Consider the following 144,179-nt stretch of genomic DNA (forward strand, 5'->3'; position numbering starts at 1 on the left):
CGGCAAGGAAGGTTTTGCTGTGTGTTTGGTGGGATTGGAAGAGAATCATCCACTATGAGCTGCTGAGCTGCTCAACTATGGCCAGACCTTTAACCCCCCTTAGCCCTTAGAGAGGGAGTAGGTGTGTCGAAACGTTTCGTGCCCCTAAAACCTCCACATGCCAAATATGGCTCAATTTGCTTGATTAATTCTCGAGTTATGCAGAAATTTGTGTTTCATTGTTTCATTGCTATGGCAGAAAACCCCCTTTAAAAAGGTGGGAGGAGTGTTGAACTACCTTAAAAATTGTTACTCACTCCCTAAAACCTCCACATGCCAAATTTGATTCCGTTTGCTTAATTAGTTCTTGAATTATGCAGAAATGCATGGTTCATTTGTATGGCATCGCTGGGTCTAATGTATCGAGCTAATTTTTCAGAGATTATGTTGATAAATAAATCGCCACTTTTTCAAAATCTTTGTTTTTTTTGTAGGCTAAGTACTTATCGGACTGCCCTCATATATCTAGATGAGATACCAGCGGAAGCAAGTAAGTTGGCCTAGCTGAAGACGTCCGCATTTAACTTACGGAAAAAATATTAAATGAAGGCTGCACATTGTTTGTAAACAAATTCTACACGAGCAATAACTTAGCAATACTTCATCTAGTGACCAAAAACTAGCTTAGCAGTACGAAATCTGGTGACCAAAAACCACGATTGAAAGTTGTACAGCAAGGTTCTAACGAAGTACCAAGAACGGAAACGTACGTAAATATGGATTCTTGCCGCATTTCAGAATAAAAGTTTCTAAGCAATGGTTTGAGATATCACAAGCAAGTTAAAAATTTGATTTTTCTAATAAATTTGCTAAAAATTTTGGTCTGGATAGGAATATGTAGATGTGAACAGAAACGAACAGAAAGTTTTCAAATCAGGATATGAGCTGGAAAATTTGTGAGGGAAAGTTGTGACAAGGGATACTGCAGAGAAGGAGAGTTGGTCAGGTTTACCAACGAAATGTGGTGGTTATTTGGATTTATATAGCATAAACGAAACAATTAATCAAATGAAAAAACATTCTGTTCCTGAACTTAGAAGCAAAACGCTATAAAAAAAGTGTACGTCCAGGAGGCGATCTGGCGTAGTGGTAACATCCATGCCTCTCACGCAAAAGGTCACGAGTTCAATTCTCACTCCCGACATTCTTCCAAAAATGGAAGTAAAAAGTGACGAACCAGCCAAATGAGTTGAAAATCACTATAATACAGATAAAAAAATAAAAAAAAGTTTACGTCCATTCGAACAAACGGTGGAAACGTAAAAAGCAGATGGATTTTGCTCTAATTATATTGACGATTTCCTACCGGTTGGCAGATTTTTATTGGTATAGAAAGCAGCTGTGTTTGTTGCATATTTACAATAATATTATGATGACTGTGCCCTAATAACACCCTCGGTTTCATAGACATACTGTACTTATGAACTAGAAAAAGAGCTCATTACATTTTTTTGCATGCTACCAAACACGTAACAGCTCCATTGCCGCGCAACCTACGTTCCCGAACCTAATAATACACATCATTACATAATATGTGATCTAGATCCTCCTTTTCTCAATTTAATAACGGCGTTTGGCGATGAATCAGACAGTTTGCAACAGGTTTGTGGTTATGAAAATATTCAACTGTTTTTTTCTGATTTTCTTCACTTTTAAAAATGATCATTCATGAGCTCTTGTAAAGCCGTTAATTCTTGTTATCATAAAGTGACAAATTCTCATTGAGGTAGTGATTGAGCCATGCGTGGTTTACCGCATTCCCCCTGCAAACGTTGAAAAAACTTCTTTTACATATCTCACCCCCATACAAATCTGTGCAGAGTAGATTAAATTCATAAAACGATCACATTACGTTCGTTCATAAAACAGAATAGTTTCGCACAATGCAATGCACAAAAACAGAATAGTTTCGCACAATGCAATGCAAATCATTCGCACATTCAGTAACGGAGCAGAGCTCTCGCGCGCTTTGACGTTACCAACCAGGGTTTGCCTGTATGTTAACCTTTTGAAATGTTCTCCCTCCTGGCGTGATTCTAGACTCGCTGTCGAGGGTTTCGCGAATTTACATTATTTGCGACGAAACATTGACACCGGGGTGGACATTTCAGTACCATTGTAAACACCTTCCAGTGAGCATACCGCTCGGAATAGCTATACCAACCCAGTGAACCACCAGCAAGTCATAAAAAGCAGTAGATCGAAAACAGATTAAATTGTGCGTCAGCGCGGTTTTTTTTTCTTCAGTGGAATAAATCTTACATGTTCAAGTCGTTGAAGGTCACGATCACCCAAGCAACTATCGTTGAACGTTTACAAGAGACCTTGTCCTTAGCCATTGTTCATGGTAGGTTCGCAGACTGCTGAAAACAGTGTAACGGAAGAAGTACGAATCAGATGACGAACAGTGCTGAACCAAAACATGAAAAGGCTGACGTCAAACAGCAGGTATGTTTTTCGAGTTTTCATGAATTTTTAGTGTATTAAGTGTTTTGTTAGAACGAAAATACCATGACCAATGTGCGGGTTCAAAAAATGGTACCGTTCTGAATCATATTAGGCTGTCAAAAAAGTCCTGCGGTATTTCCGCGAGGTGTCGTTGTAAGCGCGTAGTTCTAGTTGTATTCATTGTATAGAGTCATACTATAGCTTGTTGGAAAGGTATTTAGGCTATAATATAGTCCTTGACAGTGTTTTGTTTGGTTAAGTCGTTCGTGAGTTATAGTGTCGCAAATATGGAGCAAAATAAAGAGAAAATCCGACATATTTTACAGTACTACTATGACAAAGGCAAAAATGCATCTCAAGCTGCCAATAAAATTTGTGCAGTTTATGGACCCGATACAGTTTCCATTTCCACCGCACAACGATGGTTTCAACGTTTTCGTTCTGGTGTAGAGATCGTCGAAGATGCACCACGCTCCGGAAGGCCTGTCGTCGAAAATTGCGACAAAATCGCTGAATTAGCCGAGAAAGACCGGCATAGTAGCAGCCGTAACATCGGCCAAGAGCTGGGGATAAGTCATCAAACCGTTATTAACTATTTGAAGAAGCTTGGATTCACAAAGAAGCTCGATGTATGGGTGCCACACACGTTGACGCAAAAAAAATATCTTTGACCGTATCGACGCATGTGAATCGCAACAAAATCGACCCGTTTCTGAAGAGGATGGTGACTGGCGATGAAAAGTGAGTCACTTACGACAACGTGAAGCGCAAACGGTCGTTTTCGAAGCCCGCTGAAGCGGCTCAGACGGTGGCCAAGCCCTCATTAACGGCCAGGCAGGTTCTGCTGTGTTTTTGGTGGGATTGTCAAGGAATAATCTATTATAAGCTGCTTCCCTATGGCCAAACGCTCAATTCGGACCTGTACTGCCAACAACTGGACCGCTTGAAGGTAGCACTCATGATGAAGAGGCCATCTTTGATAAACAGAGGCCGCATTGTCTTCCATGAGGACAACGCCAGGCCACACACTTCTTTGGTGACGCGCCAGAAGCTCCGGGAGCTCGGATGGGAGGTTCTTTTGCATCTGCCGTATAGGCGAACGAGCTAGGTAGTCAGAAGTTAGCCACAAAAGAGGCCTGTGAAAATTGGCTATCCGAGTTTTTTGCCAATAAGGAAGCGAGCTTCTATAACAGGGGTATTATGAAGCTGGCATCTCGTTGGGAACAAGTCATCGAACAAAACGGCGCATATTTGACTTTAAACAGATGATTGTAACTAATTTTATGAACAAATGAAAATTCAAAAAAAATACTGCAGGACTTTTTTGACAGCCTAATATTTCGGACAACATCATATTTCAGACACTTTGTTCTAATATTTTGAAATTCTTAATGCACTGATGATATAACTATCAAATTAATATCACAATTGCTTCTTCAGGGTAATACCTTAGTTACACTATCATTCCACATGAGAACTACATTTGAACTATAACATAATCGGCAAAAATCTTACAACACTACTCATTATCGTTTGTGTTTGACGTTTCCTTGGCGTGAGCGCGTAGAATTTACCCGTTAATAAATATTTAAATTTCTCCCGTGTTTCATCCGTTCTCATCAAGCAAACCATTTGTCATGACAATTGTCATGCGAAAATGCGAAAACAGAATAGAAACTGAGAGAGGTTGGCGTCGACATCATGCCTCATACCGTATGTTTCTATTCTGTTTTCGCATTTACGCATGACAATTGTCATGACAAATGGTTTACTTGGTTCTCATCATCGTTGACAGTTTACTGTGATTGCTTGCTAAGTGTTTCGCAGTTGACTATAGCATATAATCAAGTGTAATGTAATTTGCGTCCAAAAAATTACAAAATAAAGTGTCCGAAATTTGAATTCAATCTGTCCGAAATTTGAATCAGTGTCCGAACTTGGATTCTTATTCGCTTCATTTGAAAAGAATTTTATTCGATGATTTTTTTATGTTTTCAATCAAATATCAGTACCAAAGTAGAAAGCTTAAAACCATATTGAAATAATATCTTAAAAATATCAACCAAATAATACCTGTGCATTAAGTTTAGATCTGTTTTCTGCATCATATGCCTTAAGCGTCCGAATTAGGATTCAGAACGGTACTTATGTTTACGATATTTTGTTTTGTGTTTTGTGAGCGTAAAGCGAAGATAGAAAAATAATGGATTAAACACATTTAAAATTGAATTAAGAGCCGGCACTTTATCTCTGGCAGTTAAAAAATAAGAAAACGGCAGTTAACAAATAAATGTTTTTTTTTGCTCCTTCTCCGTCTTTTGTATAAATTTCGACGTAACATTAAGGTGGCCGTACACTGTTTGCCCGGAGGTCAAATATTTGATATTTTTTGACAGATAAGGTTTGATTTGATATTTGTACAAACACTATTTTGTTTGCCACTCTTCAATTTCCAACAGTAGTAAACAATATCAAACACCGAACAAGGAAAAAATCAACTGAAATATTCAAGGTAACCTAACCATATACCGACAGGTTCGAAGAACAGACTGAAAAAATATTTTAGGCATCCAATAATTTAATATTTGCTTGTCGTGTTTTGTGTAGAATATATTTGATCAGTACACGTTGGACAAAATTTATCTGTCAAAAAGAGTCAAATATTTGGCTTCGGTCAAACAGTGTATGAGCACCCTTAGCAACAGTGGTTGGAATAGATTTTTCGTCTTAGATTTACCAACATTATAATTGATCGTAGGTGGGGCACATTATCTAGAGATTTAGTCCAATGACCTTCTTGCGTAATGGAATCAAGTAAGGTCGGGTTAAAAGAGTACTTTGTCATTCGCATGATGATTCCGGATAAAACGTTCAACTTCGGCAAAAAGATGGTATTGTAAGTTTCGACATTGTCTGCTAGGCCTGAGCGGAGGAGAAATGATTTCGACATTTCCTTTCCGCTGATTGTTAGCCATAGTAGAGCCTTTTGGGAAACTAGGAAAGTTCAATGAACTTTACCTCATCGGTTACAGATGATCTTGGATTATAACAATCAATTTACTGTCATTCATTTCCATCCAACGCCATCTAGCTCTCGTCATCCATAATCATAGTTCTGTGGTTCCTGGCATGGAAAATTTCCTCAACCATCTTGTTCAGCCGTCACTTTTTAATTATGACTTATTGATCTTAAAGTGGTCGTACAGTGTTTATCCGAAGGTTAAATATTTGACACTTTTTGGCAGATAAAGTTTGATTTAAATTAGGTACAGACACATTTTTGGTTGTCATTGTTCAATTATCAACATGCAAACAATACATTGAACATTGAACATAAAAAAATTCGACTCAAATAGTTAACGTAACGTAACCATGTACTGACAGATTTGACGAACAGATCGAAAATGAAATTTAGCATTCTATAACTGAATATTTACTTCTCGTGTTTTGTGTCAAATATATTTGATTAGTACTCGTTGGTCAAATTTTATCTGTCAAAAAGTGTCAAATATTTGGCCTTGGTCAAACAGTGTATAAGCACCGTTGTAATACCAGGCGAGATTTCCGGCCCCGCATAAAAAATTATTTTTGATTCCAGTGTTTTTAAAAAGCTAGACAATAAAGAATGCTAGGAAAAGTAATGTATTGGTGTCCGTTCCTCACGATTTATCTCAAGAACGGAGCAACGGACTTAACAGTCAGTATCAGGATTGGTGCGTCTTAGTCTGTGTCAGGTTTATATGCCAAGAAAATTATGAAAACCATTCGGAAAGTTAGAAGATTTGAAAGTCATTTTTTAACAAATTTTGTGTGGAAGTTGGAAAACTCGAAAGTCATTTTTTCGCAAATTTGATGATTTGAGTATTAGAATTGACGCGTCTTAGTCTGCGTCAGGTTTATATGTCAAAAAAGTTTTAGAAATTTGGAAATTTGGAAAGTCATTTTTTAGTAATTTTTGTATATCTAAACAAATAAAAATGCTTTGGTGTCAGTTCCCCACGATTTAACTCAAGAACGGAGCAACGGATTTAACAGTCAGTATCAGGTTTAATGGGTCTTGGTCTGCATCAAGTTTATATGCCTACAAAGAAATGATTTTCCACGAATTATTTAAATTATTTAAATGAAAATATCGATTGTTGGTGGGACGAAGTTCACCGGGTCAGCTAGTTGAAAAATACAAAAAAATAAACACATAACTTCACTTTAAAAAGATTTTCGTGTTCGTTCGCGTCATTCAACCGGCCTTCAATTACCATGTCTTAACGAAGAAAATAATCTCAAAAATATTTAACCGACTGTAACCCATCAAAACAAAGTGTTTAACTACAACCTCGCGATGCATATTGTAGAATGAACATACCATCGCGTGGAGGCCTTTCGCACTTTTAGCCATAAATGCACGTTACCTCAATAGCAAATCCTATTAACCTTATCAATCAGCATTTATTTGGTACCTTGAACGTTCCTGTAGGACCTTTCTCTACAGAGATATTTCTGTTTGAATGAAAAATTACTCCTTCACTCTTGATGATGAATAATTCAATATGTAATGATAGTATCCCAAATTTAAAGGCAGTTTTAAAAACTCCAATAAATTTTGTACAAAGATAAGTTATTGCTTTGACGAAAAAATTCGAGGGGTTGTATCCGAGACACGACCGCTTAGGACGTAGGACTACTTTTTTTTTTATTTGTTGCTTTATCATTTCGGATATTATTTGCGGATACGTCTAAATTTCATAAATAACTCTTTAGTAAAAATTTTCGGGAAACCTGAAAAGGTTTAATGGCTCACGTGGTTTTGTAGAATCATTTCGAGAAGCAACGATTCTTTCTTGCCTTTGCGATAACAACACACTAATTGGTAATTTGTTGCAATTTGTTTCTTTTTATCAATGCACGTATTGCACTGAGTATTTAACGAGATGCATCTTCCGTGTATCGCCTATCAAATATTCTCTTTTCGCTATCCCCTTTTATTGTTTCTATTCTAGCGTCTGCATAAGTTACCCGTTATTGACACCTCTGTTTGGGTAAGCACACAAATGAACAGAACAAATGTATGGGGTAATGAGAATGCCTCCAATTTTCATCAATTTAAACCATATACAGACTAAGAGATTGTAATGTATAGCATATCAAACAAATCTTAGGAAATTTCCGATTCGATTGGTATGCAAATCGTTAATATCCGTTCAAGGCAAAAATAGTTATTAACGTTATCTTTATTTCATAAAAACGTGACCTGTTATCTGATTTGGCACCCTTAATGTAAGACGTAGTCCTACGTCAAAAACATTATTTCAATTTTTTGCATTTCAAAAAAGCCAAAACATGGTCATGGTTTGTCCGAGAAATGATCATGATTTGTCCGGTTTTAGAAATTACCATTTTTTAATGGAAAAATTTGAATTTTCATGTAGATGTTGCATTTCTCATTGCTTGAGTTTAATGTCATCATATTGATCCATTCATAATTTAGGCTTTTTTCAGAATATTGCCTTTTAATGGGCATTTCAACAGTGAACAGCATTCAACACAGAGAAAACGCTATATCTGCTACGTGCGAAGGATACCATAAACAAACTGCAGCACACCAAGCGGCTGCCATAGTAATCATGTGGACAAACGAACATTAGCGTATCGGACAAACCATTATCAGATTTGAGGTCATCGAGATGCATCAATTACATAATTAAGATATATAAATCTGATACAAGAGGTGTGCAACCATAATCTTTAAAATATTTGTAAATGTTATAATCCAAAATAAAGCTGACGGCGCCAGTGGTTGTGTGGTTAGCGTAACAGCCTCACAATCCGATCGGCCCGGGTTCAATCCCAGCTGGCGTCGTTGGGATTTTCTGAGGCGAAAAATCTCTGGTTACGTCTTCCTTCGGAGGGGAAGTAAAAGAAGTTGGCCCGGCTCATGAGTTGTTGAGTCTGATAGGTAGGAACAGGTGGAGTCGCCTCCCTGATGTCGGTGATTGGCACTGAAGTGGCGGAAATAGGCCGACGAAAAATAAGCGAAGATAAAAAAAAAAAATAATAAAGCTGAATACGTACCAAATAATCATCTGGTAGTTGATTAAAAGTTTGCTCAAATGAGGGGCGCTTTGACACCAATAGAAGGTGGACATGTGAATCCTTAAAGATAATCTATGAAACCACTGTGAATAATGAAAAAGACAATTTTATTTATATGTTTGGAAACATTTGAATAACTGAAAACAAATACCAAAAAGGTAGACAAACCAAGATCGGATTTTCGAATGGAAAAAAATCAACGTCAAATACCCTATCATTTATTTCAATTCAAAACCATTGCACCATAAAATTCCCACAATTATAGGTATGTATTCGGATTTGGACATTTAGCGCGCAAAATCATAACTCATACACTCGCGCACGGTTTCACAGACCCTCTTATACCCATGTTGTTTTTCCGTGTTAGATCATTCCTAGCCTACTTGTAATCTTGCACTTTTTCTGAGCGGTTGTTTCTGTTACAGTTGATTTCTGGAACGATTTTTTCCGTGAACCGTTTTTGTGATGCGAACAAAAATCACTTTGACAGCATTGAACTTTGTGTGTTCTAACTTGAACCTGTAATGGATTTTCAGGTAGAATGAGCACAGTTTAAAAATAAAAATTATGAATGAAAATAACCTTTTTCGTATCTGATTGGTAGTCAATGTAATAGAGTAACACTTTTTGTTGCAAATGGGGAAACAGTCCTGAACGAAATATATGTCTGATAATAAATTTATATTATAACAATGTGTTCAAGCGAAAATACACTCGCCAAAAATACATTATGTACGAGGATTACACAGAGTGATGATACTAACACGTATACATATGCATTCCCACGTATACACGTGATGTCTTTTGAGAGAACGCATCGAAATATGTGTTTCTAGTACAATACGCGATGAAGTAGTCCTCTAATTTACTCCAAACTTTGATCGATCGGCTAAAAAACGGCTGAACGTATCAATACGAAACATTCACAGATATTTTGGGGATATACTAGGCTAAAAATCTGCTAACATTAGAACTTGCTGCAATATTAATTTTCTAAGCGAACAATCCACACGAAAGCAAAATGACAACGGACGAAAGTTATGCTTTCTTTTTTTTTTCTTTTTTTTTTCTTTGTATTGAAAAGACCAATTTCTGAGGCACTTAAACTTATTTTTTGAAAGACCCTCGTATAATAAGAACATGATAATTTGAACTAAATAATGTTTGTTATCTTTCAAATATGAAATAATTTGTTTCTAAAAAGCATAGTTTTCTCTGTTCTAATAGATGCGTAGAAATTTTTCCAATATTTCCAAATTTCCAATGGATTTCTGAACGTTCGAAATCTTTCATGTTTTTGTTAAATTTTCAATTTTTTTTACTCTCAACTTTCCACGCTAATAATATTTTGTTTCTACCGAGTACCTTTACCTATTTTTCATAGAAACTCCTTATACATTTGTGAAAAAGTTCTCTAGACATTTAAATTTGTTTAGAATAAATGTAAACCATTGCATTGTTGAATAAAGCATTTAGTATGACACCTTGCTGTGGTGACTGAGAGCAGACAAACAACCGCAAAGGTATAATTCCATTTGATTAGGGTGAGTCAATGAAAAGCAAAAATGAGTTGAGATATTATGTCATTTTCTTGAGAATTTTTATTTCATTGTTATCTTATGAAAATCTACGATGAAAAATGATTACCAGTCTGCTGCATGTCCGTAGAACGCCATAAGTGATTGCAGAGGTTGTTGTATGCCATTTAACCACTATCTACCACATCTAAATTTGTTTACGGTATGGTATTCAGCCCCGAATGCTCGGAAGAGGACTGTCACGATCTATGCAGACACCAAAGGTGGTTCGGACGTTCAGATCAAAGATTTTTCCGTTATCCAGCACATTCAATCGTGAAAATGCCTAATGACGTCAATATTTCTGCATCATTAATGCAGAGGATGATACAAAATAGTTCGCATGCATCTACCACACCCAGAGTAAATTGTCTCTTGTTCACAGAAGGGGTAAGGGAGCTGAGAGTGAATGCCAACTTTTCTACGGATCAACACGTTATTCAACAGCAGGATGGGACGCCTGGCAAACGTCAAATTGGACTCAATACTAACTGATGAAAAACATGGAACATTGTCGAAAGTTTTGACGCAGGACTACTTTTTTGATTTCTATATAAGGGGGTCACTCTACGAAAATTGCAACGGAAAATTGAGGGATTTCCAATGCATAGTACGCAAAATCGTTATTTCTATATATATTATATTATATACCATTGAATAGGGTTTTTTTTTATTATAACACAAACAGTGATGATATTAAAAGAAGTAAACAATTTGGAGAATAAGAAAGGTATGTTTCTCCAACGATATTATCATTCACAAGCAAAATGTAATAATGCTTATTTTGCAAGTAAATTAAATTTTTGGCAAAGCTGTAAATGTTTAATTTAATGCATTTTTTTCAATTCATTTGTCCAGCCGCAACAGCATAACAATCACTATATTGGCATCCAGGAAATAAAAAATACATCTTCGAATATACTTTAACCAATCACCAAAATACCCCAACATTCAACTTTAATCCCAACATTCGGAAAAAAAAATCAAGAAAATTCGTTATTTTTTTACCTTTCAGAGTAGTATTCAAAATTAATTCTTTCTATCGATATACCTTAGGATTTGTTTAGGATTCTTTCTATCGATATACCTCTTATAACCCTTCCAAATTTCAGTTCAGTTCGAAACGGGTTTCTAGGTCCAGAACTTGTTCTGTTTAGAGTATTGAATAAATCGAATTTACGGATTTCTGTACAGCTACATAAACTCAATCCAAAAGCAATTGTCTTCAAAGTCCTACGTCAACTTTCCGTCTGTGCCTCTAGGCTCAGACCCTTCTATTTTATAAAGAAAATATCTTTGGGAGCCGACACCAATATTTTGCTAGCGTTCTTGGTGCGAGCTGGACAAAAAGCACAGCAAGAACAGTGGGGAGGGGCTTAACGTGTTAACACCGTTATCGCGAATTGCTATTTTATGAAACAAAAGGATGCTTTCAAAAGATTTAAATCATTGTTTCGAAATGTTTGAGTACCCAGAATTGAACGCACCATATTTCATTATTTTGTGTTCGCAATATTCAAGTAATGAAGTTCTGAGATGGGTCCGCTTCCGTTTATCGAGCTAGTAACGCTTCACATACATTCAGGGGTATATGTTGTACTAAAAACATGAAAGCTCTCTCCCGCGCGCTCAGCAGATCTGCGCAATGTTCATACCATCAAATCACGCAATGGAGAGCTTTTCATTTATATCCAACCACTAACACAGAAGCACCCATAAGGCCACTCATTCTCGGTGCCGTATTGCACCGTTAGTGTTACACTGAGCCTCTCTACGCAACATCCCCGAGGATACAAACAATCGGAGGGAGCATCAAACGACGATTGATACCGGCCGGCGCCGGCTGCTCGAGACAAGTATGTACCGTACCGGGGCCAAGCCGCGTATGTTTCATGTCGCACCAGTTGGAACCGCTGCAGCTGTGGTTGTGCCAGGTCAATCGGTGTGGTTCGGAATCTGTGATGTCATGGAAAGTTTTGAGTCAACCTGGCGGTGGGAATGGTTGCACATGCTTGGCGGTAAACGTATGATATCCAATTCAACAGAGATACGCTCGAGCTTGGGATGGCTGGCAAAAGAGGCGGACTGAGGCGGATTGTTTATGTTCAAATTTCTTTGTAGCGCTCGGGTTGCGAGAATCGACGATAGAAGCGCTGAAGTGGAGACACTGTGTTATGTTGCTATTAATAACATTGTGGGAAAACATTAGCGTACCGATAGCGAATACTAAGATTCATGATGGTACACTCGCGTGGAAATTAACCTAGTTTGTTTAACACATGCTTTCAGACGTAAAGAATTATCGCGTTCGACATTGATCTTGAGCTTGCAAGCAGCATTGAATGAAATGAGCGAGATAGTTCTGAAAACCGTTGTTCTGCCACCTATTTGTCGATTCAGCCACCCTATCCGATGCACTTTCCTTTACCACATTCCATTCAGTGCTGTGAATGTTGGGATGCTTCCCAGGAATGCTACCTTCGTTGTACGCGCATCATATATACGTAGATTAACGCTACTTTATGTAGATACCAAATTTTCTTGGCGTGCGCGTTTGTTGTCCAATATGGAATTTTGATGTTGTGATTTTCATAAATATTGCGAATATTTTTACTATAGGGTCATTTGAAAACTAGATGGTGTTGGTAATCATATAACGAGCAACACCTATCCAACTGTGCCAAAAGAACGCGCGCCTTAAAGATGACATTTCATTTTTAATGTTTGTGTACAAAATTTTCGAACTCACAAACCATGTCAAAAGTTATATTACGACCTGAACATTCTACTGTAATTATAAAATGAGTGAAATTTCTAAAGAATAACGCTATATGATGCTTTTTGTCGTAAGACTACGTCTTACATTAAGGGTGCCAACCCAGAAAACAGGTCACCTTTTTATGAAATGAAGTTAACGTTAATAGCTATTTTTGCTGCGAACGGATTTTAACGATTTTTCATACCGATTTTCTAATTTTCTAAGATTTGCTTGATATGCTATACATTACAATCCCATAGTCTGTATATTTAAAATCATATTGATGAAAATTGGAAGCATTCCATTTCCCCATACATTTGTTCTGTCCTTTTGTGAGCTTTCCCGAACATAGTTGTCAATAACGGGCAAATTATGCGGCCGCTAGAATAGAAACAACGAAGGGGGATAGCGAAAAGGGAATATTTGCGAAGTAAATTCCACCCTTGCATGGAAGGTAAGCTGTCGCTAGCGTATAAGTATTGCATCTCCTCTGAGGAAAATTCTCAGAATCTTTCTGTGCCCAAAACTACAAAGGTCGCCTATTCTGCTCTTGTGTTGCGCGAAACATAGAACATAGAACATGTGTATAGCACACCTTCGATACTTCTAGTTGCCATTCGTATTTGATCTCGTGTGCATCGGCTCTGTTCGGCTCCTAGCTTTGTTGACTGTTTTGACCGAGAATCGAGAAACGATTTCTCATAAACAGTCATTCTCGCGATGTTTCATTTTTATCGCTGCAACTGTGTTTGCGAGAACAATACACAAATTGCGACATATGACCAATTAGTGTATTGTTCTCGCAAGGGCAAGAAAGAATCGTTGCTCTCGAAATGATTCTACAGAACCACAAATCTTTTCAGGGTCCCCGGAGGTTTTTACTAAAGAGTTATTTATGAAATTTCGACGTATTCGCAAATATTATCCGAAATTATAAATCAAAAAAATTTAAAAAAAAGATTGCGTAGTCCTACGTCCTAGGCGGTCGTGTCTCGGATACAACCCCTCGAATTTTTTACTACAGAACAGTGCTGAAATTATTCACGTTCACGACATTCGAATTCTGCGAATTTCTGCCTTCCTTGTATTGATAACCTACTGCTCAAGCGAGAGTCGATGAATATGAAACACCACTATCAATGAACCCCAGTGGAATGAACATCAACATCAGCTTGCCATGAAGTGAAAATAAAAAAATAAAATTTAACGTCACCAATCAAGAGTGAAATCGATTAATGGTAATGAATGGCAATTCATCACACGAAAGTCTTGTTCTTGGCGACTTCCGCAATGGAATGTATAGAATAACTCTTGCTGCGTTTTATGAAACTACTCACGATTGCGCGAAATTGCATACACCACTATTTATATGTGCAAGATCAACTTAACGTTCGTGATAATCACATGGAATTATTGACAGTAATGATAATGCCCGAATGCAAGCTTTTCGAAATTCGCTCATGCTGTTTTCAATCACTATATCAGACAAAGTTCACGCGTCTCGACTCTTGTGTTATACTCATTATGACAGATATTGTGTTGAGTTTCAACAGAAGAGAATTTATCCGATACTGGGAAAAATCTAATTCCTTCATTCGTGAATAAATTTTGATAATTTGTGGAAAAAATCTACGATACGGATGTTGTGAGTGAATTCAGGAAATGTTGATGTCAAAAATCGGTCCGCTCTTGTTGGTCGACTAAAAACTGAAAGTGAAAAAGTCGATGAAATTTGGCAATTGGTCGAGCAAGACCAGCTGCTGCAAGCTTTTATTTCATTTCAATTCTTCATGAGATATTTTGGAGTCTATTGAAAATGTCGGCTACGCAGAGAAACTCGATGTTAGGATGCCACATGTATGAACGTAAAGGAGCCTGATTAACCGAATTTCCATCAGCGAAGCACTACTAAGATGCAACGAAATTGACCCATTTCAGATTCCGCTGTTTTTACGCAATTTACAATAACATTTATTGGACTTATACTATACAATAGTATAATTTTACAATAATGACAACCTTTTGCCTTGGTGGTTGGGAACGTAATCTCTCATTTTTCAACATGAAGAGGTTTCAGACATCCACAATACATTATACATTTATATCAATCTATTTCGCTCTCCTGAGCCGATGTTTTTGTGTATTCCAATATTGTTTACTAGAAGGTTGTCGAATCAATGCTGCGAGGGGATTGTTGACTCCTGCTCACGTCGATATCCTCTAGTACTACCTCCTAGTATCGAACAGGGCGCTAGAACGCTCAGCAGAGTAGTGAAATCACTTGATGTGTGACGTATTAAACAATATACAAAGAGCTCCTACGGCTTGCTTTAAGGTAACCAATTAAGGTAACCCATAATCGTAAACGAACAAGCATAGATAAAAATAAATATTTTAGGGAAAAAAAGGGTCTTATTTCAACATGCTATGTTTCAATGTGACGCAGACGACAATTTTTCGTCTGCGTTTTTAAAACGCTTCCGAGAATCAAAACAATCAAAGTTTGGCGTATCATAAATGGTCGTCATTTGTCACGAAAAATCAATCCCACAACACATCATCTCCCGAATAAAATTGTGCGACTCGCGTTGATTGAAATTAATTGGTTCGCTAACTGGCAGCAGCAAGACATCGACACCCATTGCTGTTACGCATTTTCGGCACTCGATTTATTTGCCAATTTTTGACCAGTCCGTGGGACAAAGTGCGCTGTTTGTACAAAGAACGACGTAGAGCACTGATTGAAATTCTTTATTGATTGTTACGCATCATTCCGGAGAGCATAATTCGTAGACCGTTAGTTGTGAAGATTCAGGAAGCTATGTTTAGCAATGATTGATTGAGTGGTTTATTTATAGCTGGAAAAGTATTGCTGAATTCTAATGGAAAATCATCGCATTCTAGAATGTTGCAACAACCATGTTAAACAAATATAATGAAAATCGAGGATGATCGCATCCATCTTCACTGTTTCTTACCATAGACTTCAATAATATGGTTCCTTTGGAAATCAGATATTTGTACGTATGTTAAAATCTGTTGTCAGCTGCACAACGATAAAATAACTTTGATCTACGCTACAACCATTTTGTAAATAGTATTGGTGTATTCTAGAAAATATTCTAGCAAATAGCATGAGTCACCAGTGACTGACGCAGCCTGAGCGAAAACTCGGTGTCAGTCACCGATGACTGACATGGCAGTCAACGTGTTAATCTAATGTTCCTCATATAGGTCTTCTCAAGAAGCGCTAATGTTATTATTTAGCCACTTCTCTTACCCAAATCATCTACTAGCCCATTTCCTCTTCCTTTCCTACCCAGGCAGAACTGAGTACCCGTTGAGATCAGATCATAGTTAAAAATATTAGTTAGTCATAAGTTTTAAGTCAGTAATAATCTATCTATCTAGTTGAAAGATGATGGCTCATCATCCTCTTGAGCTATAATAAATAAAGAAGGAAAAAACAAGAATGTTCCACGGTAAAACAATTGGGGTAAGCGAAATGAACCTCCATTAACACTCCTCAAATCCGGTGTTCACCCATATAATGTCATACCCTGTATCTGGTGAGACGGAAAGGAACTCTTTGTTGTTAGCTTCTACCAAGCAAACAGTCGATAAATTCCTACATGTACTGCTCACAACAAATTAGAGACAATGATCCGGGATAAATGTTAGTTAATGGGATAGAAGTCGTGTTCCATCAGGGCAACGCCAAACTTCATATCTCTTTAACAACACGACAAATTATTTTTGAATCTGACTGGGATGTGCCATCCTACAAGTTGCGTAAAAGATGGTGAAAATCGTGGAACAAAACAGTGCACATAAAATTGAATAAATGTATCTGCCTATAAAAATGATGCATTGTTTTCTCAAAAACGATACGAACTTTCTGGACAACCCAATATGAACTCTCCTGGTTGCTTCCTGATTTTTATTTTTATTCTTCCCGATTTTTGTAAATAATAGTTGGCAACCCTGGGCACACATCGAGAGTCGACGCCATGGCAAAGCAGGCGTAATCATAACGTTTTGCGCCAACTGGGCCAACATCAAAAATAAAAAAACCGTTGTCAAGTAATCCATCGAATACCAAGATACGTTGAACAACAATTTTAATAACTTTAGAAATATAGGGGTAGAAAATATTTGTGATACAACCGTAAGGTTGGCGTAGGACTACTGTTGGTTTCAGTAATCATATGTTTGAAGTTGCATCTTAGTCAATTCTCAATGAATGGATATTTATATATAGATAGATGCCGAAGTGGAATGAAATATGATGAGAACCGCCCTCTGTAGCCCTTGACGAGATGCCTCCTGTGTTCTGTATGGATGAAATAAAGAAAAAAAAACTCACCAATGTAATATAAGGCAATTATCAATGTCGAACACAATTATGCAGTGACCTGACATTGGTTTCCCGAGGTAGAATTTTACTGAAGAAGCATGTCATAGGATATATGTATAATAAGAATTGATCTTTTTTAATGGGAAACATTCCTACTAGAGATAGGGAAAATCCAACCAATGATTTTCCAATAGGATTGTTGGAATCTTCCATACTAATGGAAAAAAAACCCAAAACTCGTGGCACGTAGCGAATAAGATAGTTTTAGTTTTTTTAGAGCACTGTACATCCTCCATGAAAGTAGGGAGAAGGATAAAAAATAAAGCAAAAGGGAGTCGATCGTCAGCTACGCGGGAGGACAAACGTGCCTCCTGACGGAAACAGGAAAAAGTGTTGTTATTTTGTCATAAAAGAAAGTGCCTTGGACGCTCGGTCCGCTACAATTATCAATTTTTTTCATCAGTAAAAACAGGTTACTTTATTATAGAAAAAAAATTTTAAGTAGAAAAGGTAATTTTCTATTATAATTTTTATTTTCTGAGTGTTTACTCAACCCATTTCCATTTTCGCTTCAAACCCAACGTAACATGATGCTATATACCTCAATGCAAATTTGAATTGGACTAACGGCACCTAATACAATATGTGGAGTATATGGGAAATCACTTTTTCGAATATTTCTTCACATTCCTAATTTTTCTCGCCGTATGAACTTTCCTTGGGTAAAAAACAAAAAAAAACAAAACATATAGCTTAAACCGGACGATTCGTTCTCGAGAGGGGAACACAAATTGGTTTTGTATTTATGAAAATTGAAATACAGGTCGGACTCGATTATCCGGAGTATTGTTTTTTTTTCCACTCCGGATAATCGAATCCTCCGGATAATCGAAACAAACAATTTATTTTTCTTTATTTGTTTTTTTGTATGTATTTTTCGTTTGTTGAAAAAAAAGAGGAATTTGATTTTTGATTCATCCCCTTAAAGCCAGAAAACACCTTTCTCACATGAAAAAAAATAATTTATCCAGATTCTCTCAGGAGGTGATAGACGATCATATTTGATGAAAAAAATCCTCCTACGCATATGTTCGAATTTCAACAATGACAGAGCTACAGAACTTTTTTATTGTTTCGGACTCTGTTGCTTCATACTGGCTCTACATTAAAAAGTACGCTACGGAAGACGATTCTGATACTTTCATTTGAAAGATGAGAAAATTTAGTACAGGATATAGTAGTGGAACAACTAATTTAGTGAATTTTAATAACATTTCGGAAGTGAAACATGTGTAATGTGTTATTAACTTCATCCTAAAATTTTATATTAAACAAGATTGTTTCTATCAATTAAATTGAGTGCTTTAACCGCTACATAATTTTGACGTAGGACTACGTCTAACCGGAAGATATAGGGGGTGAAATGGAAATCTAGGCACTGAAGAAGTAGGAAAAAATGCAAGATTTGGAACGCTTATAACTCGAGCATTTCTCAATAGATCGCAAAGGTGTTTGCATCAATTGATAGGAAATATATCTACGCATCTATCATAACGAATAACATTTCATTTTTCTTGAGATAAATAATTGAATAATTGTGAAATATCAAGCATTGTCAAAATGCACTATGTGCCCATTTTTGATTGGTCCATTTTGTGCTCCTCAAATCGTACCGACCAAAACGGGCAACCAGAGCAGCAGCGAAATAGAATGAAGCACGATTGGAAAGGAAAAAGAAAAAAATTAACGAAACATTGGTCGCAGTCTCACACATGCGTAATTTTCGAGCCAGCCAGTCAGCTTAAAAATCCCCACTCCGCTGCCGTAACGGTCATTCTCATTCAAACCGTACACCACATCGGTTCGCATCACAACACATCAACAAACCAACACAAGCAGCCATGTCTGGACATGGTAAAGGAGGAAAAGTGAAGGGAAAGGCAAAATCCCGCTCGAACCGTGTTGATCTGAAGTTCCCCGCAAGGGTAGCTAGGCCGAGCGCGTTAGTACCAGTGCACCAGTCCACCTAGCCGGCGTTATATAGTTTCGGCCGCCGAAGTGATCGAGTTAGCTGGCAAAGCTGCTCGCGATGATAAGAAAACCCGCATTCGGAACAGAACACATTCGGTTCGGTGGACATCAAGACAACAGGCAGTTGCAGCGAGTGGCGAGTGGCAAAAGCAATCGCAAAACGGCATCAGGTAGCAGAAGAAAAAAGTTTGTTCTTTATACAAACTGCTTTGGTGGCAAATCCAGAACAAGGCGGCATCAAGGGCGTTCGAAATGGTTTTTTTCAAAACCACGAGTACTAAGTTTTCTAAATTGGAACCATTCCATAAAACAAGGCGCTTTTCAGGGCCATTAAACCTTCCAAAAAAGAGTTTAGGAAATACAGTTCAATGCTTTCTAAAACATTATCCAAAATAATAATAAAACACAAATTGATTTTTTCATAATTTGTTTGCCAGGATCTGATGAGTATGTGAATTTGGCAGTTGTTCTGAGCTTATTGATAGTTGGGGACTTTCCTGATTATTCAATTTTCACCAATTCTTAAATTGTTTCCAGATTGAAAATACAGTAATTTACTATTAGTTCGACATTTAGCTAATTGGACGGACATGTAATGCGACTTATTTAGTTGGACATTTTTGTAAACATAGATATCCAAATTATGACCCCACATTGAAAGTCGACACTGTACCACTGTCATCGCAAATGTTCAATTACAGGTTAAAATCGCCTCCAATGCGACACTGAGTGGCGCTTCGGCACGTCGCATTGAATGTAATTTACTGTACAACATGTCACAAAGCTGGATGGGAAGAAATTTTCCAACTGTGAAAGCTGTGGCGAGTGGCAAACGCAATCGCTAAACAGAAAGGTTTAGCCGAACAAGATTGGGATATCGAGTGATAACAAAACAATAAACCCTTTAGATTGAAGATAATTGTGTGATCCTGAAAAGGACCCTTTTTAGCCTGCATGTGAATCCAATGAGCGAACAAATCGTAATGAATGTATTTTTTTGCCATCGCTCCCTTTTAACGCTCATTTGTTCGTCTCGTTGGGCTCGCCCCTCTGGCTGAGTCTGCCGATTTGTCCCTATCCTGTGAGTGTGTACCGCTAGAGTATAAAACGCGCAGACCCCAAAAAATATCTTATTTTCTTTCAAACCGTAAACCCGTGGAGGTAACAAAGGAGGACAAGTTAAGGGAAAGGCAAAGTCTCACTCGAACCGTGCAGGTCTCCAGTTCCCTGTTGGTCGCATTCACTGATTGCTCCGCAAGGGTAACTAGGCTGAACGGATTGGTGCTGGAGCACCAGTATACCTAACAGCGATTATAGATTTTCGGCCGTCGGAGTGCTCGAGTTGGCTTGCAAAGCTGCTCACGACAATCAGAAAACCCGCATCAAGAACAGAGCAGCTTCGGTTCGGCGCTCATCAAGGCAACAATTAGTTTCAGTGAATGGCAAAGTGTTTGTCCGGCACGTCGCATTAAATGTAATTTACTGAACAACATGTCACAAGCTGGATGGGAAGAAATTTTTCAACTGTGAAAGCTATGGCGAGTGGCAAACGCAATAGCTAAACAGGAAGGTTTAACCGAACAAGATAGGAATATCGAGTGATAACAAAAACACAACACCAAAGGTTCTTTTCAGAACCATCAACATGTTCATAAAGAGTAAACAGTAAACTAATCCAGAGTAAACAGTAAACTAATCCAATCCAAAACAATATATTTAAAATATATATTTAACAAAAGCTGTCCCCTTTGTATAGTCCTACGTCACTCCGGTTATGTCCCCGACATTACCCACCCGTCTTTTTTTTTTTTCTTTGACGCTCAATTTTTATCTTTCTTAATTTAACTGCAATATCGATATAAACAATTCCTGTTGAAAATTCAAGCAAAATCTTCAAAAATCACGATTATTTATACGCCACTGTACATGTAATAGTTACTTGAACTTCACCTTAACATTGAAAGGTTACATTTCTTTTTCCAAAATGAGTATAATCGAGTCCAAAATTGTATATAATCGAATCACATATAATGAAATCTGTATATAATCGAGGCCGACCTGTACTGTATTCTGTTAGTCAAATCATTTCATTTGATACCAATATTGAGGGGAGGGGAATTTTATAATGGCAGTAGAATTAAATGTATGTTCCAAATTTCAGATCAATCATTCAACAGGAACGGGGTCAATTTTCTATTAATGTGGGACAACCCAACAAACATTCAAACATACATAGAAACAGGTCAAGCTTAATGAAACCATTCAAAACGTAATTAGTTGTTTGGGGGCTGCGGCCATCTTGAAATTGGATTTTTCATTATCTGCTATGTTCTACTAGTCGAGAACTTTCTTTTGATACATTTTTGGGCATTTTTCATTATAAATGTGTTCTACTAGTCAAGCCTTTTCATTTGATACCCATATTGATGGGGTTCTGAGAAAATAGGTAATCCGCCATTTTGTAGTGGCCGCCATCTTAGAGTTGCAGTTTTCATAAATAACTGTATTCTACTAGTCAAGCCCTTCCATTTGATACCCATATTGATGGGATTGTGAAAAAAATTTATGGTGGTGGCCATTTTGGATTTGAATTTTTCATACATAACTGTATTCTACTAGTTAAGTACTTTCATTAGATACCCATATTGATTAGATACTCATATTAGATACCCATATAAGAAAATATGTAATCCGCCATTTTGTAGTGCCCGTCTTAGACTTGCATTTTTCATAAATAACTGTATATTACTTGTGCTAAGTGTTTCACAATACACGATCGGTCATTGATGTGAAATTTCACGAAGCTACCAACATTAAAGATCTGAATTTAAATTTTACTAGCTGACCCGGCGAACTTCGTCCCACTAAAATTGATATTTTCATTTAAATAATTTCGAGCACTCAAGTCCATACAGAAATTATTTTTCTGTACGTGATCTATATTCGTGATATACAGGGTTTTCCAACTTTAAATTCCGAAAGTAAATTGAAATAAAACACACTTAGAATTCGAATTTCGATGAAACTTTTATTTCAAATTAAAGTTTGGTTTATGCCATTATGTGTGAAATACAACATCATTCAAATGTCCACCTAGGGCTTCCTCACACACCTTGATCCGGAACAGGTAATTTTCGATGACTTTTCGGCACATATGGGGCGGTATCTCGGTCATAACTTCACGAACGTTGTCTTTCAAATGTTCAAGAGTTTGCGGAGAGTTGGCATAGACACGGGCTTTCGCATAATCCCACAAAAAAAAGTCTAGCGGGTTCAAATCGCATGATCTGGATGGCCAATTGGCATCACCAAAACGCGAAATTATGCGTCCCTCAAATTTCGTTCGCAATATGGCCATATTCGGTCGTGTTGTATGGCACGTGGCGCAGTCCTGCTGAAACCACATGTCATCCGTATCCATATCTTCAATTTGTGGCAAAAAAAAATCAGTTAACATGCGGCCATAGCGCACACCATTCACAGTTACCGTCTCGCCGTCCTCATTTTCAAAGAAATACGGCCCGATGACTCCACCAGACCATAATGCGCACCAAACAGTGACTTTTGGCGGATGCAATGACCTCTCAACAATCACGTGTAGATTTTCTGAGCCTCATATACGGAAATATTGGGTGTTCACATAGCCACCGAGCTCGAAATGTGCCTCATCGCTGAAGAATATTTGATGCGAAAATTCAGCATTTTGCTGCTGTTGTTCGTTCACCCAATCGACGTATGCCCAACGCATTCCATGGTCACCACGCTCTAATTTTTGTACCAGTTGGACTTTATATGGATGTATGTGCAAGTCCAAATGCAAAATTCGCCACAATGATGTATTTGACAAGCCCAATTGCTGAGCACTCCGTGGAATCGAAACATTAGGGTCATCCTCCACTCTGGCAGCAACAGCAGCAATATTTTCGGCCGAACGCACATTACGATGATGCACAGGTTTCACAGTATCCGCTACGGATCCAGTTTGTTCGAATTAATGCACTACATTAGCGATTGTGTGCTCTGTAGGCCGTCCATGACGACCAAAATCCGTCCGTAATGCTCTAAAAACATTTGCCGGTTTTTCATCATTTTTATAGTATAATTTAACAAAATTAACACGTTGTGCGATGCTAAAACGATCCATATTGTAAAATGGCAGACATTCAACTAACGCTTTGGTTGACAGCTATGTCAAACGGTTGTCAGCGCAGGGCTGTATACTTTCGGAAGCCCGAAATGGAAAATTCTGTACAATCTCATTTTAGGCTTTTTTGATATATAAACTTGACGCAGGCTAGGACCCATCAAACCTGATACTGACTATTCATATCAAATAAAAAAAATAAAAAAATGACTTTCCAGTTTTTCAACTTCCATACAAAATTTGTTAAAAAAATTACTTTCAAATTTTCCAACTTTCCGAATGGTTTTCATGACTTTTTTGGTATACACACCTGACGCAGACTAAGATGCATCAATTCTGATACTGACTGTTAAATCCGTTACTTCGTTCTTGAGTTAAATCGTAAGGAACGAACACCAAATCACTTTTATTTATATAGATTTGCTAGGAATAATCGTATCTCTAACCTTACTTGCAATATAAAAATATCCCCAACTTGCATATGTTTGCAATGCCGATTTCCCTAAGCACCTTGATTTAGAAATCTCTGTTAGGGAACACATTTCGGTGGGAACAAAAGCTCTCTCTACTTTGATGTATTTGTAATGCCGATTTCTCCGTATCTTCAATTTCGACCAATCAGAACGATGTATTTCCGTTTGGGGTTTTTTCGATTGTTTGATAGTTAGTTTCATATGATATATTATTTTATTCATTGTGATGAATTGTTATGGAGTGCTCAGATCGATTGATGCAAAAAACTCGTGAATCCATCAGGAAATAAATGACCAACAATTGTACGTACATAAGCTTCCGCATGTGTCGTCAATTTCGACCAATCAGAAGTGGGTATTTCCGTTAGGATAGGGGATGAGATTTTTCAATTGTTCGATAGTTAGTTTCATGACATATATTATTTTATTCAATTGAAAAAAAAAATGGAGTGCCGAAATCGATTGACTCAAAAAACCTCATCAATCCACCATTAAATGACTGAGCAATAAGCGTTTGGAATTGGACAATTTTCACGATGTGCTCGATTTTCGATTTTCAATTTGTACCCCAATATGTTCCGGAAAGACGTAATCCTACGTCAAAAATAATTCCGAAAAGTTCAAGCTCTGTTCTATGCATCTTTTGTAAATATTCTGCGAAAGCATCTAGTGGTGAAAATTTTAGAAAAATTGGTCCATTGAAACAATCATTACTGAGTGAATTTTCAAGAAGGAACCCATACTCATAGGTATTTATGACTTCAATAATTTTCTTTCAAAGCCATTTTTGATAATTTTTCCCAATTTTTGAGTTGATAAAAATTTTTGGGTCAATTAGTAACAAACATCACTGATTGACATTTTATCTTTCGAATGAATTGTTTGTGGATTTTATTCTAATATACAAACAGATTAATGTATTCAGAACTGCATTGGCATTATACTTCTAATTCAATAACTTCCCCCGGTTTCCGCGAAGTATTATCCACCACGAGATCACAATACAATACCTGGAACTGTAACCCGCCGACGCAAGCGTAAAAAACGCACGTGAGGCCAACAATGCGCGTGACTTCTTTTTGCAATCTCACAACGTAATCATGCATTGCAAAGCAATTTGAATGTGCCGATTGTGCTGAAAAGGAAGATGCGACTGATGGTATTAGTGCTGCAGTGTGCTAGTAGACTGTCCGATATTAATCTGTATGGTCAGCAAGGGGAAATATTTCCCCAATGTGACTGTGCTTCACTGTGCGCGCCTGTCAATGCTTGGAATGTATAAACCAACGATGTCGTCATTCTATTCTGCTGCTGTTGCGATTGGTATTAGTGTTGTTTGGTTTGTGCTTGAACGATTGTTGATGACTTCAGATGTGTGAATAGTTCGTTGAATATTATTCATTTTCGTATCGCCGCAGTGAAAGAATTGTTTGATCACGCGGAGATGTGACAGGAAGGAAAGTTGCGTTATAGTGCACTTCGATGCATTCTAAAGGCTGATTTAGACGATGCCAGTCAGTGCTCTAGTTGAAGTCTCCAGTGAACAGAGAACAGACACTCTGTTCAAGTTACTTGTACCAGTATCAAACAAGTAATTGGCCTCTAACTTAAACAGAGTGTCTGTTCTCTATTCACTGGATACTTCAACTAGAGCGCTGACTGGCATCGTCTAAATCAGCCTTAAGTCATTGAATGATTCGGGTAATTTTGCAACTTTTTTCTCACTTTGATTCGCGCCTGACTGTTTTGGACTTCTCACGTGATAAGATTTTTGCAAACACAGCTATACCATTCTCATCCACATCAAATGAAACCAGACTAATAATTTACTAAATATTCCTAGGACGTGATTTGCTGAGGAAATAAGATCGTGCGAGGTCGAAAAAACTTTATCGCTCGCCCTATATAATCCCCACGGAAGCTGTGGAATGAGGAATTCTCAAACAGAAGGACAAAAAAGCCTTTTGTATCACGCTTGGCTTGAATTGCAAAAAAAAGAAATAGGGGTCGCCAAAAAGTGTGTGCTGATAACTATAGATGAATGCTTCCGACTGTTTGTTCTTTCAACAATCTTCTAGTCCTTTCTTTTATGGTCCCTTTTTGCAAAGATGAATTATCCCAATGCACAGTATAAGACGTGAGTGACAGGGAATCCAACGGTTGATGAAAATGCTGCAGACATTTGCGCAACGCACACGATTACTCACATTTGCAAATATTTTTGCTTCGCTCCCGCATTAATATCTTGAGTCTTGTGTAAGGTGCGGAAGTTTCCTATTGTATATCTTATCTTGCTCATACACTTTGCCGTCAGACGATGGTTGGACAATCAGGGAGATTGCTTATCTCTGCATTTTAAAATGCATTGAAGAGCTTTGTGCTGAAATATCAAAAATAAGGTGCAACCGAATTGTACTGCTTTTACACGACATATCGTAGAGCAAAAGTTCATATCAACTTTAAAGACCAAACCATGGTACATACACCACGTATATTTTCCAAGATAGCCGCTTATGAATTCGGGTATTGCGACGCTATGATAAACCGCAGTATTACAATAACTATTTAATAAGAATGATAAAATAACAATCAATCAATCAAAGAAATTATCTGATATGAATGATAAAATCCTGTGATAAATAAGAATAATAATATAAAATTACCGGTGATTGACATGGTCCGAATGGAAAGTTCAATTTCAGCCATCAATGGTTGCCATGGCGCTTAACGTATTAACAACTACAGCGCGGACTCGATTATAAACAGTTTCTGATTTTTTTTCACTGTAGATAATCGAATTCTGTCTGTAATCGTGTCAGAAAAAAAAATTATTCGTTTTTTTGGATGTATTTTCCATTTTTTGAATATTAAAGAGGAATTTGATTTTTCGATTCATCCCCTTTAAGTCATAAAATACCTTTCTCACATGGAAAAAAATTTATGCAGATTCTCTCAGGCGATAGACGATAATATTTGATGAAAAAAATCCTTATACGCATATGTTCGAATTTCAACAATGACAGAGTTATAGAACTTTTTTTTTGTTTCGGACTCTGTTACCTCATTACAAAGTAGGTTACATTACAAAGTAGGTTACAGATTTTGTTGCTTCCATTTGAAAGATGAGAAAATTTAGTACAGGATATAGTAATGGAACATCTAAGTTAGTGGATTTCATTAACATTTTGGAAGTGAAAGACTTAAAAGATAATAATTTTAAATGTTTTATTATTAATTTTGTCCTATTGAACTAGATTGTTTCTATCAATTAAATTGAAGCTTTCTAACCGCTCTACAATTTGTTCTTTGACACCCAACTTCTATCTTTCTTATTTTGGATGCCATATCGATATAAACAATCCCTGGTGAATTTTCAAGCAAAATCTTCAAAAATTCGAAAAACGAGTTTTACCCCACTGTACATATAATAGCCACTTAAATTACACCTTAATCTTGAAAGGTTACATTTCTTCTTGAAATAAGTCATATTTGAAATAAAAAAAAAATCCAGACTGTATATAATCGAGTACAAAAATGTATATAATCGAATCTCATATAATCGAGTCTGTATATAATCGAATCCGACTTATATATATATATATATATATATATATATATATATATATATATATATATATATATATATATATAGGGTTTTTCATTTCGGGCTTCCGAAAGTATTCAGCCCTGCGCTGACAACCGTTTGACATAGCTGTCATCCAAAGCGTCATATCGTTAGTTGAATGTCTGCCAATTTACAATATGGATCGTTTTAGCATCGCACAACGTGTTAATTTTGTTAAACTATACTATAAAAATGATGAAAAACCGGCAAATGTTTTTAGAGCATTACGGACGGATTTTGGTCGTCATGGACGGCCTACAGAGCACACAATCGCTAATGTAGTGCGTAAATTCGAACAAACTGGATCCGTAGCGGATATTGTGAAACCTGTGCATCATTGTAATGTACGTTCGACCGAAAATATTGCTGCTGTTGCTGCCAGTGTGGAGGATGACCCTAATGTTTCGATTCCACGGAGTGCTCAGCAATTGGGCTTGTCAAATACATCATTGTGGCGAATTTTGCATTTGGACTTGCACCTACATCCATATAAAGTCCAACTGGTACAAAAATAAGAGCGTGGTGACCATGGAATGCGTCGGGCATACGTCGATTGGGTGAACGAACAACAGCAGCAAAATGCTGAATTTTCGCATCAAATATTCTTCAGCGATGAGGCACATTTCGAGCTCGGTGGCTATGTGAACACCCAAAATTTCCGTATATGGGGCTCAGAAAATCTACACGTCATTGTTGAGAGGTCATTGCATCCGCCAAAAGTCACTGTTTGGTGCGCATTATGGTCTGGTGGAGTCATCGGGCCGTATTTCTTTGAAAATGAGGACGGCGAGACGGTAACTGTGAATGGTGAGCGCTATGGCCGCATGTTAACCGATTTTTTTTGCCACAAATTGAAGATATGGATACGGATGACATGTGGTTTCAGCAGGACGGCGCCACGTGCCATACAACACGACCGAATATGGCCATATTGCGAACGAAATTTGAGGGACGCATAATTTCGCGTTTTGGTGATGCCAATTGGCCGTTCAGATCATGCGATTTGAACCCGCTAGACTTTTTTTTGTGGGGTTATGCGAAAGCCCGTATCTATGCCAACTCTCCGCAAACTCTTGAACATTTGAAAGACAACATTCGTGAAGTTATGACCGAGATACCGCCCCATATGTGCCGAAAAGTCATCGAAAATTACCTGTTCCGGATCAAGGTGTGCGAGGAAGCCCTAGGTGGACATTTGAATGATATTGTATTTCACACATAATGGCATAAACCAAACTTTAATTTGAAATAAAAGATTCATCGAAATTCGAATTCTAAGTGTGTTTTATTTCAATTTACTTTCGGAATTTAAAGTTGGAAAACCCTGTATATATGTATTCTTTGTTCCGAACAATAATAGTACAACATATCATTTAGAACTAAATGCTGCATTTCCTCCAGAAATCCCTCGTCGTATTTTCAAACAAATGTAACGCGATATGCCTAGCACCTTATGATATCTACCTATAGCAGAGGGTTTTCGTGGCCTAATTGGTTGCGTGTCTACTAAGCGAACAATCACGAACTTATAACTCAGAGCCCTCAACTGACCATCTTTGTGTGTTATTCTAGCTACTACGTCCATGCATCAATCATAAAGTGATGGTTATCCCAGCCTCTCACTTCACATACGATCGACCTGCTGCATCGGTAATTGGTGCTATTTATAAACACAACAATGGAAGCCTCATATCAACAGTCCCGCTGTGTCCAACTGTGAACATTCGAACAATAGCAATATTCTAACGCCGAAAAATGCGACATGTGTTGTGTTTCGATAGAATAGAAATACTCTAACGCCTAAAGGGCTAATGTGTAATAGATAAAAATGTGTATCGATGAGATAGGAATACCCTTACGCCTAAATGGCTACTGTGTAATATACAACATGAGAAAAATGTACACGATAAATTCGGCTCTGAATTGCTAGATGAGCCCAATAATTAAAAAAATAAACAGATGGGATAAAAAAAACCGTATGATAATGTACCTCAAGAACATAAAGTCTGCTTCATTTAATATTGGAACAAATTCTTTTGCTCATTGTGGCGCTCCTAGTGGACGGATTTGGAAACTTTTTTCACCCACGTGTCGGGAAATTCATTACCTTTCACCATGTATTTATGTCATAACACCAAACGATAGCATTTTGTAAACAACCGCCATGGAAGCCGAACGGAGAGATAAAATTGTGCACAGTTTTCTTGAAAATCCATTGTTGTCGGCATCTAAGCTAGCTAAACAGCTTAAAATGCCCAGAAATACCGTATGGCGTGTTATCAAGCAGTACAAGGAAACATTGACGACGGCTCGGAAGCCGCATTCGAAGCGTCGGAGTGGAACTGTCGACCGGAAACTGCGTGGGAAAGTCATCAAGACCGTCAAGAGGAATCCCAATCTTCCAGACCGCGATTTGGCCAATAAGTTCCAGGCCGCTGCGACGAATTCGTCTCCGGGAAGGAATAAGGTCATTCCGAGCCAGCAAACAGCCAAATCGGACGCTGAAGCAGAACAATGTGGCCAGAATCCGTGCTCGAAAGCTGTACGACCAAGTGCTGACCAAGTTCGACGGATGTATTCTGATGGACGATGAGACCTACGTGAAGGCGGACTTTGGGCAAATCCCAGGTCAAAAATTTTATTTGGCGACGGCTCGGGGGGATGTACCTGCAGAATTTAAGTTCGTGTTTGCGGATAAATTCGCCCGCAAGTACATGATTTGGCAGGGGATATGCAGTTGTGGACAGAAAACCAAAGTCTTTCTCACTGACAAGACAATGACATCAGAAGTCTACAAAAAAAAGTGCCTACAGAAACGGATTCTGCCGTTTATTCGTGCCCACGACCGTCCAGTAATGTTTTGGCTGGACCTCGCAAGCTGCCATTACAGCAAAACGGTTATGGAATGGTACGCAACGAACGGGGTCAGCGTAATACCGAAGGACCTCAACCCCCCAAACTGCCCCCAGTTCCGGCCGATAGAGAAATACTGGGCAATCACGAAGCGGAGGCTTAAGGCAAAGGGAAAACTTGTTAGGAACATGACTCCAATGAAGAACTGGTGGAATCAAATCGCCAAAACGGTGGACGAAAAGGGTGTGCGCCGCCTAATGTGCCGTATTACGGGAAAAGTACGAGAATTTCTTCGAAACAGCAATGAATAATTTTTTAAATTTTTTTTATGAAAGAGTAAAGAAAATGCTACATTTGTATGAAAAACAAATTATGAATTCGTTAATAAATGACTGAACTACACGCAATTGTTTGTGTTCCAATATTAAATGAAGCAAACTTTAGTTATGTATTAATTTTTTTTTATCCCATTTGTTCATTTCAAGCTCATTAGCATTTTAGCTGTAACAGAGCCGAATTTTAATCGTGTACATGTCACATGTTTATCATATCTATAAATAGCACATTACACAATTGCCATTTTTCGGCGTAAGAGTATTTCTTCTATACCATTGCATATGGTACATTTTACACAGTAGCCATTTAGGCGTATGAGTATTTCTTCTGTTCTTCCATCATTCAGTTAGACCACCGGACAGCGGAGACAGTTGGATATGATTATTGTTGTGTTATTATTATAGAACAGCAACCCGATATTTTATGCAGAGCAGAGCATCTGTATGGATGAATCGATCTTCATTCAACCGTGGATCGATCTCCATCGCTGATGATTGTTGCGTGGACGTAGTTATTCTGTAACAATACAAATTGAGGGCCCTGAGTTTTTGAACTCACGATCGATCGCTTACTAAGCGAACGCGCAACCAATGTGTCGTATTGACAATTTTTGCATCGCAAAACGTTATTCTTAAAAAGTTCAAAAAGGTTTTCTGAAGACAGTTTACATATAGAATTGGAAATATGAAAGTTAGAGCAAAAAAACGGTGTTTCATGGTGACCCTAACGCAACATAGGAAAAAAGCGCTATATCCATTATTTTAAAAGGTAGACAATGTTGCTTATAATAACTACAATGTTGCTTGCAATACATTGTCGAACTATGTTTACCTCTATATAAAAAGATAAGAAAGTTAGATTTTTTATTTATTCGAATATTTTGGTTGCCCTATTTTTGACAACATTATTTTTGCATTCTTATTTGGTTGAGATTATTATGCTAGGGGAACCCGGGGCAAGAGTGCCACCTTAAGCTAATACACGTTTTTGAATGCTCTTTTGTTATATTTTTTCCATTTTTTTGCTGGTTTGTTCATTTATACTCCTATTTAGGTGTAGCTATGCATCAAATTGTTTAAAAGTTATGTTTACTATGAAAATGTTTCATTTACACAAATGATGTTATTGGCTTGTATTTTTCCAGTACGGGGCAAGAGTGCCAATCTTATAAAATTATAATTTTTGATGAAAAAAGCACTGTGAAATTCACGGTGGTTCCAAAGAACGCAAACTAAAGTTCTGGTGGCGTTCACGAAAACCGGCAAGCCAATCTTCTCCGGCTAATTTGGATGTTGGATGTGTTTTGTCGAAAGAGTGATCTAAATTATTTCACTCTGCGATTTTATACCCTAGGTTCGGGATGTCGTGTGTTGTCAGCCCATAAAATAACTTCTGCATATTAAGGATGTGACTCACGAGTTACTCCTCCTGTTGTTTAGAAAACACAGTTTTAAAACGGCCTAACTTCTGCACATATTTGGCCAATGTTCCTTTGGGCAAACTATATTCCTCCGCAGCTCGTCTCCATGATTTACAGAATGCACGGCAACAACCATAGTTTCCATCTGCCATTGGTTTCGGAACGAAATTCGTTCATATTTACAAACCATGACCACAACAAACACAACCACGATTACACTATTTGCGTTTGACAGATCGAATTCGAGGTTACGACTATGCCATTTTTACCCCGATAATAATGGCTCCTTTTGCCCCGGAAGCTGAGAGATAACAAATTTATTTTTTATTAAAATAGATGTGTACGATTTAAATTAGTTCATACAGTAAGTTGAAGAAATCCACTCAGTTCTAATTGAACAGCGATTGGAGCATGTTGTCGCTGTTGTGGTGAAGCTCTTCATTTATCATGAAAGCGCGGATGAACGGTGTCACCAAGAGCCTGTTTGTGCACCTTAGGCCAGAAGGGAATCCATCAGGAGGAGAGTGATGCTACAAACGGTTCCCCGGGAAGATCTCGAAGCAGCCGCTACACACACACACACACACATACACGCACGGAATTCTTTCCGTTTGGATCGAGAAAGATCCGGAAAATAATCTGCCAGTTCCTCTAGGAATTTAAAAATACATTCATGTGAAAGAGTTTATTGAATGTTTTCTATCCATGTAACACTGTGACCAAATATGTTTCAATCAATTGCTATTAACAGATGGTTATCGAGTTAGCATTAACCACTGGTGGGCTTCCAGTATCGAGGAAAATGTGGAAATATCTAATCGTTACTGAAAATAATCTGCCAGTTCCTCTGGGAATTTAAAATTACATTCATATGAAAGAGTTTATTTTAATGTTTTCTATCCATGTAACACTGTGACCAAATACATTAGGTTTTGTGATTTTTCAATCAATCGCAATCAACAGGATAGCTTCTGAAGATTATTCTTCCCCATCAGTAGGATATTTCCGTATCCAATATTGGATGCATAAAACCTTGTGCCTCCAACGTAACGCTCTCGTTTTCGAAGTTCTCCAAATATTCATTCATTCAGAATGAATTCAGATTCAACTTCATACAAAGGATCTCTAAATCAACGATAGTCCTACGTCACCCTTGCGGTTATACCATAGATATAACCCACTTCCTGTTTTTTTAACATATCAACTGGGATGACGAACATCGGGAATGTGACGTGAACGCAGCATCATACGTTTTTTGAATATTAGTTATACGATCGATCAGTCCGTACCGAAGAAAAACCACCATCCCCACCTTTTAACCGACCTTAGTCCTATCGTCGATTGATGCGTCAAAGTCATACAAATGTGCTGCTTTAAAGAAATTTTGCAAACAGCGTACGGTCGTGCCGAAATGGAATTAAAACATCACCATCAAACAGTATAAACGACTTAACAAACAGCTTTACCAAGCCCATCAACGTGAAATACAAAACAAGCTCAAAGGGAATCCTAAAAGTGTCTGGAGACACGTGAATGATCAACGGAAAGAGTCAGGGTTACCTACTTCTATTAGATTGCTTCCGCCAATTCCGGGGAACGACGTACGGAAAGCTAGCCTCCGTCTCAATAATTCTGTCTCCGTTGGTCTAGACGGAATTAAGAACTGCGTTGAAGTTTTGTTCGCACCATTAACATGCATCTTCAATCTCTCGTTGAACTCTGTAATTTTCCTCGAGATCTGGAAGTTCTCGTTCGTTTTTCCTATCTTCAAAAATGTTGATAAGCAGTTGGTTAGGAACTGTAGCGGTATCGCTGCTTTATGTGTAGTATCTAAACTATTTGAACTGTTGGTGCTGGATTATGTGAAATACAATTGTTCCAGCTAAATGCCTCTGAGCATCATGGGTTTATACCGAACCAAGTCGCAAAATAAAAAAAATCGAGTCATTGATTGCATCAGATTAACCCTTAGCGATCGAATGCCGCCATACCCACGACATTGCATATATTCTAAAAAAATGCGTTATATTTCAGGAATTCTGCTAGGTTATGCTTTTTTTATGCATGCAACGTGATCTGGAGCATTCCTTTTCTCGCTGTGGAAATATAGCACTGAATTTCTTAAAAATCCGTCGACCAACTGATTAGGTTAAACACATTGTAAGCTACATTTCACATTTATCAGATTTGGAAAATCACGCGTATAGCAGAAATAACATATCGAAATTGTTTCGAACGCTCAATGAAAACCCCTTATCGCACCAAACTTCAAACTCGTTTTTCTCGAAATCATAAAAATGTCACATGGTCCAGTCTGACTGAACACCGACCATATGGCATAATAGTGACCACATCTCCGAATCGTTTCCAGTATCTTCTGGCGTGCCTCAGGGACGTCACCTTGGATCATCCGTCTTTTTACTGCATTTGAACGACTTTCATTTTTCTATTAGTTGCATGAAGCTGTCATACGCCGACGATTTCTAACTGTATTCTGTTATAAAGGACCGAGGTGACGTCTTATTTGGTGCTTAATGGTGAAAAACGCCTCAAAATGTGCAGTTATCACGTTCTGCGGGAAAAATCACCAATCTGTCTCGCATATCGCCTGCAGGATCATATTCTCAACCGCGGGTCAAACATCAAAGACTTGGGCGTCATACTTGATTCAAAAATAACCTTCAAATATCAGGTTGATTACGTTTCCGCTAAGGCGTCAAGTCAACTCGGTTTCATATTTCGGTTCGCCAAAGAATTCAGGAATGTTGCTTGTTTGAAAGCACTCTACTCATCTTTGGTTCGTTCAACATTGGAGTACTGCTCGGTAGCATGGGCTCCTTTCTACAGTAACGGTGTGAATCGATTGAATTCATCCAACGGAGATTCGTACGCTTTGCTCTTCGTTGGTTACGTTGGAGGGATGATCCGCGGAAGCGAGTTCCATAGTAAATTTATAAGCAGTGTCGTCGACTGGCAGGTGCGGCAAGTGCGGACCGCACCTGGGTGCATGATTTGAGGGGTGCAGAAACACGCCTACATTAGCGAATACTTCACCATTCGGCATACATCATATACACCCAGATTTTTTTACGCGGGGGATACGTACCTCGTGAAAAAAAAACCGCGTCAATTGGAAAATCCGCGTGAAAAAAAACCGCGTTAATTCGAAAAACCGCGTTAATTGGAAAATCCGCGTAAAAAAAACCATGTCACCTAATGATAGATATCAAATGGGACTATCCTTACGTAGAACGGAAGTGAAAAGTTGAGTGTTGCTCGCTTACGAAAACCCGTAGTTTTTTCCTGCAATTTCGTTGGTTACTGGTTCGGTATTCCTCACGAATGTGGTCATCTGCTGTTGCTAGAAGATTCCCTTGTGATTTGTACACTCTGCTGCCGATGCACGTGCAGTTCCACTGTTGGACCGTTCAGAGCTAAGTAGACAGAGAAATTCATTCACGAATCGTAAAAACCCCGTCCCGTTGTACAGCCCGGTGAGCTACCCGTTACCCAACACCTAAAATCCACGTAAGAATCGTGATAAGGTGCGGCACTAATTTCCTTCATAAGCGCTAAACTCCGCTACAAGCACTAATTACCGTAATATGCTCTGAGGGAACATAAGAGAAAAATGTGAGCTGAGGGGGTGATTTGATATTGCACAGGTCTTTTTTTACGCGTAAAAAAATCGCGTTAAATTGGAAAATCCGCGTAAAAAAACCGCGTAAAAAAAACTGGGTGTACAGATATCGTAGAATGAGAAGGAGCGGCCATACGCTTCCGCACCGGGTGGGAAAGCTCCACTTGACGCCACTGTCTACAAGCATTCCCGAAATTTGTCAGTGAGTGGCAGGCTCTTGCTCCGCGGATAATCGGGGTTCTACTGTATTTGTAATATCTTGCAAATCGAATTTGTGAACACTATTTTCTATTCGATATCATATAACCAGCACATTCAAATTGACCACCATAAGAATTCTTTATAATCACTATTGCCTAGTGATCTTCCTATGCCAATAATTTTGCGTGAACTGATACTCTGATCAGTTCGAACACAATGAGTAACACAGCAGCCTAAGCAAAACTCTTACACATGAACGGGAATAATAGATTTTGTTTTTTTGATAGTAATTCGGTTACTGCTCATATATGAAACCTGATTTTGTTACGGTTCACAAGTCCCAACGTTCACCACATATAGCGAAATACACATCCAACTTAACGTCAACATGAAATACACGCAAAGGAACGTAATATCAAGTTTTTTCCCATGGAAATCTAATGGTTGTATTCTCAAATACCATCAAATTTGATGTTAACGTTACTTCACTGTGTATGTAATTCACACTTATAACGTTGATGTTCACTGGAAGGTTCGAGAATGAATCGAAAAATTTCACCGTAGGATTGTCCATTGCGTACATTTGTGTGCATACCCAACATTCCAGAGCTCATATATATTGCGTGTTGAATGTGTTTGTATACATTAAACTCAATAGACTAAACAAATCGCTGACATTGTTTTCTATTGCTGTCTGACCCGCGCATGAACTGTGAATCAAAATGAAACCAGATTCTCTCACTAATTTGCCATTTAGTTAATCAATCAAAATTTGCCTATATTATGCACAACGGACGGAAAGATCATACCCCAGACCATCTGCCTGCACACACATTCAAACATGCGTCCACCCGACGTTTGTGTCGGTGGTATTTACAGCGTTTACAACGTCGCAGCGTCACACCGTACTCCGTGTGCGACACGCACGCAACGCGACACTTCTGCATACGACGAATCCCTGTCGCAGGCGCACGCAACAGTCCCGTCGCATGTGTTCACGAACGAGCGGACAGTGCCTCAAAAAGCGTGCGACCGTTGGATCGATCATATCACGCGCCCGTTCGAAGTGTGCTCATTCGCAAAGGAAATCTCGTGGAAATCGGACGTACTTTTCACTCGCTCTCTGTGTCTCGCGACGCGTTAAAGTCCGTTGCACAATCTCGGAAAAGGATCAAGTTTGAATAGAATAAGCAGATCGTGCGGTGTGTGTATCCTTTCACTGTGTCGGAATTTATCTTTTGAAAAACACGTGATTTATCCGTTATCCGGACATTGAGTGGTTTCAAACATACCGGAATGGATAATTTCAAGAAAAAGACCGGACGGCCCAATTTGGAGTACACGGTAAGTGTTTTTCGCTGTTCATACAATTTCCAAGGCAAGGCTAAGCTTTGTCCGCGTATCTCTGCCCTGCCCCATGGAAGGAATAAATCTCGGCAAAATTAGATCAAAAGTGCAACAGGCAGCACGAGATTAATCGAGCAGGCGTTCGAGGAGGCTGACATTGATCTTGTTTCAGGGCGCGTATAAATGAAGATAAAATTAGGATTTTCTTTTTGTTCGTTTCGCGCCGCGACGCTTACCACTGGTGTGCGTTCGCGCGGCGTTCATGCGCTTGAATAAACAAAGCGAAAGCGCGCGGTTCGCGGCTTATTCCCGATGCTGGTGGTAGCAAGATAGTGTGCAGGTAATGGGAAATGCTTGCCAAGATTGACGACGGAAGGAATGTTTTCCGGCATTCGGAGGATTGCGTCAGATACCTGCCGTGGTTGAGTGTGGATTGTTTTTCACATAGTTTATTTTGTTTATATTCATTGCAAGTTGGGACAATTCAAATGGCATTTAGGAGTTTAAAAAAACATATAAATGTAATAATGTAAGATTATACAAATTATTTCCTGCTGAGCAAGGGAAACAGTTTCGGCATGTTAATTGTAATTATAAATTGTTGTTGTTGTTGTTGTTGCAATATGAAGTGATGAACAACAATTTGTTATCTAATGATAGAGTGAAATGAACTTCGGGAATAATTTACGATCTAATAATTAAAAACCAAGCAGGGGAACCGCGGGTAATACGGACAGTAGGGGTAATATGGACAGGTTGTTGATTTATATAGTTACATTTTGAATTTCAGATTTCTGTTAATGAGAACACCTTCTACATGTTATTCTATAATATTTCAGCCACCCCATGGCAATGGATACTGATCAAAAGTGGAAAAGGGAAACAAAAAACTATGGATGGGTTATACCTATGATATAACCGCAAGGTTGACGTAGGACTGCCGTTGACTTAGTAATCAATTGTATTTCTTCAATTAGCAATAGTCCCATCTCGGATGTTCCTCATAGGGTACGATGTCGCCGCTGCGCAGAGCTATCTTTTGTGTGTATTGATTAAATTATTGATTAAACTAGTAAATGAATGAAACTATTTACGAATTTAATTGCAAACAAATACCAATTTAAGTCAATTCATGCATTATAGTAGTGGTTATCGCAGGAAATAGTTATCAACATTTTGCCTAATCATCTAAAGGTATGCGTAGAAGTTCAGTGAGGTGGCGACATGAAGAGATATCTTCCAATACAGTTTTGAATAATCGAGCCAAAGCGTTGCATCTGCACCCGCTTTTGTAGACCGTGTTAACAAAACGAATTCCGGAGTGTAAAAATGCAGTATTGCCGACTTGAATGTATCTGTAATGCCGATTTTCCCAACTTCTTGGTTTCGGATTCTGTATTGGGAAAATACATTCCAGTTTGCAAAAATACAAGCTAGTACAAAAGTACCCACAGCTTGCATCTATTTTGCAACGCAGATTTCTTCAGGCTCCATTGTTTTGAAATCTGTGTTAGGGAAACATTTTGATTTGCAGAAACACAAGCGAGTACAAAATACTCACCGCTCGCAACTATTTTGCAATGCCAATTTTCCCAGGCCTCATGATTTTGAAGTCTGTGTTAGGAAAACATACCAATTAGCAGAAACGCAAGCGAGTACAAAAGTACCCGCAGCTCGCATCTATTTTGGAATGCCGATTTCCCCAGGCTTCATGATTTTGAAGTCTGTGTTAGGGAAACATTCCAATTTGCAAAAACGCAAACGAGTATAAAAGTACCCGCCGCTTTCATCTATTTTGCAATGCGGATTTCCTCAGGCTCCATGGTTTTGAAATCTGTGTTAGGGAAATATAACGTGTAGACATTTTATCTTTCAAATGAAGTGTTTATCATACCATTTTGTTCAATTGTTCAGGAGCTATTAACGCTCAAAATCTCGTTCTCCGGCGTAACGCTTTCGTTTTCGGAACTTTGAACTTACACCCCAGTATAGAAATGAAAGACGTAGTCCTACGTCAAAACCGAAAGTCATGAAGATTCCACGTGTGGATGTAATTTCAGCTGCTTCGATATTCAGCATTTTGAGTGGTTTAATATCAAAATTCAATTCGCTGATAGTTACATTTCGGTTTGTGAGTTAACAGAGAAGCGATATTAGGCATGTACGGGAAGGTGAATTAATTTTTGAGTGGAAAATTTACATTATTGAAAATATTGTACCGGTGGGGTAAACCGGACAGTTGTCAGTGAATTTCCAAAGATATAATTGAAGTTCTGCTTAACATGTCCGTTTTACCTCCACCTCACCTACAGTTGTTAGACACCACATTAGAAATTAGATATCCGTCATGATATTGTTTGTTCAATAATTCGACCCATGGTTGATTTCCGATTTCCCTTCGATTTGCCTATTCTCGCATAGTCATCTGGTTTCCTTGATGCTTGTGTACATCTTTGAGAAATTCACAAAAACATAGAACGTGATGTGGGATTGATATCGTGAATTTGCCACACGATGATGCTAGATATTGAAATATGAAAATATAAAGAATTTGAGATGAATGAAGTACACTCGTGATTGTTTACTCATGCAAACAACTATCTGTGGCAACATATATAATCACGAAAGAATAACGAAACTTATATGATCGCAACGGCTTACAACAAGAATGGCAACATGCATACAACCATCATATTTGGCGCGGTAATATCGATTTCTTATCAACGTTTTGACTAATGCTTTTTCAAGAAGTGCATAGTATTCACCGACTTCGTGGACTCCAGAATTGGGTGGAATCTTTAGGCTTGCAACCACTTTTTGATTCACTCGGGATCGAATTAAAAATAACATTTTTGCACGTTTTGATTGTCAGTCAGTCCGTGTCTTATGTATGACATTCCCGAGTATAGTAGATGTAGCAAATGTTGCAATTCTCATTTCTTTCCGTTGGATATTACGTAATATCCATTTGTCACACCTTAGAAAGAGGTTTCTATATCATTTATTGTCCATATATTCTCTCCAAAATAAATATACATCCGAAGTCGTATGCCAAAACAATTGGTCGGTGTTTAGTCAGATCGGACTAAGTAACAAAATTATGATTTAGAGTAAATCGAGCTCAAAATTTGAAGCTTTGTAGTTTTAGTAGCTTCCAATTATTCTCCCCAATTGTTTTTCACTCTCTGGCGCTTGGTTCACTCTGTCTGGACAAGATATAATAAAATATTCGATCAAATTTTCTATAACTATGAATTGTCTGAAAAGCATGTATACATATATATATATATATATATATATATATATATATATATATATATATATATATATATATATATATATATATATATATATATATATATATATATATATATATATATATATATATATATATATATATATATATATATATATATATATATATATATATATGCATTTTAATACGAGTTACTCTCCCGTGTTAACTGAAAGGCCGACGGAAGAAGCTTCTACTATTATCTATTATCACTACTATTATCAGTTTTTGCTGATCAGTCAAAATAAATTTATGCCATGAACCTGGCTGTATGCAACAAAAGTGTGATCTGATAAATGTAGAAAGTGGGTCAAGAAATTCTCAACTGTTTGCTACTGTTAACTATTGTTTTCTTATTTTGTTACTTAGTCCGGTCTGACTGAACACCGATCAACTCATCCTTACATAGACATAGTCGTAAAATAGATTGTTCTTAACAAGCATAGCAAACGTTTCATGACATCAATTGTGTCAAAATTCTTTAGTGTGAGTAGCAAAAAAAAAAAAAAGGGGGAAATAGGAAGGACACAGGGTTCCAATTCAGGTGAACACGACGAATGATTTGGGAGACAGATGCGATTCTGAGCCAAAAATTGACGAGTGTTTGCTAACTCGATAATCTATCGTGAAGAATAGCCCAACTTTCCCAATTTAGATATTTGGGTGTGGATGTGGTGGATTCTGGTCCAATGATCTAAAATAATATTCACCAACAATTTTTCGGTTAGTTAGAACAAATTACGAGGGTCGTTAAAAAAATTAATTTTAGTGCCTCAGAAATCGCGGAAAAATAAAGTTGGGACAAAAAACTAGGTGATTTTTGTAATCTACGTTTCATTTTCTATTTTTCTACATAATCGCCCTAACGTTCGAGGCATTTTTCATAGCGTGGCACGAGTTTTTCTATTCCGAGAGCGAATTGCGTAGCGTCCAACTTTTTGAAGTACGATGTATCTGCGTCACGAATTTCTTCAGTGTTATCGAATCGCTGACCGCCGAAGGCCTGTTTCATCACCGTACTATTGTGAAGTTTTGGACCGATTAAGAACCGCGATTAAGGACAAAAAGCCAGGTTTATTGACGAAAGGAGTGTTCCTCATCCACGATAATGCGCGGCCTCATTCTGCTCGCGGAACTCAAAAGCAATTGAAAAAGTTCAAATGGACTGTATTCGAGCATCCTCCTTACTCCCCAGACCTCGCCCCTACCGGCTATCACTTATTCCCGGTGATGAAACAGGAGTTCGGCGGTCAACGATTCGATTACACTGGAGAAATTCGTGACGCAGTTACATCGTACTTAAAAAAATTGGACACTACGCATTCGCGCGATTTATTTTTCAACATAGTCTCCTTTTAGCTCGATACACTTGACCATGCTCCAACTTCTTTAATCCATCTGAAAAATACGATTTCTCGAGGTCTGCAAAGTAGGCCTCCGTGGCGGCGATGACCTCCTCATTGGACTCAAATTTCTGCCCTGCAAATGACTTTTTTCAAGTTTGGAAACAAAAAAAAGCCGCACTGGGCCAAATCTTGAGAATACGGTGGATGGGGCAGCAGTTCGTAGTGCAATTCGACCAATTTGGCCGTGGCGACGGCGGAATTTTAATTCATTTATCTTAAAACCGCGGACACGGCCGCTTCCACACACGGTTAAAACAAAACTACGAATCCGATTCGGCTGAAATTTTGACAGTAGCCGTTTACGAGAATGTACTACACGATAAGTAATCTCTCTTGCGATACTGACACCATCGGGCGAGATGAGGCTAAGTACTTATTGGACCGCCCTCGTATATAGTGAAGTGAGGGGAATGTTCTATTTGAAAGTTATTCTAAATCTGGAATATTTACGAAAACTTTTGAATTCATAGAACTTCGGTATAAACTGCTGCAATCCCTTCTCTTTTTTCAGATTGTTGAAGCTATAAATTATGCAATGCTCTGGCGTTTAGATGCCATTGACTTATTTCGTAACTTGTTTTGTTGTCCCGCTCAACTTTCTTCATAGAGAATAACCCATTTGTTGTGCGTGCTAGATTTTAATTAGAACTATTTTTATCAAATCAAATTGTGGAGGCGTCTTAAAATACAAGCTTGAGGAAATATCTACATTAAACGTTCGTTCATGGTCACAGTACTTTTGGCTTCAGATTTGCTTCCGCATGTGTATGCTACCCTTTTATAGTTTTCGGTGACATTATTACAGCGTTTGTTTACAAGCAAAACAATGTATATACTTCTCCCACTACACTGAGCCCAAATGTGAGATATTCCATTCATATCTTATGGGATGCTTCATACACACCATTTTTGTTGTTCCTGACCCTCGGAACCGTTTGTCACCGTTCTCTCACATCGATTTTGTTTTTCTTTCGGATCACGCTCACTGACCGAAAAAGCATTTTCGCATCCAACGAAAATAGCCTGACGATGGTTGTATAATATTTTTGTTGACGTGACGCTCTTTTTCTATCGCAGTTTTATGTGTGTTTGTATATATGCTTATAGGAATCTTGCGTTAACTGGCTACAAGCGGGTCAACTTGTGACTTTTGTTTTGCGATGTAGAGCGAAGAAAATTCCTCGATCACATCACACATCCCCGCGTATGACAGAAGCTGACCTCTAAAAATAACCAGCAAAAATTCTGAGGTGAAAAGTTTTCGCATACACTTTCTTCGTTTGAACACACATACAATAGGCATCGGGTTTCGCATTGGTTTGACTTTCCGTTTAAGGCAGGAAAATTGGCCAAATTCGATTGAGGTGTCATGACAACCTGATGCGGCTGTGGGTGGATGTGTGATTAGGAAAATGGTTTTCCGCGAAGCTTCATGATTTATTTTCCCATCAGATTAAATGTCATTGAACCGCCGCCTGTTGTTAGCGGCAAAGCGCCTAAGAGTTTGTCTAAGAAACGAAAACAATCACCCGATACCAGATACATGGATAATCTATCTTCAAATCACAAGTAGTAGGATACCTGGTAATTAATAACACGAGCTGGTAATAATGTCAGCGCTCAAGCTCATCATTCACGCTGCTACTGTTTTTGTTATCACACTTCCCGAAAGCTGGTTCAATAAATTTTCGTCGACAAACCCATGTGCGTCAGCGACGAAAACCGTCAACAGAAAAAAAAATGTAATTGGAAGAAAACGGTTGACAGCGTCAAACGGGGGGCGTGGGTTGTCAGATGACAGGTGAATTCACTGTAGAGAGAGAAAAGCCACTTGATGCTAATGAAAGCAAAAGTGAAAGCCGATACATACACAAACGCGCCGGAAACGGCGCAATTTGTGGGTTATATTCTGGGAGCGTTCCTAATATGTGCTGCGAGAAAGCGGTCAGCGATTCTTGAAGAAGAATTATCGTAACGATTGAGAACGTCGCCCCCGTTAGGAAACGAGGCGCTGATAATTCGCTCTAATTATTACATCAGCGAGTAGAACCTGAATATGTTTCCACTACCCCTTTCTCCAAAACAGGTATGGCACACAGAATGGGCATCAAAATGAACGAAATCGTAATTTTGTTTAAGCAGTTGCAGTTTCAGATGGCAAACAGAGGTTCGTCACTTGCATTCGATTGGAAATCGTTGCAGTTACAGCTACCGATAGGGTGGTGCACTGCCACCGGTCTTTAATTTATTATTTACAACTGGTCGCGACAGGCATTCCTGCTAAATTGTTCACAATTAGTAAGGGGTCGGTAATAATCACCCGTGATAAATAGAGGAACGTGGCCGGAGTGCAAATTGACGAAGCGGTTTTGTGATTCCACTGAAGTAGTCGCTTTGACTCAATTTCAAGATGATAACACGATAATCCAGTCGTTAGTTTCGTACAATTAACGAATATTTGATGAGCACAATTCACGACACTTCCTGGATTAGAGTTCACTAGATGTCAATAGAAGTTATTATATCGCTTTTCTGCTTTGAAATTTTCCGCAATCATTAATGAATGGTGATCGGAATTCTTCTGTCTTCGCAGTCTAAATGTGCAGCCAAGAGGTGGTGTTTTCAGTTTCCTTCCTTCACAAGTTTCAGAATTCGTTCAAACGAACTGTCCAAAGGAATGCGCCATTCTTTGTGGAAATTCTCATATCAACATGAATACATCGAATTTGATTACTGTAGTTCAAAAAGTTCTTAAATTGATGTTTTATACAGTGACTTTTATGCAGTTCGGATCGAAGAACATCATCATTCACATGAACTCGTCATGTTATTTGTTTTTTTTTATGATCATATTATTTGGTGTTAGGTGCATACCACATGATGTCTGTATTCATCCAGAGTATTTTCAAACTATTTTTAAACGCCGGAGTAATAGCACGTGCACCAGTGCTATGTTAGTGTGAATAAAACAACGTGCTTTTGTACTTTGTTGATAACTGTATCTTTGCTGATTAAATATTCAAACGTAATAATCGTAATAATAATTATTGTCTAATACTTCTTCTAGAGAAACGAGTGGTAAGATTCACTTTCAGAAGCTAGCTATGATATTAGTTGTATTTCCATACATACATTTCAGGAATCCAAACTTCCGGCATGAATAAAAATAAATAAAATTAAAAAAAACTTCTTCATTATTAGAAATATTTGTTTGTCTAGTAAAATTATATTAGGATGTCCTAGCGGTGAAAACATTTTTTTGCACTTCTATAAATTCATCAATTTGTAAGAAAATTACTGGCAAAACATATGGATGAGTAAAGCAATTTCCAAAAAAACAAATGATGCCCAATGTTAGAATCATTCTGTTTTGCTTGTCGTGTACGCAGGATATAATAACTATCTTCGTTTATAATACTGGCCATTTGAACTTTATTGGGTTTATTCATGCGCGAAACATTCATAGATAGACATATTTTGTTCGATAAGTGGACAATGATTGAAGAAGTTATAATTTATAAAATAAAAATGTATAACAAATAATCCGTGCCAGTTGCAAATCGGAAGGTGCAGATGTTCACAGAGATGGAAAGCAAGTTTTCAGAGTGAAATAATTCGTAAAGCTATTGAATTATAGAGCAATTCCACGCCCAATCACCCGGTTATTGCCCCGATACGCTCCAATTTTTTTTTAAAGTTTGTTCGTATGACCAATTTTAATTACGGCAGATTTTTTATAAGGGCATATCTAGTATCATTGACCTTTCTTTGCTAAGATAATTACTCGGAATCCAGACGTCTGCTTAGAATATGATATTCGGCAAAGTTGTTGGAAAATCAATAGACTATTTTAAAAAAATTACATGGGGACATGTTTCGAGTTATCAAAATTTTGAAAAATCTTACTCAATTTTTGAGTAAGATTTTTTAACGTTGTATTTAGAATGTTATTTTTCATAAAAAAGTTAATTGATTTCCCAACAATTTCGAGTAATTTTTTTTCGTAAAAAAATTCAATTATATTAGATACGCTCTTAGAAAAATCAGTAATTTAAATAGGTAATTTAAAAATGAAAATTGTGATTTTGAATAGCTGCAACAAGATTAAAGAAAATAGAAAATATTTCTAGCGAGGACAAGCGTTGCGGAACAAACGTTCGCCGTTTTCGCCGAAGAACACAGCTCTCACCACGAGAAAATACCTTTATTACACCCGGCTTGAAATACGCTGCACTTTAAAACTTTAAAACCACTTTTAACAATGCACAGCATTCTCTGTGTTTTTCATTTTAATGTGATAGAAGCTTGTTCCGCCTGAAGCTTCGAAAATTTCATCCAATGTTACCTACCATATTTTGGGCCTCTTCTTCTGCATCCCTTTAGCTTGTCACGAAAAACGTTTGGAATGCAAAGCACTATCGAAAGCACTTAAATAGATCTCATTCGACGAAATTCCCAATAAAGCACACGCGAGAACCGGTTGTCAAGAGCAACACTGCACTTCGACGGCACTTTGAATTGATCGACCGAAAAAGTCATTAATAAGTCCCCTGAATTCGCAAAAACTTTTTTTTTACGAAAATTTTATAAAACCAAATTTTAGGGGCCCTAGATTATGATGAGATTATTGAAAGATGATCCATTCTTGCCTTCGCGAGAGCATTACGCAAGAAATTTGTTTCTTTATAGTAATGCAGCAATGTAGTATTCATCGCGAATACTATCGCGACAGTCAGTCACACATTCGATCACAGACAATTAAATATTCGCTTCTCCGGCCCCATTATTGCACATTTCTCAACCATTTCAATCTACATTTGAAAACGCATAAAACAACAAATTGTGCATAAGGGAGTCTAAAATAGTAAAGCAAATTGCGTTACGTAATATTTGAACGACCCCCAGCTGCAAAATCATTCATTCATACAGTAATCACCGATAAACATCATCCTGCATCCTGTTAAACAGCAATGTTTAACACTCCTATACTCGCGCATTGGTCTGTCAGACCGAGAAATCAATAATTCGTTCATTTCTCAGAAAATATCAACACTACGACTTTGCGTTTCTCTCTAGCTTCGTTATTAGTCGTTCGTCATCGTTTATCGTATCGCATGTGTTGGTACAAAGGGGGCGTATGTCACTTTTTTAACACTTTCGGTCTGACACACCGACGCGAGTATAGGAGTAACTTTTTTGGACAATTGGCATGTTTCATATTCTAGAATATTGTTGAATGATATGTTTGAATTAATGTTAGTGGCGTGGAATATTTATTGAATATAATGCATAAGATCATTACCGGACTATTCTTATTTGATTTCAGTCCCTTTTTTTAACTGGACTGAACGAATCCAAATATTAACTATTCGTCGATATATTCGTCGTTAGATTCATACGTTCAAAAGCATAATATAAATATTTGACTTTCGTATAGTTATTCGCTAAATATAATGGTCATACATATACACACTTGTGAAAGAATTTCACTTGTGAAAGAGTTGTAAACAGTAAACTAATCGGTGGCTTATGGTAATTTTTACCAGTTACAGTTTCGGGGATTTTTTTATAATGAACAATATCAACAAGAGAACAAGAGAAAGAAAAGGAAGTTCCTAGAAATCTTTTAATATCATCTTGTTATGCCCTATCTATAAAAAGGCATTAATTCTTAGTTTACAAAGAGTACAGAGACAAACAATATTAGAAATATGCAAACTTTATATTCTAGAACCTTTATCATCTGGTGATTATCTAGAAGGTCGGTATACATTCTTCTCTTCGATTAAAGACCCGATAAAATAAAATACTTTGATAAAAGAACACGCAACAATTGCATGAAATGTAAAAAAAATGTTGGTTTGGAGCAGGTAGTTATGCTGTGTTCTGATTCTTACTCCAATGAAACCACAATAGATCAATATGTTTTTATGTAATTTAATAGCTCTTTATACTTCCATGAATTATATTCAGTTGCTTACTTTTAATTAATAACAGTGAAAAAATCGAATTTCGTTATTTGTGTTGGAGTATCAAAAATTACTCGGTTTTGAGGAGGCTGAATTAGATGACTATTAAAACATAATAAAGACAAAGAAAACGTATGTTTTGGAGTTTTTCCATTTAGTTATACCCTCTTCTTGCAGTAAATGCCAATAAAGCCTGAAAAATACACAATGGCAACATTACAGAGAAGTTCAATTTTCGGTCTGTGACACCGTGCGCGAGTATACGTGTTATGATTTTGCACGCGAGTACAGGAGGGTTAAAAAATAGTCGAGTATCTCTGCTTTTTCAACTTACCCCAAGGTTGAAAAAATCATGGGTTGAGTTGAAATGCTCCAGGCTAAACGGAAAAAGAATTTTCAGATTAGTTTTCAAAACCACTACACTGGATTATCTATTTGTTACTCGACGTGCAATTCTGGCGAAATTGAAAAAAAATCAGTGTTTTCGGACCGCTCAAACCAGCGCGCAAAAATGAGCGAGGAAATGTAAACAAAGGCGCGGATTACGATAAACATTCCAATATTTTGGTAATGGCTATATTAAGGTGGGTTGGAAGGTAATATTTACTGAAAAAATATATCACGTCAATCCATCGTTTCTAATAAAAGTTATGGTTTCCGTTTTAACTAACCCCGAATTTCAACTTACCCCGGTGTACCTTATATAAAAACTGTCGGTAGTTCTAGTGCAGTGTTTGGATTTCGATCAAAATCGAATGATACACAATGTGTCATGCAAGAAAACTCTCACGAACATATAACCAAATATGAGAGGATCATTCAGATACTTGTATGAATGTCAGTAATCACTTGTGTAATATTTAGTGATTAAACTGAGAGAGGAACGAAGACTGTTGATTGCATATCCGATCTGTATCAAGCATCGCATACCATTTTCGAAGCCTGCATACAAGTTTGAACCGCATATATCGTCCCGCTCTACTATAGCGAAACCCACTGCACAGGCAAGTGCAAAGCAATAAATGATACAAGAAAAATTACGTCATCATTCGGTCACCATTTGCGGAGAGCAACAAATGGGGAAAGAGAGCGGTGTTGCTAGTAAAACTATGCGGTCTATATGAATATACACATTTCAAGGGATAGAGGCGTTAAAAATGGAAAATATAATCTGACTACCCTTCCCTTAGCCTCTATCGAGCTAAATAATCATATAGTTTGCACTCTCTGAGACTTAAAAATCAGGATCTGCTACATTAGCTGAATATGAATCTTTCGCTTTGCGTTGTCCGTACGATCCTGCTGTTTCATGATGCATGGAGGGGTCGGTATGCATATGTCAGAGGCAAAGAAGAAAATAAGCTTTCTGCACCGAAAGTGTATATGATAGCTTTGCTTGCATGCTGGTGTGAAATGAAGTGCGAGCCGATGCAGAGTTGTCTCGTTCTCTTTTGTGTCGTCATTTGCAGCACATAACAACAATAGAATACCGCTGGGAGAAATGTTTCCTGAAAGATCATATTTGAACGAACGAAAGCGATTTTTTCAATGAGTGGATCATTTGGCAAACACTGTTCTAGTGTTAAACAAGGAGCTGGAGTTGACAGGTGGTTCGTTTTCGAAAGTATGAGGATAAGGCATGGAAGATGCGAGAAGTGATGAAAAATGACAGCGACTTTTTTTGTTTATAAACAAAGCAGGTCTAATTTTTATGCTACATAGCAGTCCACACCAACATATACCTACGCTGGGCCGGTTTCAATCGAACTAGCTGTTGTGTCTCACAACACGAACGATCAGGTGAGTCTCCAGCTTAAGCAGTAAAGCACAAGCCCAGCGGTAGTGGCTCTTTCATATACCCACTAGCAAAGCCCCCACAATGCTGAGTTGCCAATCCCAGCAGCAACGGCAACAACGCTCACGTCCCGTAAAACAGCAATGCAGACAATAACTTGCAGCAGTCACCGAAACACAACAATGATGCCAACAGCGAAAACAAAACCAACGTTTATGCGCAGCAAATACATAGCGGTATGCACTCCTCATTACATGCCATTTGTTATCCTCTTTCACGGAAAACACTTGCCATTCGTTTGGTCGCTGTCAATTCGAACTCAAGTAATGGCCGAACAGCAGTTCTGACATAACGTTCCACCTTATTATACCGCCTTGGTGTTAAAGAAACACATAATGTCACGCTGGCAGAAGTCCGGTTGTTTTGAAGCGATCTAGTTATCAAGACATTTTTTTTCTAATTTCTTAATGAGATTGGAACTGTATTTCAGAAAGGACCGACATCATGGACCCAAAACAGTTAGTAATCGGAGGGAGCAATGTAGGGTAAAACGGTTCATTTCAGTGAGCGGCTAAGATCCACTCGTTCATTGAACCGAGCCGGCTCTTTTTCGAACCACGGCTCTTTTTTTGAGCCGAGACTCTTTCGAAAAGCGGTTTTTTTTAGTCTAGACTCTTTTGAACCACGGCTCTTTTTTGAGCCGAGAATTTTCTGAAAAGCGACTCTTTTTTGAACCGCGGCTCTTTTTTGAGCCGAGGCTCATTTGTAAAGCGTTGGATCGTACGCTCGTTCTGACGAACCGGCTCAAATGAGCGACTTGTGAGCGCTCGCCCATTGCAAGAGCAATGTCTGGGTAGTATGGCGGGTCCGGTAGATCCCCCAAGTTCACTCTTTCCAGATAATAGTTGATCGATTCATGTGGCACACTCTTTGTTAGCTTGGTCAAGCAGACGTTGACTGTCAGCTGTACTTTTCTTCAGATAAAATAATGCAATAAAACATCCCGCAAATGGCGCTGTTTCGGTTCAAAACTCAACTTTTTCAATGCGACAAAAACATTAGTAGTTTAAATACCAATAAAATGAACTGTTCTGCGTTCTAAAGTACATGCCTTTCAAAGACAAATAGTGCAAGCAGTACGACATTCGCCATATTCCGTAATATTATACTTGTACGCCCTGTTCCTCGAAAAGCCTTTTTTTATCGTTCTTTCATAGTTTCTCGTTGTTGGGAGCAGCAATGAAGTAGCATCATCAATGGATTGATGGATTATGGAAAAAAAATTGTCGTTTGTTAACTAAATAAAAACATGCCATAAAGCCACAGTTCCTATGGATTTATTTTGCGGGCAGTTCGTTGTCTTTAAAATATCACGAAATCCTCCGAGACGGGTGACCTTACGCCATTGAAACCGGGGTTTTCGACTCTCTGGGTCTTAATCGTTTTCTTTTCGGAATACAACGTAAAACGTATGGTTAGTGGTATGGATAGCAGGGAACCATTGTGGGTGTAAAGACATGTGTTATTTAAACAACTTTGCATACTTGAAATATTCGGAAAAGAATTAGACTACTTATTGGAAAAATCCAATTTTTTTTCTTATGATACCTATGATACCTACAAAATTGTTGTCAAAGGATGGAATGTGGAAAATTGTTTAAATTTTCACAAAAGAATACCAAAAAATGTTTGGAAAAAAATTTCGCTGAAAAAAAGGTAATTTTAAAAATTAAAATTAATTTTTCCCAAAAAAGTATTTTTTTTAAATTCTGAAATATATATATTTAAACAATTTCCTACATTCTATCCTTTGACAAAAATTTTTTAGGTATCATAGTTTTTAAGTTATAATTTTCAAGAATAAAAATTTGGCTTTTTTCAAAAAGTAGTCTAATTCTTTTTTTTAATATTTCAAGTGTGCATAGTTGCTTAAATGACACATGTATTTACACCCATAACGTTTCACTATTTTGGTATGAAATTCGTCATATGCAAAATATTAGCTAAATCTGATTTCATTTACTAGTGTCGCTAACGTCAAAATTGAGTTTTTTTGAAAACCGAAAAAATCACCCAAGGGAGAGTACATGTATTCGGAGTTTAAAAAAAAAGGCTTTTGATGCCAAATGTCTTAAAATTGCCTGAAACGTCGCTATTGATTGTCATCTCGATTTTTTTTTTGTTAAAAATTTACACGGTCTGAAAGTTAATTTTTGACAATTTTTTTTAATATCAGTAAATCTAACCGTTTCATGCAGTTTAAAGACATTTGGTATCAAATTTGTATTATTGAAAATCCCGACTTCATGTGCCCTTGGGAGAGTTTTGAGCGCTTTGAGGCACCCCTCAAATCGTATCCAATTGAGCTGAAATTTTGCACAGGTCATTTTTCTGGGCCACGTAAATGGCCCATTCACGTTGAAACGTAAATGGTCGGTTTTTGAAATTGCGGCACCAATTCAGTCGAAATATATGTGTTCTATTAAAATTTTTGAACATAAAATAAAGGGTCTCGCGATAAGCGTGGGAAACCCTTTATGTTTTTTTTAGTTTCCAAAGTTAAGCTCTCTTGTTTAGTTTATAATTTTTGGCAGGTTGTCGAATAGTGGTTTCCTCATCTGCGACTTACTAACTTTAATCGACTTGTTTTTGGTAGAATTTTGTGATGCGGAATTCCGTCCAATCCCAGATACAGAGCATGATTTCCTTCGAACAGAGACCGGCTCTGTTACACAATCCTCTCTCGTTTTCTACCTCCCATAATTGACTCTACTTGGTATGAATGTTTCGCTTAACCCCCATAGTCCTGCTACTTGTAATTATTCGTTTGATTTTAGTTGTCCGCTGTTCATTCTGTCAGAATTTGCAAAAAATATCGATTGTTTGCGGAACGGATACGGGTTTCGTGTGTATTTTAAAATCTCGATATGATAGAGAAATTACCGATTTGATAACCTTATTTCTATACCACGCCAATGATGTATCCATCCAATATTCATCAGAACTGAAAAATAATATATCAACATAATTCATCCGCTGTCCGAAATGCCAACCGAATTACGTCTGGAATAGACTCATTACCATCCTTAACAAAACAAAAAAAGAACATTCGCGAAAAAAGGTGATAAGAATCACTCTAATGTCTTGGAAACGTTCCGAATTTTTCAGTAGTTTCGTTTATTTAGAATTTGTGAGGAAACAAGTGTAAAATCAATGGACTCGTAATGACACCTCATTCCTACTGTATTATTTTCACACGATGAAATGCATCAAGCGAACTGAAAAACGTCTCCCTCTATTTTCACTGATAGTTTCCATGTGACACCATGTAATGTATGATATACTGGAGTGCAAAATAATTTCCAGGCGGTATTGAAATTCGCATACTGAAATAACAATGTTGTGAATTTGTAAACATTTTCTATTTTGGAATTCGAAAACTATTTCTGTATGTCACACCTTTTTTTCGTAATTTCATTTTTGTAAATTATTTCATTTTTGGAACACCGTCTGCCCAACGAATGCCACCCTCAATAACCGTCATTATCTACAGCGAAGAACGTGTCGTAAATTTGGCGCCAGTAAATTACAAACCAACGCACGCACAATCCACGTGGTGTATGCAATGCACTCAAACGATTTTTATCAGTCAGGAATCACAGGAACAGGGAGTGCTGCCGAGCGGACGCGGTGTTGCTGGGTAAAATTGATAATGACCTCGAGAGTAGCAGCTCACTTGGTATTGCGTATTGGAATGGGTTTGAGTAAATTTGCATCATGTTCATGCCTCGCAACGCTTCAGCTCAACACAACTTTTTGTTTATTTCTTTATCCTTCCTTCGAATGAAGAAATTCATCCCTGACAGAAAGCGCAGCAACACCAAGAAAGCGCCCCACACAATTAAACACCACGAGCTGCGGACGAGCCTCCTCTCATTCAGCCGGCTGCTGAATATGAATGAGTTCTCGAGATTTTCCTCTTTCTTTGAGCACCCATCCCGAAATCACGAGCTTACATATGGTAGGTACCAAAGCACGGATCGAATAACCAAACACCGTTGCTTTTGCGTCGTAACAGACTGCGTAGATATGATTGGATGGGGAAAAAGGAGCAACATGAAGGTCAAACATCTTCCGAGAAATCGAAACAAGCAGCAACAGGAGTCGGGTTTGCGCTGGGGGCGCGAAGGTGGAGGTCCGGGTATCGTGATGATACCGTCCTTGGAGTTTTGTTGTGGAACACTGGATTGGGGAGAATGTTATTGGGAAACTGCCTCGCGGGCGGCTTAATGTTTTCTTGTTTGTTCGATAGGTGGTTTCACACGCAAAGCCGAAGCGAATTGATTTTTGGTTTGGGGACTTTGATAAGATTACATCTAGCTTCGAAATCGGTTAATAGTGTGACAAATTTTAATCACAGTAAATTTTCGTTCGATTATCAGGATACGAATGTGGAGTTTCGAGTTTCGACAGACTGTCCAAATCATAATTTTTCTCCGTAATCACCAAATTCCAATGGAACGCACTTTTTGGCGCCTTTGAAAACGATAATTCAAGAGAAAAAAAAAACTTGTTATATCAAAATCCTCATTAGATTACTTTTGATCTCCTCCAGAGAATTTCAATAAAAATAACTGAAAAAATGTGTTCCATGGTTATAAAGGGGGAAACATGATTTTGATAATTATTTTTTACAATGTGTCCTTCAATCTATACAGAACAATTCCTTATTGTAATGATTGTGTAGACCATTTCAACTCTCTCAACTCTTTCACTTCTAGCCTTGAAAAAGGCCAATTTGGGAAACTGAAGAGAAAAGCCTTTTGGAAAGCATTACTGCCGCTACCTGGTATGGTCGCATGACTTATGAATCTTGAATAATTTTTTATTGTGTATTACAGTATTGCCCAAGAAACTGCATAAACACTTAACCTAGCCATTACAGCATCTATTGCGGTAAGTTTACAAAACACAGTCATGTGGTACACAAAAACATCGACCCACGCAATCACAAATTGGAACGCGTACTGTTTACTCCCTCTCTCGCCTCATGTTTGTCTACACTCTTCGAAAGATGCCCCATCCTATGTTTAGTCCGCCAGGTCTAAAATTAGTCCGCTACTCAACATTCGCACCGGAATGCGCAGGTGACAAAAAATAAACAAAAACATCCCTCCTCAGCTGCCTCAGCTGTTCCGCAACCCGTGCTCCACTAAAGTACAATCCTTCGATGGAAATGGAGAAAACTCTAGTTCTATTCGCTGAGTGCGCTGAGTCGTGAACTAGACACTCTTCCTGGCGTGCACGTGTACGGCTAGTCATGAATCGCGTGCGCTACCCGTCGTGATTCAGCGCTCGCGCGCACGTTGAACCGCCTGTGTTCGACCTAGATTAACATCGCACCAGAAGAACTAAGGTGGTGTTTTTTTAGTTGTTGTTTGTTGCGAATGTTTGTGAAAATAAATTGGGCCAGCTGCCAAAAAGACACGGGGGACGCAACGCGCTGCGGCTACACATTGGCGCCAAAAAGCGTTTCAATGTGGTCGTATGAAAATTCCTAAGGGCACGAGATTGGTGAAAACTTGAGGAAAAAACACTTCCTCGTCGAATCATGGCAGGCGTCAAGGTCGGGGTCGAATGTTTTATTGCTTTTCCATTGTGAAAGGGCAGTGACTTGTCGTGGGATAATTTTTCTCTCTCTCTACGGTTTACAGCCACCCACTGGGTAGGAAGCGCACACTTACACGGAAATTTGCGCCCTCATTGGTTTTGATTGGCAACTTGTGGATGGCAGTTGGTGTAATTAGCTGCAAAATGCACGTGAAGTCATCGTCAAATGAACAGGCTTGAGCTGGTTTGTCAGCTCGGATTAATCACTTCGCATTTCAAATCGTTGCAAATTGTGTGAAACCGAGCGACAGGTATGATGGAATGATAATTAGAAAGAAGGGTTTTTATTGACAGGGGTCTTGGTAACGGGAAAAGTGAATTGTAATGCGACAAGTTTACAGTCATACTGTTTTACTGTTAACTGTTTAACTCGCAATATATTTTCTAATACTAAACATACACATTTGATATATATATAGTTTTAGTTTTTGCATCGTAATACCTAAAAATTAGCAGTTTCACAGTTAAGGATTTTTATTGTCTCCTTCACGGCTTTAACGATGAGCGTCCATACATTCCTGGTTCCATCACAAACAGATCACCGTCTTTCGGCTGAAACGATTTGGCTCAGCAGTGGATGAGCCGGTTCACTAGGGGAAAGCCAAAATTTTTCGCAGTTATAGATCTCGAGATAACGTTATAACAAGCAAACGATGTCTTCCATCGCTTTTTTTTAAATGAAAATAATGAAAAGTAGAAAATGCCGCAAATGCTCTTTATTTATAACGAAACACGACAATTGTAATACGCTGAAAAGTTTATGTTCTTTATATACAATACTAGCTGACCCGGCAAATTTCGTCCCGCCCAAAATTTGTGGTTTGTTATCAATACCTTCAAACATCCACGTTTTCTTACTATCAGCAAGTTCATAGGTCTAATTGCAGAACTGTTCATTGATTGATCTTCTAATCGACCCCGTTGAATTATCTTTTACTATAAAATTCCTAGTATTTCTAACAAAACTCATCATTATAATATCAAATTATTTTCAGACACAATTCTCGTTCAAGATTTTTCAACCACTTACAAATAACATGTTTCTCCGTTACATGGAATAAATGTTTTATACAGAAAATATGATAGAATCAAGACAGCCCTCGTTCAATTCCTTACTCTAGTTCTGCTCTAATCAAACACATCCGGCGATCCTTTTTTGGTATAGATAGAAGAAGATATATGAGTGCGTTTCATCACATTAAAACCCATTTCCAGTTTCGAACAAAGATCAATTTCGCCAGCGCAAACATCAAATGGACTAACAGCCATTGTCACCATGTAATTGTTGAACATATGGGAATTTAATTTTTCGAATTTTCCCTTTTTCCTTCAGAGTTTCCCGAAAAATTTCAATTGTCATGTTTGGTTGGAATATTTTTGGTTGAAATATGTGTAATATTTTTATGGGACCCCCTCTCCATTCCAGAGGAGGGAGGGCTGTCATTCCATCATAGAAACATTTCTCGTACCCAAAAACTCTCACATTCCATTTGGCTCATTTGGCTCGATTTGCTTGATTAGTTCTCATATTATGCAGAAATTTGTGTTTCATTTATACGACAGAAAGGGGGGTGGAGTGGCTAACTACCATAGAAACATTTATTGCAACCTAAAACCTCCATATGCCTTATTTGGTTCCATTTGCTTGAATAATTCTTGAGTAATGCAGAAATTTGTGTTTCATTGGTATGGCAGCCCCCCCTTAGAGAGGGGGAGGGGTCTCAAACTATCACGAAAACCTTCCCCGGCCCCAAAACCCCCTACATACCAATTTTCATGTTGATCGGTTCAGTAGTTTCCGAGTCCATAAGAATCAGACAGACAGACAGACAGAAATCCATTTTTATATATATAGAAGATAAAAAGCATATATAATCATAATGCTTGCCTTCATATTTGATTACCTCAAAAATGCAATTCTTCGTGCTTCTTATTTTTTTGTATTGCTATTTTAAAGGAGTATTCTAGTGTTCGTGCATTTTCGGATGCTTTTTGTCTGTCCCTTATCTTATTTGTTTATCAATCTTTTGAAAATACAAAATAAACGAAAAATTGTAGAGGGTTTTGCCAAAGACCTGATCACATTGTTGACTAGGATTATGAAACTAAATATGTGGGCCTATGAAATAGTTTAAGTCGATTGTTGGAATTCGAACATATGCGTAGAAGGATTTTTTCCATCCATTATGATCGTCTATCACCCTCTGAGAGAATCTGAATTTATTTTTTCATATAAGAAAGTCGTTTTCTGACTTTAAGGGATGAATCAAAAATCAAATTCTTCTTTTATATTAAAAATACGAAAAATGCATGCATAAAAAACGAATTTTTTTTTTTTGACTCGATTATATACAGTGAGAAGAAATCAGAGACTGTATATAAAGAAATCGAGTCCCCCCTGTACTTGATTTCGTTGGAAAGTTACAGCCAAAAGTATGAGGTTACCTAACAATTTTTACGCCCTTGTTGTTGAACACGATTAAACGATTACTTAGGTATTAGTCTGCTCAGACTGTTCAAGGGTCACATTAAAAAGTAAGGGACCGCGGTTTGATTTAGGTACTACTAGATTTTAATAAAGATTTCAAAATTGTCCATAACTCTTTGCTGTTGCTTTGATGCAGATCAATCTTCCTCTGAATATCTTCACAACGAATTTTCTTAATTGATTGCGAGCGATCGCGTTCATATTCCAATGGTTGCCATCATTTGTTCTACACAATTTGTTGTACCATCTGTCTCTCCCTCCCATTTAAGGCTTAAACGATCCATATTGTACCAGCTGTTCGAGTTTTCAGAGATACAAACTTTTGCGTAACTAGCACAGTAAGTTGTACACGTTTTCAAGGTATTAGTTAGAACAGTCGCTGGTACATCCAAATTATAGACCTCGAATGGAAAATCCAGGCTTCTCACTACGAGTTTCGAAATAGCATGTTTCGAATATTTCCTCCGGCACTTTAATTTCACAAAATCATCGTTCACAACGATATGATCTACCAAATTGATAATTAAGGTATCATGATCGGTTATTTTAAAATTGGTATCCGTGACTGTATAAATACACCCAAACTAGCTGTTGCGGGCGGCGAGGATAAGATCAAAATTCTTTAATTTATTCAGGGTGAATATAATTATTAAATTCCTGTCAAACATATATAAAATTAAAAAATGTATAAAGGTTTTCCTAAATCGCTTACTTTTAGTAATCTCTCCTCGATTTACTCACGCAATAAATTTGTTATGCACACCCCTAGGTCACAAACGCTATATAAAATAGAACAGCAGTTCAACATATAAATTATCTATGGAATCTGATTCTTTTCTGCTCTCGTTTCATTTTAATCACTAATTAACCTGTGCAAGGCTCTATTCTGGGATAAATCACTTTAAAATACACTGTAATAATCCTTTGATAATTCCGATAAACTTTCACTCGATTTGAATCCACAATTAAATTCGCTCTATTGAATATTTTGTTTTGTTTATCAACCTGTTGATGACAGACGATGACGTCACTGTATTCGATCCCCTGGACAGCGTCAGTGGCTCATGAAGGGATTAGGTCAACTATGTTGTTTATTTTGTTTGCGACGGAGCACTACCAACACTAGTGTTGGCTGAAATCTGAAATCTCTGGCAGAAATGATGAAATTTCGTGTGCTGGAGGGTCAAATGCGCAAATAATGAGCTGTTTTAAAGTTTAAAAACGGTTTGTATGTATGCGAGCAGACATCTCTTTCTGTTTTCTTTTCTTATTTCATTTGGAATTGTGCCAAAAAAAGTCCATACGACGCTAACGGGGATTGAACCAAGGCCGGCTGGAATGCAAAGCTATTTCACACGACCACGCTATCCATATAGCTGCCAGTGTTGTTACAAAGAAGCATGATAATCCCCTTTATTCCGCGCGGCGAATGAGGTGAGATGGCTCAAGTCACTGCATTCCCGTAGGCGAATGGCGTGACTATAGAGCGTCACTAGGTGAGATTTGAAGTCGTGTCCTCATATGTTATCGACTCGGGTATCAAAAAGAAGTTGAAAACTAATGTAGCTTCCACAATGAATGGAGGAACTTTGCTATCTCACGTCACGCGCCGCGTAGAAAAAGGGGTAATATTACACTTCATCATAACATGAAGTTGGAAAGTGTTTTCTAAGAGGGTAATAGCGAATTCGTTTTTGTTCAGTTTCAACCCCAGTGCCGCACTAACTGCTGTCAAAACGTTTTTTTATTCACTCAGCTTCGCACTCAGTGTCGCACTAGTTCGCCCCGAAAACTGTTAGTTTCGCACTGAGATGTTTCACGGGTTGGCACTCGGGTTCACCAATACAATACAACTATACTGAACTGTCAAGTTCCGAATATTATTTTGGAAAATCTAAAAATAAAGACTATGAAAATGGAAAACCTGCTGCTTTTGCTTTTGTATTATTGGAAGCGTAATCCAATTCGGATTCTGATTTTGAAGAGTATATTCGAGTAGACGGCATTAAGCTACGTGTGCTTTCATTGGGAGGTTAAAATAATGATGGATATTCAGGTGGAATAAATTTAAAAATCAAAATTATGAATGAAAATTTACTTTAACGTATCGAATATTTATTTTATGTGATTAAATAAGAGGATTTTTCCGACACTGTACATTTGCCGTCGTAAATATAAACAAATCAGACTATATAACGTACACCAACAAACCAACGCATTCGTGAAACTGAAAACGTTTTTTTTATTACAGGGTCAGTTTGGCACTGACTCAGTTTTAAAAACGAATTCGCTATAACGAAGAACATGAACGAGAATATATCTTTCTCTGTCTGGGCCGTGTATTTGGCAAACTATACGAAAAGCTTCCATATGCTTTCATTTAAATGTGTCTCCTGTTTCGCTCCCTCATATTGGCTCTAGCATATATATTATACAAATGATATACATGTGTGTAGGGAGTCCAATGGGAGTAGAACATTTTCTGTTATTTTTCAGCTCATTTAATGGAACAAATCGGGATGCCATAACATGTGCTAAAAATTAACTTCGGGTATAGTATCAAAATTGGAATAGACATGATAAATTAAAGTTTTACTGCGGGTAAAAATGTAATCTTGCGCAGAAGCATCACTATTTGGAGCTAGACGAAACAATTTTAAGCTCCAAATAGTGATGCTACTAAATATAGCTTTTGTTTATGTACTAGTCACGTTCTTAACATTCCATCATAAGCACACCTCCGTATAAAGATCTTCGGAGAGCGCTGAAACACATTCTATGTTCGCTCGTTAATTCACAAACATCTCAATAATATCCATTTCTCGTGCCCATCGTACATCATATTTGCACTATTATTCAGCACGTGCTTGGCTGATAAGACCTTCTTTACACGTCTTGGTAGGAAAAAAATAACCGCCTTCAACCAGTTGACGCTTATCGAGTATCGTGCAAATTGTGTTTACTGCGGCGCTGAGTAGGAGACTGCAACCGATGCACGTTTTCAGTCCCACCCACTGCAATAAAGCGGGGCTGTGTAGATGCATATGGGCCCCCTTTATTTCCGAATGCTTATCATGCTATCATTAGTGAGCGATATTTTCCGAACGATAATGGCGGTGATATGCGCCGCGGAAATCACTCGAAACGTGTGAATAATGATACGAGTACCAACGATTGACCACCTGTTTGGCGGCTCACAGTGTGAAGCTGACAATTAATTTTTTTAATCCGTACCTTGCGAAGGTCAGTCACTGGGTGCAATTTTCTCCTAGCTAAAAATCAAACTTGAACTAAATGCGTCATTTCATTCCGGGTATGGCCGTTTCAGTGCCGAAGTTCCCGGTTTAATATGCCAATCCGTTCAGGTAACAAAATATGCAAATTGCTTTCGTGTCGTCGACGACTTCGTCAAACATTGCGGCTCGTATTTCTGCACTATTTGTATATACGAGAGCACAGAACGGGGGCTGCTTGGCGGTGCACTTTCGCAGGTTCACACACGTACCAAACTGCAGCCGTCAGTTGTCTCGAACGTCGAATTAACCACAAAGCTCTATGCGCGCGCCGGACGACTCTTGTGTTTATTTTCCCATTAACGACAAACACATTTCGTGTGACAAAAAGCGTTCCAATATACACTGCGTTCGCGTTAATTTACTAGCAGCACACAGTTGCATTCTTGCAGCAGTGGAAATTTCCACTCTTGATTACGGTTGAGTTTGTTCGCACGCCGCGCAGAGACTTTCCATTGGACGGATACGATTCTCACTTAAGTGGCGCTTTCGCATTGGGTTGATTGGGCTTGCGAGCCACGATTCACCGATATCGACGCATCGATTCCAAGACCGCGACGAATGGGAAATCCGGTAGAATTTGCTGCGAATTTTATCATTGCTGGTTGTTGGTTTCGATAACAGACAATTCAATAGGCGATAGGGAGTCCCCTTTCTGATGTAAGAGCATTCAATCGGGACCCAGATGACGTTGCACAAAGATAACGGGTTACGGAAACTCTGCTCGAACGTGAATTGATTGAATTCGTTCTAAATTACGAATTATGGATCAGTCTGAGTATTAGAGTTGCATTCATTCAATAATCAGTTCAAGGTAACGAACTGAATCTCCGATCGTTTCGTAATTTTTTTTTTTCTTAGAGGCGGTTAGGTGGAGTTTATTTTATGCTTTTATTCTTCTTGAATGACACTGACACTCCCTTAGGAACTTTCGTCGTCTCAACGTAGGAACTACTAGAATACGCGTGACAACAGTGCAAGTCGAAAAGGATTTCTTCGACGAGAAATCTCCCAATCAGAACGTGAATCGAAACCGAACCCGGCATAAGAATGTGTGATGGTAACCCAGTGTTTGCCGATTGAACTTTTCACTGAATAACTAACTTTAGTTTGATCTTTCGTTTTCGTCAAATATGCTTTTTGCAGAAGTCTTTTCGCCCATTGTAAAATCATTTCCCGTATCATGTCTTTGTTACATGTTACGAATCATAAATCAAACCACAAACTAAAACGAGAGAGTTCTGTTTCGGTTAATACTTAATAATACAAAAGTATGTGAACCGAAACGTCATGATCGCTTGTAGTGCTGCAAGCTTGTATTCTTCTTTGCCTGTCATTCGCTATATATCATATCCAGAGCTGCACTGTTTCATCAATATCACTGACAACTGACGAGCCTCGTTAGTCACTTTCTATTGACAAAAGTTTTGGTCAAATGGTGACTGACGGAGTACGAAGCAACACAATTCTACATACTGAAATAATGAAGAAATGGCTCTCGAAAACGAAATATCGAAATCTTTCTGCCCGATACCGAAATTCACGTATTTGAAAACTGGTTTAAATTCATTTATATTCTTTGTTCTCCTCGAAGTTTTAGCATTTTATATAAGAATGGTATTCAGGTAGCTCAACGTAAACAAATGCACCCTGGTAAACGTGTAAACTTCCATCACATCAAGTGACATGGTATTTCTCGTCTTGACGATGATAGTGCGCTAACTTGCAACATGCTTTGATCGTCAAAACACTCTGACAAACTTTTTTGCGTCAAAGAGTGACGAATTTGTTTTTTTTTTATCCAAAATATATATTTTTATTAAGGCTCATATGGCGTCAGCCTAACGGGGCCGGGAGTTCAATATTTCGACAATGTTTGCTTACAACTATGTTAGTAATATGTAACCGATTATTCGCGGTTGGCTCGAGGTTAGTATTACAAGTGTTCTCATAATTGGGATGTTGCAGTCTTCAGTGAATTTTTCGTCAAAGAAATTTCCTCCGACTTGCACTGTGATCACGCGTATTCTAGAGCTTGCCACTCAGAATGCATTCAAGGCGTGTTACTTGGCATAGAAATCTCAACTAAGTACTAATAAAAATGACGCAAGTAATACTACGTTGAGACGGCGAAGTTCCTCAAGGAACGTTAGTGCCATTGAAGAAGAAGAAGTCTTCAGTGCTCTGTACGTGTGCCCGACATGGGATACTTTCTATTGGGATGCAGCTGACCGTTAATCAGCAACGCCCCTCTAGTCTACACCCCCTATTTCTAGCGTGGTGCGTCTTTCTCGACTCGAGGAATCCAGGATAGAATGATCACTAGCCGGCGCAATCATCAGCTCGTGTAGAGTTGTCATGAGCGGTACAACCTTTCGCTTGAATGATCAGTGGACAGCACAACCTTCAGCCCGTGTATCTGTAAAGAGTGTGTGTATGTATTGCCGCGACTAAGTAAAAGTTTATAGATCGGATAGGAGGGATATGAAACAGGGACACAACAAAGGAAACATCATTAAACGTTGACATCGGCGTTTCTGAGGAACAGGTATAGATGGAGCAGAAGATCAGGATCACGGCTACCTAAGATATCCCGGACGGGGATATCCGATTGTCTGCATTGTGCCCTCAATGCTCTGGAGAGCTGAGAGCGGGCAGCATGGAACCGGATACACGACCAGACAACATGCTCGATGTCGAGGTAGCCATCGCCACAATCACATAGATTGCTTGCTGCGAGCCCAATGCGATAAAGATGCGCGTTTAGGTTGTAGTGATTGGACATAAGTCGAGATATCACGTGAATGAAATCACGACCTACATTCAATCCCTTGAACCATGCACTCGTCGAGACCTTAGGGATAATCGTGTGTAACCAACGACCGAACTCATCTTCACTCCACATGCGCTGCCAACTTACAAGAGTGTGCTGACGAGGAATGTGGAAAAATTCATTATAAGTAATTTGCCTTTCAAAAAGTGTGCCTTCTGAAGCGCCCACCTTAGCTAACGAGTCCGCTTTCTCATTCCCCGGAATCGAACAATGAGAGGGAACCCATGCTAAGGTAATCTTGAATAATTTTTCGACCAAAACACTCAATAGTCTTATTTTTGTTAGGAAATAAGATGAGCGTTTATCAACTTTCATTGAGCGGATTGCCTCTATTGAGACTGAGACTGAGACTGTCTGAAAAAATAAAATAATGGTCGATGGGCCCTAGTGCGTAGTATATCGCACCCAGTTCAGCGACATACACGGAACAAGGATCTTCGAGTTTGAAAGAGGCACTAGAATTTTCATTGAAGATGCCGAAGCCAGTGGACCCGTTTATGTATGAACCGTCAGTAAAGAACATTTTATCAGATCTAACTTTCCCATATTCTGCCGAAAATATCGGCGGAATAGAATCGGAGCGTAGGTGATCTTGGATTCCATGGATTTTTTGTCGCATGGACAGATCAAAAATGACAGAAGAATTGCAATTTGTCTTGTCGGTTTATGTTTTGTTGCACGTCGTTTGGTGGTAATGTTGCAATGGTCGTCATAGTAGCCCACATATGTGCAGTGACAGTGACAAATTGCAGCTCTGATCATACACTCCATGGATCTTGAAGCAGCAGAATGATGCAGACTACGCGAGTCGAATGATTCAAACTCTGTAACCATAACTGAACTCGATCCACAGTGTGTCAGTAAGTGCTACACTAGGTGAACAAACAGTTAGCTAGATAACGTTTGCATTAATAAAAATGAACAAAAACTGCCGATTTTTCATGGGTTTAACTTCACACGCACTGACGAAACTACCCATGCAGCATCAATCATAGTAACCCATGAGTCAGCAGGAAAAATTTGACAGCTCTAGCAGTCGAACTCTAACCGTGATGGCGAAAACAGTGACGACCGTTACCGACGACCCTGAGCGACAAGAAGCTTCAAAGGATGCTGAAGAGGAAGATCGAGGGAAAAGTGGCTACATCGCTGCGTGCGCTTGGCCGGGAAGTCGGTGTAACTGGACAAAAAGTGAAAAAGTACCTGGCGAACATGGACCTACATGTCAGGAAGCGGAAGTCCCGTCCACTGGTCTCGGAGCTGCAGGCATTGACGCAGCGGCAGCGGCTGAATAAGATGGTCAAGTCGAATTTACCGGCGAATCGCGACGTGATGGTGGTGATGGACGACGAGACCTATCTCACCCTGGATGGCAACGACTGGCAGGGCACTTCGTATTTTACTTCCCCCACGAAGGAAGTGAGCGTGAGAAGTGAAGTTTATTTCACGCACCAAGTTCTCCAAGAAGGTGCTGCTGTGGCGGACAATCAGCGAGAAGGGGATGTCAAAGCCGCTCTTTTCTAGCTCCGGACTGGCCGTGAACGAGGAAATTTATAGTACGAAGTGCCTGCCGTCGGCCCACTACTCGAAGCGATCGTAAGGAAGGATGGAGCGGCTGAATATTGATGTGGTACCCAAGTCGGCGAACCCGTCCAACGTCCCCCAGTTGCGTCCCATCGAAAATCGCTGGTTAAATCTGAAGCGTGAGATCTACTACAATTTTGTCGCGAAAAATGAGAAGGAATTAATAAATAAAACGATTAATAAATATGTTGAAAAAAAATTGACATTCGCAAGTCAGGCAATAGAACCACTGTTAAAATCTGTAGAATTTTGATCCAACAAAAATATATCTCTTAAACCATACTATTCTGTTAAAAAGTACCCTGGTGTTGTAGTTTTGGTAGTTAGTTGAATTACAAATAATTTTCTGTGCTTTAGAAACTAAACGCTTTAAAAATCACCCTTTACTATCATTCAACTCTGTGTTCAAATATGTATCATCAATTGAGGTTATTAAGCACATACGTCTCCATAAATAGTCCTGGTTACCATTAGCAAGACTTTTGAAGTAGAACAGAGAAGGAAAAGGAGACGGAGAAGGACAAGGAGAAGGAGAAAGAAGCAGATATAAACGAACTTAATGAATGAATATTCAGCCCGTATATTTAGATTTGCCTCTGCTCATTTCTTTCGTTTCATTTTGGTTGAATTGTGAGAAAAAAAGCTCTAGAAGTGGAATACAAATGAATAATATACGAATAATAATGTTTGTGGTTTGTAGTTTGGAAAACAGAATACATACCAGAGACAAAACCAAATTTTACTTTAAAAAATAATATTTTTAGCTTAGTTTGGATACCTCAAAAATAATGACTCTGGTTTTAGAGATAACATGAAAAGGTCATTCCTTCGATAGGAAATTCGAATTCTGCCAGATAGATGCAAAAGCGGACTCAATTGTTCTTTTCACTTTTCACTAATCGAATCGATTTTTTTTTTATTATTTCATTTACAAATATTTTTAATTTTTTAAAATAAAAGTAGAATTTCACTTCGAATGTTTTCCCTATATTTCTCACTTAAAAAAATACATATCTCCACAATCTTTTAGGAGGTAGTTGTGGATCATATTTTATGAAATGGAAATCATTCTACGCAAATGGTCCAATTTCAACAATGATAAAATTATTGAACTGTTTGTGTTCAGGCTCTTTTTTGGCTGAGCCTGGTCACGTAGGTCGAATTTATTGCCTCCGTTTTCAGGATAAGGATTAGTAAATTTAAGTAACATTTGGAAGTAAAAAACATAAATGTCAGTGATGTTTAATGTGTTATTATCAAGCAAACCATTTGTCATGACAATGTCATGCGAAAATGCGAAAACAGAATAGAAACTGAGAGAGGTTGGCGTCGACATCATGCCTCATACCGTATGAGCGTTATTAGGTTATTAAGCGATTGAAGCAAATTGGATATGGTTATAACAAACAAATTTCGGTGTGCGAAGATCATTTACACCGTTATACCTACAGAGAAAATACATTCCTGTTTTGATAGTCGAGGTAAAATTAAAGTTTTTTTTTACTCTAACGTATTTCATTTCGTTTGGTTTTTATGAAACAACTTTTATTTTTATTGCCTCGTTACTTTTCTGCTATAAATCGGCTCGTTTGATATTTTCTGTCATATGACGATACCGATACATTTTAACACATCTTCACATGCCTAACATCTTCAGTCTGCATTCTTTCGATTCGTTTGCTGACGTTTCCCTTCAGCTTGGTATGCACAGTGCGCACTCTTAAACTTCCCTTGTCGATTTGCGATTTGAACTTCAACCGATCCGTAGCGCAAAAATAGACCTTCGTTAGTGTGGCCGAAACAACCCAAGAAATAAACTTTGTAAGGAGCGTGATACAAAAACGACAAACAATTTTCTTCCCCTCCCGAGAAGAGTCGCAACCGTTTATTTCTGAAGGCGGCGCGAATGCGTGAGCGCGCGCTATGTCATCAGAGCACAGGGTTGGCAATTCGCCCACGCACACAGCCATGTGGACGTGGCGGATTCTCTCCCCGCCACCACCGCCACCTGTCTTCCCCCACTTTATGTCATAACAAGCATTTCACCAGTAACATGATTTTCCATAACGCGCGTTTCAAAATAGATTTTCCTCAAACTCGTTTAATCCGCAATTCATGTTTTGAATGCCACCGCTGATTGGGCGCCATCAATCGGTGCCGGTGTCCAGCCGGATTCGCACAGATCGCCTCCGGCTTCGGGATGGAATTCTGCTAACTCAATTAAAAAGTCAGTTAATGTTTGGAAAGTTTTTTTCCTCCGATTTCTTTCTGCGTTTTGCTCCGGCCGATCAATTGATCATCTTCTGGCTTTTCTCGAAAATAGATTAACGAGCTCGCTGCTTTGAAGGAATATCGTGTTGTAAACAACTTTGCCGCCGCATGGAAAAACATCTGTCCGAAGCGAAGTATTTTGTCGGATTTCATTCACCCCCGCCGTTCACTGTAAGGTCTATTCTTGGGTACACTTTTATGATTACCATTCGAAGCTCAGTTTTGTGTGACAGTTTCTCGATTCGTAAACGACATTCTGCTAATTTATGACCGACAGCGGAGATTTTCTTCGTGCTTAGTTGTATTCTGTAAGAACTGTTATGAACCAATGCCACAAATAAACGCACGATAAACAAAACATGTTCCTCAATAGTTCACGGTTAATATGTTCATTTTGATTATCATGCAATATTCAATTTCTGTGGTGCTTTAAAATTTAATCAAAGCAGCTTTGTTGGCAGAAATGACTTTTTGGATAGATGTTTATGCATTTAAGCAATTCAACACGTTAAATATTTGGAGCATTAGAAATTTTACTAAATTACTGTGAAATTTCCTCAACGACAGTTTGTAATGTTCTTTGTAAAAATATTCTATTTTACTAAGAAAAATTTTGCTCTCATTTACTTCCAGCCCATTCGACCCCACTGGACCGGTTCAAGCAAGTCGGATGTCAGCAACTACATCTTCGGCAATATGAAGGCCAGCATGACAGATGTGCCCGCTCAAACGGCGGCCGGCTCCACACTGCCCCTGGTTGGCATGCCCCGAGATGACGAGGAAGCCGGATCGTACAATCCCTTCGAGAACCGGAAGCTAACTCACCCCACCACGGACACGGATACTCTGGTCCACCTGCTGAAGGGATCCCTGGGCTCGGGAATTCTCGCCATGCCGTTAGCCTTCCTCAACGCAGGCCTGTGGTTCGGACTGGGAGCGACAGTGGCGATCGGTGTGATCTGTACCTATTGTGTTCACATTCTCGTGAAGTGTGCTCATTTGCTGTGCCGGAGGGCGCAGGTTCCTTCGCTTGGCTTTGCCGATGTTGCCGAAACTGCCTTCCTGGCTGGTCCTGATGGAATCAAGAAATACTCTCGACTGGCGAGATTCATCATCAACATGTTTCTGGTGCTGGATTTGCTGGGCTGCTGCTGCATTTATATTGTGTTCGTGGCGACCAACGTGAAACAGGTGGTTGACTATTACACCCACAGCCACTTGGATGTACGGTACTACATTGTACTGACACTGGTTCCGCTAATTCTCGTTAATCTGATCAGGTAGATCACAGCTCGAATTCATGGATCCAAAAGTTCCAACTAAATTCATCTCTTCTCTCCACAGGGAACTGAAATATCTGACCCCGTTCTCGGCAATCGCTAATATCCTCATCGGAACCGGCGTTGGCATTACTCTGTACTACATTCTGCAAGATCTACCCGAGTTCTCGGACCGCAAAGCCATCGCAGAGGTCCAGCATATGCCAATGTTCTTCGGAACTGTCATTTTCGCACTGGAGGGCATCGGCGTTGTTATGTCGCTGGAAAACAACATGAAAACTCCACAGCACTTCATCGGCTGTCCCGGTGTGCTGAACATCGGCATGAGTGTTGTTGTGACGCTGTACGCCTGCGTTGGTTTCCTTGGGTACCTGAAGTACGGTGAAGACACGAAGGGTAGCGTCACGCTGAACCTGCCAGTGGAGGACATGTAAGTAGCAGTGAATGAGCTTACAATCTTTTGAATTGATGACAAGTTTTAATAAAAAATTTCGTCATTATATTTTAGCCTCGCTCAAGCGGTGAAACTGATGATCGCCGTTGCCATCTTCCTTACCTACACGCTGCAGTTCTACGTGCCGATGGAAATTATCTGGAAGAATGTGAAGCATAACTTCAACGAGCATAAAAATGCCGCCGAATATAGCATTCGCATTGGGCTTGTGGTAAGTTTATGAAGCTATTTGATTTGATAGGGGCAATTTCCAGTGATCGATTTTTAGCAATGCACAAAGCATTCAATGTAATGTTGCGCGCATGAACTTCTTTTCCTTTTACGCACAGTTATAAAGTAGGGATTGAATACTAATATGGAATTATTATTTAGGGTTTTTTATTCGAACGAAAAGCGCCATTTCACGCCATTTCATTTCATCTGGCACAATATGAATGTCGCGAAGAAGAAAGATTATCAATTCGGTGTGAACCATGAATCCGCATATTTTACATGTCTTCGAAATTAACGATGTCATCAATCACAACTAGAGACAGTCTGAACGAGGTATGACCGGTAATCATGTAGAGTGAGGTAGAATATCTTATACGAAAAGTTATCTCGTCCGTTGGATGGTGTATGAAATCCATTTTCCGTGTCTACAAGTTTAGAATACTTAGAGGTGATATAAAGAGTGACTGCGAAATTATTGTTACAGTTTCAAATACTCACAGTTTCACTAACTCACTTTGCACGTTCATCTCCATGTCGCACATATCTGGAGGACGGATGTACTTTCGTGGAGGCCTCGTCGTTTCGTACTTTTCTTGTTCAAGTTGAGTTGTGTGAATCAATGGGGTTTTTGGAAGGAATTCAAGTGGAATAAACACAGAAATATTAACACTAGAACTACCGACATTTGTTATATACCTATTTCTACCAAACCGGTCATTTTGACCGGTGTGATGTTGAACTGTCAAAATATAAAAATTCGAAAAAAATTTACAGAGAATAAAATATATTTCATTCTAGTATTGCAAGTACATGATAAATACATCTATTTGCATTAAGTATATTATTTTGATTTGTATTTTTATTTAGACATAAAAGACAAAAAAGTTTGAGAAACAGAGTGCATAGTGCAAAGTGATTTTTGAAATGCTGTAACTTCTCGAAAAATCCGCGTATGAAGATGGGATGCGTATTATTTTGAAGCTCATACTTTCTTGTTTCGGAATATGTTATGAACATATTTTCATCTGAGTATATGTAGATGACGTAGACAAAAATATCAGGAAGTAATAAAAATCGATTCCTTTCAGTTTTTCTTAAACTTTTTGTAGGCTAACACAATTTTTTGCTAACCAACTCAAAAGCAAACCCAATCAACCTTAATGAACAGCTTTCATTTGATTTTTATAACATTTATGTAGGACTTTTACACGCAAAGATATTTTTGTTTGAATGAAAAGTTACCCCTCAATCTTTGATGATAAATAATTCAATAAATAATTATCGCATCGCAAACGGAGAGGTGATTTTGAAAACTCCAATAAATTCTGTATAAACTTAATTTGTTGCTTTGACGAAAAAAATAATTTGAATTTTTTGCATCAATTTTAAAAAAAAGTGTCAAAATTACGTTTTAATACTATTTTAGAAATTCCTCTGTAATTTTGCAAATATTGCAGTAAATTTGAATGTAAGCAAGTACATATTCAGCATAGTGTATCCCCTAAACTCCTGAGAACATTTCAAATTTATACGTTCAGCCGTTTTTTTCTAGTCGATCGGTCAAAGTTTGGAGTAAATTAAAGCAATACTTCATCGCACACTGTACCAAAATTACAAAATGCTATGCGTACCCTCCAAATGAACGATTCGTAACTTCCGTTCTCATGCGTTTGTGGGTATGACGATCGTAAGGAGTGATGATGTTCACACATATTCGTATTTTCACATATACACACACTCTACCCCTCCAATTATTGATTTGAAAATGCTGTGTATTTATATCCTTCCTGGAGTGCATTCATCTTTTTGTGCAGGTAGTTCCATTAGAAAAAATTATAGCTATGTTGACGGTCATTCCCATCCAAAGATGACGACAGTATCAACATTCTTCTTAGTCTACGTAAATTGATTCTCTTTACTATTGCTCTCTGAGGAAACAAACATTTTTTCTTATGATTTGATCATCTATATTTCAGATACTGGTCAAACTTCAGAATTTAATTTCATGATCATCTTGATCGATATCAGCAAAGTTTTCTCTTGAATCTGTTACGTCATCTAAAACATTTTTGCATTTATGGGTTTATAACTAGATAAAAATGTATATTTAGAATATTTTTATTTCTTCCGCTCAATATAATACAAATAGACACTTACTTACTTATACTACAAACTACTATAACTTATACTACAAACTACTATAATCTGCCGTAGTGGCAGATTGACGTTGTTTCTAAGCAATTTTGGAATTAGAAATATTAAAAGTTACGACCGGTCATTTTGACCGGTCGGTATAAATAGGTATACCACATATGTATATCAGAAAAATTGGAAGTGAGAGACAAAACTAATTTATAATATTGATCAATACATGAATTTAGAAAAAGTCATAAAAAATATAAAAATAAATTTCAATACAAAATCTTGCGAACAAATCGTATAACCGGTCATTTTGACCGGTTGGTAGTTCTAGTGTTAATATAGGGTATACAACAAAAAATTACGATTACCCATGTTGATGGGGTTTTGAGAAAATATGTAATCCGCCATTTTGTAGCGGCCATGTTACATACAAACATACAAACATGTTACAGTGATGCTTCTGAATCCGGACGCTTTTTTATCCGGACACTTTTTCACTACATTCAATTATGCAAAAACCGTGGCTTTTTTTGCGTGTTGAATGAATGTGACTGATAGCTACTATTGTGTCAATTTAGTTTAGTGTCAAACATAGTACCTAGATGTTAACCAAAAAATGAAAAAAATCAAAAATCAATGTGAATTTCACAAACCCGGAATAAAAAGCACATTCAAAAAATGATTTTGAATTCGGACGGTAAATAAGTTGACGATTAAATTTCTCCTTGCAGGAGTTGCATTAGAAAATGTTAGAAGCCTTTGTATGGAGTATGATACCCATATTGATAAGATTTAGAGAAAATATGTATTATATGTATTATGTATATATGTATATATATATATATATATATATATATATATATATATATATATATATATATATATATATATATATATATATATATATATATATATATATATATATATATATATATATATATATATATATATATATATATATGTATATATATATACATATATATGTATGTGCGCCCCATTATAGTGGTCATCTTGTGAAAATACAATAAATAATTGAATTAATAACACACTTTTGTACCAAACGTGTTTCCATTTAGTCCCGCTACTTATGACGCACCCGTTAATAACTTCTACAAGAATTAATAAATTATTTCTCTCAAAGAATTACAAAGAAAGAAAGTGTCCCGATTTGAAAGCAAAACTGTCCGGATTTCAAAGCATGATTAAAAATGTGTCCGGATTTCAAATCACGACACGGTGAATTAAATTTCAAATTTTGAACAAATAGAACATGATTTTGTAGAATTCTGTGATTCATAAATTAGATGAAGACCCTCTAATTCTAAAGGCATGCTAATTTTTCATGATATGACATGTCAATATTTTTTTGTAGTTGAAGTTATATTCGTAAGCGCTTAAGCGTCCGAATTTCGATGCATTACTATACGTGGCAAGCTAAAAAAACCGTTTAAAAACAGGAAGTGGGCTATATATCTGTGGTATAACCGCAAAGGTTGACGTAGGACTATCGTTGGTTCAATGATTATCTGTTTGAAGTTACATCTGAATCAATTCTCAAAGAATGGATGAATGAAAATTCCGGGGAATTCGAAAACGAGAGCGTTACGTTGGAGGCACAAGGTTTTGGGCCTCAATACCTCCTGTCCTGTCGATTGAACGAAGTGACATGATTATTATTTCATTCGAAAGTTTACGAGTTATATGACTTGCAAGCAAACTATTGATAGAGTCTAATGTACTGAAGATGTTTTAAGTCTCAATAATTCAAGACAACAACAAATTATTCATAGAAGAAAATCTATAAACATGGGTACCTGCTTGAAATTACATCTCAGTCATGATTAATATGCGGGTAATGCAAAACACGGCTAGCAAAGCAAGATTGTCGTTCGCTTTTTGTACAATGTCGTCGAATAACTAGTTTGTAGCGAAGGCAAAATATTCAGCTAAAGCAATAATTCAAAATTGGTACAATAATTTTATTTATTTATTCTTTCTTATGTTTTCCCTATACATAATACATGATACATTGCATGTTACTAATTATCGAACAAAAATTACAAAACAAAATGTATTTGCCAGCAGTATTTTATATTAACCCTTTTACTACGGCAGTGTGCTCCGTCGAAGTGCTACCGCTGAACGGAGCACTGTGCCGAGAAGTATGCACATCGCGCTGGTGTGATCGATGTGCAGTATCACCCTGATGTCACCTATAGACAACGCTAGTAGAGAAAGGGTTAAATAGCAAACAAAATAAATGCTTTCTCTTCAACGCAATTCTACGTTCTAAGCGGAACTGGCCGATTATTTGTCAGCAACGATGATATCTTTTCGGTTTCTTCTCTTCGACGCTCGACGCCCGCCGGCATTCGATGCTGACTCGATAACCACCAAACGAAAAGAGTTACGCGCATGTATGTGTGTGGCTGTGTGGCGGCTGTCTTCAATGGCAACAATTCTCCTCAAGCGGGAACCTTTAGCGATGCTGGTGCTTTTTTGGTCGCCTTCTTAGCGGTACCATTCTTCTCCCCGGTGTATTCTCTTTAGACCTTAGGGGAAATTATTAACGAGCCCGACGCTCCAATGAGGTTTGCTTGCACAAACCGTGGTGTTTCTTCAGCTTCTTGATTGTGGTCACTATCTTTTCGTTCGCCGGCGGTGCGTTTTCTTCGGCTCTTCCGAGCTCTCTCACGGTTCGAAACATACTGAATCTAAACCTACCGCCACTAGGCCGTCCCTTAACCCTTTCATTACGGCAGTGTGCTCCGCCGAAGTGCTACCCCTGTACGGAGCACTGCGCCGAAAAGTATGAATATCGCGCTGGTGTGATCGAAGAGTAGTATGAATTTCATGTCGTCTGAAGACGACGCTCGTACACATAGGATGTCGTCTATAGACGACGCTCGTAACGAAAGGGTTAAATATGTATATTATTGGTTAATGAATCAATAAGAGGTGTCTGACTATGGAAATTTGGAAGTCAAACTAAGAGCGCATGAACTCTCTGTGTTAGAAGCCTCCAGCAACTGAGCAATAATCGATAATTAGGGGAAGTGGGGGCATAGGGGTCACCCTGAGAAATATGCCCATTTCCAGCGTCCACATACTGCTTAAATTCCCGTTTTTCGAAGAATATTATAGCTCAACTCATTGTTGTTCAAGATAGCAAACGGCCTCTACTAAAAAAAATCAAAATAGTACATTTTTCATCATTATAAAAAAAGGTGAAAAATTGAACTTTTTTTTTGCTTAAAGGTAAAGTGGTAAACCTAGTGGGGGCAACGTGGTCACTTGCACATATTAAGCTAAATCGGATAGATTTTCTTCCAAATTTGTGGCCGACGGGCAGAAAAATGTGTATCTGACCAAACACCCTGCTAGTGTTATTGTGTTTGGATTGATGTTTACCAATAGCAAAAAAAAATCCGGTGTTCTTTGCAGAAGGTGACAAACGGATGTCATCAAGATTGTAAATAAGTATGTTCTTTCCTGGTTCAAGAGCAGTACGGCCCGAAGCCAAATGTTAAATTTCAACAAGAAGGGACTCCGTGCTACATCTCGAACCGCATTCAAAAACGGTTGCAGGAACATCTGTCGTTCTGAGCGGAGGATATGTAGACGCCATCCAGCCCTGATCTTAATCCGCCAGATCACGCGTCATGACGCGTCATGAAGGCCAAGGCCTGTTCTAAACGTCACCCGAGTACAGCGATTCTCAGACAAACCCGTACCTGGAGAGAAATGGATCCAGGCTACATTATTTGGACCTGCCGTGCGTTTCGAATGTGTATGGAGGCCATAATTTTAGCAAGTGGAAACTCGATCACGATTAATATGGTTTAAGGCTCCTTCATTTAAACAAAAATAAAAACCGAAACCAATTTTTTTGTTGAAACTTACCCAAAAACCCTTCAATGGGACATCCTACTCATCCCGCTTTGTTCTCAAGATATCGCCCCTCCCGACTACTGCTTGTTCCGATCGATGACGAATGACCTGGCAGAGCAGAACCTTCATTTTTACCTAAAAGGACGCGATTGGGTATTTTCCTAGCAGCAGTCCAGCAAGTTTAGTGCATGAGGTATCCGTATGCCTCCAAAAAGAAGAGAAAAAAAGATGCAAAAAAGATCCAAAATGGGACAGAAAAACAAAAAAGTAATACTACTGCATAACAAAACGCTTCGTGTTATCATACTTCCATCATCCAGTACTTCTCACGCTAAAATGAAATTTACCACCATGTTCACTTGTTCCGGTCATTGGCTGGTTTGACCGGTTTGTGTGTGATATATTTGAATAATTTTCAATTTGCTGAATCTATTCATCGGTCTATCGTATTTATATCGCTATATCTATTCAATCACTAATTTGAACATTTTTTTATGTGCAATAAATTTTGTTGTCTACCCATTCATCAATTCAGTCTCTATTCGGACAGTTTTCCTTTTTGAGTATACACTAAAAAAAATTATCAAGAAAAAATGGGTGGGTTATATCTATGATATAACCGCAAGGTTGACGTGGAACTACCTTAGCTTAGCAATCATTCGTTTGTATTGATTAAATTCTTGATTGAATGAAACAGTTTCCAAATTCAATTGAGTTCAATATATTTGCTCTGTGAGTGAAAAAAATGAACAAATGCCATGTAAAGTCAATTCATTTATTGTGATTGATTGTTCTTCGTTACAAGTAAATTTAATGACGGACCTTTTACGTTTGGTATGATGACTAGAACAAAATATATGTACGGAAGAATTATTAAACGTTTGATGAACCAGCCTAAGGCTGAAAATCTTTCCAATAAAGACAAAAAAAAAAAATATCAAACGATTATTTTATTTTACATTTCCCTCTGAAGTTTACATCCCAAAAGTGTACATACTTCTCGAATCTCGAATTTGCTTGAAACTGGGAAGTTCATTCGCTTCTAGTGTCTGCACGATTTTCCCAGGTTCCTAAGTTTAGAAGATCATGTTAGGACAGACATATTCCACTCTGCACAAAGGCAAGCGAGGACAAAAGTACTCGCAGTTTGCATTTATTTGCAGAGCCGATTTCCCCACGCTCCATGGATTTGAAGTCTGTGTTAGGGAAACACATTCCAGTCGGAACAAAAATACCCCCGACTTGCATGAATTTGAAATACCGATTTCTCCAGGCACCTTGGTTTAGAAATCTCTATTAGGGAACACATTTCGGTGGGAACAAAAGCTCCCCCTACTTTCGTGTGTTTGCAATGTCGATTTCGCTGCTTGGTTTTAAAGTCTGTGTTAGGGAACATTTTTCGATGAGAACAAAAGTCCCCCTACTTTCATGTATTTGCAATGCCGATTTCCCCAAGGCTGCTTGGTTTTGATGGCTGTGTTAGGGAAACTGTAAATCGGGCCAATCAAAACGATGCAGTTAGGGCGTTTAGATAACGCCTAATATTTTACAGTTATTCAATTGTTTATCTAATGAAAAACAACATTTTGTTAGTTGCGATAGATGCGTAGAAATATTCCCTATCAATTAATTCAAACATCTCTCCTATCCAGTACGAAATGTTCGAGCTATAAGCATTCGAAATCTTTCATTTTTTCCTGCATGTTCTGTGTTTAGGTTTTCATTTTTCCCTCCATATATTCCGGTTAGACGTAGTCCCACGTTAAAAGCGCGTTTCTTCTGTATTTTGTGTTAGTCGACATAAGGTATACGAGCTTCATTCATTCAACGTTCTCATTCCATCTTTTCCAGGTTCTCACCGTTGCCATTGCGGCCGCACTGCCAAACCTCGGACCCTTCATTACTCTCATCGGAGCCGTCTGTCTCAGCACTCTGGGCCTAATGTTCCCGGCGGTGATCGAAATGGTTACGTACTACGAAAAACCCGGCTACGGACGCTTCAACTGGGTCCTCTGGAAGAACATCTTCCTGATTCTGTTCGGGGTGATCGGTTTCGTTACGGGTACCTACGTCAGTATCCTGGAGTTCTCCGAGCATTTGGAGGAAGTTTAAGGCAGCGAATCGTTCCAGCAAGATATTGGGCATACTTCCAATCGAATTTATATAGAACCGAGTGGCTAGCTCTCTCGAATTCCTCCCCCCGCGCGTTTGGAAGTATGCACCACGGATCGGAAGTGCACGTGATGGTGTCCCGTATCTCCTTATTCGAGAGAAAACAAAGACCACAAGTAGCAGAGCGAGCGAGATTGGTTGGAGTTGCTGTCGTCCACGCCTGTACGGACGGGCAACTACGCGCCATATGGGCAGCAGCCAGTCTTACGACTGGAGAGTTCGGTGGTATCCAAAACACGTGTCACTTCTACCCACGCGTGCTTCCCTAGCGGGAAGCGTGTTTAGGTTAATGATTTTTTTTTTTTTTTCATTTTACAAAACAGAATTTTAAGTTTTCGAACAAAACAAATTAGGACTACTTCGAATCAAATTCGGTTTTATTTCGTCAAAAATATACTGGCTATTGCTTGACAGACTTTCACTACGAATTTCATTAGTTTTAGTGATATATTGGTTACATATTTAGTACGTAGAACCGGAACCATTGTGATTTGAACCTATCTCTATATACCACTAGAGCATAAGGCAAAGATTTGTTTATTTGTATCGAGGTACGCTAGTGCTAGTGAATGTCATAAATTAAAGCTATTTCTCGAATAGCAGAGAAGAAACAAATGAATAACTCCCAGTTCGTGAGGACGGATCATATCAATTGAAGGAAAATTTACCAGAGTAGAAACACAATTGAATAACATTAACTCAAAAACAAAAACACAATATGCAAAATTGAAGCTATTGTCTTCCATCGCCATCCAACGAAATTGCTTTGAGTAGCAGCCTGATAACGGAAACCGAAGAAAAAGGACTCATAAGTAATAATGTTCCTAATATTTGATATATATCATGTTGTTAAACTAAATGAGTTTCCAAAGGCTGGTCCTTGCACGAGGATCGTCCGATGATATATGTAGTGAATAATTGTAGGTCAAGCATGCAGACAAGCTTTCGATGAAATGTTTAAGAGTAAGTGAAGCCTAGCTCACTGTACAGAAGTAAGATATACTATTAACGCACCTAAAAGTGATTTAATCAAATACATAGTGAATGATATTTTGTTCAGAGACGCTCTTTTAATTCATCTTCGAAATTTCAATGGTGCTGAATGTCAGAGGTACTGCTTGAAAAACTTAATTGGGGAAAAGAAATCATTTTGGATATATTGGGTTGCCCGAAAAGAGATTGCCGATTTTTTTCATTACAATAAAATACAATTTTTTGTACATAGAATCATGGGAAGATGTTCATCATGTGAAGATTGAAGATTGAAGATTGGAATATTTTACGAACAAATATTCATTTTAGAGTGATGTAGTGGACAAAAATACCGGGAAGAATTAAAAAATCGATTACATTCTGTTTTTTCAAAGATTTTGTGGACTAACAGAATTTTTTTATCAAGTAATTTAATGGAAAATTCAATTAGTCTCACCAACAAGCTTTCATTTGATTCCTATAACGTTTCAGTACAGAGATATTGTTATTCGAATGAAAAACGTCCCCTTCTTCCCCTTCGTCTTTGATGATTAATTGTGCAATAAATAATGATCGCATCGCAAATCGAAAAGCAGTTTTGAAAACTTCAATAAATTCTGTACGAGGATAATTTATTATATTGACGAGAAAAAATTATTCAATTCTTTTGCATCGATTTAAAAAAAGTGCCAAAGGAGGGATTATCACATACTCCACACCTTTGAAAATCTAAATTTCAACTTGCATAATTAATTTGTATGAGTGTCTCGTAAATGGTGTACATTGATTTATTTTCAAATGTGCGAATCGAAGCTAATGAAAAAGAAAAACAAATAATAAACAATATGGATGAGAATCGAATAACATTTCTTCAATGCCGTTGCATTCTTTCCCACTTCACCCTAAATTGATAGATTCATTACAATGTATGCTCCCTTCTCCATGGCTTCCAACCATGTCCACTTGCTCCATCTACTGATGGGCACATGCACACATCATATGTATATGATTAGCAGAAATTTAGGCGATTTAGTACAAAGATAATAGAATATATGAATACAGTAGAACCCCGAATATCCGCGAAATAGTTGGGCCAGGTCATCGCGTGTAACGAAAATCGCGGATTCCGCAATATAGGACTAAAAATGAAGTACAAACACGAAAAAAAGATTTTTTAGCATGAAACTATGTTTCACCAATACAGAAATTATTGAACTATCAATCTGTAAGGTCGTGTACATCAGTGATCAGATAATGTGAAAGTCATGACCAAAACAAAAAAGCAAAACTCTACAGCTCACTGACAAATTCCGGTAAGGTTTATAGAATTACAAGGAAACTCACTTCCGCGTATAATCGAGGATCTACTGTATTGTGCTTGTGAACAAAAATCGAAGGAAGATTTTTGGGCATATTTTTCAAAAGATACCATGTCATTATTCAACCATTGTTTCAATATTTTGACGTGGGACTACGTCTAACCGGAATATATGGAGGGAAAAATGAAAACCTAAACACAGAACATGCAGGAAAAAATGAAAGATTTCGAATGCTTATAGCTCGAACATTTCGTACTGGATAGGAGAGATGTTTGCATCACTTGATAGGGAATGTTTCTACGCATCTATCGCAACTAACAAAATGTTGTTTTTCATTAGATAAACAATTGAATAACTGTAAAATATTAGGCGTTATCTAAACGCTCTAACTGCATCGTTTTGATTGGCCCGATTTACGGTTTCCCTAACACAGCCATCAAAACCAAGCAGCCTTGGGGAAATCGGCATTGCAAATACATGAAAGTAGGGGGACTTTTGTTCTCATCGAAAAATGTTCCCTAACACAGACTTTAAAACCAAGCAGCGAAATCGGCATTGCAAGCACACGAAAGAGCCTAGAGGCGAGTGAACTGAAAAGTTTAAACCCTCTTAAAGCCAAAAAGAAGAAAAAGAACACACGAAAGTAGGGGGAGCTTTTGTTCCCACCGAAATGTGTTCCCTAATAGAGATTTCTAAACCAAGGTGCCTGGAGAAATCGGTATTTCAAATTCATGCAAGTCGGGGGTATTTTTGTTCCGACTGGAATGTGTTTCCCTAACACAGACTTCAAATCCATGAAGCGTGGGGAAATCGGCATTACGAATTCATACAAATCGGGGGTATTTTTGTTCCGATTGAAATGTGTTTCCCTAACACAGACTTCAAAACCGAGGTTTCTGGGGAAATCGGCTCTGCGAATAAATGCAAACTGCGAGTACTTTTGTCCTCGCTTGCCTTTGTGCAGAGTGGAATATGTCTGTCCTAACATGATCTTCTAAACTTAGGAACCTGGGAAAATCGTGCAGCCACTAGAAGCGAATGAACTTCCCAGTTTCAAGCAAATTCGAGATTCGAGAAGTATGTACACTTTTGGGATGTAAACTTCAGAGGGAAATGTAAAATAAAATAATCGTTTGATATTTATTTTTTTGACGTAGGACTACGTCTTTCATTTCTATACCGGGGTGTAAAACCAAAGCTTCGAGAACGAAAGCGTTACGCTGGAGACCGAGATTTTGAGCGTTAATAGCTCTTAAACAACTGAACGAAATGGTATGATAAACACTTCATTTGAAAGATAAAATGTCTACGCGTCATATACTTGTTGCTTTTTCATCCAAAAACTTGTTCCAATAGTCTTAAAATTGCTTTCAAAACAGGCTATTGAAATCACCAATCGGTATATAAGCGAGCGCCGCTCGTAAACCCACTCAGTTATGATTGAACAGCGATTGGAGCATGTTGTCGCTGTTGTTGTGAAGCTAATTTCGTTTATCATGAAAACGCTGATGAACGGTGTCACCAAGAGCCTGTTTGTGCACCTAAGGCCAAAAGGGAATCCATCAGGAGGAGAGTGATGCCACGGTTCCGCTTGAAACATCGGAGCAGCAGCCACACACACACACACACACATACACACACATACACGCGCGGAATTCTCGTTGCTATCATCGTTGCTGAAAAATAATCTGCCAGTTCCCCTGGGAATTGAAAAATACATTCATGCGAAATAGTTTATTTTAATGTTTTCTATCCATATAACACTGCAACCAAATACATTTGGTTTTGTTATTTTTCAATCAATCGCAATTAACAGGAAAGCTTCTGAATATTTTTTTCCCCATCAGTGGAAATTTTCGTATCCAATATTGGATGCATAACATGAAAAACGGAAAATGTTTCACATTGCGAAAATCAAGTCATTTTCGAGCGATTATTTGCTTTCTACTCATATAATGCTGCGACCAAATACATTTCGTTTTGAATTTTCGCGATCAACGTAAGTGCGATCAACGTAAGACCACGTCTTTCGGCAATTTATTAGAGGTGCAATGAATCTTTAGGAATTCCCGCTCTACGCGCACTGTCAAACAATGTTTACTCAACAATTTCTCAAACGAGAAATGGGTGTTGTGAGAAAGGATTAGCGAACGCGAAAACGACAAACGGGAGAAAGATACGTTTGGAGGTTGAAGGAAATTGGCAGAAAACTTCTTCATTCTATCATTCAAATAATGTGATTCATATCACATCGTTTTGCCAGAAAGAGATTATTAATGTTCAAAGGAGGAATCGAGTCCTCCGAGGAAATTACCCAGCGCAAATTAGAGTCGACTATCGATTGCGGCATTCGTACACAAATAATTTTATAATGCAGTTTCACCAAAGTGATTTCTTCGGATATATTCACTACATCATGTCATGTATTTCATATTCTTCATTAAGAAATCCATATCCATGGCACCTACCGGTAACGAATTATTATCGAAACCACGATTTTCGCTAAATGCTCCTTTCAGTTCGGCCTGTAAAAAACTTTTCTGTACTCTAATCCATCAAATTTGGAGCCCTGAAAAGGGCCGTTGATTATATGCTAAGCTAATATAGCACGCTCTCCTCGGATACGATGGGCCAGCTGGATGTCCTTGGGCATGATGTGACGCGTTTTGCATGGATAGCACACAAATTGGTATCTTCGAATAAGCCTCCTGCAGCGTCATAGCCGCGGAACTTTGGAAGTGCAAGTCGGTTTTGAAGTCCTGAGCGATTCCACGAACCAAATGCTGCAAAGGTAGCTGCGGATCAGCAATTCGGTCGATATCTGATAGCGACGAATTTCATGCGAAGTTCCCGGTCGATAGCGATGTGGCTTCTCCACCTATCCTGCTACTGGTGCGCTTATCCGAACTGACTTCGTGTGCCTTACCACCGAATGACTAACGAGCTGTCTGCGAAAGACTAACGAGCTCGAGTCCTCACGGTGCGAGAGTAGAGTAAGAAATGAACGAAAGCAAAGGAAGCGTCATTTTATAAACCATAAAAGTATAGAATCTAAACCCCACCCTTATTATATTCGTGAGTATACAGTAAGCTTATACAATAAAGAGGGTGGGGTTTACATTCGATTCTTTTATGTTTTATAAAATGACACTTCCCTTGCTTTCGTTCATTTCTTACTCTACTCTCGCACCGTGAGGACTCGTTTCATCGGGACTAAGCAGACAGCTCGTTAGTCTTTCGGTGGTAAGGCACCACGAAAGCAGCTCGGATAAGCGCATCAGCCGCAGGAAGCGTGAAGAAGCCACATCGCTATCGACCGGGAACTTCGCATGAAATTCGTCGCTATCAGAAGTCGACCGAATTGCTGATCCGCAAGCTACCTTTGCAGCATTTGGTTCGTGGAATTGCTCAGGACTTCAAAACCGACTTGCGCTTCCAAAGTTCCGCGGTTATGACGCTGCAGGAGGCTTATTCGAAGATACAAATTTGTGTGCTATCCACGTAAAACGCGTCACATCATGCCCAAGGACATTCAGCTGGCCCGTCGAATCCAAGGAGAGGGTGCTATATTAGCTTAGCATATAATCAACGGCCCTTTTCAGGGCTCCAAATTTGATGGATTAGAGTTCAGAAAAGTTTTTTGCAGGCCAAACTGAAACGAGAATTTTCGTTTGGATGCTATACAGCATCGAGAAAATTCCGGAAAGATCTAATCGTTGCTGAAAAATAATCTGCCAGTTCCCTGGGAATTGAAGAATACATCCATGCGAAAGAGTTTATTTTAATGTTTTCTAATTATATGGCGAACACAGCGACCAAATACATTTGATTTCGTAATTTTTCAATCAAGTGTAATTAGCTGGAAAGCTTCTGAAAATTATTCTTTCCCATCAGTAGGATATTTTCGTATCCAATAATGGATGCATAACATGAAAAACGGAAAATGTTTCGTATCGCCAAAATTATATAATTTTCAATCGATTATTGCTCAGTCGCCGAAATTTTCATACTCAGAGAGTTCATTCTCCTCTAGTTTGCCTTCCAAATTGCCATCGTAAACCACACCTTCTCTCGATTCAATCACGCACGAAAAGCATACTGAAAAGATATTCTGGTGGTGAAACCCATTCATTTTTCGTGAGGCGTCGTGCACAAATTACGTAACGCGATAAGGGGGGAGGGGTTAGATGTTGCGTTACTTTCTGTTTATTAGAGATAGGAAATTGCGTTACGAAAGGGGGGGAGGTTCAAAATCCGGATTTTTGCGTTACGTAATTTGTGCACGACGCCTGAGTACATCGACAAGACAACATCGTTACTGAACGAGCTGAACGGCGAGGGATCGAGGTATTCATTACCTGGCTTGACCTGACCTGAAATGCAATCAGTTTGTTTTAACTGTGAGGGAGCGCAGAAAAGCCGATCGATCAGAAGGAGAAGAGAAGGTGACCAAGAGAGTATCAGCATCGAAATACGGTTCCTCGGGAAGACATAGAAGCAGCCGCCACACACACACATACACGCGCGCAACTCTTTTCGTTTGCTGGTTATCGAGAGGAAACCTGGAAAGAAATGATCGTTGCTGAAAAATAATCTGCCAGTTCCCCTTGGAATTGAAAATTACATTCAAGCGAGTTTATTTTAATGTTTTCTATCCATATAATACTGCGACCACATACATTTGGTTTTGTGATTTGTCAATCAAGTGTAGTTAACAGGAAAGCTTCTGAAGATTATTCTTCAGAACAAGGATTTTTGTATCCAATATTGGATGCATAAAACCTTGAGTCTTCAAAGTAACACTCTCGTTTTTGAAGTCACCCAAATATTTATTTATTCATTCATTCAGGATGGATTTAGATTCAACTTCAAACAAATGATCTCTAAATCAACGATAGTCCTACGTCACCCTTGCGGTTATACCATAGATATAACCCACTTCCTGTTTTTTTTGTCTTTATTGGAAAGATTTTCAGCCTTAGGCTGGTTAATCAAACGTTTGATAATTCTTCCGTACATATATTTTGTTCTAGTCATCATACCAAACGTAAAAGGTCCGTCATTAAATTTACTTGTAACGAAGAACAATCAATCACAATAAATGAATTGACTTTACATGGCATTTGTTCATTTTTTTCACTCACAGAGCAAATATATTGAACTCAATTGAATTTGGAAACTGTTTCATTCAATCAAGAATTTAATCAATACAAACGAATGATTGCTAAGCTAAGGTAGTTCCACGTGAACCTTGCGGTTATATCATAGATATAACCCACTAATTTTTTTGACGTAGGACTACGTCTAACCGGAAGATATAGGGGGTAAATGGAAATCTAGGCACTGAACAAGTAGGAAAAAATGCAAGATTTGGAACGCTTATAACTCGAGCATTTCTCAATAGATCGCAAAGGTTTTTGCATCAATTGATAGGAAATATATCTACGCATCTATCATAACGAATAACATTTCATTTTTCTTGAGATAAATAATTGAATAATTGTAAAATATCAAGCATTGTCAAAATGCACTATGTGCCCATTTTTGATTGGTCCATTTTGTGCTCCTCAAATCGTACCGACCAAAACGGGCAACCAGAGCAGCAGCGAAATAGAATGAAGCACGATTGGAAAAGAAAAAGAAAAAAATGAACGAAACATTGGTCGCAGTCTCACACATGCGTAATTCTCGAGCCAGTCAGTCTCTATACAAGTCGACAAGTCTCTATAATACAATACCTTCCTTCCTTCCTTCCGTAACGATCATTCTCATTCAAACCGTACACCATATCGGTTCGCATCACAACACATCAACAAACCAACCCAAGCAGCCATGTCTGGACATGGTAAAGGAGGAAAAGTGAAGGGAAAGGCAAAATCCCGCTCGAACCGTGTTGATCTGGAGTTCCCCGCAAGGGTAGCTAGGCCGAGCGCGTTAGTACCAGTGCACCAGTCCACCTAGCCGGCGTTATATAGTTTCGGCCGCCGGAGTGATCGAGTTAGCTGGCAAAGCTGCTCGCGACGATAAGAAAACCTGCATTCGGAACAGAACACATTCGGTTCGGTGGACATCAAGACAACAGGCAGTTGCAGCGAGTGGCGAGTGGCAAACGCAATCGCAAAACGGCATCAGGTAGCAGAAGAAAAAAGTTTGTTTTTTATACAAACTGCTTTGGTGGCAAATCCAGAACAAGGCGGCATTGAGGGCGTTCGAAATGGGTTTTTTTCAAAACCACGAGTACAAAGTTTTCTAAATTGGAACCATTCCATAAAACAAGGCGCTTTTCAGGGCCATTAAACCTTCCAAAAAAGAATTTAGGAAATACAGTTCAATGCTTTCTAAAACAATATCCAAAATAATAATAAAACACAAATTGATTTTTTCATAATTTGTTTGCCAAGTTATGATGAGTATGTAAATTTGGCAGAATTGCTTCTAGATTGAAAGTACAGTAATTTACACTTATCTCGACATTTAGCTAATTGGACGGACTTGTAATTCGACATATTTAGTTGGACATTTTTGTAAACATAAAGATCCAAATTATGACCCCACATTGAAAGTCGACACTGTACCACTGTCATCGCAAATGTTCAATTACAGGTTAAAATCGCCTCCAATGCGACACTGAGTGGTGCTTCGGCACGTCGCATTGAATGTAATTTACTGTACAACATGTCACAAAGCTGGATGGGAAGAAATTTTCCAACTGTGAAAGCTGTGGCGAGTGGCAACAAATCGCTAAACAGGAAGGTTTAGCCGAACAAGATGGAGATATCGAGTGATAACAAAACAATAAACTCTTTAGATTGAAGATAATTTTGTGATCCTGAAAAGGACCCTTTTTAGCATGTGAATGTGAATCTAACGAGCGAACAAATCGTAATGAATGTATTTTTTTTGCCATCGCTCCCTTTTAACGCTCATTCGTTCGTCTCGTTGGACCCGCCCCTCTGGCTGAGTCTGCCGATTTGTCTCTATCCTGTGAGTGTGTACCGCTAGAGTATAAAACACGCGGACCCCAAAAAAATATCTTAATTTCTTTCAAATCGTAAACCCGTGTGGTTGTACGGCATCCGCATCGTGGACGTAACAAAGGAGGACAAGTTGAGGGAAACGCAAAGTTCCACTCGAACCGTGCAGGTGTGCAGTTCCTCGTAGGTGTATCCGCCAATTTCTCAGCAAGGGTAGATCGGCCGAGCGCGTTAGTACCAGTGCACCAGTCCACCTAACCGGCGTTATATAGTTTCGGCCGCCGAAGTGATCGAGTTAGCTGGCAAAGATGCTCGCGACGATAAGAAAACCCGCATTCAGAACAGAACACATTCGACAACAGGCAGTTGCAGCGAGTGGCGAGTGGTAAACGGAATCGCAAAACGGCATCAGGTAGCAGAAGAAAAAAGTTTGTTCTTTATACAAACTGCTTTGGTGGCAAATCCAGAACAAGGCGGCATCAAGGGCGTTCGAAATGGTTTTTTTCAAAACCACGAGTACTAAGTTTTCTAAATTGGAACCATTCCATAAAACAAGGCGCTTTTCAGGGCCATTAAACCTTCCATAAAAGAGTTTACGAAATACAGTTCAATGCTTTCTAAAACATTATCCAAAATAATAATAAAACACAAATTGATTTTTTCATAATTTGTTTGCCAGGATCTGATGAGTATGTGAATTTGGCAGTTGTTCTGAGCTTATTGATAGTTGGGGACTTTCCTGATTATTCAATTTTCACCAATTCTTAAATTGTTTCCAGATTGAAAGTACAGTAATTTACAATTAGTTCGACATTTAGCTAATTGGACGGACATGTAATGCGACTTATTTAGTTGGACATTTTTGTAAACATAGAGATCCAAATTATGACCCCACATTGAAAGTCGACACTGTACTACTGTCATCGCAAATGTTCAATTACAGGTTAATATCGCCTCCAATCCGACACTGAGTGGCGCTTCGACACGTCGCATTGAATGTATTTTACTGTACAACATGTCACAAAGCTGGATGGGATGAAATTTTCCATCTGAAAGCTGTGGCGAGTGGCAAACGCAATCGCTAAACAGAAAGGTTTAGCCGAACAAGATGGGGATATCGAGAGATAACAAAACAATAAACTCTTTAGATTGGAGATAATTTTGTGATCCTGAAAAGGACACTTTTTATCCTGCATGTGAATCCAACGAGCGAACAAATCGTAATGAATGTAATTTTTTGCCATCGCTCCCTTTTAACGCTCATTCGTTCGTCTCGTTGGACTCGCCCCTCTGGCTGAGTCTGCCGATTTGTCTCTATCCTGTGAGTGTGTACCGCTAGAGTATAAAACACGCGGACCCCAAAAAAATATCTTATTTTCTTTCAAACCGTAAACCCGTGTGGTTGTACGGCATCGGCATCGTGGACGTAACAAAGGAGGACAAGTTAAGGGAAAGGCAAAGTCTCACTCGAGCCGTGCAGGTCTCCAGTTCCCTGTTGGTCGCATTCACTGATTGCTCCGCAAGGGTAACTAGGCCGAACGGATTGGTGCCGAAGCACCAATATACCTAACAGCGATTATAGAGTTTCGGCCGTCGGAGTGCACGAGTTGGCTTGCAAAGCTGCTCACGACAATCAGAAAACCCGCATCAAGAACAGAGCAGAAAACCCGCATCAAGGCAACAATTAGTTTCAGTGAGTGTCAAAGTGTTTCTCCGGCACGTCGCATTAAATGTAATTTACTGAACAACATGTTCAAGCTGGATGGGAAGAAATTTTCCAACTGTGAAAGCTGTGGCGAGTGGCAAACGCAATAGCTAAACAGGAAGGTTTAACCGAACAAGATGGGAATATCGAGTGATAACAAAAACACAACACCAAAGGTTCTTTTCAGAACCATCAACATATTCATAAAGAGTAAACAGTAAACTAATCCATTTTTCAGGTAGATAGGTAGGTATTCACGTAGGAGAAGAAAATAAAACAATATATTTAAAATATATATTTAACAAAAGATGTTCCCTTTGTATAGTCCTACGTCACTTCGGTTATGTCCCCGACATTACCCACCCGTCTTTTTTTCCACTCCACTTCCACTCCAGGCTTATGTATTTAAAACTGAAACTGAAAATTCGATTGATGTTTGAGTTTCACATAATTCGAATGGAGTACATTTTATGAATCGCTTCCTCATTTATAACACACGTTATGGACGTTACGAACATATCCTTTTTGATCGTGGCGGACCATGAAAAAGTCACAGGAGGGTTGTGTCCGAGACACGACCGCATAACTGACGTAGGATTCCGTTAGGCTATCTGTTGCATGTTGATTTTGGATATGTTTGAATTATTACTTCGTTAAACTCTTTGCTAGCAGAATACAGTTTGACTAGTAGAATACAGTTATACATGAGTAATGCAAATTCAAAATGGCCGCCACCACAAAATAGTGGATTACATATTTTCTTTAAACCCCATCAATATGGGTATCAAATAAAAAAACTTAACTAGTAGACCACAGTTATTTATGAAAAATGCAAATCCAAAATGGCCGCCACCACAAAATGGCGGATTAAATATTTTCTCAAAACTCCATCAATATGAGTATCAAATAAAAGAACTTAACTAGTAGAACACAGTTATACATGAGAAATGCAAATCCAAGATGGCCGCCACCACAAAATGGCGGACTACATATTTCCTCAAAACCCTATCAATATGGGTATCGAGTAAAGGAGCTGGCCCAGTAGATCACAGCTATTTTTTTTTAACCCATTTATTTATTTATCAGGCTCATTAGTATTTTATCTGTAACAGAGCCGGGTTGATTCGTGTACATGTACATATGTTTATGTTTCTATACATTGTAAATTACACAGTAGTTAGTAGTAGCCATTTAGGCGTTAAGTTTTCTGTTCCATTACATTATGGTAAATTACACAGTAGTAGCCTTTTTTAGGCGTAAGGGTATTCTTTTTGTTCTTCCATTGTTCAGCAGACCGAACAGCGGAGACAGTTGATATTGATCATTGTTGGGTTATTTATAGAACAGCAGCCCGATGTTTCTTGCAGAGCAGAGCAGTTGTATGGATAAATCGATCTTTGTTTCACCGTGGATCGATTTCCATCGCTGATGATGGTTGCGTGGACGTAGTTATTCTATAACAACACAAAGATGGTCAATTGAGGGCCCTGAGTTTGAACTCACGATCGATCGCTTAGTAAGTGGCTACGAAGACCCCCATCACAGCTATTTATTGAAAATTCAAATTCAAGATGGCCGCAGTAACAAAATAGCCAATTACTTTTATAAATGGTTTCATTCATCTTGACCTGTTTGTTTGTATGTTTGTATGTCTGTAGGGTTGTCCCACATTAATAAAAATTTGACCCCGTTCCCTATCTGAAATTTGGAACACACCTTTCCCTCTGTATATTTACTGTATTTACTGTATATTTCATTGTCCTGAAAAATCCAATTTGACCGCCGGTAAAAAATGGCAGAATGGCTTGACTCGGAGAACCTACTACATTATGAACAACATAAATTCGAAGAGGTGTATGTATTTTTTTGTAATTTTCTCAATATCGGTATCGAATGAAATTATTTGACTAATAGAATATAAATATTCCGAACAAAATTAGGTAAAGGGGATCTCGGTAGCCACACTGGTTGCGCGTTCGCTTAGTAAGCGATTGATCGTGAGTTCAGAACTCAGGACCCTCATCGACCATATTTTTGTTGTTACAGAATAACAACGTCTACGCAACAATCACCAGCGATGGAGATAGATCCACGGTCGAAATAAGATCGATACAACTGCTATGCTCTGCTAGACACATCGGGCTGCTGTTCTATTATTAACTCAACAATGATCATATCAACAGAAAGAATACTCTTTCGCCGAAAAATGGCAATTGTGTAATGTACTAATTATAGATGTGATAAACATGTGACATGTACACGATTAAAATTCGGCTCTGTTACAGCTAATATGCTAATGAGCTTGAAATAAACAAATGGGATAAAAAAAATAGGTAATTATAAATTAATGGTTTTATTTTACAGAAGTAATCATACTAATCATACAGATAATGCACTAAAAAATAGAAAATAAAAAAAGTAGAAAAAACTTTTTAAGTTAAACAGTTTGATGTACTAAAAGCTAGAGAATAATTAGGCAAGTAGCAGTTAGTAGTTATCACATCCCTTCCTTCAATAATCTAGGGCAATTATGAGACTAAAATAAAATCGTGGGGCACGTCGGATTTCCATTATCCACAGTTAGTTGTTTCATCATATGCCTAACGATTCAAAAAATTTTGGATTTTTTTTATTTATATAACCCACATGAAAAATCCAGCATGATAAGGTACTAAAATCGCGAAAGCGTGAAAGTGGCTAAATCGACCGTGTACGATGTGCTGAAACGTTTCCGTGAACGTACAAGTGTTATTCGGATAAACCAAACAACCAAACAAAATCTGATATCTTTCAGCTTAGTCTTCAGAATGCAACGAGGTGCTGATGTGTACTCAGTTTTTCGTACTCAGTTGAACTCTCACTCCTTGTATACACATGCGCTCTGGCGAATGAGCACGCTCCGGAACACAGATCCAATGTGTTGTTGTCTGCCACGTTTATAAACTGAATTTGGCACCGTGTTTTGAGCCGAATTTTGAGTTTGGTTTGCTTTCTCTGTTGAGCTATTTTTTTCACACTAGTGTATACGGTTGGTATGGAGGCGCGCTGTTGTTTTTATGCTTTGCTTAGAAAGAGCGAAGACAAAACGGGCGCTATAATTTGATATGTATATATATATGTGTGTGTATGTGTATAAAATGAGGCGCGCTTCACACAAGTCAGAAGCTTCACACAAGTGATTTTGCGCCGTGTTCATTCAGCGCTCTCGTGTTTATGATTTTTTTACACTTCGTGCCAAAAGTGAATACGTGTTTGCTATGAACGCGCACTGATGAAAATTAAACTCAAGCGCAGCGCAGCGTAAGTTTTCTGAAGACTGCTTCAGCTTATTAAGGCCAACAGACCAACAGAGAATCCAAACTTTGATTGAGGGTATACGAAGAGAAGTACGAAAATTCATCACAACTGTAACGAAATATTTTGTTTTCCAATATTATTTCTGAAAATAAAATAAATTATTTACATTTTGATATAAAAACATGTTTTATACACTCTGTCCAACTTCTATAAGACCACCCTGATTATATTTCGATGCACCACAAACAGTTAGAATTTCAACAAGATACATTCATACATTGTAGAATGCTCGTCACTCAAGATAGCCTAGAAAAGTTAAAAGTAAAAAAATTATTGAAGAACTTTTCGTTATGGTATAGAGCTGTATTCTTTTCAAAATGTTTTTTGTCATGACATGCCATGTCCCACTGTTGATTTATGTGAGCTTTGGCAAAACTCAGACGTTTTTCGATATGAGATGTTGCATGATTAGGAGCTTTAACCTTTTTAGCCCTCTTTATGTAAGGACTTTTTGCCAAAATTTTACTAATTGTCTCCTGTGAAACATTTAAATTCAAAAATTGCTTTATTTGCATAAGCGTTTTCGAAGTTTTCGAAGCTGTTATAATTATTTCCCGCTTATCCCGGCCATAGAGCTTCGATTTACGTGGAGCTCTCTTCTTTCTACCGTGTCCTTGAGGATTCGTCAAATAATTGAGCACTACTTGATGAGATTATCGTACAATCCGACGAGTAATTTCTCTAATTCCAACATTTTCTTGGTGAAATGCATCGATTTGTTCTTTTTCTCTATCCGCGAGCACTTTTACTTTCGGCATTTTCTAGATTTATTAATCAAACTAACTAAAAACAACGAAAAACGTAACTGGTCTTATAGAAACTTGACACTTGAAAAATATAGAAACATTTGTTTTCGCTCAACGCTTGCACAGACACATATGAAAATCACGCAGTGTATAATAGTTACCAATGTCCTGGAAAAAAGGTAATGAAGATAGTCGAGTTTCGAGCGACATAGCATGCGCTGTCGTAACTATTTCGCAAATAGTGACGTCAGTCGTTGTGTTTATCTTTGATTGCCCACCGCATTCATGTGAAAATGCTATTTTCAGGAAGTAATTTATCAATTAAAAAAGTACATTTTTGTAGAGCTCCCGCTGAATATGTGGCTAGTGTGATAGCGTGGAGTGAATATTTGTGAAATCACGTCGAAAAAGACGGATATAAGTGATATTTCCATGTGGCATTTTCACTCCCCAACATTCATAGAAACAAACGAAGTTTCATTATTTTACCGTTATGAAGTTGATGTTTCGAAGGTTCTCAGTGTCAGTGTGTATGTTGTGAGATAATAATCGCCAGTTAATCAAAATTTCACCGAAAATGTTACTGCTTTCGAGAACTAAGCATACGACTGCTCTCTGGACCTTTTTACCACATGAATGATCGAAATAAGCCACGATATAATTGTCATCTGTTAAAAAACAACCATTTGTACCTTCCGAGGTATAACTGATTTTGTGATTTCGGATTCTAAATCAAGCATTTTCTGGTAAAACTCGGTTCCATAAATCGCCATGACGTAAGAGTTTCACATAATTTGACTGGAAATTAATTAGGAGATTATTAGATCTTAATCTACGACGCGCTTAATAAACGTAACGAAAACATGTCGTTTCTTGGAGCAAATCGCTACGGGTGAAGAAAAATAAGAATCATTTACAACAATGTTGGACAATGAAAATTTTGATGACCGAAATGAACCACAACTACCCCTCGAAACCGTCTTTCTTCAACGTATCCAAAATACTTCATGATTGTGATGTTTGAGATCATAGTTGCATATGTTTTGAGTATTTGTTTAACATGTGTTAAAAACCAACAAACCAAGATATAATGTCTTCCATATCAATACTCAAAAATATAACACACATTACCGATCGAATTATTGGGGCTGATTCTGATGCGCGAATGAGAAGTGACAGCTCGGAAAAATTGCCTCACTCAATTCCCGAAGGCGACGGTGGTGAGATTTTTATCCTGAATTAACTCTCATGAATACTCACTCAATTCTCGTGGGCGATTGCAGTGGAAAAACATGCCATTTCGTGACTTCCGAAGTCGTATCCTCATTTGTTATTGACTAGTACCAGCAATGGTAGCCAAAAATAGGATTAGGCATTTCCAAAGGATTTGAACGATTCCTAATCATTCGCCGTTCCAAACGGGTAATCGCCACTCCAGATTCAAAGATGTAGTCATCATCTACATTGTGAAAAATTTCGGACAGAAATAGGCAATTTCGAATGCAATCCAGTTAAACTGTGAATTTTGAAAAAAGACGGGTGGGTAATGTCGGGGACATAACCGGAGTGACGTAGGACTATACAAAGGGGACAGCTTTTGTTAAATATATATTTTAAATATATTGTTTTATTTTCTTCTCCTACGTGAATACCTACCTATCCACCTGAAAAATGGATTAGTTTACTGTTTACTCTTTATGAACATGTTGGTGGTTCTGAAAAGAACCTTTGGTGTTTTGTTTTTGTTATTACTCGATATCCCCATCTTGTTCGGTTAAACCTGTTTAGCTATTTGTTGCCAATCGCCACAGCTTTCACAGTTGGAAAATTTCTTCCCATCCAGCTTTGTGACATGTTATACAGTAAATTACATTCAATGCGACGTGCCGAAGCGCCACTCAGTGTCGTATTGGAGGCGATTTTAACCTGTAATTGAACATTTGCGATGACAGTGGTACAGTGTCGACTTTCAATGTGGGGTCATAATTTGGATCTCTATGTTTACAAAAATGTCCAACTAAATAAGTCGCATTACATGTCCGTCCAATTAGCTAAATGTCGAACTAATTGTAGATTACTGTACTTTCAATCTGGAAACAATTTAAGAATTGGTGAAAATTGAATAATCAGGAAAGTCCCCAACTATCAATAAGCTCAGAACAACTGCCAAATTCACATACTCATCAGATCCTGGCAAACAAATTATGAAAACATCAATTTGTGTTTTATTACTATTTTGGATAATGTTTTAGAAAGCATTGAACTTTATTTTCTAAACTCTTTTTTGGAAGGTTTAATGGCCCTGAAAAGCGCCTTGTTTTATGGAATGGTTCCAATTTAGAAAACTTAGTACTCGTGGTTTTGAAAAAAAAAAACATTTCGAACGCCCTCGATGCCGCCTTGTTCTGGATTTGCCACCAAAGCAGTTTGTATAAAGAACAAACTTTTTTCTTCTGCTACCTGATGCCGTTTTGCGATTGCGTTTGCCACTCGCCACTCGCTGCAACTGCCTGTTGTTGTCTTGATGTGTTCTGTTCTGAATGCGGTTTTTCTTATCGTCGCGAGCAGCTCTACCAGCCAACTCGATCACTTCGGCGGCCGAAACTATATAACGCCGACTAGGTGGATTGGTGCACTGGTACTAACGCGCTCGGCCTAGCTATCCTTGCGGGGAACTCCAGATCAACACGGTTCGAGCGGGATTTTGCCTTTCCCTTCACTTTTCCTCCTTTACCATGTCCAGACATGGATGCTTGGGTTGGTTTGTTGATGTGTTGTGATGCGAACCGGTGTGGTGTACGGTTTGGATGAGAATGATCGTTACGGCAGCGGAGCGGGGATTTTTAAGCTGACTGGCTGGCTCGAGATTTACGCATGTGTGAGACTGCGGACAATGTTTCCCTCATTTTTTTTCTTTTTCCTTTCCAATCGTGCTTCATTCTATTTCGCTGCTGCTCTGGTTGCCCGTTTTGGTCGGTACGATTTGAGGAGCACAAAATGGACCAATCAAAAATGGGCACATAGTGTATTTGGACAATGCTTGATATTTCACAATTATTCAATTATTTATCTCAAGAAAAATGAAATGTTATTTGTTATGATAGATGCGTAGATATATTTCCTATCAATTGATGCAAAAACCTTTGCCATCTATTGAGAAATGCTCGAGTTATAAGCGTTCCAAATCTTGCATTTTTTCCTACTTGTTCAGTGCCTAGATTTCCATTTCACCCCCTATATCTTCCGGTTAGACGTAGTCCTACGTCAATAATTTATATTTATTATTAACATGTAGTCAGTTCAAGTATTTGGTATGCTATTACTAATGACAAGAATATACATCTTCTGCAGCCGCTATAACGCGGTACAAAATTAATATGTAAGTTTACAATAGTTGACCCTAACTGATACGAGAAACTCAATTCAGCATACCGTTTCCTTTCTCCAAAAACACAAATCAGACTTTCAAAAATTACGAAAAGCTACTTAAGTAGTTAAAAATCGTATATGTTCAATCAACTTCTTCCATGTGTAAGGCATCCTCGGTGTCATCCTCTAGTGAAGAAGCATCTTCACCAGTAGTTGCAGCTGGAGTATCATCTGTGCTCATAGCTTCGTCCTTATCGATTCCAAGACACAGCTTGACCATAAGATAGATGCGAGATGCGAGATGCGTGCACACCTGGCTCATCCAGTGAGAATCCAGACGATAACAGCGCAGTTTCGGACAGTAGAATTACATGATCCTTGGCAGCCTTCTCATTTTTATCGTTGTGAGGTGCGTGAAAGACACAACATCCTATCCCTCGCAGTTGACAGTATAACAGTGATGTTGATATTATATACTAGCAACACTAGTTAGCCATACATTGGGCATCATTTCCTCTCACAACAGACAACTGTCGAACCGGTAAGCCATACTCAATATTTATTCCCTGTGTCGGGTGATTTCACTGTATGTTTATACAGACTACATTGAGGAACCTGTACAGTAAATATATGAATGCTTCACATTGGCGATCCTGCCGGATATTTAAATATGCAGTGAAATCACCCGACATAGAGAAAAGAAATTCTAAAAATATGGCGTGTTGGGACAACCGTCTGTGAAAATAAATGGCGCGTCGGGACAACCGCCAGAGGTACTGCGTGTTGGAATTACCGCTTGAAAAATAGGCGTGTTGGGACAACCGCTTGGAAAAATGGCGCGTCGGGACAACCGCCTGAAAACCGCGTGTTGGGAAACCGCTTGGAAGAGACGTGTCGGGACAACCGTCTAAGAAAGCTGCGTGTTGGGACAACCGCTTCAGCAAAAGAATGGTGGCGGAGCAGCCACCCAATGTCGGCGAGTTGGAATGGCTGCAGAAGTGATAATGCGAGTTGGGTTGATAGCATATTAGCTTCCAACTCAATCATCAGGGTTTTCTCCAGAGAAAGTAATGCGGAAAGGAAAATCCAAAGGTTTTCGCCCCTATTAGACCGTGGAGGAGCACATAGTCACTGTAATGGTCGAGTGACAGTCTGAAACTAGGGGAAGTTCCGGATTTGACACCGAACGTTACATTGTGGAGAGCATTGTACACCGTTTCATTAATGATAATCAGCTGGATAACTCAAAGTAGAGGTTTTAGCGAGCAGTATATTTATTTTCAAATCATGTATCCACAACTGACATGCCTGCACCAAGAAAGGTTTCAATTCTGTTTCCATTTCTTATTAAGATAGTTGGAATGTATGTATCTTCTCCCGTTAATAACGTGGATATTTGTTCCGGTGTGCAGCGTATGGAGAAACTACGGATATTTTCGTTGCCATTTCCTGGTAAGTTTTTCTGTATGCGAGTATTTATAATTTGACTCTGTGGAAATTTAGATGATACAGGAACAAGAAAAGAAAACAGGATGTGGGTTATATCTATGGTATAACCGCAAGGGTGACGTAGGACTATCGTCGATTTAGAGATCATTTGTTTGAAGTTGAATCTCAATCCATTCTGAATGAATGAATAAATGAATATTTGGGGGACTTCGAAAACGAGAGCGTTACGTTGGAGGCACAAGGTTTTATGCATCCAATATAGGATACGAAAAACCTTGTTCTGAAGAATAATCTTCAGCAGCTAACCTGCTAACTGTACTTGATTGACAAATCACAAACCCAAATGTATTATATGGATATTTTATGGATAGAAAACATTAAAAAAAACTCTTTCGCTTGAATGTAATTTTCAATTCCAAGGGGAACTGGCAGATTATTTTCCAGCAACGATTAGATATTTCCACATTTTCCTCGATACTGGAAGCCCACCAGTGGTTAATACTAATTCGATAACCACCTGTTAATAGCACTTGATTGAAACATATATATATATATATATGAATAATATTTTGTATATGAATACAAAACATTCAAATAAACTCTTTCACATGAATGTATTTTTACATTCCCAGAGGAACTGGCAGATTATTTTCAGTAACGATTAGATATTTCCACATTTTCCTCGATACTGGAAGCCCACCAGTGGTTAATACTAATTCGATAACCACCTGTTAATAGCACTTGATTGAAACATATATATATATATATGAATAATATTTTGTATATGAATACAAAACATTCAAATAAACTCTTTCACATGAATGTATTTTTAAATTCCCAGAGGAACTGGCAGTTTATTTTCCAGAAATGATTAGATCTTTCCGGAATTTTCTCGATGCTGAATGGCATCCAAACGAAGAATTCCGCGCGTGTATGTGTGTGTGTGGCGGCTGCTCCGAACTCTTCCCGGGGAACCGTTTGTGGCATCACTCTCCTCCTGATGGATTCCCTTCTGGCCTAGGGTGCACAAACAGGCTCTTGGTGACACCGTTCACCCGCGCTTTCATGATAAACGAAGAGCTTCACCACAACAGCGACAACATGCTCCAATCGCTGTTCAATTATAACTGAATGGATTTCCGAGCGGCACTCGCTTATATACCGATTGGTGATTTCAATAGCCTGTTTTGAAAGCAATTTTAAAACTATTGAAACAAGTTTTTGGATCAAAAAGTAACAAGTATAGAACGCGTAGACATTTTATCCGTCGAATGAAGTGTTCATCATACCATTTCGTTCAGTTGTTTAGGAGCTATTAACGCTCAAAATCTCGGTCTCCGGCGTAACGCTTTCGTTTTCGAAACTTTGATTTTACACCCCGGTATAGAAATGAAAGACGTAGTCCTACGTCAATAAAAAAAGACGGGTGGGTAATGTCGGGGACATAACCGGAGTGACGTAGGACTATACAAAGGGGACAGCTTTTGTTAAATATATATTTTAAATATATTGTTTTATTTTGAATTCGTGAATACCTACCTGTCTACCTGAAAAATGGATTAGTTTACTGTTTACTCTTTATGAATATGTTGATGGTTCTGAAAAGAACCTTTGGTGTTGTGTTTTTGTTATCACTCGATATTCCCATCTTGTTCGGTTAAACCTTCCTGTTTAGCTATTGCGTTTGCCACTCGCCACAGCTTTCACAGTTGGAAAATTTCTTCCCATCCAGCTTGTGACATGTTGTTCAGTAAATTACATTTAATGCGACGTGCCGGAGAAACACTTTGCCACTCACTGAAACTAATTGTTGCCTTGATGAGCGCCGAACCGCTCTGCTCTGTTCTTGATGCGGGTTTTCTGATTGTCGTGAGCAGCTTTGCAAGCCAACTCGAGCACTCCGACGGCCGAAACTCTATAATCGCTGTTAGGTATACTGGTGCTCCGGCACCAATCCGTTCGGCCTAGTTACCCTTGCGGAGCAATCAGTGAATGCGACCAACAGGGAACTGGAGACCTGCACGGTTCGAGTGAGACTTTGCCTTTCCCTTAACTTGTCCTCCTTTGTTACGTCCACGATGCCGATGCCGTACAACCACACGGGTTTACGGTTTGAAAGAAAATAAGATATTTTTTTGGGGTCCGCGTGTTTTATACTCTAGCGGTACACACTCACAGGATAGAGACAAATCGGCAGACTCAGCCAGAGGGGCGAGTCCAACGAGACGAACGAATGAGCGTTAAAAGGGAGCGATGGCAAAAAATACATTCATTACGATTTGTTCGCTCGTTGGATTCACATGCAGGCTAAAAAGGGTCCTTTTCAGGATCACAAAATTATCTTCAATCTAAAGAGTTTATTGTTTTGTTATCACTCGATATCCCCATCTTGTTCGGTTAAACCTTCCTGTTTAGCTATTGCGTTTGCCACTCGCCACAGCTTTCACAGTTGGAAAATTTCTTCCCATCCAGCTTGTGACATATTTTACAGTAAATTACATTCAATGCGACGTGCCGAAGCGCCACTCAGTGTCGCATTGGAGGCGATTTCAACCTGTAATTGAACATTTACGATGACAGTGGTACAGTGTCGACTTTCAATGTGGGGTCATAATTTGGATCTCTATGTTTACAAAAATGTCCAACTAAATAAGTCCGTCCAATTAGCTAAATGTCGAACTAATTGTAAATTACTGTACTTTCAATCTGGAGACAATTTAAGAATTGGTGAAAATTGAATAATCAGGAAAGTCCCCAACTATCAATAAGCTCAGAACAACTGCCAAATTCACATACTCATCAGATCCTGGGAAACAAATTATGAAAAAATCAATTTGTGTTTTATTATTATTTTGGATAATGTTTTAGAAAGCATTGAACTGTATCTCCTAAACTCTTTTTTGGAAGGTTTAATGGCCCTCAAAAGCGCCTTGTTTTATGGAATGGCTCCAATTTAGAAAACTTAGTACTCGTGGTTTTGAAAAAAAACCATTTCGAACGCCCTTGATGCCGCCTTGTTCTGGATTTGCCACCAAAGCAGTTTGTATAAAGAACAAACTTTTTTCTTCTGCTACCTGATGCCGTTTTGCGATTGCGTTTGCCACTCGCCACTCGCTGCAACTGCCTGTTGTTGTCTTGATGTGTTCTGTTCTGAATGCGGTTTTCCTTATCGTCGCGAGCAGCTCTACCAGCCAACTCGATCACTTCGGCGGCCGAAACTATATAACGCCGGCTAGGTGGACTGGTGCACTGGTACTAACGCACTCGGCCTAGCTACCCTTGCGAGGAACTCCAGATCAACACGGTTCGAGCGGGATTTTGCCTTTCCCTTCACTTTTCTGCTTGGGTTGGTTTGTTGATGTGTTGTGATGCGAACCGATGTGGTGTACGGTTTGAATGAGAATGATCGTTACGGCAGTGGAGCGGGGATTTTTAAGCTGACTGGCTGGCTCGAGAATTACGCATGTGTGAGACTGCGACCAATGTTTCGTTCATTTTTTTCTTTTTCCTTTCCAATCGTGCTTCATTCTATTTCGCTGCTGCTCTGGTTGCCCGTTTTGGTCGGTACGATTTGAGGAGCACAAAATGGACCAATCAAAAATGGGCACATAGTGCATTTTGACAAGGCTTGATATTTCACAATTATTCAATTATTTATCTCAAGAAAAATGAAATGTTATTCGTTATGATAGATGCGTAGATATATTTCCTATCAATTGATGCAAAAACCTTTGCGATCTATTGAGAAATGCTCTAGTTATAAGCGTTCCAAATCTTGCATTTTTTCCTACTTGTTCAGTGCCTGGATTTCCATTTCACCCCCTATATCTTCCGGTTAGACGTAGTCCTACGTCAAAACAAAACACAAGCAATGAACAATTCTGACAGTTGCGTGTTATTGAGTGCGTACAGTACTTGCTTATACCTATTGAGTGCGTGCAGTACTTACTTAGATCTAACCCATGATTATATATACAAGTGAACCAACATCATTACTTCAATAGGAAGAGGATTACGGTTTGTCGAGCGGGGGTTGTTTGTTTTGTTATTGCTAGGGTATGCCATTTTCGCATTTTCACATGCGAGAGCGAGATACTAGAGATGAACTGTGTGAGAATGAAATTCTACAAAATCCTTCCTTCTCTTTCACATAAATTCGAGAATGCCACATGATTGCTTCATCTGGTATATATAGGCACTAGCCAAAGTATACAAAACAAGGCAGTCCATTCCCGCAAGTAGACATCCAATTTAGATGTAAACATATTACGTCAGCATTATCGAACTGCATTTATGGATATCACCCAGAGAATTTGCCGCCATTTTTCGTTCCTTTAAAAAATCATGCTAGTTACAAAAAACCTTTCTGAATTATAAACCGTTTTACAAGTGTTACGCAAATGGTAAGAATAGATAGAGTATGCAGATCAGTATAGACCGTTGGGATTGTAAATAATCAGACAAAATGCACGCAGCAGTACATTTTTTTAATCCGTTCACACTATTTCAAGTATTCTATAGCGTTGATTGAAGAAATTAAAATAAATTGAAATGACAAATCATGACACAAAAAAGTAAAATAACATAAAAAGAATAAGGGAGAAGGAAGATGTGAGGTGCGTGAAAGACACAACGTCCTATCCCTCGCAGTTGACAGTATAACAGTGATGTTGATATTATATACTGGCAACACTAGTTAGCCATACATTGGGCATCATTTCCTCTCACAACAGACAACTGTCGAGCCGGTAAGTCATACTCAATATTTATGCCCTGTGTCGGATGATTTTACTGTAGGTTTATACCGACTACATTGAGGAACCTGTACAGTAAATATATGAATGCTTCACAATCGTCTCATTGCTATGGATAAAATTCAGCTTTTAAATTTATTTAAATGCGAAAGTAAATATATCTTACCTTGATGGCTTTTATGTAAGGCGACTATAAAATTAATGTTCACTGCAATGTTATAAAGAATAGTCAACCTTCCACCAAACTTTCAGCGTAATTATTACGGAATTAGCACCGGACACTAAGTCAAAACACGAATGCGGAATCAAAATACGGATACGAAATCAAAACAATTGAAAAAACATACACTCATATTGATGCAAAGGGACTATGCAAAAACAGATTTAAAAATATATATTTTTTTCATCTTCTTATCCCAGTGATATCATTTTTCAACAATGATAAGAGGAAAACATTTATAAAGATAAACGAACTTATTTTCTGTACATATTTGTAACAAGGAATGAATAGTTTTAAAATAAAACAAATATATATATATTCATAAAACACATTGAATGCATAGAGCCTTTGCAAAAAACACAAGCCTTGACATATATTTCAATGAACACTGCATCATTTTTCATTCATTGGGTATTTTACTCCAAACTGAACCCCTCACATCAGGGCAATCGCCTTCGACGATACGGTGACTTGGGTCATGTGACTTTGAGGAGTTCATTGCTGTCACATTCCATTCGCGCAGGAGAATCAGGCCCATTATAATTTGATTGACTTTTCTGATGTTCAGTCGCACGCCACACGCGCAAACATGACATCCAAACGTCCAATCACTTTCATGAACATTTCTCCCAGTGGGTGGGAAAGCACTGCGGATCGATGTTTCAAATACGTTGAGCGACATTCTCGAATCAAATTTATATGTTAACCACCGTGATCCTATGTGAGCATCTACAACCAATAAGCAAAGAAAACACTAGTATTTTGACAGACGTATGGAAAATATCTCCAATTAGTGTCAAACACGCTGTCCGAAAGCCTTCCGTCCTCGCTGCTATTGATCGAGCGTTCACAACTTATTCTCACCGCTCACGCGATCGCATTCGAACGATCGCTCGGCGAGAAAACAAATAATAACAAACAGATCATCCCGCGAATATCAGTCACACAGATCACGACTTCCACCACCCGGCTTATTTAACACCTGTCCCCATCCCCTCCAAGGCGTCAATGCGTCGAGATTTGAATGTGCAAAGGCGAATGGGCTTTCGAGGTTCGGAAACAAGCGGTGGAAGCACAACAAAATAGTGGCTTTGAGAAGAGTGTGCCGTGTTCACACTTTTCCGCCAACGCAACTCTCATCAGCGGGAATCGGACAAAGGCAGATATGGTGATCTTGATATGGGGGAGATCTTGTCAGATGGCCAGTTGAGACAATTCGGTGAATGGTGAATGCGTCGTGATCGCTGAAATGGCGTTTATCCAAAATCACCCTGAGCCTTAAATTAATTTCCATATTATTCCGGTTACTCAAAATTGTGATATTTTTTTTCTTCTTCGAATCCATGGATCATTTTAATGGCGAGCATAAACGTAATTGCTCACCTTCAGTTATTATGTGAGTAGTAGCTTTCACAATCGACCATGAAACAACAGCGCGCGCTCCTCGGTCATCTCCACCTGGTGTGTCAGTGTCAATCAAAGCGAAATTCATAATCGCGTCGTAATAGAGACACAAACTTTCACGCTGTCCGTCGATTGCCTCCCACCCGACCTCCGACCGATCGAGTTGGAACCGATCTCTAGACGCTCCAGACGGTGGGAACCTTGTCCAAATTAGCATTTCGAACATTTGAATGTCAATCAGTGATACCCAGAACCGGCGTATAAACGCACAAAGCAAGGTGACAAGCGTATCCGATGAATGAGCGCTCTTGAATGACTTGAATTGTATCAGCGGGGTAAAAATACGAGGCCAATAACTGTCACCCGGCGATATTCATGTCCTTCTTCCCCGTGGAGATGTGATATGCGATCGACACCGAACATTTGGGTGGCATCTTCATATGTCCATCCTCCTCCAGAATTGTCAGCGCGGACAAACGCCCGCGGTCGTCAAACAAAGAATGTGCGCAGGAGGACAACAGATCTCCGAATATGATCTTCGTCAATTTCCCTCGGATGTCGGATGGGGTGGCGCGTGGTACGGTGGTTGCTCGGCGCATACAAATTGCTTATCAGTGCACAACCAAACTGTCTCGTTGAACAGGGTGCTGCGTGTGTGGCTTCCATAGCTCCAAGCAGAACAGCGTGGATGTGCAGGCACCATTTGAATAAAGCAGTGATAAAGTTCGACATCTTATGAAGTGAAAAATTAACTAAAATTTCCTAAATATGCAAGCTTGCCGACCTACAGCAGCTTCTGGATCGGTGCAATGTTTGAATAGACCCAAGACCTAGAGATACTGGAAACATCTGAAATTGGTTATAATATTTTCATGTTCTGTAGCAATTTGTAATATTAATTCCGACCGTCAATCAAAGTGTTACATTGTATAGTTTTGCATTCATGAGAACTTTCCAAAATTCTAGTGAACTGATAGTATTTTTTTGAGCATAAATATGCACCACTAGATGACCCAGCAAACTTCGTCCTGCCCAAAATTTATTTTTCGATATCATATTCACGTTTTGTTATTAAGCGCACGTACATGGGTCCAATCGCAGAACTGTTGATTGATTAATCTTCTAATATATTCTTTAAAATTACCTTTTACAATACATTTCCTAGTACTTTTACCAAAACTCTTCATTATAATATCAGATTATTTTCAGACACAATTCTCGAAAATTGTTCAACCACTTGCAAATAACATGTTTCTCCGTTACATGGAATAAATGCTTGATACAGAAAATATGATAGAATAAAGACAATCCTAAATCGGACAATTCCTTTCTCGAGTTTTGCTATTATCAACACATTCGGTGGTCCATTTTTTTTTATACAGATAGAAGAAGATATAGGAGTGCGTTTTATCACATCAAAATCCATTTCCACTTTCGAACACAAAAATCAATTTCATTAGCGCAAACATCAAATGGACTAACATCGTCTGTCACTATGTAATTGTAGAACATATGCGAAATTGAATTTTCCAAATTTTCCCATTTTCCTTCAGAGTTTTCCGAAAATTTTCAATTCTCATGTTTGGTTGAAATATGTGTATTATTTTTACTGGACTCCCTCTCCATTTCAGAGGAGAGAGAGGTCATATCATCATAGAAATATTTCTCTTATCCAAAAACCCTCACATCCCAAATTTGGCTCCATTTGCTTGATTAGTTCTGGAATTATTCAGTACCCCCCCCCCTTCTTTACAGAGGAGGGTCAAACCACCATAGAAACATTTATTGCCCCCTTAAACCTTCACATGCCAAATTTGGCTACATTTGATTGATTAGTTTTCGAGTTATGCAGGAATTTGTGTTTCATTTGTATGGCAGCCCCCTCTTAGAGAGGGGGGAGGAGTGTCTATTCAGCATAGAAACGTTTCGTGCCCCTTCAAACCTTCACATGCCAAATTTGACTTCATTTTCTTGATTAGTTTTTGAGTTATGGAGAAAATTATTCCTCATTTGTATGACAGAGAGAGGTGAGGAATGTCTAATCACCATAGAAACATTTATTGTCCTATCAAACCTTCACATGCCAAATTTGGCTCCATTTGATTGATTAGTTTTCGAGTTATACAGGAATTTGTGTTCCATTTGTATGGCAACCCCCTCTTAGAGAGGGGGAGGAGTGTCTATTCATCATAGAAACGTTTCTGCTCCCCTAAAACCTTTACATGCCAAATTTGGCTCTATTTGCTTGATTAGTTCTTGAGTTATGGAGAAATTTATTCCTCATTTGTATGGCAGCCGCCTATTAGAGAAGAGGGAGGAGCGTCTATTTATCATAGAAACGTTTCGTGCCCTCTCAAACCTTCACATGCCAAATTTGGCTCCAATTGATTGATTAGTTTTCGAGTTATGCAAAAATTTATGCTTCATTTGTATGACAGCCCCCTCTTAGAGAGGGGGGAGCAGTGCCTATTCACCATAGAAACGTTTGGTGTCCGCTAAAACCTTCACATGCCAAATTTGGCTCCATTTTATTGATAAGTTTTCGAGTTATGCAGGAATTTGTGTTCCATTTGTATGGCAACCCCCTCTTATAGAGGGGGGAGGAGTGTCTATTCATCATAGAAACGTTTCATGTCCCCTAAAACCTTCACATGCCAAATTTGGCTCTGTGTGCTTGATTAGTTCTTGAGTTATGGAGAAATTTATTCCTCATTTGTATGACAGAGAGAGGGGAGGAATGTCTAATCACCATACAAATATTTATTGCATCCTAAAACCTTCACATGCCAAACTTGGTTTCGTTTGCTTGATTAATTCACGAGTAATTCAGAAATTTATGTTTCATTTGTATGGCAGCCCTCCCTTAAAGAGGGGGAGGGATCTCGAACTATCATAAAAACTTTCTCCGGCCCCAAAAACCCCTACACACCAATTTCCATGACGGTTCAGTAGTTTCCGAGTCCATAAAAATCAGACAGACAGACAGAGACCCATTTTTATAGATATAGAAATGATATTTCAAAGACATTGATTTGCCTCTAATTGAGCATCTAGCCAATTGGACAGGCCTGTAAATGACATTCGATCATCTAATTGGACATTTAGTAATCATCCTTTGTGCAAGTTTCTAGAACACGATAAATCCTTAGGAGTGTTTTCAACAATTTTTCAGCCATTTTACTAGATTAGGTGTTTTGCACATATTTCTGATTTTCCTGGTTTGACTTGTTTTTCACATTGTGTTGTGTTTCTTGATATGTCCAATTACAGGTCACAATCGCCTCTAATGTGACACTGAGCGGTGCCTCGGTATGTCAAATTAGAAGTAAACCACTGTAGAGTAGTGCGGGACAAAGGTGCGCATTGGCCTATTTGAAGCAAACGAGCATAAAAATTCGACAACAGTGTATTCGTTTGATACATTATTACACCAGCAGCTCACACATATAATCAAGATACATTTCATGAATGTGGCGAAAAGTTATGAGGCAAAAAGAGTTTTGTGATGTTTTGATCTATTTTTTATTTCAATTTTGGGGACAACGATTTACTTACCTAAAATAACTGGAAGGTTCAAAACTACACTGTCAAGGAAACCTTCATTCTGTAATAGATGAAAGTGCGTATTTCTTTTTGTGGAAAAGTTCAAGACATTTTTTTTAAATTTCGATTAGTTCAAAAATCACTTGTGGGACAAAAGTGCGCAGTGGCTGTGGGACAAAAGTTCGCACCAGCTCAAAAAATTTATAAAATGTTTTCAACAAAAATTTTAACGGGACCCACAAGAAGAAAACTGATTTGAAGAAATGCACTCCAGAAATGCTCAAATGGCCCGAGAGGCTCCGGGAGGGAGCTTCAGAGCATCGAATTGCGGTAGAACTCGATATTTCTTAATCAGCTCAGAGGGAGAGGGTCATATCAGTAAGTGATTTATGATTTGAATCTTCCTTTTATTGACATTTCTACTTCTGCTGCGATGGGCCAGCGAGCACCTAGGGCGGTTCAGATAGGTATTTACGAGTGAGCAGTCTGATGATCTGGCAGAGCACTGGACAAAGCTTTCTATGGTATGACTCTCAAAGATTTACGGCGTATGGCGTTTGATTTTTTTAAAAGTTTGAAAGCCAACAACCTCCGAATTCAACCAAGTTGCGAAACTGGCAAGAGGTAATTGGGCTTCTAGCTTCATAAGGAACCATCGTCTGTCCACAATTACAACTACCACAATTGCATAAATTGTTAGTAGCAAGACCTACACGATAAAGACGTGCAGAGAGCTCGAATGGATTGAACTTTGTGGATAATAGAGTAAAACCATCTTCCAAGATCATCCCTCCATTGATTCTGTCTACTTATAAATGCTTGTTTGTCCGAAAAATGAAGAATAACTCGTGATACGCATCGACTTACTATTACATACTATTTCTTCTTCTTAAATGGCACCAACGTTCCTAGAGGAACTTCGACGTCTCAACGTAATATTACTTGCGTCATTTTTACTAGTACTTAGTTGAGATTTCTATGCCAAATAACACGCCTTGAATGCATTCTGAGTGGCAAGCTCTAGAATACGCGTGACCACAGTGCAAGTCGGAGGAAAGTTCTTTTACGAAAAATTCCCCGGACCAGAACGGGAATCGAACCCGAACCCCCGGCATGTTAGGTTTTGACGCTAACCACTCGGCCACGGGAGCACATTACATACTATTACTTACTATATTTTCTGTTCGTGTTTCAAGAAAAAAATTGCTGGATAAATTTCCTGTCTAATAATAACATAACATAGATACAGCGTTCGTGGTCCCGAAACCATGCAAACTATGAAAAACAAATACAATCAATAATTGCGAAAACAAAATACAATTTTTAAATTAGTATGGTTCAGTAAAAAAAAAATTTTAACAGTAATTAACAGTCTCTATATAGCATGATTTTGAATATATTCAAGGCATTCAGTTCTTTTCAACTCCGAGTGATTATTTGGAATAGATAACATGGTTTTTGAGGTAGAACTACGTCTTTCAGGAAGGGTGCCAAATCAGAGAATAGGTCACGTTTTTATGAAATAAAGTTAACGTTAATAACTTTTTTCACTGTGAACGAATTCTCATGATTTGCATACCAATCGAATCGGAAATTCTCTAAGATTTGTTTGATATGATATACATTACATTTCGCTAATCTCTAAACGGTTTAAATTCATGAAAACTGAAAGAACTTCCTTTTTTCCCATACATTTGTTCTACCGATTTGTATGCTCCGTATCCGTATATCGAATGCTTATAACTCGAGCATTTCTTGACAGATCGGAAAGATGTTTGCATCAATTGATAGGAAATATTTCTACGCGTCTATCACAATTAATAAAATATTATTTTTCTTGAGATGAACAATTGAATAACTGTAAAATGTCATGCATTATCTAAACGCCCTAACTGCCAAGTTTTGATTGGCCCGATTTACGGTTTCCCCAACACAGACTTCAAAATCGATGTACCTGTGGAAATTCGCTCTGCAAAATATAATCGGGGGTATTCTTGTTCCCACTGAACTGTGTTTCCCTAACACGGACTTAAAAATTAATGTGCCTGGAGGAATCTGCTTTGCAAATACATGCAAGTCAGGGTATTTTTTGGTGTTGAATACTTTTGTACTCGCTTGTCGTTGTGCAGACCGGAATGTGTTTCCCTAAAACGTACTTTTCAACTGAGAAGCCTGGGAAAACCATCATTTCAGATACTAGAAGTGAATGAACTTTCGCGATTCAAGAACTATGTAAACATGAGATGTGCAGTAATTTCAGAGGGAAATGTAAAATACAATGATCGTTTGACAATTCTTCCGTTCACATATTTTGGTAGTCCTAGGCATCATATCAAACGTTAAAGGACGTTCTTCAAATTTATTTGTAACGAAGAACATAATCTATTACAAAAAATTCGATGCATTCTAAAATAATATTCGAAGTGGTAAAAACAGTGGATTGCATGATATAATTGCGTAGTTCTACGTCGAAAATATGCGGTTGTGTCCTAGATACAACCCATTACAACTTTTTGTTAAAGACTATCTATCCATTTGTTTGTTTTCAATTCATTCCGATTTATTTTGGACAGAGAATGTTAAAACAAATATTGCATGACACAAGCACATTTCCAGCCGGTATAATCCATGCTAGATCCATTAACAGGCCCGCGCCTGGTCCGTTCCAATGCTGTATTGAAGGCGGCAAGAATCATTGCATCATATTATAAATCGGCAGGCCAACAAGTGCTAAATCACCCACGCATAATCGCTACATAGACGTCTCGAGGCGAGTAATGGGTCGAGATTTAATACGGCCGTAGACAAAACATTTGCTGAAAAGCTAAGAACTGTGGGAGTATTGGATCGCACTCGCATTCGAAGCACTTCTGCAGCCACGGTTCCGAGTGTTGAATTTTCAAATCGAATTATAGATAAAAAAAAGCAACAAACTCTCCAAATAAAGATGTTTTGTGGAAAAAAGACCAATTTTACGACCATCAGGTCGTTTGTTTTAAATATATTCTCTCCAATCACCACTGTACAGCTAATAGATACCTAAATGGAGCTCTTCTCGTTTACAAAATGAATCCCGGGATCAGCGTGTGGGTCACAGCACCTTCAACTTACGGTTTCGATCCGGTGTGGTTTCAAAATGGATTCGGAATTTATTGGGCTGATCTGAAATTTAATCCGACATGTTCCTTACGATTAAGATGTCAATTTTTGTCATGGGATGTTGTTTGTTTTCGGATAGATTTGATAGCCCAATTGAATTAGCTATCCGAAGAAGTGTTGCACATTCGTTGGTGATTTATGGCCGATGGGGATATTTACATTAGCCGAAGACATGGAGAACATAATTCTACAGGCAATCTCTAGGCGATTGAAAAAAAAGTTGTTTGACAAGTGTGGCGTCCGATTGCCCGAGTTTGCGAAATAAGAGTGGAATATATTTTTTTTTAATTTGATAATTTTATTGATGCTCTAAATATAAACTATTAGTGTATGAAATCTAAAGTTCACATGTCACCAAGAGTAATTATGTACTGTAGGTTTGACTCCCTTTCTGCAGACTTTACATTACCGCACCCTGCTGTATTTTGGATTGTATCCCACTCATCCAAAAAGTTAGAATGTCAACAGCGACAATAAAAAAAACATATCGCAGTCGGTGAGAAAGTTTTCAAATTCGATCGAGAATGTTTCGAACGGTGTCCCGTCATCGGGGCTTGAACCTTATCACAACCCAAACGACCACAAGTGTGTAAACAGCTCGGCTGAAAAGATAAAGATGCCCTTCAAGTGTAGGTTTTCGAACACGGTACCATACACAAACGGAAGGATTGTGCTGCCCCCTTTTCCCTCGGTACTGCGCAAACCGGTAGGCTAAGTAAACTCCATCAACTAGATTACGATTGCGCAAAGAATCGTGGGAAAGGTGCAGTTTTTCTTACTACACGTCTCATCGCACCGGCAGAATGTTCGGATTGGATTTTGTTGTTATATTTTTCTTAGTTTTAAGTATTAGCAATTTCTTAACACTACCAGCAAACGCCCCACCGAAGGCTGGATCTTTCTCGCTGACCATCACTGGCTGGTCAGTGGTGTCTCAATGGATGCATCTTATGAATGGACCGAAGACGACGACGGTGCGTACTGAAGATGGTATCCTTACGGATTCATTCAATTCGACTCCGACTCCGGCAGGCCGGCCAACGTCGGACAGTCGGCGGACACGATACACGAAGATAATTCTTCCCCATTACCTCTTTACCACACACACACATATTTTCAGCACGCAATCAGCCCGGGCGAGTTGCGATGCTGGGAGGTAGTAAAAACAAGAACAGGAACCGGAGAACAACAGCAGATCGAAGAGTTATGTGCTCGTAGGAGTCTTTCTGTTCTGATGCGCGGAAAGGATTGCGGGCATCCCTGAGCGTGGAATGACGAATTGGAAATTGAAGTTACTCCCATTGAAATGAGTGGTAGTCTCGCGGGGGTTTGCTCTCCATTCATTAGTTTGGGGCGATTTTTTGTAAATGGTATTGCGAAGTTTAAGTTTTGGAACTTGATGTGTTTTGCTTTGATACGAAAATTATTATCTAAATACGATCAAGAGAGAAAAGGAAATTAATTTATGATAAAAGAAAATATTGTAACATCCAGGGATTTTAACATATCAATATCAAATTATCGAGAGGTTTTCGACGTAGGACTACGTCTATCATGAAGGGTGTCAAGTTGGAAAACAGGTCACGTTTTGAAGAAATAAATTTCACTTCGATAACTAATTACCTGCGAATGGATCCTGACGGTTTGCATTCCCATCGAATTGGAAATTCCCTAAGATTTGTTTGATATGCTATACATTCCAATCCCCTGGTGTCTTTAAATTGATGAAAACTAAAGCATCCAAATTTTCCCATACATTTGTTCTGTCCATTTGTGTGCTTACCTAACCGTGCTGTCAATAACGGGCAACTTATGCAGCTGCGAGAATAGAAACAACGGAGGGGATAACGAGAATAATCTATTTGCGACGTAAATTCCACCCTGGTACAGTAAGTACACTATATATAAATATTGCATAGCAGCCATTCTATGCCAAACCGATATAGTGGTTCTCAGATTTTCGTTAAAAGTGGTAGTTTTGTTTTTTATCGCAAATAATGAGATCCGTATTTTTTTAATTTTTTTGTTAGGGTGACCCTTTTTGATTTTAGGGTGGTCCAAAAAACCATTTTTTTCGCATTTTTGTCAAAAATGACTTTTTTCAAAAACTCATAACTACTGGAGAGGATACAATATCGTTGCTTGCGTATAGCCATGGGGTGTTTGCATTCGACACATACGATGAGTCTCGAAGTCTTGGCAGGAGTAACTCCACTCACTCTTCGGTTCACAGAATTATCCTACAGATGTCTCATCCGTTGCAAGATCATGAATCCATTGGTGATCGATAACTTCGAAAATCTACTCCAACTGACTCCTCAGTCAAGTTTTGTGTCTTTATACCATAAGTACCTTACCCACGACGTGCACCCTTCACCAGGCATCTCCAACCAAGTTTGCTTCCCATACTTTTGCAATTCTTCTGTCATTTTTTATCTATCCATGCGACAAAAAATCCATGGAATCCCAGATCACCTACGCTCCGATTCTATTCCGCCGATATTTTCGGCAGAATATGGGAAAGTTAGATCTGATAAAATGTTCTTTACTGACGGTTCATACATAAACGGATCCACTGGCTTCGGCATCTTCAATGAAAATTCCAGTGCCTCTTTCAAACTCAAAGATCCTTGTTCCGTGTATGTCGCTGAACTGGGTGCGATATACTACGCACTAGGGATTATTGAAACATTGCCCATCGACCATTATTTTATTTTTTCAGACAGTCTCAGCTCAATAGAGGCAATCCGCTCAATGAAAGTTGATAAACGCTCATCTTATTTCCTAACAAGAATGAGACATCTATTGAGTGTTTTGGTCGAAAAATTATTCAAGATTACCTTAGCATGGGTTCCCTCTCATTGCTCGATTCCGGGGAATGAGAAAGCGGACTCGCTAGCTCAGGTGGGCGCTTCAGTGTCCCTGTTTCATATCCCTCCTATCCGATCTATAAATTTTTACTTAGTCGCGGCAATACATACACAAACTCTTTACAGATACACGGGCCGAAGGTTGTGCAGTCCACTGATGATACAACAAGAGCCAAAGGTTGTACCGCTCATGACAACTCTACACGAGCTGATGATTGCGCCGGCTAGTGATCATTCTATCCTGGATTCCTCGAGTCGAGAAAGACGCACCACGCTAGATATGGGGTGCAGACTAGGGGGGCGTTGCTGATTAACGGTCAGCTGCATCCCAATAGGAAGTATCCCATGTAGGGCACACGTACAGAGCACTGGAGACTGCAACATCCCAATTATGAGAACACTTGTAATACTAACCTCGAGCCAACCGCGAGTAATCGGTTACATATAATATTACTAACATAGTTGTAAGCAAACATTGTCAAAATATTGAACTCCCAGCCCCGTTAGGCTGACGCCATATGAGCCTTAATAAAAATATATATTTTGGATAAAAAAAAAAATTATAACTTTTGAACTACTAGGCCGATTCAGATGATCTACATATCAAATTAAAGCCAATCACTTGGTCTTTTTTGAAAAAAGACTATACCTGCAGAAAATTTGAATGCTGCTCTCGTTATTATTGTTTGTATTCGTTTTTCATTGTCTTCATAGTCTCGGGACCAAAGGCGCTATATTTTTTTTTATATTTTTTCTGGAAAGCTGATAATTTTTCACATAACATATCTCGAAATCAGGGAGGCGGCTTTTTTTCGTTTTTGAGTTATGATTTTTCAAAGTTACCCGATGGTCCAAAAAATCATTTTCTACTTTTTTCCCAAAAATGACTTTCTTCAAAAATTTATTACTTTTGAGCTACTGGACCGATTCAGGTGATCGACATATCAAATTAAAGCTAGCTTTTTTTGAAAGGATAACACATTTGCCAATTAATTGGATTACAATCACATACATCCAGTCTAGTCGCATAGAAATGAGGAACGAAAACTGAAAACATGTTAACTTTGAAAAAGCATAACTTGAAAATGAAAAATAACACCACTCTGGTATTCAGATATATTATGTGAAAAAACCTCAGCTTTCAGGAAAAAATATAAAAAAATATGGCGCCCTTGGTACCGAAACGATGAAAGCTATAAAAAACAAATATAATCAATAATTACGGAATCATCTGAATCGGTCCAGTAGATCAAAAGTTATGATTTTTTGTAGTGGAAAAAATGGGAAAAAACCATCGACTAATTTTGAAAAATCATAACACAAAAACGAAAAAAAACGCTTACTGGTTTCGAGATATGTTGTGTGGAAAATCCTCAGCTTTCCAGAAAAAATATAAAAAAAAACTATAGCGCCCTTGATCCCGAGACTATGAAAACAATAAAAAACGAATACAATCAACAATAACGAGAGCAGAATTCAAATTTTCTGCAGATATAGCATTTTTTCAAAAAAATCACCAAACACCAAAATACCAGGTGATTGGCTTTAATTTGATATGTCGATCATCTGAATCGGTCTAGTAGTTCAAGAGTTTTGAATTTTTGAAAAAAGTCTTTTTTGGCAAAAATGCGAAAAAATGTTTTTTTTGGACCACCCTAAAATGGAAATGGTCACCCTAACAAAAAAAAATACGAATATCATAATTTGCGATGAAGAGCAAAAATACCACTTTTGACGAAAATCTGAGAACCACTACAGGTAAACTTCGATATAACGTACATTTCAGTTTCAAAATTGTACGTTGTATCGAATTATACGTTATATCGAAGCATAATAAAGTACTCATAAACGTAGTCTATAATACATTATTGTTTTGCTGTTTTAGTAAAGTTAATGAATAACTTCAATCAGAAGACGAAGCCAGCTTTTCTCATGATGTTTCCCTTCGTACTGTTGATTAAAACTTGATTCGTTTAGAATCCGGAATTACAAAAGCAGCTGTATTTCGGGATTGATTGAAGGTACAAAACTTGTTTTAGCATTACAATACAGATATTTCATTGTTCTATCAGAGAAAAAATATTGAAAAAAATTTCCTTTCCATTTTGGAAATGTGTACGTTAAATCGAGGTAAAATGTACGTTATATCGAGTGACGTTATATCGAGGGTACGTTATAACGAGGGTACGTTATATCGAAGTTTCCCTGTATATCGGTTTGGCATGGAATGGCTGATAGACGCAGTGGAATGAATTGGTCGGTGTTAAGTCCGACCATGTGACATTTTTATGATTTCGAGAAAAACGAACTTGAAGTTCAGTGCTACAACAAGTTTTCTTGGAGCATTTAAAACAATTTCGATACGTTATTCCTGCTGTACGCGTGATCTTACAAATCTGATAAATGTGATATGGAGCTAATGCAATCAATAAACCGAAATATTCATTTTTTGCGACTTGGTCTCCTCTGATTTAACACCGAAAAATTGTCTTTCTCATTCTGCTCATTTTTTTTCCTCTTCGTTTTCCCTCGAGCTGTGGACGCGAGCGAATATTTCACTCGCTGTGGATCTGGCATTACAATCAATACATCGAGCCATGTAAAGTGTAATGCAATAGGGACGCTACAAAAGTAGATCGATAGGGACAGCAAACGACGCCATATTTTTTAAACGGTTTTATTTAGCTTGCCCTGTAACATGTTTGTATGTTTGAAACGCGTTTGTCTGTAGCGCCCCACATTAATCCCACAATAATATGACCCCTTTCCTGCTGTCCGATAAATCTGAAATTTGGAACACACCTCTATCTCTGCAGTCACTACAAACTTCTTATTTCATGATCTTGAAAATCCAAGATGGCGGCCGCTACAAAATGGCGGATCACATATTTTATCAGAACTCCATCAGAATAGGTATTAAATGAAAAGGCTTGACTGGTAGAATACAATTATTTATGAAAAAATCAAATCCAAGATGGTTGCCACTACAAAATGGCGGACTACATATTTTCTCAAAACCCCATTAATATGGGTCTCAAATGAGAGGGCTTGACTAGCAGAACACAATTATTTATGAAAAATGCAAATCAAAGATGACGGACTACATATTTTCTCAAATTTCCGGTTATATGGGTATCAAACGAAAGGCTTTGGCTAGAAGAACACAGCTATTTATTAGAAACGCGAACTCAAAAAGACCACCAAAAAATCTATTGTTTTTCAAAACCTCATCAATATGGGTATCAAATGAAAGGGATTGACCGATACAGCACAGTTATTTATGAAAAAATGCAAATTTAAAATGGTCACCACCACAAAATGGCGATATATATTTTTTTCAAGACCCAGTTATTATTGGTATCAAATGAAAGGGATTGAATAGTAGATCACATAACTTGAAAACTCCAAATCCAAGATGGCCGCAATCACAAAATAGCAAATTAATTTTTTTAAACGGTTTTATTCTGCTTGAACTGATTGTATGTATGTATATATGTCTGAAGGGTTGTCCCATATTAATAGAAATTTGACCAATAGGAACTGACCGATTGTTCTGAGATTTATAAAACACCTTTTAAAACTGCTTATTTACCTCGAATTTTGCGAAAAGATCTTCGCCTACATCCTTACAAGATCAAAATGACGCAAGAACTGAAGCCGCTTGACTACCAGAAGCGTCGTATGTTCGTGAATTGGGCTGAGAAACAACTTGAAAATGATCCGGATTTTTATCGAAAAATCATCTTCTGCGATGAGGTTCATTTCTGGCTGAATGGTTTCGTCAATAAGCAAACTATGCGTTATTGCTCAGGCAGCAATCCACACGTACTTCATGGTGACTACCATTGCATCCCGAAAAAATTACGGTTTGGTGCGGTTTATGGTCCGGCGGCGTCATGGGGCCGAACTTCTTCCGTGATGAGCAAGACCGGCACGTTACTGTGAATGGGAATCGCAACCGCTCATTGATAACCGAATATTTTTGGCCCGAATTGGATGTTTGGGTGTCCTCTCGATACACGTCGGGATCACCATAATTTGGGGGAGCTCTAGATGATAGAACACGTTGGAAATAAAACACGGATGACTTGTGTTCTGATCAGTAGTCAGTTTATCACTAAAGAATATTTATGTACAAAGGCCCGATGGGCGAGGCGTGTGAGACTAATTGTATGGGATACTGTCCAATAGAATGTGTGCACAATGTCTATTGTGCGATCGCGTGATCAGTGTGATCGGTTAACGATAGACGTGGTCATGTAGGGTGCGACGCCTACAGATGATATGGACTTGGACAATATGCTTTTAAACAATGCACAATGGTCCAGGAGATGCATTTAAGTGGAAATTAGCATTTAGAGCTTGACAGTTATTCTCTAGACAAAAACTGTCTTAGACAAAGTTGTTACTCATGATAGAGCGCTCGTTTTTATGTTGTCAAAAATATCTAACTTTCTTATCTTTATAGATAGAGGTAAAAAAAGTTCGACAATATTGTAGTTCCAATTATTCGAGACATCTTTGTAGAACAAAGTTTTTCTCTATCTCTTGAAATAACCGATATAGCGCCTTTTTTCTAAGTTACGTTAGGGTCACCATGAAAAAAACTGTTTTTTTTTTTGCTCTGACTTTTATATTTCAAATTTTACATGCAAACTGTCTTCGAAAGACTTTTAGAGCTAACTAATACAAACATTTTTCGATGCAGAACTTGTCAATATCTCCACTTTACTCAAAGTTATTGATATTTCTTCCCAAAAAACACGCTCTTTTCATTTGTTTGTCATTCTTTCTGGGGCAAACATAAAAAATGTTGTTCACGGAATTTGAAAGAACAGATTTCACTCTATATAATATGTGATTATCAAAACTATGTTATTTTTTGTGTTTGAGTAAATTAAAATTGAAATCATGAGTTTTTGGATGAAAATCCATCTTTGAGCAGCATTAAGATATTGACATGTTCTGCATCGCAAAATGTTGGTATTAATAAGCTCTGAAAGCCGTACGAAGACCATTTTGATGTAGAATTTTAAATATAAAATTTAAAGTAAAAAAAACAGTATTTTCATAGCTACCCTAATGCAACTCAGATAGGAGGCGCTAAAAACAACTTTGTGGGAGATATTTATTGTTTATACAAAAACTGTCTTAGACAAAGTTTTTATGTTATCATCAGCTCATTTTTATGTTATCAAAAATAGGGTGACCAAAATTGTCGATGAAATGAAAAATCTAACTTTCTTATCTTTATAGATAGAGATAAACATAGTTCAACAATATTGTAACCCCAGTTATTTTAAAGAACTTTGTAGAACAAATCTTTTTTCTATCTTTTAAAATAATCGATTTAACGCTTTTTTCTAAATTACATTAGGGTGACCATGAAAAAACGATTTTTTTTCTGCTGTAACTTTTATATTTCAAATTCTACATCAAAATTGTCTTCGTACGACTTCTAGAGCTTATCGATACCAACATTATGCGATGCAGAACATGTCTGTATCTTAATCCTACTTAAAGTTATTGATGGTTCTTTACCCAAAAACTCATAATTTCAAATTTAATTTACTCAAACACAAAAAAATCACACATCATTTAGGGTGAAATATGCTCTTTCAAATGCCACCAATAAACCTTGTTTACGTTTGCCCCAGAAAGAATGACAAACCAATGAAAAGAGCGTGTTTTTTGGGAATAAATATCAATAACCTTGAGTAAAGTGGAGATATTGACAAGTTCTGCATCGAAAAATGTTTGTATTAGTAAGCTCTAAAAGTCTTTCGAAGACAGTTTGCATGTAAAATTTTAAATATAAAAGTTAGAGCAAAAAAAACAGTTTTTTTCATGGTGACCTCAACGTAACTTAGAAAAAGAGCGCTATATCGGTTATTTCAAGAGATAGAGAAAAACTTTGTTCTACAAAGATGTCTTAAATAATTGGAACTACAATATTGTCGAACTATGTTTACCTCTATCTATAAAGATAAGAAAGTTAGATTTTTTATTTCATCGACAATTTTGGTCACCCTATTTTTGACAACATAAAAACGAGCGCTCTATCATGAGTAACAACTTTGTCTACGACAGTTTTTGTCTAGAGAATAACTGTCGAGCTCTAAATGCAAATTTCCACTCAAATGCATCTCCTGGACCATTGTGCAATGGTTTATACTGGTCGGTGTGGTTCATGAGTGTTCCTTCACCCCCGTACTACTGGACAAGACTCTGTCACGGTCCACCCGCAATACAATTGCGAAAATGAATATTTTAACATAGAACATATATGTTAACGAAAACATTGTTATGTTACTGCGTGTTGGGGAAACGTTTTGCAGTCTGCTTAAATGTATGCGAGTGCTCCCTTGGCCGAGTGGTTAGCGTCATAACTAACATGCCGGGTGTTCGGGTTCGATTCCCGTTCTGGTCGGGGGATTTTTTCGTCAAAGAAATTTCCTCCGACTTGCACTGTGATCACGCGTATTCTAGAGCTTGCCACTCAGAATGCATTCAAGGTGTGTTATTTGGCATAAAAATCTCAACTAAGTATGTACTAATAAAAATGACGCAAGTAATACTACGTTGAGACGGCGAAGTTCCTCTAGGAACGTTAGTGCCATTGAAGAAGAAGAAGTTAAATGTATGCGAAATCATAATCTATCGCTTGGGTTCTATTCCATCACGGAAACACTTTGCGAAAAAGAGGTATACTACAGGGACTGAAAAGTCTCGGGATTTTTTATGAAAACATTCGTTTTTTGGGCAAAACTGTACTTATTCCTCGACATAGAAATATCCGCTAACAAGCGAACGATCATGAGCTCATAACTCAGGGTTCAGGAATCACCGGAAGTCGGGGTTTTCCAAAATTTTGTTTGATGCTAAATGTCTTGAAATTACATGACACGATGAGATTGAGTTATCCCAAAACATGTTTTTTTTGTCAAAAATCGAGTTTTCAGATGGAAAAACGAGCGAGCGAAAAAAATTTTTTTTTGAGATAACCGTAAATCTGGACGTGTCATGCAATTTTAAGACATTTGGCATCAATTTTTTTTAAAACCACGATTTCCGATGATTTTTTTTGTTTTCAAAAAAACTCAAATTTTAACGTATGCGACACCAGTAAATAGAGTCCGAATGAGCTAATATTTTGCATAGGGTATATTATAGTGCAAATCAACATTTCGTAGCAAGTTCCGAATGAAAAATCGGGATAACGATTTTTATTGGCACCCTAAACCATACTTTTCGTTTCGTATTCAAATAAAAAACCAGAGTGCCGATTTTTGACAAAAATATTTTTTTCGATATGACACTAGATCTCGTTTCATGCCATTTTAAGACATTTGGCATCATTTTTTTTCGAAAACCCCGGTTTCCTTTACACCTTTATTAGGGTGATTTTTCGATTTTCAAAAAACTCTAACTTTGCCCCTCAGTCCGATTGAGCTGAAATTAGGCATAGGATGTTTTTTCGAGGTGGTGAACATTTTGTATAGGGCAACTTTTTGTAATTTTAGGGTCTATTTTTTCCCATACATTCATGGGCACCCTACTGTATATGCATCTAATTTCTCGTGAAAAATAATATTTTATATCGAACTTGTCACCATTTCGACAGGAAAATTTTCGTTTGTTTCGTTTATTACGAGAGAAACATGTAATTCAACTATGAATGAATTTCTTAAGAATCTGCATATTTTAGGAACCGATCGTTGCATCACATCTCGATGTAATTAATAATGTTATCTCTTTCCAGCATAACCATTTCTGTCAGAGAGCAGCCCTTCGGCTTCGCGAACTGGCAGATAAGAAAAGATTGGAGAAAAAGACAGACCAAGAGTAGAGCATCCAAACAACCACAGAGATGATCGGTTATTTGCGTTGGTACCTGAAAGGCATTTAGCTGCATCCGTAGCCTGGAGGAACACTTAAAATTCCCCGGAGATACTGCCTTTTTTTTGCTGAGAAAATCGCATCGCCTTTCCTATCCTACACTCGCGCACACATGTTACCCACAGAAGACCAAATCCCACGTAAGTCATTGCAAAGTATGCAAATCGTCACCCACATATTTATCGAGTCGATGCCGCCGGTTTATCCCACGAAAATTGTTCGGCAATTATTTTTTCGACTATTTGATTAACCATAATGTTTAATAAACAAAAATTTATCCGCTCACTGAAGAAGCCGAATGCCGTATAACATACCTCGTAGTGCTGAACGAAAGAACCCATGTCGGGCGTAAGCAAATGTGAACAAACCTATTTAGATAAATAGATCCCCAAATATGACAGCCCGCAGCAATTCGGTCGGATGGAAAGAAAGCGCTAAGCTCGTCAGGCCGCTGTTTATCCGACGGACGGCACTGGGTTAGGGTCGCGAGATGCTGGAATAATCTTAAACGCGCCGTGGTTAAGAGCTATTTCAAGTGATTTGTTTGATTACCTCCGATTCGCTGTCAGATCACTAGCCGAAACGAGGAAACCAGAAATTACGGTGAAACGAACTGAAAACAGTGCTTGTTTTAGTTTGTTTCTCTGAACAAATCACCGAATGTGGAATTGTTTTCAAATATTTACATAGTAGGAGGCATGTGACGACAGGTATCGATGAGGGGTTTTGATTCAGCTTAGATGATAACGTAATTTGAAAAATTGTAACATTACGGATATTGTTATCTCCAGAATAAATATTAAATAACCAATTTTAATATCACCCCTAATGCACGAAATTCTTCAGCGACGCATTATCTACTCGGAAGTGGATTCGAAACATTGTAAGATTGTTGGCGTTCTTCCCAACGCTGTCTGGACTCAAGGCTGAAAATCTCCGCTCATTTGGTGTAGTCCAGCATTAGAAAGAAAAAACAACCGCCTGATAATGGCATCGTCGATTGCTTCACACAGCCGTAAAATCGCCGCATTATCGTCCAACACCCGCCGTACGTCACGAATGAGTTAGAAAAAACGCCTTGAACCATTGGACGACGGCACGAGCTAATGCCTGGGGTCAACCCGACGTGACATCGCTTATCACTCGTAAGACCTGCCTTTAAACGCTAACCACCAAGAAGGAACGTTTCGTAATCCACTGAAAAAAACTAATCTCGTTTGACTTTTGTGACACGAACAGCCGATGCGTTGTGTTTCTGGGGTACAATCACTCGAAAATTTTTAATTGAAACGCCAAACTCCATCATCTCTGCTAGGCACTGGCAAACCCCGCTAATGAATGGCCAATTCACGTCAAATATTTGCCTGCTATTAAGCGTTTTTATTCAAAGGCTCCATCACCGAGGAGCGCTGATGATTAAGGAGGGGGAAGCAGATCGATCATCATCTAGGCGACCTACAAATTATATGTATGTAGAAGTTACAAAAAAAAACCAGCAGAATACTCCCAATCGACTGTCGTAAGTGTAGGCATGCAATAAACAACAATAAAAACCGGGTATCACAACTCCAATGTTTACCGCTTAACTTTTTCCCACGTCGTGAGGCAATCACAATCACCACACACCGCAAGCGAGGGAGAAATGAAAGGCTTTCCATGGTTTTCTTCTTCTTTTATGACCCGTTCCGTCAGACATCAGATTCCAATGCATCATCGATCGGTCGAGAGAGAGAGAGACAGTGTTTTTCTTATCAGCACCAATTCATAGATTCGAACGAACGACGGGGGAGTGACAAATTTGATAACACGGTGCTGACTGTGTAATGTCTTACTGGTTTTCACACGGGAAAGTAAGCTTAAGTGGTGTACGGCTTATGCGGATTGATTGGCACCACCTTCGATACGAAACACCAGGTGGAATAGGAAAAAGAACCTAAGGTGTTCTCCGGCGCATCCACACATCGATTGCGGGTGAGCCACCAGTCGAACGGGGCGGATGAATTGGGTCGGCTTGATGAGTATTACTGTCAGCTCCCAGGTTGCCCTTGATTAGAACACGTATAATGTAAAATATAAATCTTTTTTTGGCTCAGAAAAAGACAGATCAAATTTGTTATAATCCTCGGAATTATTCAAATCAAAATGCAAATATTGAATGTTAGATTGATATCTGGTTTCGTTAATGTTGAGGATGAATAAATCATTCCATTTCCTCTATGAACAGGGATCATGTAAAAATCACGAACAATATCGCATAAGAAACAGTAATAGCACTTGATTCAGTATACTACTGAGTCCAACTTGCATAAGACAACCTTGAATATATTTCGTTGTAACACAAACAGTTAGAATTGCAACATGATGTTTTCATGCATTGTTGAATGCTTATAATAAAACATATTTTACGCCTATTCCGTTTGAAAAAGTCGTTTGTTTTTTTTTATTTGGCTTAAATATGATAATTTAACTGTCCAGTTTTCATAAGACCATTTCAAAATACATAAGTGTTATCAATGAAAAATTCAGAACAATCGGCAGATTTACATGTGAATAATTAGTAACCTTGCCATCCAGTGAATAACCCATGTTAATACCATGTTCGACTGTCGATTCATGTGAGATTTGGCAAAACTCAGACGTCTTTCGATGTGAGTTGGTGTAAGATTAAGCACCCTTAACCTTTTTAGCCCCGTTTATGCAAGGGCTTCTAACTAAAGCTTGACGAATTGTCTCCCGAGAAACAGTTGAAGTCAAAGATAGCTTCATTTCCCTAGCGATTTTGAGGTATTCGAAGCTGTTCTAAGCATTTCCCGCTTATTCCGGTCAGCGAGCTTCGATTTACGTGGAGCTCTCTCCATCTTACCGTATCCATGAGGATTCGCCAAATAATTGAGCACTCTTTGATGGGGTCGTAAAATCCGATGAGCAATTTCGATTTACATCGATTTGTCTTTCTTCTCTCTCCGTGAGCGCTTTTCCCTTCGGCATTTCCCAGATTTATTGATCAAAACAACTAAAACAATGGAAAATATAACTGGTCTTATACAAACTTCACACTTGAAAAATACAAAAACTTTCGTTATGCTCAGCACTTACACACATATAAAACTAATGCAGTGTATGATCGAGATGAAAATGAAAGGTGGGAAGATTTTTAAATCTGTGACGTCACAGATTTTGTTTATGTGTGTTACTTTTCTTATAATAGTCCACTGCATAGGAAAAGTATTGTTATTAAAAGTAAAAATAATCAGATGAAATGAGCGAACTAGTTTTTTTTTTCTTAAATTATTGCTAGCGTTCAAAATCACTAGGGCCCAACTGACATTTTAGCAGAAGCTGAAACTTCAGTATTATTGAGGTGTTTTAAACTTAATTACAATTCAGTTTACTTCTAGTCAAATGTTAACTCTAGAATTATTTGAACTTCTTCATTCATTGAACAGCTGAAAATACAAATTACACCAACTACAGCATTTTTTTTTCAAGTTCATTCAAAAGAAAAAAAACAAGATCAATACACAAGACTTAAATGCTCATTTCGGCTGTCGCTTTATTTTTCTCATTTTCCAAAGTATTTCCGTATTCAGTCTTCAGTCTTTTTAGAAAGAAAAAACGATTCTATTCGTCGTAGTTTTCGTGTTAGTTTTTAAGTGTATTAGTGTAGTTTAGTCATTAGGGTTACAATTAAACCTGTTGACATAAGTTATAAATAAATTGGAAATTGGAAATTAGTTAGGTATAACTATTGACACCGACAAGGAATTTTAATATTTTTAATAAACATTTCCTGCAAATTGTTTGTTTACAATGACACAAATCAGCAAGATCATCACCTGGTCTTATAAAAGTTGGACAGAGTTTATGTACATATAGGGGAACCGCGGGTAATATGGACGGGTGGTTGATTTGTATAGTTACATTTTGAATTTCAGATTTCCGTTAATGAGAACACCTTCTACATGTTATTCTATAACATTTAAGGTGAAGGTGGAAGGAAGCCATTGTAGTAGTATAGGTAATACAACGTGTAAAAATGGGTTAATAGTGTTTGTGAGAGAAGAGCAAAGCACACGTATACAGATCAATTCACTTATCAGACTGTGTAGCGCTTCATTGACACGAGTCTTTGAATACATTAAAAAAATATACAATTCAATGCTAAAGTAAAATGTATGAACGATATGTTCCGATGATAAAATATATATAGAAGGTACATTTGCATATGAAGTAAAATTCTGATTATACGCGAGCGTAACATGAGCAAATTTATAACACATGCGAATTGGGGCTCTTTTGGTATTAATAAGATCTTCTGCACAGTAACTCGATGTTGATAATTCCTCAATATTTTCCTTCGTTGATCGTACATATTCACGTTGGAGAGCCTTAACCCTTCTCTTCGTTGGCCGAGGCATTTTGAATGTAATACTTTTCCATTTACTGTTTTTCAAAGCATAGGCAGCCGTGGCAGCCTTTCGAGCTCTGCAATACAATTTGCTTAACCAATGTTAGAAGTAAAGATAATAATTATTATATTAGCGATATTAGGTATTTACGGAAAAGTAAATTCATTTTTGTGTAGAAAATTTAAATTATTGAAATAATTATACTGGTGGGATAAAACGGACAGTTGCCAGTGGGAGTAAGGCGGACTGTGAAAAGTCTGTTTAATCTATTCCTAAGGTATGTCCTGCGTCTATAAATGGAAATCAAATCGCCAAATGTGGACTGTTTAGAAGCTGACTGGAACCAAAAGCAAAATGTTGAAAAGCAGGATATCACTTTTAGATGGATTAATTCGATTTTTTCTTCATTTGACGGACATTCGTGATGAGTTCAGACCTTGGTTGAATAAAATTATTCCTCTCGCGATCGATAAACTTCTACGCTTCATATATTACAAACCTGTCCCTAATTTACATAGGCTCACTTTTTGTTAGCATCGTTGTATCATATGCTTTTGCAAGCGTTGCTGTCAGTTCATACGGATGATTTCGTATAACTGACGACTTGGTGGTCACTATGAGTGTATCTCTCGTCTACCCTCCAGCTCATTTTAGCCATTAACGATGGACTGCAGGAGGTCAAGTCAATGATGGACTCAAGACCATCTCTACGAGGGTACTACTGGTGCGCTCTTTGCACAGGGTCACATCCAACTTTGCCAGAACTTTTAGTAAATTAGTTCCTCTCGCGTTGCAGCATCTGCTTCCATGCTTCCCCAAACATTGCAATCGCCTCCAATAACAACTGGTCTCCGTTCGACGAGCTTTTCAGTGAGGACATTCAGCTTGTAGTGAAACTAGTCCATTGTCCATTTGGGATGTGCATAGCAACTGCATATGAAATTTCTGTTGATCTTTCTAAGTACGCTACCTCATGTGACCTTCGGAATACCTTCTAAATGGGATATTGGCTATAACGGCCATTTCCGATATAGATTAATTTGGACTACCTCCATTACTGTTGACTTGCCTTTGCCTGTTTTCACCCAGGGCAGTTGAAGCTTACCGTCATACTCTCTACACCAAAAGTTATTTTTTAGCACATCCCGATTTATTACATTAAATGAGCCGAAAAATAACAGAAAATACTCTACTCCCCAATACGTGTATATCATTTGTATAATACTCTGCGTTTCCCAACTATAGAACCACTCATTTTTTCTGAGTTTCCAGAGATAGGTAAGAAGTTAAATCACATTACATCAACAAAGTACAGTCAGAAGTGCAATGAAGTACTTCAGAATCATTTACTTCTGTCATTGCATCAAAACCACCGTGTTAATTGGGTAATTTGGCATCAATTCATACCATCCGGAAAGTCTAGGCATGGTTTATTGAATAGGGGCTTCAGATTCTGGACTGGTCAGCTTGTTTATCAAACCAAATACCTATCAAGAACTTATGAGGAGTGATCGTAAGAATAAAAGATGCAGCTTACAAGCAGTTTGAATGATTTGAAGAGCTTAAACGAGCAGTATCCTCTGCGTAGAACTAGACACACAATACAACATGGCGCAACTTAGTCAAAACCACCCCGAATGGGTTATTTGAACTGATTGAGAGCTAAAGATGACTGACGAACTGGAAACCTACCGTAATTCATGTGGAATTGACGTTAATTTTGTAAAGGAGTGAGAGTTTTTCCATCTGGTTCTATAGTTATGAAACACTGGAATTTCAGTTTTTTTATTATTTCGCGCCTGAACCCATAAATAAAGGTCAAATGGCCAGTCTTTCAAATGAAGATAGTTACCCAGGTAACCAGTAAGCACTAAAAAATGATCTTAAATCAGCACTGTATCCACATATAGAATACTGAATAATTGCTTATTACGCTGTATAAACCAATATAGGGTGGATATAATGCTAAAAAGGCAAAATATAGGGCTCTTTCAATGCTCCAGTTACAGCTATAAATAAGCATTACTAAAGCTTACTTAGGGCTAACTGAAAACGTGACTTGCGATGGCAGCCTTAAATAAGCATCATTGATGCTTATATAATGTTCCATAAAAACGTCATGTGGTTTTTCTTCCTTTTTTCTAGGAAAAAGCCATCGAATCAATCGGAACTCGATAAAAAAACAAAAATAATTAAAATCATATACATTTCATGGAACCACCCAAGATTTATTGAACCCCTTTTTATTGATGTTATAACAAAAGTTTCTTCATTTTTTATAACTACAGCACACTGTTTAAAATGAGAAATAATTGTAATATGAAAATTACCTTATGAGATTCGAACCGGGGTACATCCGCAACATGGGTGTTTCTCTGTTGTGCCTTTGCTATCTGGACCACTGTTGATATAGATGAATGAGTTGAATATAGTCCTATTTGAACAACCGCTCAGATACCTGCTAAAGATCATGTAACACCGGAAAAAACCTTGTTTTGGTAGTAGGGGCTTGGAAGCATATATTTCGCCAAAAATTTCCGCTATTCAAAGTTTTCCTCCAACTCTGTTGATCATCCACGTTATGTTTATTTTCAGACAATCACTTGCAGCCAGATACACAATGCCCAATGTATGTATTAGGCTGTCAAAAAAGTCCGGCGGTGTTTCCGCGAGGTCTCGTTGTAAGCGCGTAGTTCTAGTTGTATTCATTGTATCGAGTCATACTATAGCTTGTTGAAAAGGTATTTTTGCGCGCTATAATATAGTCCTTGACAGTGTTTTGTTTGGTTAAGTCGTTCGTGAGTTATAGTGTCGCAAATATGGAGCAAAATAAAGAGAAACATATTTTATAGTACTACTATGACAAAGGCAAAAATGCATCTCAAGCTAGCAATAAAATTTGTGCAGTTTATGGACCCGATACAGTTTCCATTTCCACCGCACAACGATGGTTTCAACGTTTTCGTTCTGGTGTAGAGGTCGTCGAAGATGCGCCACGCTCCGGAAGGCCTGTCGTCGAAAATTGCGACAAAATCGCTGAATTAGCCGAGAAAGACCGGCATAGTAGCAGCCGTAAGCATCGGCCAAGAGCTGGGGATAAGTCATCAAACCGTTATTAACCATTTGAAGAAGCTTGGATTCACAAAGAAGCTCGATGTATGGGTGCCACACACGTTGACGCAAAAAAACATCTTGACCGTATCGACGCATGTGAATCGCTGCTGAATCGCAACAAAATCGACCCGTTTCTGAAGCGGATGGTGACTGGCGATGAAAAGTGGATCACTTACGATAACGTGAAGCGCAAACGGTCGTGGTCGAAGCCCGCTGAAGCGGCTCAAACGGTGGCCAAGCCCTCATTAACGGCCAGGAAGGTTCTGCTGTGTATTTGGTGGGATTGTCAAGGAATAATCTATTATGAGCTGCTTCCCTATGGCCAAACGCTCAATTCGGACCTGTACTGCCAACAACTGGACCGCTTGAAGGTAGCACTCATGATGAAGAGGCCATCTTTGATAAACAGAGGCCGCATTGTCTTCCATCAGGACAACGCCAGGCTACACACTTCTTTGGTGACGCGCCAGAAGCTCCGGGAGCTCGGATGGGAGGTTCTTTTGCATCCGCCGTATAGTCCGGACCTTGCACCAAGTGACTACCACCTGTTTTTGTCCATGGCGAACAAGCTAGGTAGTCAGAAGTTAGCCACAAAAGAGGCCTGTGAAAATTGGCTATCCGAGTTTTTTGCCATAAGGAAGCGAGCTTCTATAACAGGGGTATTATGAAGTTGGCATCTCGTTAGGAACAAGTCATCGAACAAAACGGCGCATATTTGACTTAAAACAGATGATTGTAACTAATTTTATGAACAAATGAAAATTCAAAAAAAATACCGCAGGACTTTTTTGACAGCCTAATATTATATGTTAGCACTAAATACGCATATAGGGCTTTCATTAATGCTTATTTTCATATGTATTATTCTAATGCTTGTAAGCATTATATGGTAGCACTAAATGCGCATATAGAGCTTTCATTAATGCTTATTTTCATTAATATTATTACGCATTAATAATGTTGATATAAGGTCTATAAGCATCAAAAAAGCAGATATACTGCCATTTGGCATTAGAAATGCTAAATTAGTGCTACAATAGAGCTAAACGTTAATGCTTGTGGTTACTTGGGTATTATATACTTCAATTCAACCGACTTCTTATATATCTCCTGAAACTCAGAAAAAATGAGTGGTTCTATAGTTGTGGAACGCAGTGTATATATATGTACAGCCATTCCATGCCAAACCGATATAGTGGTTCTCAGATTTTCGTAAAAAGTGGTAGTTTTGTTCTTTATCGCAAAACATTAGACCCGTATTTTTTTTTTTCATTAGGGTGACCATTTCCATTTTAGGGTTAACCGAAAAATCAACTTTTTCCTCTTTTTCCAAAAAAATTACATTTTTCATAAATTCATAACTTGTGAACTACCAGACCGATTTAGACGGTCGACATATCATATTAAAGCTACTTAGCTAGTCATTCTTGGAAAAAAAAATTAGCTTTTGGTATTGTCACTATTAATTGTATTTGTTTTTTATAGTCTTCATGGTCTCAGGACGAAGGGTGCTATGTTCTTTTATATTTTTTGTGGAAAGTTAAGGATTTTTTACATAACATTTATCGAAACCAGGGAGACGTTTTTTTCTTTTCTGAGTTATTATTTTATTATAAGTTACCCGATAATCATAACTCAAAAACGAAAAAAACGCCTCCCTGATTTCCAGACATGTTATGAGAAAATTCCTCAGCTATCCAGAAAAAATATTAAAATTATAGCGCCTTTGGTCATGAAAACAGCTTTGCATTCTAGCCGGCCTTGGATTTTCGGATTTTAAACTGATTTTCAACTTTGCCTACGATGTTTACCGTCAGAAGTTGGGTGAGTCCTTCTCAGTGATCATCATGGTCATCGTTGCCTATCGCCTTTGCCTGCCTCTTTTAGTTCTCTTTCTTCTTTTACCCTTTTTTTACTTCTCCCTGTGCTTTTTCCCTTTCTATGACTTTTTCCTATTGTTTCATTTTATAACCGTGCTTCAATTGGTTTTCCTGTTGTCGTTACCGCTCTGGTCGTTGTCTCCCAGGTCATTGCTATCACCCACGTCTTCGCTGTTAATCTGGTCGGCACTATCCTCGTTATCGCTCTGTCGTCCTTCCTTTTTTTTTAGCAGCTCTTCTTCTTCCGGTGAACTCTTTTTCCTTTTCCCGAACGGCTTCGAGAAATCTTTGACGTCAACTGTCCTCTAGCTGGAGCTTTTTGCAATGGCTCAGCATCCTATGAGAAATCCTAGGCTCGACATTCTGAAATAGATCTCCTTCTGCACGTTAGGTTTGTCCTGCACGAAGAAGTCTAGTTTTTTCTACCATCGTCATTATCGTATTCAGGGTGATATCACCCTGTCCCTTCCTGGGATATACAACCACTGGGCCATGGTCAACCGGACAATGACAAATGATTGATCCCGACTTTGGCGAGTCTCAAGTATTCCTCCATTACTGCCGCTAGAATTTGGTGTTTCGCCTAGATTGGGTATTGGCTAAATCAGAGATATGATTTTTACCCCTTTTGAGTTATGATTTTTCAAAAAAGACTAGCTAATCGGCTTTAATTTGATATGTCATTTGAGGAAAAAAGGAGGAAAGAATTGATCTTTCGGACCACCCTTAAACGAAAATGGGCACCCTAATGAAAAAATAAAAAAATACGGATCTAATATTTAGCGATAAGTAACAAAATTACCAATTTCAACGAAAATCTTTTAGCTTTTAGCTCTGAATGCTCGGTTTATAAAAGACTATACAATTTGAAAAAAAGCAGCTTGCATTTCAATAAATAGCAACCATGTTCCAGAAGAATTGTGGATCAATTTCATGTACTGTATTTAAACATCGCGGGGTTGTCAACAAACTACGTAGCATTACGTCAGATTGTTGAGAAAAGCGTCCACTTTTAGTTTTATTATCAGAAACCCACATTGTTGAAATTGAATCATTTGATCAATATAGTATTCCGGGATATAATGTTGCTGCTTGTTTATCACATTCTAGACATACTGGCGGTGTTGCTATTTATGTCAGAGAATCAGTACAATGCAATCTTCGCCTCAACGAAATGATTGATGGAAATTGGTTCTTAGGCATAACAGTTGCACGTGGCATGAAGATGGGTAATTATGGTGTTTTATATCACTCTCCCAGCTCTAGTGACCAACGTTTCGTTGAAAAGTTAGAAAACTGGCTCGAAATGTTCATTGATTCTAGTAAACTAAATATATTGGCTGGTGACTTTAATATTTATTGGTGTGATAACCATAATTCGAATCATTTGAAGCGTTTAGCTGAATTTTTCAATTTAAAACAAACTGTGAATGGGTTTACGCGTATTTTCCGGCACAGTAAAACTTTACTTGATCATGTGTATTCCAATTTTGATAGTGTTTGTTCATTAACAGATACTGATTTAAAAATAACCGATCATGAGACAATAGTTATTAACGTTTTGGATAGTTCATTAACAACGAAGATTATGTGAAATTGAAGTGCTGGAGAAAATATTCTAAACAGGCTGTTTCGAACCTTGTGGAGAGAAGCCTGGATTTTCCATTCGAGGTTAGTAACTTAGATGAATCTACAGCTGTACTAACTAACGTCCTGAAAACGTGTACAAATCAGCTAGTTGATCAAACGTTGGTGTCTATAATAAACTCGAACAGCTGGTACAATTTGGATCTTTTACGTCTTAAACGTAAGAGGAACAGATGGTACAAAAAGTTTTGTAGAACGAGTAGTGATATTCATTGGAACAGGTACACGATCGCGCGGAATAAATATTCACAATCAATAAAAAAAACTCGTTGTGAATATTTTCAGAGGAAAATTGTTCAGCATCAAAACAACAGCAAAGAGTTATGGAAAATTTAAAAATCTTTATTGAAGCCAAGTAATTGTAAACCGCGGTCCATAACCTTCAATGGCACATTAGAACAATCCGAGCAAGTAATAGCATCTAAGTTTAACGATTATTTTGTCGATAGTGTTTCATTGATCAATCAATCTATTGAATTATAAAAAAAGTAAAACAAAATACATGATAATCTCGCGAAATCGAATAAATGAGAACGTCTCTATTGTTATTGATTATGAGGCTATTGACCGCGTTCGGGAGATTAAATATCTTGGCGTGATTATTGATGACAAACTGAAGTTCAACACTCGCATTGACAATGTCATCAAGAAAATTGCCAAGAAGTATGGAATCTTATGCCGATTGAAAAACGATTTAACTATTTGCAGCAAAATACAGCTATACAAATCAATCATCTCTCCTCATTTAGACTTTTGTTCTGCCATTCTATTTCTAGCCAATGGAACACAAATGTCGAGATTACAGCGTTTGCAGAATAAAATAATGTGATTAATACTAGAATGTAATAGGTTCACTTCTTCATCTTTGATGCTGGACGCTTTGCAATGGTCATTCGTGAAGCAAAGAATTGTTTATTTAACTATGGTGTTCATTTTTAAAGTAATTAACGGTTTGCTACCTCGATATTTGTGTGATCGAGTTGAAAGAGGAAGTGACTTTTATAGTTATAACACTAGAAACGCGAATGAACTAAGAACACTCCATTTCTTGACATGTGCTTCACAAAATTCGTTGTATTTCAAAGGAATATATGTTTTCAACTCGATGCCAAGACATATTAAACGTGCAACAACATTAGCAGAGTTTGAGAGAAGCTGTGTTTCACACATGAAAGCTGTGTTTTCATAACAGCTGAATGATTTTTTTTTTACTTTATGACGAGAATTTTAACTGACGAAGTTTTATACGAACAGATAATTTATGTAAAAAGTTTTATGTAGTCTTTTTTATTTTATTTTTTTTCGTTGAATATTGTATCTGACGAAGTTTCAATTGAACGGATTTTAAGGTGTAGACGATTTAATTTTTTTTACATTATTTTTTTTTCTCTATTTTGTATTATTCTCTATTATGTCTGTCATGATCTTGGTGATGATGGACTATTTTTATTTTTTATATTATGTTTTTATATTGTAGTAGTTGAAAAAAAAGTAAAGTAGTCTACAAAAGTTTAAGCGTCGCGCGCGTTGTGCAGATATGAAAGATAAAAATTTTAAAGTTTTGTAAGAGCCGGTCTAGAAATTTTTCGTGAAGGAAAATTTCTCGATTTCTCTGGATGGGGATATTCAAGTCAATCCAAAACTAGGCTGGCGGTTGGACTTGTGTCATGGTGGACCTTTTGGCTGCAAGGGCCTTGTCGGGACCGTATCGGCTCTGTGGCGGACAAGACTGAGTATTGGCTTGTCTTTTGACATTGAAATTTTTTTTTGACATTGAAATTTTTTTTTGAACTGTAAATAAAATCAGTTCGGTTTTTTGCTAAACTGATTTCAATGCTGAGAAAAAAAATATCTATTAGATAACTCGGAAGGAGGCGGGACCATCATCATCATCAATATAATACAGCAACCGAACGGACTTTTTTTTCTAATTTTTGGAGTATATTTGAATGAATTAGAAATGATCATCTGGTTTCAAGAATTTTGTTAAAAACGTAAGAAATTGGAAAAAAAATATGAAATTTGTGGTACAACTACAATTCGGGAATATATTCCATCTAGGACGACGAATAAACGCTATTCGTAATTTCACATGGAAATACAAAATATATTCCAATACGTAGGGGAATTACAGTGCACCTATCAAACTGTATGCGCGTTTCCCGAGGAGGAGAAACAATGCGAAACCTGTTAATGTGTTTCTGAACACTTTCGGCGGCCCGTCTGAACAGTTCGCTCGGGGGCAACAAGCAACGATCAAGTCCTCCGTATCCATCTCGTAAGAGCCGACAATCACAAGCTACCTGGCACCGAAAGCTCCGCCTCGCATCGCGAAAGTAACGACAGCCCATTTTAAACCAACAATCATCGGATGCGCAAACTGCTCAGCAATCTCCACTCGCAAACAAAACACTACAATTAAAGCCCATTTGACGTAAGCGCCGAATTGCATAGCTCAAATAGAAAATCACTTACGCTTCTGCGGGACACCGTTCGGCGCGTCGTTTAGGGGGGGAGGGCTGTCGATCGACCGATTATGTGCGGTTCGGTTCCGACGAAGGCCCCGTAACTGAACCTGTGGGAAGTGTGGACCTAACGGTTTTTATCAGCGCGCTCACTTCACGAAAACCCCTGACCTCGAAAATAAAATAAAAAACGAAGTTGCTTGAATTTGGTGCTTCTGCTGACTCGTGTAATCACTGGTGCGGAATTAATTTCGCGTACACTTACGTGCGCTTAGACAAAACATTCCTCACCGGTTGTAACAACTTTGGGGGGCTTCCAAAAAGTTGCTTCATTTGAGATAATTGCAGGGGAGGCGTTTTCTCGTTTTCGGGGTCTGGGACCCCCAAACAACGAAAGGGGAAAAGTCGGATAATACATACATCTCACTCTCTTCGCTACTAATTACATCTTTGCAGCACTGATTGTGGTGATTATTATTTTGAACGGTTATGGGTTTTGTACAAACTTCCTACTGGCTGATAACTACAGGGAAGTCAAACGCAGCTGGTAATTGCAGTGAACAATCGATCGTGTTTCAAGTGTTTATGGTTATCCATCAATCAGGATTGCCACTATTATCGAAATTGTAGGTTCGGTAGGAAGATGCAGCGAACAATTGTGGGTTCCCTCCCGAGTTATCTACTTCAGGGGAGGACGAGTTTGTGCTGGTGTCTAGATTTCGCTTCAAAACATCGCATATGATATTTGAATAGGAAAAGTCTTCTGTAATGCTAGTCAATGATCATAACTCTTAAATGTTGAAAAACGTTGAAACGCATCAGTTTTTTGTGCACACTAGGTCTGATAATAAAGTATTGACACTCGAGGTACGAGGAAAATATTTATTTAAAATTACACGCTACACCTGTGATATCATTTTTGATGAAACCCCTTCCATGTTTTCTTGATATCTAGATATCTAAGGGTCATCTGATTCTGTTTCCGTAGAAGTTCTCTCAGAGAAGCGTCATATCCAAGGATTTTAACCAATTTGAAAAAAATTCCCCTACAATTCACATGAATTTTTATCATGGTACTCTTGGTACATGGTACACATCCTCTCAAGCTGGTTATCGAATTCTTTACGGAGAAAACAGAAATGGTCGTTTTTCTGGGTAGCACCTATCCGGCAAAACAATTATTAACTCTATGGTATTCAAATATCTGGGGTGTATTTCGACTCTAAACCTGGAGAAGACACATTGCGTGTTTGAAACAGAAATGCCAGCAAACATCAACTTTCTCAAAACAATAACCGGAACATGGTGGGGTGTCCCAAATCAAATTGCATTATAGAAAAAACGCTGTAGGAAATGGCCTATTGGATATTTTCTCTTGAAAATTATTTTAGAAGTAGTTTAGAGTGTATTTTTCATACTGTATTTTTATCGCTGACAGTTTTTCGAAAATTGGAAAAACTTGCGTCCCCCGTAAAGCAATGTCACGAATTGATTTTGCGCAAGCACCTGGAAAATCTTCGACCTTCTCATCAGGACATCGAAGAACAACTCGGAATCGTGCATTCAACGCTGAGTCGTGTGAGATCTTCGAAGGTGAAAAATGAAAATCGACTCTCCTCCCAGTAGCTTCGCTTCGACTAGGACTACTTCACCGTCAACAGAAAATTAATTGACTGAAAAATGAAATGACGAGCGTTGAGAGCGAGGATGACTGATGAATTATTCTAGTCAATACTTATTCTAATTGACGTGACTAATGAATACAAATCTGCCACTTCATTCAACTGACTTCAATCCACACTTCTTTTCCCCCTTGACACGAATCTCATACCCGCGTACACGGGTAAACGAAAACTTGATTTCTGATACAAAAAAGTAGTTACACCATTAACGGACGGTTTATTGTCTATCCACTGTGAACTCAAACTAACGAACTTAGACACTATAAAAGTGCTATAAAAGTGCTCGCGTTAGTATTGGTAAATAGTGTGCAAAATAGCGTGCAGTTTGGGAGGAAATTTAAACAAAATTTTAATTAAATGAGTTCAACTTTATACGAGTATTTAATATACGGGTTTATATCATCAAAATTCACAAATTCGTCAGTAGTTCTGAACACAACATTGCACGCTATTTTATACGTATGAGTAATTTTCGCAAGGACGGCGCCAGTGGTTGTATGGTTAGCGTAACAGCCTCACAATCCGATCGGCCTGGGTTCAATCCCAGCTGGCGTCGTTGGGATTTTCTGAGGCGAAAAATCTCTGGTTACGTCTTCCTTCGGAGCGGAAGTAAAAGAAGTTGGCCCGGCTCATGAGTTGTTGAGTCTGATAGGTAGGAACAGGTGGAGTCGCCTCCCTGATGTCGGTGATTGGCACTAAAGTGGCGGAAATAGGCCGACGAAAAATAAGCGAAGATAAAAAAAAAAAAAAAAAAAAAAAAATTTTCGTAAACGATACAAAAAATCTAGCTCTCTCTTCTTGTCGCTGCTGGGTCGCTATGCCAGCTGACAGGAGAATCACAAATTTGGAGGGGATGAATTTGTGATGCAATGTTCTGTTCTCTTCAGGGACTGAACATACATATGTTCTGTAAATATTACCAACTATGTGTACAATGAATGTCTGATGCAATACACATCCCTACCAACGATTGGTACACTTTACTACGTGGTATCGGTAACATTGACGATTGTCATCACTGGCAACCGCAAAGAAAATTGTCCTAAAAATGCAGATTTTAAAAACTTGTATTTTTGATTCCATTGAAAATGTGTATTCCGTTTAGGTTGGAGGAAATATGAGTTTCCACAGCAATTGGGAATTTTTTGACTCAAGCGTAACATTTGAAAAGGGCATATCGATTTGAGTAAGAGAAATCTTTGATAATTTATATCTCAAAAACTATGAGTCGTACAGAAATAGTGTCTTAGAAAGAGTTATAGAGTATTGATGGTTGAATATGAAAAAAATGAGAATTGAGAAAAAGAAATTAGTACTCTTGTTTCTATTTACAAAATAAAAATTCAATTTGCAATATCCAAAATTCATATTTTTCATTTATATTTTTTTTTATTTTTTTCATATAAAATAGAAGTCATGTAGAAAATTTAAAAAATGGGCCCAAGATGGTAAAACTATTTTTGACGAAATTTGTAGAACATCGATTTTTTAGGAATTTTGGAAACTTCGAATTTTTGTATATTAGCAATCATTTTTAGCCATTATGAATCCTGATGTGATTTAAAACAAAAAAAAGTTATTATCAATCTCCTTCAAAATGTAGCCATTCTCGAGATATTCAAAAAAATATTTGTAATTTATTGTCTTTTTAATAGTAAATAGGCCATTTAAATATGTTTGTCGTGTTATACCATCATGTTCATGAGGTTTTATGAATTCGCTTATAATTTCCAACAACTTTTCCAAATACATCGTTATGGTAAAGACATATGTTTAGAAGTTACGTTACGAAACATTCGAAGACATGTGGGTTAATACAAAACGTAGCGAAACTAAAAAATCTTTTTTATCTTAATACAAACTTCAATCAATCAAAAAAATTGTTGGAAATTATAAGAAAATTCATAAAATTTCATGAACATGACGGTATAACACGACAAACATATTAAAAGTGATTATTTACTATAAAAAAGATTATAAATTAGAAATATTTTTTGACGTAGGACTACGTCTAACCAGAAGATATAGGGAGTGAAATGGAAATCTAGGCAGTGAACAAGTAGGAAAAAATGCAAGATTTGGAACGCTTATAACTCGAGCATTTCTCAATAGATCGCAAAGGTTTTTGCATCAATTGATAGGAAATATATCTACGCATCTATCATAACGAATAACATTTCATTTTTCTTGAGATAAATAATTGAATAATCGTGAATTATCAAGCATTGTCCAAATGCACTATGTGCCCATTTTTGATTGGTCCATTTTGTGCTCCTCAAATCGCACCGACCAAAACGGGCAACCAGAGCAGCAGCGAAATAGAATGAAGCACGATTGGGAAGGAAAAAGAAAAAAATGAACGAAACATTGGTCGCAGTCTCACACATGCGTAACTCTCGAGCCAGCCAGTCAGCTTAAAAATCCCCGCTCCGCTGCCGTAACGATCATTCTCATTCAAACCGTACACCACATCGGTTCGCATCACAACACATCAACAAACCAACCCAAGCAGCCATGTCTGGACATGGTAAAGGAGGAAAAGTGAAGGGAAAGGCAAAATCCCGCTCGAACCGTGTTGATCTGGAGTTCCCCGCAAGGGTAGCTAGGCCGAGCGCGTTAGTACCAGTGCACCAGTCCACCTAGCCGGCGTTATATAGTTTCGGCCGCCGAAGTGATCGAGTTAGCTGGCAAAGCTGCTCGCGACGATAAGAAAACCCGCATTCGGAACAGAACACATTCGGTTCGGTGGACATCAAGACAACAACAGACAGTTGCAGCGAGTGGCGAGTGGCAAACGCAATCGCAAAACGGCATCAGGTAGCAGAAGAAAAAAGTTTGTTCTTTATACAAACTGCTTTGGTGGCAAATCCAGAACAAGGCGGCATCGAGGGCGTTCGAAATGGTTTTCTTCACAACCACGAGTGCTAAGTTTTCTAAATTGGAACCATTCCATAAAACAAGGCGCTCTTCAGGGCCATTAAACCTTCCAAAAAAGAGTTTAGGAAATACAGTTCAATGCTTTCTAAAACATTATCCAAAATAATAATAAAACACAAATTGATTTTTTCATAATTTGTTTGCCAGGATCTGATGAGTATGTGAATTTGGCAGTTGTTCTGAGCTTATTGATTTTCACCAATTCTTAAATTGCTTCTAGATTGAAAGTACAGTAATTTACAATTAGTTCGACATTTAGCTAATTGGACGGACCTGTAATGCGACATATTTAGATGGACATTTTTGTAAACATAGAGTTCGGGGTCCAAATTATGACCCCACATTGAAAGTCGACACTGTACCGCTGTCATCGCAAATGTTCAATTACAGGTTAAAATTACCTCCAATCTGATACTGAGTGGTGGTAATGATACGTGCCATTGAATGTAATTTACTGTAAAATATGTCACAAGCTGGATGGGAAGAAATTTTTCAACTATGAAAGCTGTGGCGAGTGGCAAATGCAATCGCTAAACAGAAAGGTTTAGCCGAACAAGATGGGGATATCGAGTGATAACAAAACAATAAACTCTTTAGATTGAAGATAATTTTGTGATCCTGAAAAGGACCCTTTTTAGCCTGCATGTGAATCCAACGAGCGAACAAATCGTAATGAATGTATTTTTTTCCATCGCTCCCTTTTAACGCTCATTCGTTCGTCTCGTTGGACTCGCCCCACTGGCTGAGTCTGCCGATTTGTCTCTATCCTGTGAGTGTGTACCGCTAGAGTATAAAACACGCGGACCCCAAAAAAATATCTTATTTTCTTTCAAACCGTAAACCCGTGTGGTTGTACGGCATCGGCATCGTGGACGTAACAAAGGAGGACAAGCTATGGGAAAGGCAAAGTCTCACTCGAACCGTGCAGGTCTCCAGTTCCCTGTTGGTCGCATTCACTGATTGCTCCGCAAGGGTAACTAGGCCGAACGGATTGGTGCCGGAGCACCAGTATACCTAACAGCGATTATAGAGTTTCGGCCGTCGGAGTGCTCGAGTTGGCTTGCAAAGCTGCTCACGACAATCAGAAAACCCGCATCAAGAACAGAGCAGCTTCGGTTCGGCGCTCATCAAGGCAACAATTAGTTTCAGTGAGTGGCAAAGTGTTTCTCCGGCACGTCGAATTAAATGTAATTTACTGAAAAACATGTCACAAGCTGGATGGGAAGAAATTTTCCAACTGTGAAAGCTGTGGCGAGTGGCAAACGCAATAGCTAAACAGGAAGATTTAACCGAACAAGATGGGAATATCGAGTGATTACAAAAAAAACAACACCAAAGGTTCTTTTCAGAACCATCAACATATTCATTAAGAGTAAACAGTAAACTAATCCATTTTTCAGGTAGATAGGTAGGTATTCACGTAGGAGAAGAAAATAAAACAATATATTTAAAATATATATTTAACAAAAGCTGTCCCCTTTGTATAGTCCTACGTCACTCCGGTTATGTCCCCGACATTACCCACCCGTCTTTTTAAATATCTCGAGAATGGTTGCATTTAGACGGAGATTGATAATAACCTTTTTTGTTTTAAATCACATAAGAATTAATGTGGCTAAGAATGATGGCTAACATACAAAAATTCGAAGTTTCGAAAATTCCTAAAAAATCGATGTTCTACAAATTTCATCAAAAATTGTTTTATTATCTTGGGCCCATTTTTTAAATTTTCTACATGACTTCTATTTTATATGAAAAAAAATATAAAACAAATATTTATTTAAATATTTCGAGAATGGCTACATTTAGAAGGAGATTGATATTAACCATTTTTGTTTTAAATCACATCAGAATTCATAATTTGTGGCTGAAAATGATTGTTAACATACCAAAATTCGAAGTTTCGAAAGTTCCTAAAAATTCGATGTTCCGCAAAGTTCGTCAAAAATAGTTTTACCATTTTGGGCCCAATTTTTAAATTTTCTGCATGACTTCTATTTTGTATGAAAAAATTTAAAAATATGTATTTTGGATATTACAAATTGAATTTTTATTTTGTAGGTCAAAAAAAGAGTAATTTTTTTTCTCAGTGTACATTTTTTTCATATTCAACCATCAATACTCTATAACTCTTTCCAAGACACTATTTCTGTACGACTCATAGTTTTTGAGATAAAATTATCAAAGATTTCTCTTACTCAAATCGATACGCTCTTTTCAAAAGCTACGCTTGAGTCATAAAACTCCCAATTGCCGTGGAAAACTCATATTTCCTCTAACCCAAACGGAATACACACTTCCATTCGAATCAAAAATACTCATGTTTTGTCATTTGTCGATTTCATTTGGAATTACTGCATAACATTATTAACCCAATTGCCTAACTGATAATTGAGTTGAACGGAACTGCTGTTCTATATTGATTTCTCCACAAAAGAAGGTCCAATTAACCCAGAATCAGGACAGGTGAGTGACTTTAAAATCAATTTAATTTATGTTCTTCAATCAACATTGTTACATATTAGACTGCCGAAGAATGATTCGTGCCCGTCTGCTGCGGAAGAATGCGAAGATATTACTTCAATAATGGGGAATCTGGGAACTTCGAGGCACAAAAACGAGCCCCGCTGAGTCCTAATTCCACCGCTATGCTGTTAGATTTGGTCTAGGGCAATTTTCCAACGATTGTAAGAGAATAATGGTGAGAATTGTCTATCGTCTATCGAATCAGTTTGTAGTAATCAAAGTGTATTTTTTCCTAATTTGTAGCCCCGGATCAGACTCAATCGATGCAGGATCAGATGTCGGGCGCTGCAATAGCAATGTTACAAGTCAATATGCAATGTAATTTTTTTCTATCCCATTTGTTTTTTTAATTTTAGGCTCATTAGTATTTAAGCTGTAACATAGCCGGATTTATCGACATATCCAGTCGTATCTATAAATAGCAAATTAGAATGTTGCCATTTCTAGGCCTAAAAGTATTCCTTCTATACCATTGCATATAGTACATTACACAGTAGCCATTTAGGCGTAAGAGTATTTCTTCTGTTATTCCATTGTTCAGTTAAACCGGACAGCTGAGACAGTTGATATGATCATTGTTGTGTTATCAATAGAACAACAACCCGATGTTTATTGCAGAGCAGTTGTGTGGATGAATCGATCTTATTTCGACCGTGGATCGATCTCCATCGCTGATGATTGTTGCGTGGACGTAGTTATTCTGTAACAACACAAAGATGGTCAATTGAGGGCCCTGAGTTTTGAACTCACGATCAATCGCATACTAAGCGAACGCGCAACCAATGTGGCTACGGTGACCTCCAATGTAATGTTATTAATATCGCATTTTAGATAGTTCAATAAATGACTAAAACTACATACAATAGTATACTAAGTATACAATATTTACTAAATAAATTAATAACAAAGGTTGGGTTAACATAACATGTTTAGAGTATATGTTAAACCAACGTTGGACCGACAGCTTATACTGGGTTATACTGGCCGGTTTGACATTTGTTCACCAATATGTACGTCAATCAATTGTAATTGTAATATGAACGAATCATTCGTATTGCTAAAATTCTCTTATCATTGGTAGTATTTACTAAAGAAAAATCGTCATTTATTAGACTGTCAAAAAAGTCCTGCGGTATTTTTTTGAATTTTCATTTGTTCATAAAATTAGTTACAATCATCTGTTTTAAGTCAAATATGCGCCGTTTTGTTCGATGACTTGTTCCCAACGAGATGCCAACTTCATAATACCCCTGTTATAGAAGCTCGCTTCCTTATTGGTAAAAAAACTCGGATAGCCAATTTTCACAGGCCTCTTTTGTGGCTAACTTCTGACTACCTAGCTCGTTCGCCATGGACAAAAACAGGTGGTAGTCACTTGGTGCAAGGTCCGGACTATGCGGCGGATGCAAAAGAACTTCCCATCCGAGCTCCCGGAGCTTCTGGCGCGTCACCAAAGAAGTGTGTGGCCTGGTGTTGTCCTGATGGAAGACAATGCGGCCTCTGTTTATCAAAGATGGCCTCTTCTTCATGAGTGCTACCTTCAAGCGGTCCAGTTGTTGGCAGTACAGGTCCGAATTGAGCGTTTGGCCATAGGGAAGCAGCTCATAATAGATTATTCCTTGACAATCCCACTAAACACACAGCAGAACCTTCCTGGCCGTTAATGAGGGCTTGGCCAACGTCT

General features: G+C 38.2%; 1 protein-coding gene across 2 annotated transcripts; it reads left to right on the plus strand.

Moving 5' to 3' along the window:
• The first annotated feature begins 2,082 nt into the window (after positions 1-2,082).
• On the plus strand, positions 2,083-79,154 carry LOC129777971 (proton-coupled amino acid transporter-like protein pathetic). Of its 2 annotated transcripts, none has more exons than XM_055784584.1 (5): positions 2,083-2,487; positions 68,577-69,223; positions 69,288-69,653; positions 69,732-69,888; positions 77,775-79,154. In XM_055784584.1, exons 1-5 carry the CDS (start codon positions 2,437-2,439, stop codon positions 78,033-78,035), a joined length of 1,482 nt encoding a protein of 493 aa, XP_055640559.1. In that variant the 5' UTR covers positions 2,083-2,436; the 3' UTR covers positions 78,036-79,154. The 2 variants fall into 2 exon arrangements, with proteins under 2 accessions (XP_055640559.1, XP_055640560.1); XM_055784585.1 differs by lacking the exon at positions 2,083-2,487 and adding an exon at positions 37,028-37,336.
• Positions 79,155-144,179: the final 65,025 nt, after the last annotated feature.

This window comes from Toxorhynchites rutilus, chromosome 3, assembly GCF_029784135.1.
Source record: "Toxorhynchites rutilus septentrionalis strain SRP chromosome 3, ASM2978413v1, whole genome shotgun sequence".
Classification (NCBI taxonomy): domain Eukaryota; kingdom Metazoa; phylum Arthropoda; class Insecta; order Diptera; family Culicidae; genus Toxorhynchites; species Toxorhynchites rutilus.

What these genes read in the sequence shown, in the direction of transcription:
- LOC129777971 (XM_055784584.1), top strand. Translation starts at nt 2,437, where the DNA reads ATGACGAACAGTGCTGAACCAAAACATGAAAAGGCTGACGTCAAACAG. An exon ending in AGGCTGACGTCAAACAGCAG is followed by an intron (nt 2,488 to 68,576) that starts GTATGTTTTTCG and finishes ATTTACTTCCAG; the next exon opens with CCCATTCGACCCCACTGGAC. An exon ending in ATTCTCGTTAATCTGATCAG is followed by an intron (nt 69,224 to 69,287) that starts GTAGATCACAGC and finishes TTCTCTCCACAG; the next exon opens with GGAACTGAAATATCTGACCC.